Source organism: Ornithorhynchus anatinus, chromosome 2 (genome assembly GCF_004115215.2).
Source record: "Ornithorhynchus anatinus isolate Pmale09 chromosome 2, mOrnAna1.pri.v4, whole genome shotgun sequence".
In the NCBI taxonomy this organism is placed as follows: domain Eukaryota; kingdom Metazoa; phylum Chordata; class Mammalia; order Monotremata; family Ornithorhynchidae; genus Ornithorhynchus; species Ornithorhynchus anatinus.
The window spans coordinates 52,683,455-52,827,633 of NC_041729.1; the positions used below are offsets into that span (position 1 = coordinate 52,683,455).

Sequence of the window (144,179 nt, forward strand, 5' to 3'; positions counted from 1 at the left end):
GGCAACTGAGGCATGAGAAGTTAAGTGAGTTGCCCAAGGTCATACAGCAGACAAGTGGTGGAACAGGGACTAGAACCTAAGTCCTTCTGACTCTGTGCTCCATCCACTAGGCCACTCTGCTTCTCTAACGTGTTAATGTGAAGAGGATCTGGAGATAGATGGAGTTGCTGGTAGGGTTGGGAGGATGTTGATGTGGACTGTTATACTGTACTCTCACAAGCACTTTGTGTAATAATAATAATAATAATTTTGGTATTTGTTAAGTGCTTATATGCCAGGCACTGTATTGAGCGCTGGGGTGGATACCAGCAAATCAGGTCCCTGTCCTACGTGTGGCTCACAGTCTCAATCCCCATTTTAGAGAAGTGAAGTGACTTGCCCGAGGTCACAGAGCAGACATGTGGAGGAGCCGGGATTAGAACCCATGACCTTCTGACTCCCAGGCCCGTGCTCTATCCAATACGCCATGCTGCTTCCGTTTTGCACACGGTAAGCGTTGGATAAATACAGTTGAATGAATGAATGGATTTTGGAAAGGACTAGCAAGAGAAGAAGTGTACTTGGACTTGGACGGAGGAGGCAGGAATCCTGGTATCAGCAGTTTAGTATCTTTTATCTCGTCTATCTCACCGCCTACCCTTTTCCCACATCCTCCCTCCGGCCTGGAACTCCCTCCCTCTTCTTACATGCCATGCTCCCCACCTTCAAAGTCTTATTAAGGTCACTTCTCCGCCAAGAGGTCTTCCCCAATTAAGCCCTCTTTTCCCTCGTCTCCCTCTTCCTTCTCTATCGTCTCTGCACTTAGATCTGTGAACCCTGAGCATCTGATATTAGCCCCACCCTCAGTCCCACAGCAGTTATGTTCTTATACATAAATTACGTATTATAAGGTATTTATTTGTATTAACATCTGCCTCCCCCTCTGGTCTGTAAGTTCACTGTGGACAGGTAACGTGCCTACCAACTCTGTTGTACTAAATTCTACCAGGTTTCAGTCAGTCAACTGTATATGAGCACTTATTGTGTGTGAAGAACTGTACTAAACACTTGGGAGACCCTCCCAAGTGCTTAGGAGAGTACAGAGTACACTATGGCACACACACACATACACACACACATATATATATATATATATATATATACATATGGGAGAGTACAATATAACAATATAGCAGACACATTCCCTGCCCAAAATGAGCCTGCAGTCTAGACGGGGAGACAGATATTAGTACAGATATGTACTTTATGATATATAATATTGTATATTTCATATATATATACATATGCATATATTAGGTGGAGTGAGGTGCTTAATACAAGGCTGGAGATTGGCTTTTCAACAAGGTAATCAGACAAAGGGCCATGGAAGAGGTTTCAAAAACACATGTAACCCCTATTTTGAGCTTTGTGGCTGATTTTAAAAAAGAAAACTTTATTCTTGGGCATAAGCACCCCAGTGTTTAGAGAAGCAGCATGGCTTAGTGGATAGAGTGTGGGCCTGGGAGTCAGAAGACGTGGGTTTGAATCCTGGCTTCAACACTTGTCTTCTATGTGACCTTAGACAAGTCACTTCACTTCTTTGGGCCTCAGTTACCTCATCTATATAAAGGGGACTAAGACTGAGCCTCATGTGGAAGAGGAACTGTGTCCAGCCTAGTTAGCTCGTATCAATCCCATTGCCTGGCACGTAGTAAGCACTTAACAGATACCTTAAAAACAGTTAGGGAAATGGAGGTATCATTTAAATTCTCACCATTGGGGAAAGAAAAAGCAACCGAGTATTTTTAAAAATCTGTAACAGACTAAAGAGAGAGATCACTATTATAAGAATAAGTGAGAAGCGGTGTGAACTAATGGATAAAGCACGGGCCTAGGATTCAGAAGGACCTGGCTTCTAATCCAGGCTCCATCATGTCAGTCAATCATATTTATTTATTTATATTTAATATAATATTAATTAATATCTCAATATATCTATATATATTGACAGTACAGAGCACTGTCCTAAGCACTTGGGAGGGTGTTGTCTTATCTTATGTGGTTGAGTCGTTTCCGAGCCAAAGCGTCACCACAAACACATCTCTCCCAGAGCGCCCTACTTTCCATCTGCAATCCTTCTAGTAGTGGATCCATAGAGTTTTGTTGGTAAAAATCAGAAAGGGGTTTTCCATTGCCTCCTTTTGCGCAGTGAACTTGAGTTTCCTCCCTCGACTCTCTCCCATGCCACTGCTCCCCGGCACAGGTGAGTTTTGACTGGTGGCAGATTGCCTTCCACTCCCTAGCCACTGCCCAAGCTAGGAATGGAATGGGTAGGCCTCTGCCTGACTCTCCCTCCCATAGCCGAGACTGGTGGAGGACTGGAAAATCTTCAGGTGCGACCCTGAGAGGGGACTTGGGTGGGTACAGTATAACAATATAACGGACACATTCCCTGCCCACACGAGCTTAGGGTCCACTTGTCTGATCTGTGCATATCACTTAACTTCTCTGTGCCTCAGTTATCTCATCTGTAAAATGGGAATTAAGACTGTGAGCCCCATGTGGGACAGGGACTGTGTCCAACCTGATTAGCTTGTTTCTTCCCCACTGCCAAGTGCAGTCCCTGACACTTAGTAATCGTTTAACAAATTCCCATAAAAAGGTAACGATGCCCTATTGAGTCAGTTTAATGGGCCATCACTCCAGCTATCCTGGTCTGATATTGACCCTCTGGAGGAAACAGTTAGGACTTCTGTCCTCCTAAATTCTGTATTGTTTCCCGCTGACAGCCCATCACAGACCTAGTGTCCATGAATCTATTTAAATCAATCAATCAGCCAATCAGTTGTGTTTATCAAGAGCCCACTGTGTGCACAGCACTCTCCTAAGTGCTTGGGAGAGAGAGTGCAATACAACAGAGTTGGTAGACACGTTCTCTGCCCACAACAAGCACTTAATGCAGTGTTTTGCACACAGTAAGCGTTCGACAAATATGATTGAATGAATGGAATGAATGAGCTTACGGTCTAGAAGGGGAAGCAGACATTAATAGCCATAAATAAATTACAGCTTTATACTGGGAACTGGGAACTGAGGAAGGGGTGAATAAAGGGTGCCAATCCAAGTGCAGAAGGGAGTAGGGGAAGAAGAAATGAGGGTGTAATCAGGGAAGGCCTCTTGGAGGAGATGTGCCTTCAATGAGGCTTTGAAGGTGGCGATTATCTGTCGGGTATCAAGAGGGAGGGTATTCCAGGCCAGAGGCAGGATATGGGGGAAAGGTCAAACCTTCTTAAGTCTTCCAACATCTTTAATAAAGCCCTCTTCTTCCCCAGATATTCCCTCTAGTAACCAAAGCAAAGGATTTTTCATTCCTGAATTTATCCAGCCCTTCATAAGCATATTGAATATGTTCTACCAGCACAATTTCCTATGTATACAAAGGCCATTTGCTAAACTCCAGATGAGGATTTAGAGAATGGAGTCTGGGACAGATCTAAGGAGGCGTGAAGAACAAGTGATGAGTAAACACCCCATCTCCTCCTCATCACCATCACCAACGCCTAAACAAACCTCTAAGGGTGCTGAGATAACAGTGAATCCGAAGTTTGGGGAAGAGAAGAGGAGATGGTAACTTGGTGTTTTAGAGAGGGGTTTTGTTTTTGGTGTTAAGAGCTCACTATTTGTCAAGCACTGAGAAGCAGCTTGGCCTAGTGGGTAGAGCACAGGCCTGGGATTTGGAAGGAGCTGGGTTCTAATTCTGATTCTACCACTTATCTTCTGTTACCTTGGGCCAATCACTTCAGTTCTCTGTGCCTCATTTATGTCATCTGGAAAGCGGGGATTAAGATTGTGAGCCCTGTGTGGGACAGAGACTGTGTCCAACCTGAATAACTTGTATCTACCCCAGTGCTTAGTACGGTGCCTGGCACATAGTAAGCACTTAACAAATGCCATTACAAAAAAAAGACACTGTTCTAAGCGCTAGGGTAAATGCAAGTCAATCAGGCGGAATACAGTCCCTGTCCCATATGGAACTCACAGACCAAGTAGGAGGGAGAACAGGTATTCATTCGATCATATTTATTGAGTGCTTACTGTATGTAGAGCACTCCCAATTCTACAGATGAGGCAATTGAGGTACAGAGAAGTGAAATGACTTGCCCAGAGTCACAAACAGGCAAGTGGCAGAGCCCAGATTAGAATCCAGGTCCTCTGACTCCCAGACCCAAGGTATGTCCACTAGTCCAGGCTGCTCTGGGTCCAGCCGATCTGCTGACATTCCCATGAATGGGCCAAGGACTTTATGACAACAGCTCTGAGTCACAGAGGTTCTTCCCATCCCTTCCAATAAGGAACCATGCAGAGGTTCTGAGGCCTCGGGGGACCCCCACAGAAGGTTTCAGGGAGTGGACCCCATGGAGGAAGATGGAGTTTCTTGGCACCACTCAGACTGCTAGCTACTGCGCTCCAAGGAAGAACAGCCCAGGGACTGACCAGCCCCCCACTTCCATCACCCAAGAGAGCTACCAGCCTTACTCTCTTTCGGGCTCCCACCGCCCCAGCTCCTGGAAACCCACCTTGCTTTCCCGGGTTTCCGGGGCTCAGCCCCGTCAGGATGAGGCCCATACCAACCAGGGTCCCCCAAGCCCCCCCACCATCCTGCCTTCCCTACGGACATCCCTCTTTTCCCGCTACACCCCTCAAGATTGGGAAAGGTCCAACCTGACTCACTTTCAGAGGTCTGATGCCTCCTTCCAGTTGGCAGGCAAGATATCAGCCGACTCCCTCAGGTTGATGCACGACAAGGAACAGCTGACCCGCCAGATGGAGGAGAGCTCCTGCCGGACCCTGGGGCAGCGGCTGTCGGACATCAACTTCTGGAAGTGTGAGCTGAACTACGAGCTGGAACGCCTGCTCACTGAGACTCGGGCCCTGGAAGTGGCCAAGAAACGACTGGAGTGTGGGGCTAAACAGGTGGAGAAGCCACTGCAGGTGAGCAAAGAAGGGGAGCCAGGGAGGGAGAGAGGGAAAAGGGAGAGAGGAAAGTTCACTTGTTCTTCTTAATAATAATAATAATAATACATGTGGTATTTGTTAAGGGCTCACTAAGTGCCAGACACTGTACTAAGCTCATTGTGGGCAGGGAATGTGTCTGTTTACTGTTTTATTATACTCATCCAAGCACTTACAGTGCTTTGCACACAGTAAACACCTGCTCAATAAATACGATTGACTTGATGAATGAATGATTGAATGAATGCTAAGCGCTGGGATAGATACAAGCGAATCGGTTGGACAGAGTCCTTGTCCCACAAGGGGCTCACAGCCTTAAACCCCATTTTGCAGATGAGGTAACTGAGGCGCAGAGAAAGTGAAGTGACTGGCCCAGATCACACAGCAGATAAGAGATGGAGACAGAATTAGAACCCAGGTCTTTCTGACTCCCAGGCCCGTGCTCTATCTGCTAGACCATGCTACTTCTAATAGTAGCTCTATGGAACAGGTTCCTTTGCATGACTTCAAGTTGTCTCAGATTTCTACACAATTCTTCATCATCATCATCATCACCAACCTCATCCTCAGTGGTATTTATTGAACGCTTACTATGTGCAGACCACTGTACTAAACACTTGGGAGAATCCAATACAACAGAGTTGGAAGACTCATTTGCTGCCCATAATGACCTTCAGTCAACGTGGGGGAGATAGACACTAATATAAATAAACAATTTATAATATATAATTTAAAGATATTTACATAAGCATTGTGAGGTTAAGGGTGCGGCGAATATCAGATGTCCAGAAGTCACAGCTCTAAACGCATAAACGAGACAGAAGGGAGAGGGAGCCAGGGAAAAGAGGGTTTAATCAGGGAAGGCCTCTTGGTGGAGATGTAATTTTAATAAGTTTGTGGGGACAGTGGTGGTCTGACGTATATGGAACGGGGAGGGAGTTCCAGGCCAGTGGGAGGATGTGGAAAAGGGATTGGTGGCAACAGAGATGTGATCAGGGTACAGTGAGTTGGCTGACATGAGAGAAGCAGTAGTGGGAGGTAGTGAGGTGAGATAGAAAAGGATGAGCTGATTGAGTGCTTTAAAGCTGATGGTAAGGAATTTCTGTTTGACGCTGAGGTGGAGCGGCAACCATCAGAGATTCTTGAGGAGTGGGGAAACAAGGACTGAACTTTTTTTAAAAAAATGATCCACGCACCAGAGTAAATATGGACTGGAGTGGGGAGAATCAGGAGGCAGGGAGGTCAGCGAGGAGACAGATGTAGTAATCAAGGCCGGATAGGATAAGTGCTTCAATCAGCCTGGTAACAATAGAGAGGAAAGGGTGGATTTTACCGATGTTGTGAAGATAAATCTGACAGGATTTGGGGACAGCTGAATATATGGGTTGAATGAGAGATATGAGTCAAGAATAACACCAAGCTTATGGACTTGTGAGATGGGAAAGATTGTGGTTCTGCCTACAGTCATGGGAAAGACATGGGGAGGACAGAGTTTGGGTGGGAGATAAAGAGTCAAGTTTCAGACCTGCTAACTTTGAGGTGTTGGCAGGAGATCCAGGTAGAGATGCCCTGAAGGCAGGAAGAAATGGGAGATTTCGGAGAAAGAGAGGTTAGGGCTGTAGATGTAGATTTAGGAATAATCTGCTTAGAGATGGTAGTTGAAGTCTTGGAAGCAAATGAGGTCTCCAAGGGAGTGGGTGTAGATGGAGAATAGGGAGGGACCTAGAACTGAGCCTTAAGGGACCCCCACCGTCAGAGGGTGGTAGGCAGAGGAGGAGCCTGCAAAACAGACTGAGAAGGAGGGATCAGAAAGATAGGAGGAGAACCAAGAGAGGACCGTATCAGCCAAGCCAAGGCTGCATGAAGGTTCAATGTGGAGATGGTGGTCTACAGTGACGAAGGCAGCTGAGAGTTCTAGGAGTATTAATAATAATGATGGCATTTGAAGATAGAGTAAAGGCTGTAAGATTTGGTGATAAGAAGGTCAGTGGTTACCTTAGAGAGGGCTGTTTCTGTGGAGTGAAGGGAGAGGAAGCCAGAGAATAGGAGAGAAAGAGGAGACGGGGTGTAAACAACTCTCTCAAAAAGTCTGGAGAGAAATGGTAGGGCGATATCTGGAGGGAGAGGTCAAGATAAGGTATTTTTTTTTTTAGGATAGGGGATATGTAACAAGTTTGAAAGCAGTGGGGAAGAAACCAATGGAGAGTGAACAGCAGAAGATAATAGGCAAGGAGGGAAGAAGGGAAGAGAGTCTAATGTTTTAAAATGGGGACAGAAGCCAAGATGGAGGGGGTAGATTTAGAGAGGAGATGAGAGATCTCATCTTGAGATACTGCAGGGAATATAGGGAAAGTTGAAGACGGTGAAGGAGGAAGGGAGATTGGAGAGGAGCAGGAGAGATTTTAAGGAGATCATACCTGATCAATCTATTAATCAGACATATTTATTAAGTGCTTACTGTGTGCAGAGCACTATGCTAAGTGCTTGGGAGAGTAATAACAGAGTTGGTAGACAAATTCCCTGCTCACAATGACCTTATAGTCTAAAATAATGGTTTCAATTTTGTTGAAGAAGCATGTGGCCATGTTACTAAGGAAAAGAGCTGGTGGTGGAGGGGGAACAGGAAGTTTTGAGAAGGGAGTTTAATATCCGAACAGATAGCAGGAAAAGTGGGTGTGGAAGTAAATTAGGAAGGAGAAGTATTGTTGTCGGGTAGAAGAGAGGGCCGAATTGGAGTAGGTAAGAATGAATTTCTGGTGGAAAGGGTTAGACAGATGTCTGGATTTCCACCAGCAATGCTCCGCAGTTCGGTTTGAGAGCTGATGTCTTGGGGGATTCTGGTAATCCTTCCCTCTCAGTTGCCAGCCCCACCCCCTAGCTCCCCAACCTGCTTGCCTTCCTGGCCACAGGAGAGGGGAACAAAAATGAGAGGAGGAACCAAAATGGGAATGGTAGCAAATCATTAGATGAGGGTGTGGCATTCCCCTCATCCTCAACTATCAATCACTTCTCTCCATTCTCTTCCCTGTTGTGACGATGATCACTCAGGCAAAAGTGTCAATTAACATTCTTTTGGCCTCCACACCTTTCTTTGTCAGGCCCTCACTCATCAGCCCTTTGGTCTAACTTGAATTTTTAATCACTGAGCTGTCATTTTTTAGTGACGAGGTATCAACAGAACCAAGAGCCACTTTCTGGTCCATATCGGCCCCAGGTCCAGAAACGGGATTTATTCATTTAGAAAGCTCATACCTCTTGCTTTCTCATGCCTAATGTCTTGCCCTCCTAGAAATTACTTTTTTTTTGAGAAATAGTTCTATTGTAGTCTGTTGCATTGTGATAAAAATAATGATTGTGGTTTTTGTTAAGTGCTTACTATATGCCAGGCACCATACTAAGCACTGGGATAGATACAAGGTAATTGGGTTGGAAACAGTTTTTCACAAAGAGCTCACGGTCCTAATCCTCTTGAGGTAACTGAGGCACCGAAAAGTGAAGTAACTTGCCCAAGGTCAGGCAGCAGAGAGTGGTGAAACTAGGATTAGAAACTAAGTCCTTCTGACTCCCAGGACCATGCTCTATCCACTAGACCATACTGCTTCCCTAGTACAGTGCTCTGCACGTAGTAAGCGCTCAATAAATACTACTGAATGAAATACAGTTGATTCATTGATGTCAGCAGTAGCCCGTTGAAAGACTGTTGGTGACGGCAGACGGACCCAATCCCCCACTGGCCCAGCAGGATATGAAGACAGGCAGGCTATTTTTGTTGTGTTGTGCTCCCAAAGCACTTAGTACAGTGCTCTGCACACAGTAAGTGCACAATACATACAATTGATGATGATGATGATGACTAACAACCAGATCTGGTCTTTAGCCTGTGAGCCCCAAGAGGGCCAGGGACCATGTCTAATTCTCGCCTGCATATTTTTGTCCTAATGCTTAGTGCAATTCTCTACACCGAGTGGGCAGTTAATAAATATGATAACTACCACTACTACCAAGTGGAAGAAATGTGGTTTCCAGACAAGAGACAGAGAACACAGGGTAATTCTCCAATTTCTCTCTCCAAGGATTTCATTTGGCTAGAGATCACTGGAAAGGGAGTGTGGCTCAGTGGATAGACCACGGGCCTGAGAGTCAGAAGGCCCTGGGTTCTAAATCTGGTTCTCCCACTCTTCTGCTGTGAGACCTTGGGCAAGTTACTTAACTTCTCTGGGCTCCAGTTACTTCATCTGTAAAATGGGGAATAAGACTGTGAGCCCCCTGTGGGAAACAGACTATTTCTACGTTGATTAGCTTGTATCCACCCCAGCATTTAGTACAGTTCCTGGCACATAGGAAACACTTACCAAATACCATAAAAAACTCCAAAACTAAACAAACACAAAAACTCCCAAGGAGGTGGTGAGGAGGAGGAGGGGCTGGATTGTCACTTCCCTCACCCTTGGTTTGTATCTTGGAGTTATCCATTTGGTATTTTTGAAAGCTCACCAACCAAATGGGTTGTCTTTGATCTCCTCCATGATCTGGATGTGTAATAACCGTCAGCAGAGGAATTCAGATTTAAACCAACATGAATGTTAACCTGAAGGACGGGATCTTCTGACTGAAAATAGCGAAACTCTGCCAACGTAAAAGTGACTCATCCGAGCCCGTGTGTGGGTTTAAATTTAGTGATGCGGAGAGAACACCGTCTGCCTCTCTCCTTCTTACTCTTCACAGGTGGCCCTAGAGTGCCTATACCATCGCGAGAAGCGGATCGGCATCGACTTGGTGCACGACGATGTGGAGAAACATCTCATCAAGGTAAAAATCCTACCCAGCAAACCGAGAGAAAGAGACGGCCGAGGCTAAACTAAACACTGAGAACAAAACACAGGATGTCTGGCTCCGTTACCAGTTCAGCGGACATGTTTGGGAAAAGGATGAGCAGAAGTAAAGTTGCAAAAATAGATTCTGAGCAGGTGATCAGGGGGCAGAGAAACACAGTCTTCCTGTCAGAGGAACCTCAAAAAAACAACAACTGATCAAACCCTTAAGGGCTGAGCTTTGTGGGGGTCAAGTAGATAGAGCAGCCTTGTACACTAGTACCAAAAAAAAAAAATTATCAGGCTACAGAAGTCCTTTACCAGTTCCAAACATTTTTGACTCTCATCCCTCCCCTCAATTTCTCACTCACCTTCGTACCTTTGATATTCGCCCCACCCCCACCACCACAGCACTTGTCTAGAGAAGGAGCGTGGCTCAGTGAAAAGAGCACGGACTGGGGAGCCAGAGGTCGTGGGTTCTAATCCAGGCTCTGCCACTTGTCAGCTCTGTGACCTTGGGCAAGTCACTTAACTTCTCTGGACCTCAGTTCCCTCATCTGTAAAATGGGGGTGAACACTGTGAGCACCACATGCGATAATCTGATGACCTTGTACCTACTTCAGCGCTTAGAACAGTGCATGGCACTTAGTAACCACTTAACAAATACCATAATTATTATTATTATTAAATGTCTTTTAAGTATATATTCTAAATTATTTATTCATAGTAATGCCTGTCTCCCCCCTCTGGACTGTAAGCTCATTCTGTGCAGGGAAGAAATCTACTAATTCTGTTGTAATAATAATAATAATAATGTTGGTATTTGTTAAGCGCTTACTATGTGCCGAGCACTGTTCTAAGCGCTGGGGTAGACACAGGGGAATCAGGATGTCCCACGTGGGGCTCACAGTCTTAATCCTCATTTTACAGATGAGGTAACTGAGGCACCGAGAAGTTAAGTGACTTGCCCACGGTCACACAGCTGACAAGTGGCAGAGCTGGGATTTGAACTCATGACCTCTGACTCCAAAGCCCGTGCCCTTTCCACTGAGCCACGCTGCTTCTACTGAGCCACGTTGTACTTTCCCAAGGATTTGGTGCAGTATTCTGCACATATTTAGCACTCAGTAAATACCACTGATTGCAGCAGTGGCCCATTTGAGCACTGCCGGCGTGAGGGCAGACAGATCCAATCCCATATTGGCCCAGGTGGACATCAAAGCAGGGAGCGAGATCGCAGCAACTCTTTAGGAAGAGCCACGAAATCCCAGTCCAGGTCAATAGAAACCAAACGGCCGGACCCTCCGCCCAACAAGTAATAAAGAACAACCCCTTGGACAATCACATTTTATTCATTCAAGGCATGAGGTCCCCGATGACCTCACCTAGAATTTCCCTCCAAGCGAACAGACCAAATATACTTTGCTTATAATCACTTGCGGCCCCTTTGAGCTAAAGGTTCATGACTTTCTGATTTTGTGAGAGGCTGTGTCAAATTCCTCTTGGCCATTACTTAACTCTTCCTCTTTAAGCCGTAACAGCAGGACTTGGTTTGTGACAGTGTAGAGGAAGCCCCTCCCATGAACCTCCACGGCTCAGCCATGTTGTAACTGAAGACATCCCCCACAGAGTCTCTGGTTGGCTTGTCAGGCTTCTTGTACCGATGGATCATTCCATGGAACGGCGATCAGTTAAAGGATACATCCTTGGTACCGGCTGAGAGGAAGGGAGGTGGGAATATCTGCCTTTCCCCACCCAATTCCCTCAATAGAATAAAAGATCCAAGGAGCCCTTAATCCTTAGACTACAGAAAAGTCAGCAAGCAGTTCTGAGAGAAAAGGGACTGAGGTAGAGCCACAGAGTGACTCAGTTCAGTGCTTCAGTTTGCTTGGCAGGCCTGAGAACTGCTGTCAAGCCACTTCTTCTGAAATTATGGGTCCATCTGGTCTCCGCTCTTGCCTCAGATTGGGTCATTAATTGGCCCCGTGCGATGTTTCCCTGTGGTGGCTGTGAAGGCAATGCAGCTAAGGTACCTATCGGAGCAGACCCAAGAAGGAGTCGGGGAGAAAAACGTTCTGGATTTTTTTCGGGTCGCCTGACTTTAACGTCCAGAGGGACAATGAGAAGAGCACTGAGGCGGTGGCGGAGGAGAGGGCCAGAGACTACAGAGAGAACGGCCACACTGACAGGCATTTTGCATTGCAGGAGGCGGATTTGCTAAAATCTTGTCACGATCAACTGTCAAACGTGCTCGGAGATAGAATCGACTTGCAGTTACGGTAAGGCTAGACTTTGCTTGGCTTTATGTCATGAAATTCCCATATCCCAAGGGAAGTCAGAGGCAGCAGATTTTTTTTATTTTATTAATTTTTTTTTAAAGTAAACTGGGAGGAAGGTGAGGTGCCTGCATCAAAATCTCAAACTGTAAACCAGACTGTGCAGGGGTTGCAATCCAGCTGAAAGTGTGCAATTGTAAGAAGCAGGAAGCAACATGGTCTAGTGGAAAGAGCACATGCCTGGGAGTCAGAGGATCTGGGATCTAATCCTGCCTCCCCAGAGTGACTGCTGTGTGACCTTGTGCAAGTCATTTAACTTCTCTGTGCCTCAGTTACCTCATTTGTAAAATGGGGATTAAATTCTCCCTCCAACTTAGACTGTGAGCCCATATGACGTAGGGACTGTGTCAACTAAACTTGTTTTTAGCAAGTACCACATAAAAACTTAAATTAAAAAAAAAAACAGCAGCAGGAGTCAGTACATCAGGATTTCAAAGGACACATCAGGGCACTTTTAGGGGTTGGGAATTAAAAAAAATAAATCCCCCCCTTCTCAAATTTTACATGGTTGTGCTTATTTTTAGTAGTATTTAAATCCTAAATACTGGTATTGCTATTAATTATAATGGCATTTGCTGAGCACTTTCTAGGAGCCAATCACTGTGCTAAACATTGGGATAGATTCAGGACATTCAGATTGGAAGAGCACCTATCCCACATGATGTTCCCAGTCTAAGAGGAAGAGAGAAGAGATATTCAATCCCCATTCTGCAGATGGGAAAACTGAGGCCCAGGGAAGTGACACGACTCATTCATAATCACCCAGCAGGGACAAGTGGAGCCAAAATTAGAACCCAAGTCTTCTGACTCTCACCCTTGTGCTTTACCCACAGGCAAGGAGCCCTGCTTATAATTGCCATTGTGACAAGAAAGGTAGTCACTAATGTCAGAATTAAAGAATGTGGATCAGGCTTTACTGGTCTTTTCTCCTGCTCTGAGGTTCACTGGCATTGCCGTACAGGCTAACAAGCTTTGGGATAAAAATAATAATAATGCTGTGTGCCAGGAACTGTATTGAGCTCTGGGGTGGATACAAGCAAATCGGGATGGACACAGTCCCTGTCCCACATGGGGCTCACAGTCTCAATTCCCATTTTACACATGAGGTAACTGAGGCACAGAGAAGTGAAGTGACTTACCTAAGGTCATGTAGCAGAAAAGTGGCAGAGCCGGGATTAGAACCAATGACCTTCTGACTCCCAGGCCAGTGTTGTATCCGCTACCTCATGCTGCTTCTCAGGAGGGGGCTTCTTGAGTCTCTGGGCCCCTCGACATGAATGATCTCCCTCACATCATTCAGACTGCCGACCCGGCTCTGGCGTTGAGTGAATTCTCTAATCATTTAGTCAGGCAACGCGGGGTTCATGTAACAACAGATAAAGGGTTTTATTACAACAGAAGTTCTTTGTCAGGTAGCTTCGGGTCCCCTCCCGAGCTCTCAGCTCCCACAGCTTCCCCATATGCTGCTGGAACTTTCCTCCAACATAAAGGGAGCCTGTGCTTACCTAACTTAATTCATTCAGCGCTATTTATTCATTCATTCAATAGTATTTATTGAGCACTTACTATGTGCAGAGGACTGTACTAAGCGCTTGGAATGTACAAATCGGCAACAGATAGAGACAGTCCCTGCCCACTGACGGGCTTACAGTCTGATCGGGGGAGACAGACAAAAACGATAGCAATTTATTGAGCACTTTGTGCAGAGCACTGTACTAAGTGTTTGGGAGAGTATAATACAACCAAAAAAAGACACATTCTCTGTCCACAATGAGCTCACAGTCTAGAAGTGGGGAGACGTTCATTCATTCACTCATTTGTTCAATTGCATTTATTGAGTGCTCACTGTATGCAGAGCCTGAACTAAGCGCTTGGGAAAGTACAATACAATGAACAGTGATAGTCCCTGGAATGGAAGCAGTTTGATATAGTGGATAGAGCAGGGGCCTGGAAGTCAGAAGATCATGGGTTCTAATTCCAGCTCTGCCACTTGTCTGCTGTGTGGCCTTAGATAAGTCATTTCGCTTCTGTGTGCCTCACTTACCTCATCTGTAAAATAGGGATTGAGACTGTGAGCCCCATATGGGACAGGGATGGTGTCCAACCCGATTTGCTTGTATCCACAGTACAGTGCCTGGCACATAGTAAGCACTTAATAAATACCATTATTACTATTATTATTCCCTGTTCACAATGAGTTTATAGTCTAGAGGAGGGGAGACAGACATCAATACAAAGAAATAAAATTGCAAACATTAATATAAATAAATAAATTACAGATATGGACATAACTGCTGTGGGGCTGGGACGGGGGATGAAGAAAGGTAGTCTAACTGCTGGCTATGTCAGATCTCTGATTTTCAGAGCGACCCTATAATAATAATAATGTTGGTATTTGTTAAGCGCTTACTATGTGCAGAGCACTGTTCTAAGCGCTGGGGTAGACTCGGGGGAATCAGGTTGTCCCACGTGGGGCTCACAGTCTTAATCCCCATTTTACAGATGAGGTAACTGGGGCACAGAGAAGTTAAGTGACTTGCCCACAGTCACACAGCTGACAAGTGGCAGAGCTGGGATTTGAACTCATGACCTCTGACTCCAAAGCCTGTGCTCTTTCCATTGTGCCACACTGCTTCTCTGCCTATACCTGCAGTACACCGGGGTTAGGCAGTCAACGAACAGCTATAGTCTGCTCTTGCTCCATCTAAAGCCAGGGCTTCAGAGAAGGAGGGAAATATCAAATGGGGGAAATCTGTCCATGGACCTGGTGTCTAAAGAGGTTCCATACAGCCCTAATAATAATAATAATAATAATAATCTTATTTGTTAAGCATTGTACTATGTGTGGGAATAGGTACAAAATAATCAGCTTGAACAGAGTCCCTGCCCCACATGGGACTCCCAGTTTAAGTAGGAGAGAGAACAGGTATTTAATCCCCATTTTACAGATGAAGAAATGGAGGCACAGAGAAGTGAGGTGACTTGCCCTTAGTCACTCAGCAGGCAAAGGGTGGAGCTGGTAGTAGAGTCAGTCAATCAGTGGTATTCATTGAGCATTTACTATTTGCAGAGCACTGTACATAGTGCTTGGGAAAACACAGTACAACAGAATTAGCGGAGACGTTCCCTGCCAACAAATCCAGGCCTCCTGATTCCCCAGCCTGAACTTTTTCCATTAGTCCACTTTCTTCCCAACTGCACTTTCTTCACTCTCGGTCTCCAGCCCCATGTACTTTAATGCCTAGGAAGCTGAGAGAAGGATGTGTGTTCTAACGCCGACTTCGTCACTTGTCTGCTGTGTGACTTTGGGCAAGTCACTTAACTTCATCTGTCAACAGGGGATTAAGACCGTGAGCTCCATGTGGGACAGGGACCGTGTCCAACCTGATTACCTTGTTTCTACCTCAGCGCTGAAAACAGTGCTTGGCATGTAGTAAGCACTTAGCAAATACCATAATTATTAATTATTATTATTAAAAGGCTTTAGCTAAGCTCCATACTGCTAGAGCTGACTGAATGAGAAATGCCAGGGCTCATACCCTGGTCAGGCTGACTGCTTTATTGGCTGGCTGTTGTGGGGGGAGGGTAGGTATTGCCCCTCCTCACTTTTTCTACCTCCCCTCCCCACCCCCAAACTGCTACAAGTTAGAGACAAAAACATGGGCACTGGATCACACCCCAGAGTCAAATTCTTTAGGAGTGAAATCTGGGCAGTTGGAAGAAGAGAATGCCTTGGTTTTTGTATAATGCTTTGATTCCCTTCTCACATTTCTTACCTCATTTATTGTGTGAATCAGTCATTGGTGCTTACTGAGCGCTTACTATGTGCAGAGTCCTATATTAAGCGCTTGGCAGTGTACAATACAATGTGTATTTGTGTGTGTGCAAAACTGCGAGGGATGGGGAGGGTCTGTGACCAATTCATCTAGATTGTAAACTACTCGAGAGCAGGGATCATGTCTATTTTACTTTCCCAAGGGCAGGGATCATGTCTCCCAAATGCTTAGAACAGCCACCAGCATCCAGTAAGAGTTGAATAGATAATAATAATAATAATGGTACTTAAGTGCTTACTATATGCCAAGCACTGTTCTAAGCATTGGGGTAGATACAAGTTAATCAGGTTGGACACAGTCCCTGTCCCTTATGGGGCTCATACTCTTATCCCCATTTTATAGATGGGGAAACTGAGAGACAGAGAAGTGAAGTGATTTGCTCAAGATCTCACAGCAGACTTGTGGCAGAGGTAGGATTAGAATCCAGGTCCTTCTGACTCTCAAGCCCGGGCTCTATCCACTAAGCCAAGCTGCTTCTGATACCACTGCTGGATTGTTTAGATATTCAGTGGATTCTTGTCCATTCTGGGAAACTTGAATCTTGCATTTCCAGAGATCATTATGCTCTCTGGGGAAACTTAATTAACTCAGAACAGTCAGGAAGTAATTAGTCCAACATAATGCAGCTGGTGTTCCTGGGGCTGGGCCAGATGACAGTCTTTGGCATGTGAAGGGAGGGTCTCCCTGGGGACATTCTTGTCCGTGGCTTGGAAAGCCCTATCGGATTGGAAAGCAGCATGGCCCAGTGGATAGAGCACGGGTCTGGGAGTCAGAAGGAACTGCGTTCTAATTCCGGTTCTGCCAATTGGCTGCTGTGTGTGACCTTGGGCAAGTCACTTCGCTTCTCTGATTCAGTTACTTCATCTGTAAAATGGGGATTGAGACTGTGAGCCCCATGTGGGATAGGGACTGGCTCCAACCCTATTTGTTTGTATCTTCCCTAGAACTTAGTACAGTGCCTGGCAGAAAGTAAGCACTTAACAAATACCACAATTAATATCATTATTATTATTATTATTGGAGCAGCACTGACAGCCCCTAGATGGGATACATTTCCTGGGCCCTTTTGCCTTATGCTGGCAAGTCATTTCTGACCCACAGTGACTACATTGACACATCACTCCCGGAAGGCCCCACCTCCATCTGCAATCGTTCTGGTAGTGGATCCTCACAATTTTCTTGGTCAAAATGCAGAAGTGGTTTACCAGTGCCTTCTTCCACACAGTAAACTTAGGTCTCCTCCCTCAACTCTCTCCCATGCCACTACTGCCCAGCACAGTTGAGTTTTGACTTGTAGCAGATTGCCTTCCACTCACTAGCCACTGCCCAAGCTAGAAATGGATTGGATATGCCTCTGCCTGACTCTCCCTTCCATAGCCGAGACTGGTAGAGTACTGGGAACTCTCCAGGTGCTATCCAGAGAGGGATCCGGGAGAAAATCTTGCTAGTGATTGAGGGAGAGCTCTGTTTGGAGACAGCGAGACCTAATGGGAAGAGCATGGGACTGGGAGGCCAAAGACCTGGGTTCTTTAAACCCAGTTCTGCCACTGGCCCGCTGCGACACTGGGAGAAGGCCCTTAACTTCCTCTTGCGTCAGTTTCCTTATTCGTAAAAGGAGGACAAAATACCCATTCAGTGAATCAATCAGTGGTATTTTGGGATCGCTTGCTACGTGCAGAACACCGTATTAAGTGCTTGGTAGACTTCAATATAAAAGATTCGGTTAGAGGCATACCTTGACCACAAGAAATTTGCAGGCAAATCCTGTAACTTTCCTGTGCCTCAGTTTCCTCAACTGTAAAATGAGGATAAAATACCAGTTTATTGAATAAATCAATGGTATTTATTGAGTGCTTACTGTGTGCACAGCACTACATTCAGTGCTTGGCAGAGTACAGTATAACAATAAACAGATACATTCCCTGCCCCCAAAGTGAGCTTACTGTCTAGAGGGGGAGACAGGCATTGATAGCAATAACAACAATAATAATAATGATTAGTAGACATGAATAATAATAAAAACGAATAGACATGAATTTTCATTTTAGTGGGGTAGATAACATATTCTCTCTCCCTCTTAGCTGGTAAGTACCATGTAGGACCGAGACAGCATCTGTTACGATTGTCTTCCATCTACCCCAGTTCTCAGCCTAGTGCTTGGCACATAGAAAAGTCTTATTAAAGATCATATTATCATTATTGACAGGACTTCAGTTTGATTTGTTGGCTGCACTGTCGGGTTGGCTTGGAACATGATCTGCGACCAAACAGGGACAACAAAGGGGATATATTCCACAATGGGCAGGGTCAAAAACAGACTGTTGGAAGAGCTGAGCTGAAGTTTGGGCCGCCATCTCTCCCAGCTCTCTTCCTCTCCAAGTACCCAGAAATTTCCAGGCGGGAACTGCAGCTCTCAGGCTGTGATCCCCAGGAGCAAATAAGGTCTTTGCGTTGTAAGATGAGGATGGCATTCTAGCCAGGAGAGAAAAAGATTCAGGTTGAGAAGGGGCATTGGGGATGTAACAGATCCTCGAGGACGTTAACCCATTCAGTTATCCTATCCTGCTTTGATTACTGTATTAGCCTGCTTGCTGACCTCCTGCCTCCTGTTTCACTCTGCCCAGTCCATACTTCACTCTGCTGCCTGGGCCATTTTTCTATGAAAACATTCAGACCATGTTTCCCTCTGTGGTTGCCCATCCACCTTCACATCAAATAGAAACTCCTCACCACCATCTTTAAAACACCCAAACACTCTGTAACCTTATACCTCATCTCACTACTCTCCTACTACAACCCAGCCCACACACTTCACTCCTCTAATGCCAACCTACTCACTCTACCTCGATCTCGTCTATCTCGTCACTGACCTCTCACCCATGTCCTGCCTCTGGCCTGGCAAGTCTTCTCTCCTCATCTTCAACAGACAGTTACTCTCCCCCTACTTCAAAGCCTTATTGAAGGCACTTCTCTGCCAAGAGGCCTTCCCTCACTAAGCCCTCCTTTCCTCTCTCCCACTCCTTTCTGCACTGTCCTGACTTGCTCCCAGCCCCATAGCACTTATGTCCATAATTGTAATTTGTGTATTTATATTAATGTCTGTTTCCCCATCTAGATTGCAAGCTCATTATGGGCAGGGAATGTGACTTTTTATTGTTGTATTGTACTCTCCCAAGCACTTACTACAGTGTTCTGTACTCAGTGTGTGCTGAAAAAATATGATTGACTGACTGAGGACAGGGCGAATGTGCAATTGTTGTTTGCCAAATTCCACACCACCAGAGCAATGGGTTATGTACCTAGACATGAAGGTAGATTCAAAACAAACAAAAGGAACGGCATCTTCCTCTAGCAGGGTTGGTAAACATGACATTTTCTTTTTTAATGGTATTTGTTAAATACTTACTATGTGCCAGGCACTGTACTAAGCACTGGGGTAGATTCAAGTTAATCAGGTTGGACAGAGCCCCTGTCCCACATGGGGCCCCCCCAGTCTTAAGCCCTATTTTACAGAAGAGGGAAATGAGGCACAGAGAAGTGAAGTGACATGCCCAAGGTCACAGTGCAGACAGGTGAGCCCCACGTGGGACATCCTGATTCCCCTGTGTCTACCCCAGCACTTAGAACAGTGCTCGGCACATAGTAAGCAACTAACAAATACCAACATTATTATTATTACAGGTGGCAGAACCAGGATTAGAACCCTTCTGATTCCCAGGCCTATGTTCTATCCACTGGGCCATGTCACTTCTTTTTAAAATTATGACTTCAAGAGGCTTAAGAGACATTTGAATAAATTCCCAGATGAGCAGTTCTTAAAAGGTTACTAAAGGGAATGATAATTATGAAACTTGTTAAGTGCTTACTGTGTATACTGGGGTAGATAGAAGATCAGCAGATCCCACAAAGGGTTCACAGTTTAAGTAAGAGGGAGAACAGCTACTGAATCCCCATTTCCCAGATGAGGGAACTGAGGCCCAGAGAAGTAACTTGCCCAAGATCACAGAGCAGGTATGTGACAGAGCCAGGATTAGAACCCAGGTTCTCTGACTCCCAGGCCTGTGCTCTTTCCTCTAAGCCACACTGTCTCTCTGTCAAGGTTATAAAGGGCAAAGTTAGGGATGAGAGCTACTTCCCCTGCTCCTCAAGCATGAGAATAGCTGTCAAGGAAGTAACCACCACAAGGTCTTCTCAGATGTTCTGCAGCCCCTGGGGGTGAAAGAATCCAACGCAGGAGCGGCACTGATGTTGAGAAGTCATTTTTTCCAGAGACAACCGAGACGCCCAGCACGCGATTGAGAAAGACCTGGCAGACAAGAGCTCTGCGCAGGTCATCGACGAGAAGTGCTTCAACCTGCGAAACACGTCTGACAGCCTCAACTACTTCCTCGGGGTGGAAAAATTAGACGGCACGTAAGTCCCAAGCGCACCAAGACCGGCCCGGCAGTCACGGGCTGGTGTGCAGGAAGAGCAACTTAGAGCCCCGCGAAGAGGGAAATTTGGGCCCGGAGCCAGGTCGGTCTAGCCTGACCTTGCTGTGGGCAGGGAATGTGTCGGTTTATTCATTCATTCGTTAAATCATATTTATTGAGCGCATACTGTATGCAAGGCACTGTACTAAGTGCTTGGGAAAGTACAGTATAACAATAAACAGACACATTCCTGTGCATAATGAGCTCACAGTCTAGAGGGGGAGACAGATGTTGATATAAATAAATAAATTACAGATATATACAGGTATATACAGATGTGCTGTCGGGATAGGAGTGCTCAGGTTTTGAAGTGGGGGAGAGCAATTATCTGTCGGATATGAGGAGGGAGGGCCTTCCAGGCCAGAGGTAGGATGTGGGTGAGGGGTCAGCAGCGAGATATACAAGATGGAAGCACAGTGAGAAGGTTAGCATTAGAGGAGCGAAGTGTGTGGGCTCGGTTGTAGTAGGAAAGTAGCAAGGTGAGATAGAAAGGGGTAAGGTGATTCAGTACTTTAAAGCCAAAGGTGAAAAGTTTTTGTTTGAAGTGGAGGTGGATGGGCAACCACTGGAGTTTCTTGAGGAGTGGGGAAACAAGACTTTATTTCTTTCCCAAATGTTTAGTACAGTGCTCTGCACACAGTAAGCGCTCCATAAATATGATTGACTGACTGACTTCCCACTTGCGCTGCCTGTAGAGCAAACCTGGTGCTTCCCAGGCTTTGAGGGGATTTTCATCCAGGGATGTTGGGCTTCTGGATCTGCTCAAAGCATGGCACGTATGTGTGCATGACAGTTGCCCGACGTGGGTGGCTGTTCACCCAGGTTTATACTGGAGAGTCTGCTTTGTAGTCCGCCTCCTCCACTCTTATGCACGAGCTGCAGAGCGCTGCTGGGAGAAATCTAAATATCAGGCTGATTTTGTCCACTTCAAGTTTATCCCTGTTTGCTTTAATACTGCCTTCTCCTCTGCCTGGCAAAATTATTGCTGTACCCTTATTGACACTCATGCACATCACCCTCAACAGTTGTTTCAGACATTTAACTCCCTCCTCAGGTCCCCTGTTCCCCTCGTCTCCCTTGTCCCTTGTCCCCAATGACCTGGCCACCTATTTTATTAAGAAAATTGACATGATCAGCGTGATCTCCCTAAAGTCTCCCCTGCCCCTCCTCCATCCCTCCCCACTCCTGCCTTCTCTTCAACTCTCCCATCTTTGCCAGCAGTATCTCTAGAGGAGATTTCCTGCCTCCGCTCAAATTCCTACTATCCGAATCCATTCCTTCACACCACATCAAAACTCTTGTCCCCTCTAATCTCCCTCCCTAACAGCCATCTTCAACTGTTCACTCTCCAAAGGCTTCTTCCCCACTGCTTTTCAAACATGACCATGTCTCTCCTCTCCTAAACAAACCCTCCTTTGACCCATGGCTCCCTCTAACTATAGCCCCATTCCCTCTTACCATTCCTCTCCAAACTCCTTGAGCAAGTTGTCTACGCCCGCTGTCTCAAATTCCTCTCCCTCAATTCTCTCCTTGACCCCCTCCAATCTGGATTCCATCCCCTTCACTCCACAGAAACTGCTCTCTCAAAGGTCTTCAATGATCTCCTTCTTGCCAAATCCAATGGCCTCTACTCCATCCTAATCCTCCTTTACCTCTCAGTTGCCTTTGATGCTGTGGACCAACTCCTTCTCCTGGAAATGCTATCCAAGCTCAGCTTCACTGACAATGTCCTCTCCTGGTTCTCCTCTTTTCTCACTGGCTGTTCATTCTCAGTCTCCTTTGCAGGCTCCTCCTCTGCCTTCCACCCCCTAACTGTGGGGGTCCCTCAAGGTTCAGTTCTGGGTCCCCATCTATTCTTCATCTACACAAACTCCCTTGGGGAACTTATTCACTCTCATGGCTTCAACTACCACCTCTAGGTGAATGATACCCAAATCTACATCTCCAGCCCTGATCTCTCTCCCTCTCTGTAGTCTCGCATTTCCTCCTGCCTTCAAGGCATCTCTGCTTGGATGTCCCCTCGTCACCTCAGGCTTAACATGTACAAAACTGAACTCCTTATCTTCCCACCCAAACTCTGACCTCCCCGTGACTTTCCCATCATTGTAGATGGCACCACCATCCTTCCTATCTCAAAAGCCCGCAACCTTGGCATTATCCTTGAATCCTCTCTCTTATTCAACCTACATATTCAATCCATCATTAACTTCTAATTGTCCCACATTCTCAACTTTGCTAAAATCTGCCCTTTCCTCTCCATCCAAATTGCTATCCTGTTGCACTCATCCTATTCTGACTGGATTACTGCATCAGTCTCCTTGCTGACCTCCCAGCCTCCTGCCTCGCCCCACTCCAGTCCTTACTTCATTCTGCTGCCCGGATCCTTTTTCTACAAAAACATTCAGGATATATCATCCCACTCCTCAAAAAACTCCAGTGGTTGCCCATCCATCTCCAACTCAGACAAAAACTCCTCACCATTGGCTTTAAAACACTCATTCACCTTGCCCCTTCCTACCTCACCTCTCCACTCTCCTACTACAACCCTAACACTTCACCCCTCTAATGCAAACCTTCTCACTGTGCCTCCATCTCATCTATCTTGCCTCTGATCCCTCACCCACATTCTGCCTCTGGCCTGCAAAGCCTTCTCTCCTCAAATCCAACAGACAGTTATTCTCCCTTCCATCAAAGCCTTATTGAAGGCACATCTCCTCCAGGAGGCTTGCCCTGACTAAGCCTCCCCTTTCCTCTTCTCCCACTCCCTTCTATGTCCCTCTGACTTACTTCCTTTGTTCTTCCCCGCTCCTAGTGCTCCAGCACTTACATACATATTGGTCATTTTCTTATTTATATTAATGTTTGTCTCCCCTCCTCTTGACTGTAAGCTCATTGTGGGCGGGGAATGTGTCTGTTTATTGTTGTAGTGTACTCTCCCAAGTGCTCAGTACAGTGTTCTGCATGCAGTAAGCGCTCACTGAATATTATTGAATGAATGAATGTTCAAGGGGTCACGAGGGAGAGAATCTGGAAGCTGTGCTGCCATTTTCTGGGACCTCTCCTTACAGCTAGTAAGTGCTAGTGGATTCAACTTAGTTCTAGATTGCAAACTTCTTGAGACCAGGGACATGTAGAATAAATAACTAGGTTAGGTCAGTGTAGAATGGCACACCCACATACAGTGGCTGGCAATGGTGCTACTTGTACTCTCCCAAGTGCTTAGTTCAGCGCTCTGCACATAGTAAGCGTTCAATAAATACCATTGATTGATTGATTGATGATGATCACAATGATAATCGTGGTATTTAAGCACTTAGTATGTTACAACCACTGTACCAAGAGCAGGGATAGAGTAAAATGGAGGTTGGATACAGTCCCCATCCCACAGTGGGCTCATAGTCTAAGAGGAAATAAGAACAGGTCCCTTATCCACATTTTCCTGATGAGGAAAGTGAGGCTCAGAAAACTTAAGTGACTTGCCCACGGGCACAACTCAGACAAATGGCAGAGCTGGGATAAAAACCCTGTCCTCTGACTCCCAAGCCAGGCTGCACTCAAAGGAATTAAACATCAATAAGTGTCTTGTGACATCACATGGTTTACAACAGCACTCAGGGTATTTTGGTGACTTATATGGCTACAGTTTTCTAGAAATCTAACCATGTTTTCTTTTCAGTTTTTTTTTTTGTTTTTTTTGTTGGGGGGAGGGTTTGGTATTTGTGAAGTGCTTATTATGTGCCAGGCACTGTTCTAAATCCTGTGTAGATACAAGGTAATCAGTTTGGACACAGTCCATGTCCCACATGGGACTCAAAGTCTTAATCCCCATTTTCCAGATGAGGTACCTGAGGCCCAGAGAAGTGAAGTGACTTGCCCCAGGTCACACAGCAGGCAAGTGGTGGAGCTGGGATTGGAACCCGGATCCTTCTGACTGCTGGGCCCGTGCTCAATCCACTAGGCATGCTGCCCCTCACTGGTTCTACCCAAACCTGAGAGAATTTTTCCAAAGTCACCTGACCTCCCATTTGCTCCAGAGCCTTTGTGCTCCTCCACCCAGACCTCCCTCAACCCAAATGTCCCATCTGGGCCAGGGAACTCCATGATGGGGGGCGGGGGGGGTTGGCAATGAAAATGCAAATATTGGACTGAGATAACTGGACAATCCCATAGAAAACTGGATGGATGATCACTTCTTCCCAGATGGGATTGGCCTGATTCCGTTTGGGGAGTCCAGGGCACTGACTGCAGTCGTCTTTGCCTGCCTTCTCTCCTGGACAGAGGAGGGGCTTGTGCTTCCAATTTGGGATAATTATGCCTCTTCTCCCTAAGGAGCTTTCTGGGTAAACAGGACAAGGCATGGCCCCATTGTCTAGCTTGCTGTGGGCAGGGAATGTGTTTATTGTTATGTTGTTATACAGTGCTCTGCACACACTAAGTGCTCAATAAATACGATAGAATGTCCCGAATGTATGGGTCCTCTGGCTGGTCAGCCCCTCTCTGGAAGCAATTTAGAGCCTCTGCAGCATCATGCAATAAGCCAGAAAGAGTAAATGGAGTCTCAGTCAGTCAATCGTATTTATTGAGCACTTACTGTGGGCAGAGCACTGTACTCGGTGCTTGGGAGAGTACAGTACAACAATAAAGAGACACATTCCCTGACCATAATGAGTTTACTGTCTAGACGGGGAGACAGACCTTAATATAAATGCATAAGTGACAGAAATGTACATAAGTCCTTTAGGGCTGGGAGGGGGTGATGAATATAGGGACAAAGTCACAGCGACACAGAAGGGAGTGGCAGAAGAGGAAGGTCTCTTGGAGGAGATGTGCCTTCAATAAGGCTTTGAAGCAGGGGCACAGTCACTGTCTGCGCAGTATGAGGGAGGGCGTTCCAGACTAGAGGCAGGATGTGCAGCTTCCAGAGATGCCTAATCAATCAATTATTCCTATTTATCTAGCACTCACTGTGTTCAGACCACTGTACTAAGTGTTTAGGAGAGAACAATATACAATATAGCAGAGTTGGTAGGTACATTCCCTGCCCATGATGAGCTAATATACTTCAACCCCGGAGAGAATGTTGGAGAATCTGACTTGGATGGTGAAAGAAAGTGTGGTTGGAGATTGATTCCACCAAAGGACCTCTCCAAGTTTGTTTTGATTTCAGATTTACATTTTGTGTCAACTGGATTCTGTGTCACGTGTTCACAGTATCAATGTACCAAACCTTCTGCCACTGCCCTCATTTGGCAGGGCCCAGATGACTCTTCATCTCCTCGTGTTTATTGCTAGTTTGACTATTTGTGCCCTCAGCTAGGGTGCTGAGAGGGCAGCTGCCGTGATGCCCTGGGAGTAGCATGGCTCCAGGATGTTTCCAAAACAATACAAATCAACAACTAGGCCCCTGGACTGAGCTGCCAGCCACAAAAGCCTGCTTTACTGGGAAGGATGGTGTTTCACTGGAAGGGTGAGAATTCCCCTATTTCTCCTCTTCCCCTAAGGCCCTGGAAAGCCCAGGGCATGTAGCCAGCGCGAGATCCCTGGCCATGGTCAGGATCCACTTGACAAAGAATGCCACATTAAGGCCGACAAGCGACAGAGAACCTTCTCAGGGACAAACTCTTCCCACAGGATTGTTTCCTGCTCTTGTTTGTGCCCAAGTCAGAGAAACCTTGGATTTTTTTTGCCAGAGAAGAGTCGGTTGCCAGAATTGGAGTAGTTTTTGATACACCTGCTTTGTTCTTCCTAGAAAGTAGGAAATTCTGTAACCACCCAGACACCACCGCCACCATCTTCCCTGAAGCAGAAGCTCCTCATTTTGGAGTTCATCTTTTACTCTTCCTTGTCTTTCACTTCTCGCATTTGTTTTCCTCCATTATCTTTTCCAGATCTTTCCCCTTCCCCTCCACTCATACCACCCCTGGCCCCTATCCTTTATCATCTCCTGGCTAGAAATGACCTCAGTCTTCTTATAGATGTCTCTCCCTCCATCTGCCCTACAGTTTTCTCTTCAGATCATCTGTCTCTAAAATGCTGATCAAAAACCTCCAAGTCTGTGACTTGGTATTAAACAGAGACTCCCATTCATTGATTCAAGGCCCTCCACCAGCTATCTCCTTCTATTTTTTCCAGCCCCCTTAGATTCATTGATACTAATAAGGGTAATACTTGTTAAGCACTTACTGTATTCCAAGGTCTATACTAAGCGCTGGGGTAGATACAAGGTAATCACTTAATTTCTCTGTGCCTCAGTTCTCTCATCTGTAAAATGGGGATTAAGACTGCGAGCCCTACTTGGGATAGGGACTGTGTCCAACCTGATTAACTATGCCTTGGCACATAGTAAGCGCTTAACAAATAGCAAAGGAAATATACAAAGGACCTCTCCATTCAGTCAGACATGGTTTTTGTCCCACAGGTGCTTGCATTCTAAGTGGAAGGGAGAAAAGATATTGAATCCCCATTTTAGAGATGAGGGAACCGAGGCCCTGAAAAGTTAAATGACTTGCCCAAAGTCACACAACAGGAAAGAGGCAGAACGGGGATTAGAACCCAAATTCTCCAACTCCCAGGCCTGTGCTCTTTCTACTGGGCCCCCGCTGCAGTCTATCACTCTTGGCTCCTCCCAAGCTTTCTGGCTGTACCTTGCTCTCTACTGGCTAGACTCTGATCCACTGTGCCCTCCCCTTTTCTTTAAATCTGCCAAACCACTTCCTTTCACCACCTTCCCAGACCTTGTAAGAAGCCAAGCAAAATGGTCTAGTAATTAGAGAGTGGGCCTGGGAGTCAGAAGAACCTGGGTTCTAATCCCAGCTCTGCCACTTGTGTCTGCAAGTCACTTAACTTCTCTGTGCCTCAGTTCCCTCATCTGTAAAATGGGGATTAAGACTGCGAGTCCTACTTGGGATAGGGACTGTGTCCAACCTGAATAACTATGCCTTGGCACATAGTAAGGGCTTAATAAATAGCAAAGGAAATATACAAAGGACCTCTCCGTTGTATTTACTGAGAGATTACGGTGTGCAGAGCACCGTGCCAAACATTTCAGAAAATACCATACAACAGAGTTAGACATTCCCCAAGTAATCCTCACCTCTCTGATCAGGTCAACTCATTAGCCACCCTTAGCACTTTATTGTTGTTGCCAGTTGAACCCCTGCTTTTCCCAAGAGGGGCCCAGTGGGAAGAGTTCGGGCCTGGGATTTGAGAGTCCAGGACATCTGTCTCCTTGTCTGTTGTGTGACCTTGGGGAGGCCGGTTAATTTGTCATTGTCTCAGTTTCCTCTTCTGTAAAATGGGGATTAAATGCCTGTTTCCCACCTTCTTACACTGTGAACTCTAGTTGGGACAGGGACTGCATATAATCTGATTGCACTGTATCTACCCCAGCTCCTTGTAGAGTGCTTGGCACAGAGTTTGTGTACTGTCTATGAATGCCTGCCTCCCCTATAATAATGGTGGTATTTATTAATCTTCTACTATGTTCCAAGCACAGTGGTAAATTCAAAATAATTGAATCAGACAGTCTCAGTCCCACTAAGATCTCACATTCCAAGCAGGAGGGCGAACAACTATTTTGTCTTCATTTTACAGATGAGAAAACTATGCACTAAGAAATTAAGTGGCTTGCCCAAAGTCACACAGCAGGAAAATGGCAGAACTGGGACTAGGACTCAGATTTTCTGACTCCCAAATCCCATGTTCTTTCCACTAGGCAACACCACTTCTCCCTGGATCAAACAATGTGGTGGGGGAGAGGTTTGAAATTATTGGCACAGATGAGGATTTGGATTACTTGTGAGTTTCAATTAGAAGGGCTCTCCTTGTCTCCGTTACCAAGGATATTGAGAGTTGCTACTGGGTCATCATTCTTCACCATCAGATAGAAATCTTTCCTTTTCTTCCCTTCCTCTTTCTCTAAAGTGCCTGTACCCTTGACCACAATCACATACAAAGGCTTTCTGCGCTAAGCAGCACGGACTGATGAATTCTGCTTTCATGTGAATTCCTGAGGAGAATGGAAGAGTTTCGTGCTATTTTCCCAATGGTTAGACCACGGGATGGGCAGAGGTTAGTGGGCAGGGACAGTCGGGGTGACCGGTCAAGAAAGCTGCTGTTCGAGGACATTATAACTGACCCCCACACAGTCATAAATTCTCAAGGCTGCTAGATAGCAGCTGAGCATTTTCACTTACATACTTTTTCTTATCAGCTTTCCCTACACTTCATAGTTTCATGTTGATGATGGAGAGTAAGGATCAATGTACTAGTACAATTTCTTAAAATCTGTACTTCTCTTGAAGCCCAGTTTCTTTAAGTCCAGCTTAATTTTGTTCAGAATCTGAGTCCATGGGACTCTGTTCATTTGGGCTACACTGAATTTTCTGATGATCTCTAAAAATCCAGAGACACATTGTGCTGCAGTTCATTGAGCACAGCGAATTCATTTCCTTGGACTGTGTAATGTAAATGGACGCAAAAATCCCATGAGGAAGACCGCTTTTCCCAAGAGATTGTTCCAGAAAAGTGAATTTTGGGGGGGGTTTCCTTTCAAACTAGCTTTTATAGAAATCATTATCAGTATTATCACTACCAGTGTCATTATTTATATTTTTATGATATATAATAAGTATTATATATTTATTTTAATGTCCGTCTCCCCCTCTAGACTATAAACTCCTTTTGGGCAAGGAATGTGTCTACCAACTCTGTTGCACTGTACTCTCCCAAGTGCTTAATATAGTTCACTGCATACAGTAAGTGCTCAGTAAATACCATGGATTGATTGATTGAAGTAAGACTGAAAAACATGAATCTTATAACTACTTTTAATACCAGTTGAGCACCTACTTTGTGCATAGCACTCTACCAAGGCTTGGTAATTCATTAATAATAATGATCGTAATTAGAACAATTTATTTATTAATTCATCTATTTATTTATTTCTACTAATGTCCATCTCCCCCTCTAGACTGTGAGCTCATTTTGGGCAATATGTCTGTTGTTGTTATATTGTACTTTCCCAAGTGCTTAGTACAGTGCTTTGCACACAATAAGCACTCAAGAAATACAATTGAATGAATGAACAATAACTAATGGTGTTTGTTAAGCACTTACTATGTTCAAGTCACTTAACTTCTCTGTGCTTCACTTACCATATCTGTAAAATGGGGATAAAAGACTGTGAGCCCAACTGGGATAGGGACTGTGACCAATCCGATTTTCTCATATCCACCTCTGCGCTTAGTATGGTGTCTGGCGCAAAATAAGCGCTTAATACCACTGTTATTGTTATTATTACATTTGGTGGCTCTTCTCCACTGGGTGTCATTTGTTGTGTGTTTTCCCTTCCAGGGTCTCGGTGCCAGAGACTTGGGCCAAGTTCAGTGATGACAACATCAGGCATTCTCAGAACATGAGGGCCAACTGCATCAAGCTCCGGGAAGAGGCCGAGAATTTACTCGAGACCACGTCCGATCAGATGTGGAAGCAGTTCACCGCCACCAACATGGCCCTGACCATCCGTGTTTCCGAGGAGACCGATATCATCAATAAGCTGCAGATATACCTGGCTAAGGTGAGGAGACCTCTCTCGACCCGGCAGACCAGTCACAAGGCAGAGGTTGTCGGGGGGAATTGTACATGCTCTTTGCCTCACGGCAGCTGGCCGGGGGAGCCCTTGCTAAGACTCAGGAGGGAGCATTTGGCGAGTTGAGGCTAGGGATGAAAGCCATCAGAGCAATCTTCCTTGAGGTTGCTTTGCAAAACCTCCTGTGTTTGCTGGTGGATACTGGGAATTCTTGCAGATCTGGAACTGGGATATTCCTGCGTGATTGGCAGAAGTACTGAAGGCAGCCATGAGGAGCTCCCAGCCTTTCTGCCCTTCTCCAGCTAAGGTCTCCCCCTGTGCTAGGGGCTTGATAATACATTAAATTATGTTCTGTAAATTAATGTACTCTCCCAAGTCCTTAGTAGCTCTGCACATAGTAAATGCACAATAAATACAGTTGATGAAGATGATACTTTTGAACATCTACAAGGCTCTCTCCTGGAACCTCCTACTCTTCTCGCTTTACAGACGCTCTCTCGAGGAGCTCATCTTTTTGCATGGCTTCAGCCAACATCATCAGCGGTATTTATCGAGAGCTTACTGTGTGCAGAGTACTGTATTAAACACTTGGGAGAGCACAGTACAGCAGAGTTGGAAGACAGGTTCCCTGCTTACCGTCTAGAGTTTACATTCAAAAGTCTACAGTCATCCACCATTATGTGGGAAAATCCCAAATCTTCCTCTTGAGCCCTGATCTCTCATCCAACCTACAATCCTGCCTCTTGCATCAAGGACATCTCCACTTGGATGACCAGCTGGCACCTCAAGCTCAACAGGTCTAAAACAGAATTCCCCCTCTGTCTCCTTAAGTCCACTCTGTCACTAGACGTTCCCCTCCTAAAAACTGTGGTATTTGTTAAGTGCTTTGTTTGTGCCAAGCACTGTACTAAGCACTGGGCTAGATACAAGATAACCAGTTCCCACATGGGGCTCACAGCCTGAGTAGGAGGGAGAGAAGGTATTGAATCCCCATTTTGCTGATTAGGGAACTGAGGCACAAGTGACTTGTCCAAGGTTACCCATCAGACAAGTGGCAGAACTGGGATTAGAAAGAACATAGCTCCTCTGGTTCCCAAGCCTGTGCTTTTTCCTTTAGACCATGCAACCTCCCCATCTTAGTAGATAATACCATCATCTTTCCTGTCCCAGAAGGTCCCTATTTACTGCCAGATTCAGCCAGTTCTTCCTCTTCCTCTCCACTCCAACCCACTCACCCTGATACTGGCTCTGGTCTTATTGCGGCTAAACCATTGCATCAGCCTCCTGTCTGGTCTCCCTGCCTCCAACCTCTCCCCTGTCCAATCTACACTACATCCTGCAGCTTGAAGATCGACTTCCTGGGTGGCTCTCAGCCCACATCTCTCCCCTCCTTCAAACCCACCACTGAGTTTCCCATGCTTCTCTGCATTAAGACCAAACTTCTCACAACTGGTTTCAAGGCTCTCCAACTCACCTTTCCCTACATATCTACTCCATTCACTCGCTACTGCCCAAATTGCTCTTCTTTCCTCCAAGCTAACCTAACTTTACCTCACTCTCAACCCTCCTACCTGGCCTGGAACTCATTCTTTCCCCAAATCTGACTGACCATTGCCCTCCCTATATTCAAAGCCCTCTTCTGCCAGTAAGCCTTCCCTGATTAAGTCCCAGCACCCCAAATTACACAAACCCATCCGCCATCTCTAGCAGGTGTGCATTTCTCTTCGTCCATCCTCAGCACTTATTTATACATGCTTATTCAACTGTATAGTCACTTATTTTGAATGTTCTAGAGAAGCAACATGGCACAGTGGATAGAGCCCAGGCCTGGGAATCAGAAGGTCATGGGTTCTAATCCCAGCTCTATCACTTGTCTGCTGGTTTGACTTGGGCAAGTCACTTCACTGAGTCCCACATGGGGCAGGGACTGTGTCCAACCCGATTTGTTTGTATCCACCCTAACACTTAGAACAGTTCCTGGAATATAGTAAGTGCTTAACAAATACCAAAATTATTATTTGGAGATAAGAGTACAAACTCATTGTGAGCAGGAACCACTTGATTTCCTTGTTCTGTATTTCTCCCAAGCTTAGTAAACTGCACTACATACAGTGAGAACTCAATAATTGCTATTACTATGACTACAAAACTGGCCCTAAACTTCCTTTCCCTTCACCATCCCAAACCAGTCCAGAAACAGCAGGATCAGACTCACTCAAGGGCGACTTCAGCATCCCCATCTTCTGCTCGATTCTTGGTCCGGTCATGCTGAGGTCTCTTTGCTGGTTCCCCAAGGCAGCAGCGGGAACCCCCAAAGGTGGCTTGTGTCACAGAAGTCCCCCCACCCCCAGAAGGATCCTCCATGGGTCAGTTGAGGAACCCTCCCCAGTGGGCCCTCTCTGCCAACTCCAATTGCTCTGGATCCTCAGGTCAGATCCTCCAGTCCAACCTCTGCTCTGACTCCTCCCTGAAATATCTCACTTGAACTGCGCTTGGGGGGTTTTGTCGCAAGCAAGTGGGTTTTATGCCTTTTCCCCGCTCTTTTGTTTAAGAATCAAATGCATTTCCTTCTCCTGTGTTGCACTACCAAGATGACCAACACACAGGATGCGTGGGGCTCCTCTGGTGTGCATGTTTGGTTGTATATTTGCAGCTGGTCGTTGGCGGGGAGAAGAGAGGCTTGATTGAGCATCGACCGTCGGCATTTCTCCAGGGAGGTTTCTGATTCTGATTCAGCTCCTGGTCTGCATCACCACACAGCTTTCTCCACTCTCTCAGCTCTTTTATTCATCTCAATTACTTCATCTTCGGTTATTATGCTGCACGTCCAATGTGCAGATAGAAAATCTTTTTAAAAAACAAGCCATTTTGGCATCTGTTAAAGCAATGAGATAAAAATTCAACCATCTTGAAAATGTCATCCTTCTGTTGTGCATATCTATCCCAAACTTTTATGCAGAAGAATGTTTTAGATACTCAACCTCTTTAGAAACAGTGCTTACTAGTGTTTGATTTTTATATGTCTAATTTCAACTTTGGTCTTCCATTTGTAAGCTCTTCAGAACTTCTCAGTTTTCTCACCGATGTGGGGGTTTACTGAGTGCTTACTGAGTACAGAGCACTGTCCTAAGTGCTTGGGAGTGTACAATACAATAGAGTTGGTAGACATACCCTGTACAGCAAGAAGCTTACGGTCTAGAGGGGAGAGATGCACATGTCCTCCAGGAAGCCTTCCTTACTTCTCATTTCCCCATTCAGTTTTCCTTTTCTTCAGGGAAGCCTACTGCATTTGTTTCTGAACCCTTTGAGCACTTTGGTACTCATCACACCCCAGGCCCACAGAATTGATGCACATATCCTTTTTACTCTACCGCTTCCCTTATCTATTATTTTAATGTTTGCCTTTTCCACTAAAAATGGTAATAACGGTGGTATTAATGGCAGTGCCAGGCACTGTATTGAGCACTGGGGTAGATACAAGCAAATCAGGTTGGACACAGTCCCTGTCCCACAGGGGACTCAGAGTTTTAATCCCCATTTTACAAATGAGGTAACTGAGGACCAGAGAAGTTCAGCGACTTGCCCAATGTCACAGCAGACAAGTGGTGGAGCTGGCATTAGAACCCAGGTCCTTCTGACTCCCAGGCCTGTCTCTATCCACTAGGCCATGCTGCTTCTCTAGTCCTCTTCCAAACTGAATTGATTGACTGGGATTTAAATCGAATGGACACTTTCACCCAGGTTCGAATCTGGGTTGGACTGCTTCTCTGAAGACGTGAGAGTCAAGTGTTCATTTGGGCCCATTCACTCAGGATCTTTAATCAATCAGAAGTATTTGTAGAGTGCCTATCCTGTGCAGAGCACTCTATTAATTGTTGGAGAGAATACAACAAAGTCAGCAGTCATACTCCTTTACTGTCAAAAAAGCCTCAAGGGATCCATAAATAGAATTTTTCCTGTACCCTCCATGAGGTGGGCCAATGCAATTCCATCATTCAATCGTATGTATTGAGCACCTACTATGTGCAGAGCCCTGTACTAAGCACTTGGGAGAGTACAATATAACAGAGTTGGCAGAGCCATTCCCTGCCCACAAGGGGCTTACAGTCCAGAGGGGGAGACAGGTATTAAATTATGGCCGTGTAAGTAAGTGTTGTGAGGCTGAGGGTGGGGGTGAATAAAGAACACAAACGCAAAGGAAGAGGGAGGTAGAGGAAATGAGGGCTTAGTAGGGGGCTTAGTCGAGAAAGGCCTCTTGGAAGAGATGTAATTTTAGTAAGGCTTTGAAGGTGCGGAGAGTGATTGTCTGCCATATATGAAGGGGGAAGGAGTTCCAGGCCAGGACAGGCAGGAGGACATGGGCAGTGTCAGTGGCAAGAGAGACAAAATCAATAAGTGCTTGGATCAACGTGGTAGCAATTTGGATGCAGGGAAAAGGGCAGATTTTAACGATGCTGTGATAGAACTGACAGGATTTGGTAACAGATGAATATGTGGGTTGGATGAGAGATGAATCGGGGATAATGCCAAGGTTACTGACTTGTGAGACAGGGAGGTCTGTTGTGCTGCCTCCAGTGATGGGAAAGTCAGGGGGAGGACAGAGTTCGGATAAGAAGTTGAGGAGTTCTGTTTTGTACTTGTTAAGTTTGAGTTGTTGGCCGGGCATCCAAGTAGAGATGTCCTAAAGGCAGGAGGAAATACGAGACGGCAGGGAAGGGGAGAGATCAGGACTGGAGGTGTAGATTTAGAATCAGCTGGAGATGCAGCTGATTCGTTTTGCATTTACGAATTCCACCAGATTTGGAATCACAGTGATTAAATGTGCTGGGTGATGAGCAAAAATTGAAATAAACAGCACACCTTCCCTGCCCACTAGGAATTTGCAATCTAAAGGCTGGTAGCTACAGTTGCTACCGACATCTAATGACACAGAAAGGTATAGGGTTGTGCATATCATTTAAAGAGAGGGAGAGAGGAAAGGTGGAGTTCTTTAGAATGAATTTAAGGGTGTTGTGATTCTTCATGTTAAAATGATTATCTTTTCTCCCCTTAGATTTTAGTTTTCTGTTTGATTTCCACGTAGCCAACAACCCCCAAAATGGCTCATCTTCCCTGGAGGGGGTTGGGGGTCAAATCCTTCCCCAATTGTCCAGACTTGCTGTGGTCAAAGGGGCGAGGGGCCCAGGCTTTGAGTAGATTTGCTACCTTGGAGCCAAAGAGACCTATTTATTTAAAGAAGTCTGGAACCCATTTCTAAATGGGAAATACTTTTCTGCTTTGCAAGCAGCAGAATCTCTTCCAGAGAAACACTGGGGTAGCCAATTCATTTCAGGGTGTTTCTAAAAATGGTTCACCCGCAGGGAGGGGCAGAAAATGACCCAAGATGTCAGCCAGGAGGAAACAATGTTAGGAGGTATTGTCACTAGCTCTTTGGAACAGAGCAGTTTGGGGTCTCAGTTAGTTTTGTTATGCTTCCTCATATTTAAATCCTGAAAAAAAATAACTTCAACCTCCTCCATTTGGCCAGTATTTTCTCTTTTTCCTTTCTCCTCACGAATTTCTCCCTCTCATCTCCTCTTTCCTCTCCTCACTAATTCCTCCCTCTCTCTCTTGCTCCTCACTAATTTTTCCTTATCTCCTCTCTCTCTCTCCCCTAATTTCTCCCTCTCATCTCTCTCCTCACAAACTTCTCCCTCTCATCTCTCCTTCTCACTCTCCTAATTCTCCCTCTCATCTCTCCTTCTCACTCTCCTCACTAATTCTCCCTCTCATCTCTTCTCTCTCCTCACTTCTCCCTCTCATCTCTCTTTCTCCTCACTAATTTCTCCCTCTCATCTCTCTCTAACTTCTCCCTCATCTTCTCTCTCTCTCATTCTCCTCACTAATTTCTCCTTCTTATCACCTCTCTTTCTCTCTCTCTCATTTTCTTACATGAAGTTCTAATACAAAGAATGTAGCAGGTCTGATTGTGGGCTGTGGTGCCTCAGAAAGAGCTCTGATTTTGTTGGAAAACAGGCCACCCTTCCTGGGTGAGGTAAAAAAAAAATATTTGTTATGCGCTTACTCTGTGTCAAGCACTGTACTAAACCCTGGGATAGATACAAGATAATCAGGTTGGGCACAGTCCAGGTCCCACAGTCTTTATTCCCATTTTACAGATGAGGTAACTGAGGCACAGAGAAGTTCTCCAAAGTCACACAGCAGACATGTGGAAGAGCCAAGATTAGAACTCAGGTCCTTGTAGAGCTTGGATTAGAACCCAGGTCCTTCTGATTCCCAGGCCTGTGCTCTATTTACTAGGCCACGTCGCTTCTCCATACATGCTTGCTTGGGGTCCCAGTCTGATATAGGGACTAGGCTGGGTGAAATTTAGAATGTGGACAGGTCATACAAAAGTGCCCCAAAGTTTGTTTTGGGGTTGCAAATCTATTGGTTGCCAGAAGTTTTTTTTTTAAAGTAAATTCCACTTGAGAAAAATACTCATAGCTGGGCATTTTCTGCTGTTTTCACTCTCATTCTATCCCAATTCTTCTCAGTTCATATCTCAGAACACAGCTCCTCTGGGCCTCCACCTACCCTATCAATCAGTGATATTTCTTGAGTACTTACTATGTACAGAGCACTGTACTAAGTGCTTGGAAAAGTAGATTACCAGATTAGTAGACATATTTCCCACCCACAGCGAGCTTACACTCTTGCATTTCCTCCTTCCCAATCACTCCAGAACTTTTGCCTTCTCCCTTCCAGGTCTGGATAAAATCTGCCCCAATGTCTAAGCCCTGGGACTTGGCAGCTGGAACCTCGGCAGATATTAAAACCGGCATAAGGGACAGGATCTGTGTCTGGTTTAATTATCTTGTGTCTACTCCAGTGCTTAGTACAGTGCCTGGCATATAGAAAACACTTTAGAAAGATCACAATTATCATTATTATTATTACTGTGGTGGAACTGGACAAGGGACAGGCCAACCCCCAGATGGCTTGACCACTATCCTACCGGACCTCTGGCCACCATAACTATCTCTTCTGTTGTTGGAACACTTTTCTGGCCCCTCACCAACTCTGCTCAGTGCTCTTACTGAATGCTGCCCCTGGCTGACTCAACTGCTGTTCCTCAGTGCCCGTGTTCAACCGCTCAAGCTCCCAAGAACCGATCAGCTGTGGGGGTCTCTGGGGAGAGGGAGAGGACCCCAAAGAGCCTGTGGGACTGGAGGGCTGTCAGGGAGAAACTGACGCTGCCACTTGGGAGCTGGTACTGTTTCTGGGGAAGCTGGAGCTGGTGCTGAGGGAGATGGAACGGTCCTGGGAGCGCTGGAACTGCTTCTGGGGGAGCTGGAGCTGGTCCTGGGGATGCTGGCACTGGACTCCAGATTTGGTTCAAACCTGGGGGAGCTGGCGCTGGAGCTTGAGGCGATGAAGCCGGTCCTGGTGGAGCTGGAACTGTGGGTGGGGAAGCTGGAACTGGTCCTGGGGAGCTGGAACCGCTGCTTGGGGAACTGGAACTGGCCCTGGGAAGCTGAGGCTGTTGCTGGGAATGCTGGCACTGGACTTCAGATTTGGTTCAAACCTGGGGAAGCTGGAGCTGGTGCTTGGGCAGATGAAGCTGGTGCCGGGGAGCTGAAACATTCTGGTGAAGCGGGAGCTGGTCCAGAGAGAGTTGAAGCTGGTGCTGGGAGAGCTGGAACTGGTCCTGGGAGCTGGTGCTGTATTCCAGATTTGGTTCTATTCCTGAGGAGCACCAGCTGAGGCTCAAGCAGGCTTTGAAGGCAACCACTTGCGTGAATCAGTCTTCCAAGGGAATTGCTCGAGACCTTCTAAGTGCAGAGCATTACACTAACGGAGAGAACAGCAGAAGCAGAATAGCTGCCATCGAGGAGCTCACAACCTAATGATGAGACAGTGGCAGCCAGGCTACTCTTATAGGGTGGAGCGGGAGTTCTAGGTGCCCTGTCTTCCTTGCTTCCTGAGCTAATTCCATGCCTCCACACAAACAGCCTGGAGAGGAGTGGGGGTTCACTTGGTCAAGACCTCGTGGGTCACCAGGTCTGACCAGCAGCCTGCCTCAGGCAGGGGAACTCAGGCTGGGGCCTGGGAAGACCTGAGAAGCAGTGTGGCTCCAGTCAAGCACAGGCCCAGGAGATAGACCTGGGTTCTAATCCTTACTCCCTCTTCTGCCACACCATGAAATGGGAATACTAATCTATTCCCCTCCCTGCCCCTCAGCTGGCATCTTGCAAAGATGCATGACACAGCATCTGAGGAGGCTTTAAACTATTTTAGAGAGAAACTGGTTCAACCGAAGGGCAAGCAGAGTGAGGACTGCTCCTTCCAAATGGTCTAAGATGTTTCTCCTGGTATGCTTTCTTTGCTGCTCTGAAGCCCTGTTCTCAGAGTCCTCCTGAGATTTGTCTCCCAGTAAGATAAGCTTTTCCCTCTCAGGGTCTCACCTGGAGAGTTTCCTGTGTGACCTTGGGCAAGTCACTTCATTTCTCTATGCCTCAGTTACTTCATCTGTAAAATGGGGATTAAGGATTTTGAGTCCCATGTGGGACAGGCACTGTGTCCAACCTGATTAACTTGTAGGTACCCGGGTGCTAAGTACAGTGCCTGGGACATAGTAAGCGCTTAACAAATGCCATTAAAAAAACAAATGGGGTTTCCATGTGGTCTCCACTGGCTATAATAATGAAAATAATTATGGCTTTTGTTAAGACCTTACTGTAGTCCAAACACTAACCTAAATTCTGGGGAATACACAATACATTCAGATGAGACACAGTCTCTGTCCCACGCATGACTCACAGTCTAACGGGGAGGGAGATCAGGGATAGAATCCCCATTTTATAGGTGAGGAAACTGAGGCATAGATAAGTTAATTGACTTGCCCAAGATCACACAGCAGGCAAGTGGCAGAGCCAGGATTAGAATCCAGGTCTTCTGACTCCCAGGCCTAATCTCGTTCCACTCGGCCATGCCGCCTCCCTTCTGGTTCCGCCCAGGGAATATAATTCCCTGGGATGGAAATCAGACCTAGGATCTAGTCTCAGCTCCTCTTTGACTTGACTGTAGGACCTTGGGTGATTTGTTTCCTTTCTTCCTTCTTCTCCCTATTCCGCCCCACCATGAAATGGGAATGCTAATCTATTCCCCTCCCTGCCCCTCAGATGGCGTCTTGCAAAAGATCCATGAGACAGCATCTGAGGAGGCTTTGAACTACGTTAGAGAGAGACTGGTTCATCCGAGGAGCAAGTGGAGAGAAGACTGCTGCTTCCAAGTGGTCTAAAATATTTCTCCTGGTATGCTTTCTTTGCTGCTCTGAAGCCCTGTTCTCCGAGTCCTCCTGAGGTTTGTCTCCCATAAAATAAGCTTTTCCCTCTCAGGGTCTCACCTGGAGAGTTCCCGGTACTCTACCGGTCTCGACTAGAGCAGAGAGACCTCTTGGCTCTAGCTTGACCAGTGGCTAGCAAATAGAAGACAATCTGCTTACAAGTCAAAACTCACCCATGCTGGGCAGCAGCGGCATGGGAGAGAGTCGAGGGCAGAGACTCGAATTTACTGCGCGGAAGGAGGCAATGGTAAACCAATTCCATATTTTTACCAAGGAAACTATATGGATCCACTACCAGAACGATTGCAGGTGGAGAGCGGGGCATTCTGGGAAAGATGTGTCCCTGGAAACGACTCAACAGCATAAGACAACATAACCTTGTTTCTAGCGCTGACCTCTGCACTAGAAAATAATCTGCCCTCTTGATGTCCACATCATGACTCCACAGCTAAATCTCTAATCCCAGTTCAAAGACAAAACTACTTTCTGTTATCAGCGGTAGCTCCATCACTTAAATTATGTTTTGGCCTGATACTTGAGAAAGCAGGATATCTGTCCCCAGTTATCATCATCACCACCATCATCACCATCATCACCAATCGCCTTATCTTTCTCAGCCACAAAGTATTTGGCACAATGCCGCTCTTCAAGTTCCTTCATCTTCTGGGGGAGTTCCACTTCCTCAACATTCTCCTCTGTTGCCTCCTAATCCTCTGTGCCCTCGGCTTCCTGCATCCTTTGCCCCACTACCCCATTTGGTTGCCCTTCAGAGAAGGACTCCGCTGAACCATTCGGTTTCCTTTGGCAACCCCAAACACTCTGGAAAACTGCACAGAGCAAGGCATCTCCTTGGAAACATCTTTCCTTTTCGCATTTTGGAAAACAATAAATTTGCAAGATTGCAGAAAGAATCCAGAAGCCTAAGTTCCCCTGGCACAGCCCGATCTCTTTTTCCACCCCAAAAATAATTCAGCATCATTAAGTGCTTTCAGTCCTTAGTCACAAGACAACACATAGACAGATTGTTTTACAAGATGGATCCACTCTGCCAGCACGTTTTTTTTCCTTATAAAACCTTCAAGCTAATTTCTGTTCAACTTGGAGAATGATATGGAATATGCAAAGATATTTTCGGTGGAGCGGCGATCATTTTCTTCCCAGCTGAACATTCTGCAGATGCAAACCTGGCTGTTCTTTTTTCCATGGAAAGGTGTCCAGTGGAATGGTCAGTACCTAACAGACTTTACGGCTTAGACTTTGGGCTATATAGGTTTAACTGGCAAACTGCTGGTCACCTGTGAAATGTCAGGTGATCTCCAAGCTAGTTATCTCTTTATTCGCCTCACCTTCATCTCCACGGATCTCCCAGGGGAGGAGACCAGGAGGGATGAAGAAATGGAGTGGGCCAGTAAACTTTGTACCTATTTGCAAGACCGCATCCGCAGTCTTCGCCGCTGGTTTAGCAGGAATCAGATCGTCCCCAGGGCACTGGGGAGGTGGCCTTCTGCAAAACTAAAACAACAATATCCTGTACAGTAATCCCCACGATTGCCTGCATTTTCAGGATATCCTTTTCCACTCTGCAAACTCCCAGGATCCACCCAGCAAAACTCCTAGCCTCGGAGCCCTGTCTCTTTGTGCTGGAAATGGAGGAGAGCTCTCCTCAGAGAGCAGCTCGGTGTGTTTGTTCACAGCCGGAGAGCAGCGAGCCACCGCTGCTGCTTTGGCACTGCCTCTTTCCTGTGAGGCGTCCAGGCTCTTCTCCGCTGCTCACTGCTGGCTTCTTGCAGTCGCGTCAGAGCTGGCTTGTGCGCGATGTGCTACTTGGGGGGATGCTTAACTTCGTATCGAATGGTCTAGTGCCTCTCCAAAAGTGAAACGGTGCAATGCAGAAGTGACTAGAGGGAAGAATATTCCCTCCACAGAAGTGAACTGAAACCTGCTGGCTTGGGAACTGTAAAACACCCAGAAAGGGGTTAAGCCAGAGCTCAGGGTGAGAGAGAGAGGCGGCGGCCCTGGATGGGTGGGTGATAGCTCGCGTTGGTGGCAGCTGGGGCCTAGGGGTGGGGGTTGGCAACGGGGGGGAGCGGGAGGGAGTGACTGGCAGAACTTGGCTGCCCAGCAGCTGGATAAGGAGGTGAGGGCCCTTTTGGGGGACAGAGTTGCCAGCTGCTGGAAGGGCTCTACTTGTGGCATGGTGGCCTCTAAAAGGACTCTATTTCCATATCAAGCTCAGCCAGGATGAGTTGCAGGAAGGAGGACAGCGGCCTGCAAGCCACCAGCCCACCCTCAGGGGATTTATTCCCTGTCCAAAGAAAGGCGCAAGCTCCAGGGACTCGGGGAATTTGCTGGAGGGAGCGAAGGACCCAGAGGACGGGAGGATCTTTCTGGAACAGCTGGACCCCAATCTCTCGGTTTCCCCCCCTACCGTACTCTAGCCCTCCAAGAGGCATTCATGATTAGGATCATAATCATCATCAGTAGTATTTATTGAGCACTTACTGTGTTCAGAACTGTACTAAGCATTTGGGAGAGTAAAATTATGTTGGTATTTGTTAAGCGCTTACTATGTGCAGAGCACTGTTCTAAGCGCTGGGGGAGATACAGGGTCATCAGGTTGTCCCACGTGAGGGTCACAGTTAATCCCCCTTTTACAGATGAGGGAACTGAGGCACAGAGAAGTGAAGTGACTTGCCCACAGACACACAGCTGACAAGTGGCAGAGCCGGGATTCGAACCCATGAACTCTGACTCCCAAGCCCAGGCTCTTGCCACTAAGCCACGCTGCTTCTCTAACTGTAAAATGCATTTGGGAGTGAAGTTCACTACCCACGATGAGCTTACAGTCTAGAGAGGGGGACAGACATTAATACGAATAATCTATAACATATACTTTATCAGATAAGTGCTATAAAGTTATTTAATAGTAGTTCCTTTGGATAATCGATCACCCATTCAATCAATGGTAATGATAATTATAGGATTTGTTAGGTGCTTACTGTGTATCAAGCACTGTACTAAGCTCCGGGGTAGATACAAGATAATCAGGTTCCACATTGGGCTCACAAGTTTACGTAAGAGGGAGAACAGGTATTTAATCCCCATTTTACAGTTGAGGAAACTGAGGCACAGAGAAGTGAAGTGACTTGTCCAAGGTCACACAGCGACACAAGTAGCAGAGCTAGGATTAGAACCCAGGTCCTCTGGTATTTATTAAGCACTTAGTGGGTGCAGAGTACGGTACTGGGTGCTTCGGGAGAGCATAATACAACAGAGTTGGTAGACACGTTCCCTTCCCACAAGCGGTTTACAACCTTCAGGAGGAGAAAGACATTAAAATACATCACAGGCACGTACATAAGTGGTGTGGGGCTGAGGGTGGGGTAAATACTAAGCGCTTGAAGGGTACAGATCCAAATGCCAGGCCACACAGAAGGGAAATGAGAACTTAGTGGATAGCTTTACGTTGAGCTTCTTTTCAGTGGCGTTGTCTGGTTTTTACACCTCTGTTCAACCATTTGTCCCAAGAGTGGCACTGACAGGAGAGTCAGTCTGGTAGCGAGGCCTTTTGCCAGAAATAACTTTAATCTTTATAAAGCGACATTTGTTCAGTACTGGCTTTGTGCTAAGGACTGGGAGAAATACAAGGTTGTCTCATGTGGGACATGATTCTCTTGTTTTTACCCCAGCACTTAAGACAGTGCTTGACACATAGTAAGCACTTAATAAATATGACAATAATTGTGAGCTCGGAGCCGGTTCCTGTCCCACATGGTGCTCACAATCTATCTTGTCCCCATTTTCCAGATGAGAAAACCGAGACCCAAAGAAGTTAATGGCTTTCCCAAAGTCACACAGCAAGTCAGTATCAGAACTGGGACTAGAACGAAGGTCTTCTGAATTCCATTCCCTGCTTTTACCACCAGGCCATGTGGTCTCGCTAGGCCAAGGGCCAAGTCAGAGCACTAATAATAATAATAATAATTATAGTATTTGTTAAACTCTCACTATGTGCCAGGCACTGTACTAAGCCCTGGGGTAGATACAAGCAAGTCATGCTGAACACAGTCCTTGCCCTATGTGGGGTTCACAGTGTTAATCTCCATTTTTCAGATGAGGGAACTGAGGCCCAGAGAAGTGAAGTGACTTGCCCAAGATCACACAGCAGACAAGTGGCTGAGCCAGGATTAGACCCCAGGTCCTTCTGACTCCCCGGCTTATGCCTTCTCCTCTAGGCCACGCAGAGAGGTAGGGGAGGGTTGGGGGGAGGAGGAATAGGGAGAGGGGTAACCACCAAAAAACCAAAGTATTGGATTGGTTCTTCTGTCCGGCCAGGAAGTGCGGGGGTTTGCCTGGGTTTTCACTCTGCATGTTTTCACTGTGCATTCTCAGTGAAATACTGAAGGAAATTAGGGAATCTTCTTTCAGCAGTGGGAATGTGATTGCCGTGTCTAACGGACAGAGCAGGAATCTAGGCGTCAGGAGATTTGCCTGCTGTGTAAACTTGGGCGAGATACTTAGCTTCCCTCGACCTCGGTTTCATCATCTGTAAAATGGGGATAAATGATCTGTTCTCCCTCGACCGAGTCCCATGTAGTACAGAAACCCTGACTGATCTGATTATCTTGTATCTACCCTGGTGCTCGGCACATAGTAAGCACTTAATCATTTTCATGGTGGGAAGAAGTGATTGGAAGCAGGTGCCTGGAGCCAATCAAGGCCCACATCCTCAACACGTGACATCTTTCAACCTAAGGCAACACAGGATTTAAATGAGTTCATTGAGAGACCTGAGATCAATCGGTCAAAGAAACAATACTCTGAACCTGGCCATAACTTTGAGGTTTCGGAGCAGACCAACGTCTCTCTCCCCAAGGGTAACTCGAGAGCCCAGCTAATGGGATTTGGACCAACTCTCTTGGGATCAACTTGAACCCTGATACTTGTCTTCCCTAAAATTCCTGCAGTACAATCTCTTTTCCTGGGAGCAGCCCAAAGTTTACATCATCCAGGAGGATAAATGAAATCCAGGTGGTAGCGTCCCGGCTCCTCTCCATCCAGACTCTAAGAGACGGGTCGTATTATTGGAAACACCCAAGACTCAGATCAAAGAGTACATTGGTCTTTGTTTGGAATCAAAAGAGAACGCCTCGCATTTTCCCTTCCCAATCTCGTGATAGTCATAAGGAAGCCACTCTCCACACACTCCACACCAGAAGCGCTTTTCCACAGAGGGAGAGCCATCTCAGACCACATGAACAGCTTTTCATCTCCTTTGATCTCATACATCAAAAAGGACTCTCTTTCAATCTCTCTCGCTCAATCTCTCTCTCCAAATTGTGTTCAGATTGTATTTTTGCCTGTTGTGAGAAACCCCACTGGTTCCCAGGAGGCAAAGTCACAGCACATCCCACTGGGACCAAGTTGCCATGACAGGCATCTTTCAGAATGGGTCCTTAATAATAATAATAATGATGATGGTATTTGTTAAGCACTTACTGTGTGCCAGGCACTGTACTAAGTGCTGGGGAGGATACAAGATAATCATAATAATAACGATGGTATTTGTTAAGTGCTATGTGCCAAGCACTGTACTAAGCACGGGGAAAGATCCAGAGCAATCAGGTTGTCCCATGTGGAGCTCACACTTTGAATCCCCATTTTACAGATGAGGTAAAGATAATCAGGTTGGATGCCATCCCTGATCCACATGGGGTTCACCGTCTCAATCCCCATTTTACAGATGAAGTAACTGAGGCACAGAGAAGTTAAGTGACTTGCCCGAGGTTACACAGCAGACAAGTGGAGGAGGTGGAATTCTGCAAGGCCGACACCCGATCCACTCCTAGACCATTACTTTTTGTTGTTATAGTGTTTGTTAAGTGCTTACTATGTGTCAATCCCTGTTCTAAACTATGGGGGTAGATACACGTTAATCAGGTTGGTCACAGTCCCTGTCCCACGTAAGGGTCACAGTCTAAGTGGGAGGGAGGATGGGTGTTGCACCCCCATTTTACAGATGAGGAAGCTGAGGCACAGAGAAATTAAGAGACTTGTCCAAGGTCACACAAGAGGCAAGGGGCAGAACTGGGATTAGAACTCAGGTCCTGTGATTCTCAGGCCCGGGCTCTTTCCACTAGGCCACGCTGCTTCCATTGCAGTTGCACTTTCCATCATCTCGTTCGATGGTGGTGGGGTGAGCTTGGGCTCACTAACCATGGTGGTGAACTAGTTTCCTCTAACTGTGTAGGTTGAGCTTTTTCAGCTTCCTTTAGTAGTAGTCATATGAGCCCCAACTCCCCCTGGTAAGCACTTACTTTGTGCTAGGCACTGTTCTAAACTCTGGGTAGGACATAGTCCCTGTCCCACGTGGGGCTCACAGTCTTAATCCCCATTTTACAGATAAGTAACTGAAGTACAGAGGGTAATAATAATAATAATTATGCTATTTGTTAAGCACTAACTAGATGCCAAGCACCGTTCTAAGTGCTAACTAGATGCCAAGCATTGTTCTAAGCACTGTTCTCAGGTTGTCTCATGTGGGGCTCACAGTCTTAAACCCCATTTTACAGATGAGGTAACTGAGGCATAGAGAAGTTAAATGGTTTGCCCAAGGTCACACAGCAGACAAGTGGCAGAGCAGGGATTAAAACCCATGTCCTCTGACTCCCAAGACCATGCACTTTCCACTAAGCCACGTTGCTTCTCTAAAGTGAAGTGACTTGCCCAAAGTCACATAGTAGACAAGGGGAGTAACCAGAATTAGGACCCAGGTCCTTCTGGTCCCAGGTCCAAGTCAATCCATTAGGCCATGCTGCTTCTCTAGGAAAGAAACTGAGTTACTCACCTATCACCTTTGTTCTCTGAAACCGTGTTAGCTCATCCTACCCCATTCACTCCGCCACCAAAGGCACCCATCTCTTTTACATTCATTCATTCAATAGTATTTATTGAGCACTTACTATGTGCAGAGCACTGTACTAAGTGCTTGGGATGTACAAATCGGTAACAGATAGAGACAGTCCCTGCCCATTGACGGGCTTACAGTCGAATCGGGGGAGAAACACATAAACACGCATTCTTTTTCAGATGATCAGTTAAGCTGTGGAAGTCAAGAAGGGAGTCAAACTGCAGTTACCCCTGAACATGAGAGTAGGGACCAGTGCTTAACTGGGGCCAGGCCTTGATAGTTCCTAGTCTTGACATATCTGGATTTACCTGTTCATAGACCTGGAAACTCTGGACTTCCCAATTCAGAGTGCTGGACCTTCTGGGCTTGCAATATCAATGGTAAAAGTAAAAATGGAAACTCTGTTTAAGGTGCTGTAGACATCTAACCTACTCTACTATGAAAGAGTGCTCTTTTGGGAAACTCAACTTGATTGAATATCTGGAAGCACTCTTGTCATTGGCAGTAATAAATGGTAATAATGTGGCTAACCATCCCACATACCACGTTGTTATAAAATTAGATCCCGGGGTCCACAAAGTGGGTGATCTGATGTAGCCAGACATATTCTGAGAGTAGAGATTACAGGTGAATAAACCTTTTTTGGTTGCCCCGAAAGATGATTGATTTACTCTCTTTGCTCAGGCAAAGGGAATTACTTGTTGGCAAATATCCTCTGAAAAGCTTTTTATCTCACCTCAGAATCACTCACACATCACTCCTTTGCGAGCAGGTGGTTCACAGCAGCCAACGCCCATGATAACCCAGCGCTTTCCAATCCTACTGCCAAGGTAAACTGGGGGCTAAGACCTCAGCCCTGTGAGCAGCCTCTCTTGAAAGAGTTTGGGCATTCCAGACATTGACTTAACAGTGATGCATTTCTCCCAGAGGCCTCAGGGAAACTCGTCAGAAAGCCAAGACTAGGTCCAACCTCCACGGCCTGGCACCCAGCTCAAGACACGCACCTTCTCCGCATGGAGAATCAGTCCTCTGGACCCAGTTTGCCCTCTTCCCTCTGAACGGGCCGACTGTATGTATCCTGACACATAATGGGGTCAGAATTTGGACAGAAAAGGGCGGGGTGGGTGACCAAGAGATGGTGGCATTTCTGTCCAAGAAGTTGAAGGTGGGGATCAACCTATGTGTGCATAGTCGTAGCTCGTAACTGCAGGTGATGCTTGGCTCGTGTGTTTGTGTAGGTGTGTTCACTCCCAACAATGGTTCAGATACCCTGCCCCCCTGTATCTACTCTTAGGAGATAGGTTACTGGGCTTGAAGTTGCCTCAGAACTGAAAGTCACTGAGAAGAAGAAGACAGCGTGCTCTGCCTACCCCCTAGGGTGAAAAAACAAGCTGGCTGGGTAATAATAATGCTAACCATTATACAATTACTACTATTATCATTACTACTTGTAATACGAAAGAAGCAGCGTGACTTAGTGGAAAGAGCACGGGCCTAGGAGTCAGAAGGACCTGGATTCTAATCCTGACTCCGCCACGTGTCTGCTGGGTAACCTTGGGCAAGTCACTTATCTTCTCTGGGCCTCAGTTACCTCATGTGTAGAATAGAGATTTAGGAGTGTGAGCCCCATGTGGGACAGGGACTGTGTGCAACCTGATTAACTTGTATCTACCCCAGTGCTTAGAAGAGTGCTTGACACACAGTAAATGCTTAGCAGGTACCATAATTATTATTACTGTGGCATTTTTATGGTGTCTAGTAAAAGCTTACTATGTGTCAAGCACTGTTCGAAGCGCTGGGGTAGATACAAATCAGTCAGGTCAGACACAGTCCCTATACCACACTGGGCTCACGGTCTAAGTAGGAGGGAGAACAGGTATTGAATCCCCATTTTATACTGAGGAAACTGAGGCACGGAGAAGTGAAGCGATTTGAGGTCACTCAGCAGGTAAGTGGTGGAGCTGGGATTAGAACCCGGGTCCTCTGACTCCCAGACCCAGAACCTTTCCACTAGGCTATGCTGCATCCATTTTAAGCGCTTACTTTACGCCAAATACTATGTTAAGCACTGAGGTAGATATAAGATGATGAAATCGGAGACAGACCCCTGTTTGCTTAGTTCTATGTTTTGGGTGACTCTGTAGTCAGCTGGCATGGGGAAAGGCATTCTTATTGAGCTGGAGAGTTGGAAAAGGCCCACAGGGAAACTCTAACAAGTACTTTGAGGTGGTCTGTCTCCCCCTCTAGACTGTAAATTAGTTGTGGGCAGGGAATGTGTCTGTTATATTGTTGTATTGTACACTCCCAAGCACTTAGTAGGGTGCTCTGCACCGTAAGTGCTCAGTGAATTTAACTGACTGACTGACAAATTTAATTTAATTTGTCAAATTTAAATTGAATTTAACTGACTGACAAAGACTAGCTTTCAACCTTCCTTTAGGAGCTTGAGAGGACACAGACCAGAAAACAGCTGGAAACAGCGTTGTCAGTGAAAAAAATCACAGACTTCAGAGTTCTAATGCTGGTTCCACCACTTGCCTGCTGTGTGACCTTAGTGCGTGACCTTCACTGTTCTGTGCCTCAGTTTCCTCAACTATAAAATTGAGATTCAATACCTGTTCTCTCTCCTGTTTAGACCGTGAACCTCCCGTGGGACAGGGACTGTGTCGGACGCGATTACTTGTATCTACTCCCGTGCTTAGAACAGTGCTTGACACATAGTAAGTGCTTAACCAATACTAGTTTTTTTTAAGAGTAGAGAGAGACAGGAGCCTCAGGAGGAAGAAATTGTTTTCTCTTAAGTCAGAGAAACTTGAAAATTTCTAGAGGGGAAAGGGCGTGTACATCATAAATAGAAAGCTCTATTGAGGGGAAAAAAAACCACCAACAAAAACCCAACGGGCATGCCAGATGCTTAACCTTTCTCAGCCTGATTCTAGTTGAAGGGATCAGCTGGGATAGGTCACCTTCCCTAGGAATTCACGGTAGGCTGGGGAGAGACGCTGAAGGTTCAATTTGCTGGGCATTCCAGGGGCAGACCCCGGGCAGCTGGAGAATAGTACCACCCTGACTTCCCTGGTTTCCCTCTGCTGCCTCTTTTCCTTCCTGCCTCTCCAAGCTGCGGAATCTGGGAGTGGGAGGGCCTGCCCATCCCATCGGATGATCACCTTCCACCAATGAGGGACCACAACCGCTAGGATGGGCAGGCCCTTCTGGAAGCCAGATGCTCAGGTCAGGGGTGACAGTCATTTGTAAAATGCCGCTGCTTGGCTTTGGAGGTGGTGACCTCAGGGGCGTTTCTGTCGTTCTTCTCTTCCTTGTTTTCCTCCTTCCCCTCTGTATGTCCCGGAAGTCAGTGAAAAGCACAGAGCGTTTTTGTGGAAGTGAATGTATGCATGTACATCTATGGTACGTGTGCCTGTTTGTCTGTCTGTGCGCATGCGTGCGTCCATGTACGGGCTTGTGCTTCTCATATATCTTTTTGTGCTCGGAAGGGTGAGTTCAGAGACGGAACTCACCTATATAAACAAAGCCCCACAGGATATAGGCTGGGAGAGAAGGAAGGAGAGGGGGTTGAGGTGATGAGGAGGGGGAGGAGAATAGAATCCCAGAGCTATTTCAGATGGCTTTGGGAACATGCTCAGGTTTCCAGCACTACTGTAAGAACAAAAACTTTCTCCGGATCTCTGAAGACTGCTAGCAATCTCTCCCAACAATGATTTTTTTTTTATCCTCCTCGATTTAATAGAGATCGAACTCCTCTCTCTCCAACTCCAACTCTGGGTTAGGTACAAATATACTGATCCCAGAGAAGGACAGACTTCTTGTGTAACATCCAGTTTGGGGTCGGGCCTCTTTGGAGGAAAAGACAGAGAAACCCAGTTATCAAAATAATTAATCAGTGGTATTTTCTGAGTGCTTACCGGGGACAGATCATTGTACTAAGCGCTTTGGAGAGGACAGGAATAATAATAATTATAATTATGGTATTTGTTAAGCGCTTACTATGTGCCAAGCACTGTTCTAAGCGCTTGGTACAGTGGTGTCCGTTGACACATTCCCTTCCCACAGTGATCTGACAATACTACGTTTTCAACCAGCCTGCCAGCAGCCTGGTTTAGTGGATAGAGCATGGGTTTGGGAGTCAGAAGATCCTGGGTTCGAATCCCAGCTCTGCCACTTGTCTGCTGTGGGTTCTTGGGTAAATCAGTTCACTTCTCTGGGCCTCAGTTACCTCATCTGTAAAGTGGGGATTAAGACCGTGAGCCCCATGCGAGACACGGACTGTGTCCAACCCGATTTGCTTGTCTTCACCCCAACACTTAGTACAGTGTCTTGCATATAGTAAGCACTTAAATACCACATTTATTTTATTCTGGTACTGGACACTTGGGAGAGGCTTTAAGAGGTCCAGTGACAGTTGCCCATCCTCTAGAAATGGCCAAAGGTTTGACTCGTGATCACGGGATGAGGAGGGGCTTATCAGAGCACCTGGGCACCCTGAGGTTTAACCCTTTGGGCTGCTACCCTGCCCTATTTTCACTACTCTTAACAAGCAGATCATTTCATTCACTTTCCCATAGGAGTTCCTCAAGGCACCATGGAAGAAAGGCTCCCATTTATGGGCTGGATGACTTTTGTGCAGAAACAATGAACTGAAGGGCTGAGATTCTAATTTCCCAGCCCTTCTGCTGTTTCAAGGCTGAGATTCTAATTTCCCAGCCCTTCTGCTGTTTCAAGACAGCAATCCCTTCTTCCTTCCGAGGAAGGACAGGAGAAACACCCTGCTCCCCACTTCCTTCTCACCCAGCCCCTGGAGAGCTGCCCACTGCTGGGATCCAAGCTGCTTTGGAAACCAATCAAAACCCTCAACAGCCTTGGGGCCACTTCTACTCAACTGGAAGCTGGGCCTGGAGATCAATGAGGAGACCCTAGCCATACCTAACAATAACGAGCCTGTGGAATTTCAGTGCTTACTCTATGCCAAAAACTCTACTAACCACAGCGATGCAGCTTGGCTTAGTGGAAATAGCATGAATTTGGGAGTCAGGGGTCATGGGTCCTAACCCCACCTCCGCCATTTGTCAGCTGTGAGACCCTAGGCAAGCCATTTAACTTCTCTGGGCCTCAGTCACCTCATCTGTAAAATGGGGATTAAGACAAAGCCCTGTGTAGGACAACCTGATTACCTTGTAGCTACCCTAGCACTTAGAACAGTGCTGAGCACATAATAAGTGCTTAACAAATGCCATCATCATCATTATTATTAGATACAGTATAATCAGATCAGCATGGCCTACTGGAAACAGCCAGGCCTGGGAGTCAGAAGATCATGGGTCGCAATCCTGGCTCCACCACTTGTCTACTGTGCGACCTTGGGCAAGTATCTTCATTTCTCTGTGCCTCGGTTACCTCATCTGTCAAGTGGGAATTAAGACTTTGAGTCCTATGTGGAACAGGAACTATGTCCAACCCGATTATCTTGTATCTACCCCAGCGCTAACTACAGCTCCCAGTACCTAGTATCATTAGATCAGAAAAAGTCATGGGTCTTAAAGTCTAAGGGAGAGAAAGAACAGATGAAGGATAGATCTCTGTTTTACAGATGAGGGAAACTGAGGCACAGAAAAGTCAGGCGAGTTGTCCAAGGTCCTACAGCAGGGAAGGCTGGCTTAGCCCCTGAGAGGTTCCCAGGCCCCTCCCAGGCTGCTAGAAGGGTAACCTCACAGCTAGCCACGCCCAGCCTATCAGAGAGCCCTGCTGATAGTCGCTGAGCCAGTCGTATTTATTGAGCGCTTACTCTGTGCAGAGTACTGTACTAAGCACTTGGGAGAGTACGATATAACAATAAACACTCACATTCCCTACCCACAGTGAGCTTACAGTCTAGAGGTGTTTGGCCAGACTGCCTCCCTCACTCCCCTCTAAGCCAAGATCAAGCACTGCCTCCCTTCCCTGCCCCTCCATGCCAATGCTGGCAGGCCATGTGGAGAGTTTCGTGTGCCAGGCACTTGGGAGTTGCATTCCACACATTTCTGGGGGTTGAATTGTGCCATTCATGGTGGCATGAGACAGAGTCAGGCCAGCAGGCCGTGAAAGACCTCTAGAAGTGGGGATTCATTACCAGTGGGCACACGGACCTGGGAACCCTAAGGGGGAGAGGCCGAGAGGCCAATCGGTCAATCGATTGATCAGTCATATTTACTGAGTGCTTACTGTGCTCAGAGCACTCGCTCTTGGGAGAGTACAGTACAAAAATAAACAGACACATTCCCTGCCCACGAGAGCTTACACTCTAGAGGGGGAGACAGACATTAATATAAGTAAATACATTGGCCAAGAGAAGCAGCATGGCCTAAAGGATAGAGCACGGACCTGGGAATCAAAACAACCAGTGTTCTAATTCCAGCTCCGTCTTGGTCTACTGAGTGACCTTGGGCAACTCGCTTTGCTTTCCTGCCCCTCAGTTACCTCATCTGTGAAATGGGGATTAAGACTGCGAGCCCCGTGTGGGACCTGGACCGTGTCCAACACGATGAGCTTGAATCTCCTCTAGTGGTCAGGGCAGTGCCTGGCACATAGTAAAAGCTTAACAAATACCATACAAAATAAAAAACGGAAGGGATTAGCTCTGCAAGGTTGAGTGGGAAATTGTGGGCAGGAAATGTCACTGTTTATTGTTGTATTGTAATTTCCCAAGCACTTTGATACAGTGCTCTGCACACAGTAAGTGCTCAATAAATACGATTGAATGAATGAATGAAAGGAACCCATAGCAGTTGTAGCATGGGGGATTCAGGATCTCTGGTCGACCTTGCAAGAGAGAAAGATGCTGGCTTTCTGAGGTCATGATTCCAAGGAGGGAAGGAGCCTGGGAGAAAAGGGGAGAACTACAAAGAATCGAGCGATGAGAGGCCTATGGTGTGTTTGTGTTCAGTGAGCACATATTCTACTTTTGGAGGATGTGGTCCTTGTTGTGCAAACTTGGTGAACAGCAGACTCTAACGCAAGAAAGCCCTCTGGGTTTAAACTGTTCTTGGTTAGGATTCTAGTCGGTGGATTCACATCAAAATCATTCTGAGGCAGGATATGGTCCCCATTCCCGGCAGCCTTTGGATACTTGGGGCTTGGCCTGGCCCTGATCAGGAGTCTTTGGGGCAAGCAAAAGGGGACAAAATGAAGTCACTTGGAAGTGGGTTTCAAGTGCTGGGGAAGGGGCTGTCTGGATCACTCTGGAAAAGGAAAAAGAGTGACTCCACAGTGGAATTTGCTGGATCTTTTCCCCCTAATTTCCCAGCAAGGAATTGGGGTTTGATAGCTTGTCGCCCTGTAAAGTAACTCTGAAGCACATAACTGACTTGTTTGTATGATAAAAACCCAACCTACTCATCAATCAGTGATGCTTATTATTTCTTTTTTTATGGTGTTTGTTAAGCTCTTACTATGTGCCAGTCATTGTAGTAAGCGCTGGGGTAGGTATGAGATAATCAGCTTGGACACAGTCCATGTCACACATGGGACTCACAGTCTTATTCCCCATTTTACAGATGAGGGAACTGAGGCACAGAGAAGTGAAGTGACTTGCCCAAGGTCTAACGGCAGACAAGCGGCAGAACTAGGATTAGAACCAGGTCCTTCTGACCCTCAGGGCTATGCTCTATCCACTAAGCCACGCTGCTTCTCACTTACTGAGTGCTTACTGTGTGCAGAGCACGGCACTAAGCACTAGGGAAAGTACAATACAAAGAGTTGGTTGATGTGATCCCAGCCCACAAGGAGTTTACAGTCTTCCAGGGGGAGAGACAGACATTAAACTAGGTTAGGGCTAGGGGAGGGAAATAGAATATATGAATATTGACATAAATAAATAATGTGGGGCTTGGGCGAGCATTTTACAGTTTGTCAGCAAGTAGATTATCGACTCTCTGGATTGGCAGCGGCAAGATTCTCAATCCTCATCAATTTGGGAGGCTGCTTCCCTCTGACCTTCAACCTTGCAACATATCAATCATTTGCATTTATTTAGGGCACTGTCCTAAGTGCTTGGGAGAGCACAGACCATGCCCACAATGAGTTTACAGTCTAGAAGAAGGCATATGACATCCCAGCCATGGTTTTCTTCAGGCTCCACTGTTTTATAGCCATTCCTCCCATTTCTGATCCTGGGACTGTCTTGCACATTCATTCAATTATATTTATTGGATGCATACTGTGTGCAGAACAATCACTTAGCTGTGGTCCAAAGTCATCTCACATTAGGCTTTGGGTTCCTTCTGAGCAAGGAATGTATTTGTGCCGGACTCAGCTTTTATCTTGTACATTGCAATCAGAAGATGCTCAGTAAACATCATTCCTACTACTACTTCCCATTTTAATGATCCACATCGCCTCTCCCATTAGCATAATTAATGTTGGTATTTGTTAAGCACTTACTATGTGCCAAGCACTGTTCTAAGCAGTGGGGTAGTTACAGGTCATCAGGCTGGCCCATATAGGGCTCACAGTCTTCATCCCCATTTTACAGATGACGTAACTCAGGCCCAGAGAAGTTAAGTGACTCGCCCATGGTCACACAGCTGACAAGTGATGGAGTGGGGATTAGAACCCACCACCTCTGACTCCCAAGCCCGGGCTCTTTCCACAAGGCCACGATGACTAGATGTGGATTGATTTGAGATATTTGATATTCACCCCACTCCCAATCCACAGCACTTGTGGGGTGTATCTTTAAATTATGTATTATAAATTACTTAATTATTCCTATTAATGTCTGTCTCCCCCTCTAGACTGTAAGCTCTTTGTGGGAGGGGAATGTGTCTGCTAAGTCTGTTGTGTTATTCTCTCCCAAGCAATAGTACAGTGCTCTGCACATGGTAAGCACTCAATAAATTCCATTGATTGATTGATAGATTGGTGGGTTGGAGCCAGACAGTTGTTTCTGCATAGGGTAATAATAATAATAATTATGGTATTTGTTAAGCGCTTACTATATGCCAAGCACTGTTCTAAGCGCTGGGGTAGATCAAGGTAAGGAGGTTGTCCCACATGGGGCTCACAGTCTTAATCCCCATTTCACAGATGAGGTAACTGAAACCCAGAGAAGTTAAATGGCTTGCCCAGTGTCACACAGCAGACAAGTGGCAGAGCCGGGATGAGAACCCACGACCTCTGACTCCCAGGCCCGTGTTCTTTCCACTAAGCCATGCTGCTTCCTTGGGTGCTTGAACAGGTCTCCCTTGAAGCCGGGGAACCATTCAGCTGCCTTAAGGAATCAGCAAACAGGTCAGATCAGGCTGCCTACTAGCTTGGTATCAGGGACCAGTTTTCACCAGCTGGAGTCCTGGCAAGGAGGAGGTGGTGGAGATCCTGCTTGCTGGAGCCATCCTGAATCCATTATTTTAGTGGCTTCAACTACCATCCCTGTGCATATGATGTCCAAATGTACCCTTCTAGCCCTGACCTCTCTCCTTCTCTGCAGTCTCACATTTCCTCCAGCCTTCAGGACATCTCTAACTGGTTGTCCCGCTGAAAGCTCAAACTTACCATGTCCAAAACAGAACTCTTCTTCCCACCCAAACGCTGTCCTCCTCCTGACTTTCCATCACTGTAGACTGCACCACCATCCTCTGTGTCTCACAAGCCCCGAACATAAGCATTATCCTCAACTCATTTCTCTCATTCGACCCACATATTCAATCCGTCTCCAAATAGTGTCTGTTCTACCATTACACGTCTCTAAAGTCTGCCCTTTTCTTTCCATCCAAACTGTTACCATGCTGATCCAAACACTTACTTACCATATCTCGTCTTGAATACTGCATCTGCCTCCTCAGTGATCTCCCTGCTTCCAGCTTCTCTCCTCTCCAGTCCATACTTATGGCTGGCTGCTGCCGGTATCATTTTTCTACAAACCTGTTCAGTCCATGTTTCCCCACTCCTCAAAAACCTCCATCGGTTGCCTATCCGCCTCTGCATCTAACAGAAACTCCTTACCATTGGCTTTAAGATCTTGACTAAGCTCTCCCCAGTTCAACCTTCGGTGTTGCCAACACACTCACATCTGTACCCCTTAAACACTTGATATTCACCCCACCCACAGTCCTTAGGTACACATCCTTACCCTCTGCCATTTCCCTTCTCGGGAATTTATTTTCATGCCTGTTTCCCCTCCTAGACTGTAAGCTCTGGCGGACAGGAATATTGTCTACCGCCTCTGCTGTATCATACTCTCTCAAGCGGTTGGTACCGTGCTCTACCCCCAGTAAGTGCTCAATAAATATCTTTGATAGTGGCGAGGAGTTAGAAGTTTTCTAGTTTGTAGTTTTCCTGCAGGTGGGAGGACCAAGCTTACTCACATACCTGGGCCTCCCCTAGTCCTCTTGAAGGTATTGTAGACCAAGCCAGAGTATCCCATCCTGGGGAACAGGACCATGCCTGACTCTGGGAATCAATATGCCCTCTCCTTATTATCACCAGCTAGCTGCTTTGTAGCACCACAGAGTTTACATTTTTTTTTCCATCTGAGAGTTAATACTATTTCTCTTTTCCTCTCAGGGGACCCTTAGAAGCCTCCAGAGGATTTGCTCTTGAGTCACAAAGTAAACATTGGGCAATCCCCAGGAGAGATGCTTTCTCCTAAATAAGGCAGGGGGTGGGAGAGAGGAGGAAGTGGCTATCCCCCCACAGGCCCTAATCACACTCCAGGTTTCTGGGGGAATGCCTCCAATTACGTAAAGGAGCCCCTCCTCCCCAGCCCAACCCGCCCCTCCCGCAAGCACTGGCCCCCTGTTCATCGTGTTGTTTCATGTTCAGGGCCAGGTGCACTCTTGCCTCAGAAATACTTAGACAGCTGAAGCAGTGTGTGCCTCCAGTACCTTTAAGGGGTGGGGAAAAAGTTGGGGGAAGGTGACAACGTGAAAAAGGCAGTGGCACTGAGGAATTTTCATGAGGCTGAAGGGCGGTTTTTGTCGCCCCTCCTCAGGAGGCAGAAATGATCTTCTCTAGGCATCATCTGAGGCGCTGTAAAAATCACCCCCTCCCTGCCGCGACATGGACTGAGTTGGGGCGGGAGGGGTCACCTGATTTTGATGATCCCCATTGCTTTGGCTTAGTTTAGGTCTTCAGTCAGGGCCATGTCGGCCTTTAAGTTGCTCCCTGTGTCTCACCGCCAGCCCCTTCCAGTCCTGGGCTCCAAGACCACATTGAGGAAGGGTAATGGCATTTGTTAAGTATTTACTATGTGCCAGACACTGTTCTAAGCCCTGGGATAGGTAGAAGTTAATCAGATCGGACACAATTCCCATCCCACAGGGGGTTTACAGTCTTAGTCCCCATTTTAAAGATGAGGAAACTGAGCCAAAGAGAAGTTAAGTAGCTTGCCCAAGGTCACACAGCTGACATGTGTCTGAGCCGGGAGTGGAACCTGGGTCCTGTGATTCCCAGGCCTGGGCTCTTTCCTCTAGTCGTGCTACTTCTCTAATTCCTTGGTGCAGAAGGTCAAATCTGCAGTTCCATTGTTCCAAAGTCTCAGAGACCCCTAAGGGGTGGTGATTTCAGGCTGAACGGCCGGGATGGCACTACACTCATGTCCTCCTCTAGACTGTAGGCTTTTTGTGGTCAGGGAATGTGTTGTTTATTGTTAGATTATACTCTCCCAAGTGCTTAGTATGGTGCTCTGCACACAGTAAGCACTCAATAAATACGATTGAATGACTGAAAGAATATCTTGTGGACCCAGGCTCACAGGTGGGGGTGAGGAGAATTAGGCCAGTGGTGGGGCGCCACCCACGCAGTCCTGGGAGTTGGAGAGGAGGGGTCCCCTGCCTTGAGGTGGCATCAGGTCAGGGCCTGGATCTGGGATTCCATTTCTCTCTCACACACGCTGGCCGGGGGCAAAGTGCTTCAAGTAGTCCCTCAGTAAGCCAGAAATTGTCCAGGACTGTTGCTGGCCTGGAGCCGGGCTTTTCCATTCATTCATTCAACTCTATTCACTGAGTGCTTACTGGGGGGCAAAGCACTGTACTAGGCACTGGAGGCTTTTCCCTCCAGATTGCCTGAATGACTGTGGGACCCATTTAAACAAACCTGTACAGTCCAGCTCACGGGTCAATTTCCCTGGGGAAGAGAGGCAAGAGAGGAAGTTAAATGTTCAAGGAAGCTCCCACCTGCTCAGGCTCTACTTGGGGCGTTGGGGTGAAGGGGCCAGACCACCAGCCTGTAGCCTTAGCCACCATCCCCTTGCATGCCCCTTCACATAATAGTAAGGAAAATAATAATAATATTAGTCATTGTACTATCAAGCAGTGGGGTAAATTAAATACAGGACAATCACATCAGACTCAGTTCCTATATCTATAAAGGGCTCAGAGTCAAAGGGGGAAGGCGATCGGGTATTTTATCGCCATTTTACAGATGAGGCACAGAGAAACTATATGATTTACCCAAGTTCACATAGCAGGCAAGTGGTGGAGCTGGAATCAGAAATCAGGTATCCTAGCAACCAATCTTATGTTCTTTCCACTGGGTCACACTACTAATGAGTCCTTATCTACTAGCGAGTCCTTACCTACCTGGCCCGTGTCTTGTCTGCTGTGAAGCCAGTGTGTTTTTGTTTGTTTGGTTGGTTTTTTAATGGCATATGTTAAGTGCTTACTCTGTGCCAGGCACTGTACTAAGCCCTGGGGTAGATACAAGCTAATCAGGTTGGGCCCAGTCCCTCTCCCACCTGAGGCTCACAGTCTTCATCCCCATTTTACAGATGAAGTAACCAAGACACAGTGAAGCTAACTGACTTGCCCAAGATCACACAGCAGACGAGTGGCAGAGCCAGAATTAGAACCCAGGTCCTTCCGATTCCCAGGCCTATGCTCTATCCCCTAGGTCACGCTGCTTCTCAGTGTTCCTGGGGCCCTTGCCAGTCTGAGATGCTCCTTGCTCTGGGGCAGGGGAGATTCCTCGGTCCCAGCTCCAGTCCCAAACCTTGCGCAGCTCCAACCCCAGACCCAAGCTGGGGGTGTCAAAGGTTTCTGGGAAACTGGGGAATCTGCAACTCAACAATCCCAGACATTGCGCTCTCTAGTTAGCCTGAGGGCTCACACGCCCTCTGGTGGGGGAGACCTGGGGGTCATTCATTCAATCGTATTTACTGAGCGCTGACTGTGTGCAAAGCACTGTACTAAACGCTTAAGAGAATACAGTATAACAATAAAGAGAAACATTCCCTACCTACAACGAGCATACAGCCTAGACGTTGAGGATGGAAATCGACACCTCCAACCCAAGGCTTGACAACTCCGAGGCTGCTCTGTGGTGCCTTCCGCCTGGCGTAGTGGGGGTCTGGGAGTTGGAAGGTCATGGGTTCTAATCCCAACTCCACCACTTGTCTACTGTATGACCTTGGGCAAGTCGCATCATTTCCCTGTGCCTCAGTTAACTCATCTCTAAAACAGGGATTGAGACTGTGAGCCCCACGTGGGACGGGGACTGTGTCCAACCTGATTAACCTGTAACCATCCCAGCACTTAGTACAGTGCCTGGCACATAGTAAGCACTTAGCACATACCATAATTATTATTATTATTCTCTCACTGAGGGCTGGCAAGGCATTCCTGGACTCCTCAACTGGGAGTCCCCTGCAGCCCCTTAGCCCTTAGTAGGGAGGTAAGGAGGGGCCCAGAGCAGATCAGAGGCCTGCCGATGGCTGTCACTCACCCTCACCCACCCCCAAGTGGTTGTTTGCATCTGTTCAGCCCCTGGTCTGTCTAGGGGACTATACTGACCATGTAGAGATACAACTGAGAGGTGGTTAGAGCAAACTCGGGTCTTATAACCAGGTTTCTGTCTCAATAACCTCGCCATTATCTTCGACTCTTTTCTGTCATTCAACCCACACATTCAATCTGTCATGAAATCCTATCAGTTTTACCTTCACAGCAACTTCAGAACTTGCCCCTTTCTTCTCCATCCAAACTGCTGCTATGCTAATCTAAGCATTTACCGTAACCCTCCTTGGACACCTGCATCAGTCTCCTTGCTGACCTCCCAGCCTCCTGTCTCGCCCCCACTCCAGTTCATGCTTCACTCTGCAGCCTGGATCATTTTTCCAAAAAAAAATTCAGTCCATGTCTCCCCACTCCTCAAAAACCTCTAATGGTCATCAGACCATCAAAGTATCAACAGAAACTCCTTACCATCAGCTTCCAGGCACTCAATCAGTCATTTCCCTCCTACCTCACCTCGTTGATCTCCTACTACAACCTGATCTGCACTCTCCACTCCTCTACTGCCAACCTACTCACTCTACCCTGATCTTGCCTATCCGGCTGCTGATCCTCCTTCGGGCCTCAAACTCCTTCCCCCTTCATATCCGACAGACCACCACTCTCCCCACATTCAAAACCCTCCTAAAAATCATCTCCGATTAAGCCCTTATTTTGCCACCCAACCTTCCCCTCTGGGTTGACTATCCATTTGGCTGTGGACCTTTTAAGCACTTTGATACTCACCCCAGTCCCACAGCACTTATGTACATATCCTTATACTCTATTTCCTCCTCCTATAATTAATTTTAATGTCTGTCTCTCCCTGTAGACTGTAAAATCCTTCTGAGCAAGGATCACGTCAACCACCTCTATTGTACTGCACTTTCCCAAGCACTTAGTATAGTGCTCTGCACACACCAAGTGGTAATAAATACCACTGATTGATTTGAGCACTAGAAGAGAGTTAGATGTACTTTAGAGAATGACCCCAGCAGTTCTTAATGAGGTAGTCAGAAGAATCAGGACTACACACTTGGTAAAGCGGACTTTAAAACAGCCAGACCAAAGAGAGTTTTAAGCCATTTGGAATCCCATCAGTGTTGTTCCTCAGCCACTAACTGGAGAAAGTTCAGAGGGTAAAGCAGAGGCTGGTGGCCAAGGGCATGCCAGGGAGATAGAGTGCTTCAGGGACTTGGACACTGAAGTGGAAAATCAGAAGCTGGAAGGAAGTTGGGGAAGCTGCATGGCCTAGTGGATAGGGCATAGGCCCGGGAGTAAGACAGACCTTGGTTCTAAACCCAGCTCTGCCACTTGTCTGCTCTGTGGCCTTGGGCAAGTCACTTCACCTCTGTGCCTCAGTTACCTCATCTGTAAAATGGGGAGTAAGATTGTGAGCCCCATATGGGACAGGGACTATGTCCAACCCAATTTGCTTGTATCCGCCCCAGTGTTTAGCCCAGTCCCTGGCATGTAGTAAGCACTTAACAAATACCATAAAAAAAAATCCTGGTTCTGCCTCTTCTAAGCTGCGTGACCTTGGTCAAGTCACATCACCTTCCTGGACCTCAGTTTCCCAGTTTCCTCAAGGGGTTGTGAGGAGGCAGAACCGGGACCAGGGAAGCCCTTGCCCAATAACGAAAGAGGGTGGGAGGGATCAGGTGAGGAGTGTTAGCAGGGGCTGACCCCACTTGCTCGCCCTGCAGACGCTGCAAGAAATCGTCCAGACGGAGAAGACCATCAAGATGCTGGAGAGGGCGATCCTGGCCAAGGAGTATCCCATGAAGCTGGCTCAGACGCGCCTGGAGTGCAGGACCCACCGCCTCAACATGGAGCTCTGCCGGGACAGCTCGCAGTTCAGGCAAGTTGGGGGCCGGGGAAGGGCCAGGGGGCCGGAAGAACACCAAAGGCAGAGAGGAGAACGAACAGTCCCTGAAAACCAATCACCTGAAGCCCAGCGATGGCAAGAGTTATGGTATTTGTTAATAATGATAAAAAATAATAATAATAATAATAATTGTGGGATTTGTCCAGTGCTAGGTGCCAAGCACTGTACTAAGGGCTGGGGTAGATACAAGATCTCCAGGTCTTAGATGGGGCTCACAGTCTAAATAGGAGGGAGAACAGGTTTTGAATTCCCGTTCTGCAAATGAGGGAACTGAGGACAGAGATTTAAGGGATTTGGCCAAGGCCACACAGCAGGCAAGTAGAAAAGTCGAGATTAGAACTCAGCTCCTTTGATTCCCAGGCCCAGGGCTCTTTCCACTAGGCCATGCTGCTTCTCTAATATTTGCAGTATTTGTTAAGTGCTAACTACCTGCCAGGCTCTATACTAATCGCTGAGGTGAATACAAGCCAATTGGGTTGGACTCAGTCCCTGTTCCACCTAGGGTTCACAGTCTTAATCCCCATTTTAGAGATGAGTGAACTGAAGTACAGAGAAGTGAAGTGCCTTGCCCAAGTTCACACATCAAATGAGAGGCAGAGCTGGGGTTAGAACCCAGGTTCTTTTGACTCCCAGGTCTGTGCTCTATCCATTAGAACATACCGCTGCATAGTTATGTGCTTACTCTGGACCATCTCTATACTGAAACCCGGGGTAGAGAGGAGATCACCAGATGGGATATGGTCCCCGTCCCACACGAAGGTCCAACGACTGCTTCCAGCCACAGAAGGAAGCTGGGAAAACCCAGTTTTCTGCTCCCACACAATCTGCAGCGCCTCTGCAGGATTGGGGTCTGGGAATGGTAGACGGGGGGTGGACTTTGGGGGAAGCTCAGTGGAGGCTTCTTTGATGAGGGAAGCAGTCACCATTCAAACAGTTCAAAAAGTTCAAACGGAAACTCCTTTAAAGCCTCAAATCAGCTCTCCCCCTCTTACCTTACCTTGCTGACTTTCTACCACAACCCAGCCTGCACACTTAGCTCCTTTATAATGCCAACCTACTCTCTATTTCTTGATCCCCTGTATCTCGTCACGGACCTCTTGTCCTCATCCTTCCTCTAGACTGGAACTCCCTCTTGTATGACAGACCTCCACCCTTTCCACCTTCAAAACCTTACTAAAGTCATGAACTTCTCCAAGAGGCCTTTGCCGATTAAGTCCTCTTTTCCCTTACTTCCTCTCTTCTGTGTCACCTAGGCACTTGGATCTGTTCCCTTTTTTTTAACAGAATTTATTAAGCCTTTTAAGCACTTGACCTTCCCCTCATCCTCAACCCCACAGCACTTACGCACATAATTGTAATTTATTCATTTTAATGATTGTCTCACCCCATAACTGCGAATTCCTTGTGGGCAGGGAACTCTATCGAATTGTACTCTCTCAAGTGTTTAGTACAGTGCTCTGCACTCAGTAAGTGCTTAATAAATACCACCAATTGAACATGATAACTCATTCGTTGATCACTGGTCTTTAGTTTTTGGACCATTTGTAAAATGGTCAGAGGCTGCTCACAGACTCACTTACTGAATATATCTATGGAATAGGTTTTCCTTCCCTTCCTGTAATTTATATTAGCTTCTGCCTTCCCCGCTAGATTATAGCCTCCTTGAAGGCAGGAATTGTGTCTTACCCTTTCCTTGTCTCGCAAGAACTTAATATAGTGCTCTGTACACAGTAAGTGCTCAATAAGTATTATTGATTCATTGATTGAGCAAGGGTCTGGGAATTGGAAGACCTGAGTTCTAGTCCTGGATCCACCTCTTGTCTGCTGTGTATCTTGGGCCAGTCGCTAAACTTCTCTGTGCCTCAGCTATCTCATCTGTAAAATGAGAATTATGACTGTGAGCCCCATGTGGTACGTGGACTGTGTCCAACCTGATTAGCCTGTATCTACCCCAGTGCTTAAAACAGTGCCTGGCCCATAGTAAGTGTTTAACAAATGCCATAAAATAATAATAAATAAAAAACAGTAGAAGATATATAGCAGTCCTGCAGTGGGGGCAAAAAAATGCCTCTATCTAGAGAGGACCTCGTGTTCTGAGAGCTGGTGAAAATAGTCCCTGCATTAATTGATCCTGTCCTGCCCTGGTCAGTCAGCCCTCAGCTGCTCCAGGGAGCAGGTGGACTGCGGGCATCTAATCACGAGGCTGGCGTCACGGTGCCCTTAGGCATTTGCTTCCAGCCTCTTCTGAGCCAGAGCCAAGCCAACATGAAAGAGCTAGGGCTCCCTTCAGTCACTGTTTCAGCTCCTTATTTATCTTAACGTGTCTCACTTCTGAGCACTTCAAATAACATAAATATCTCACCACGGGCGTCCCCTCTGCCCGCCCAGGGCTGGGGAGGGTGGCTTTTATAGCGAGGGGACTCTGGAAAAGGAAGAAAGCTTGCCCTCATTGGTGAAAGGACAAACTAAAAGAGAGAGCGGGGTGGGGCTGACCGCTTGGATTCTTCTCCCACTGACTGGCTGTGTGACTTTGGATAAGTCCCTTGAACCCTCTGTTCCTTCAATAAAATGGGAAATAATGCCTGCCAAGGACTTTGGGCATTACAAAGACTTGATGCTGATAAAGTGTCTGCAGATGGTGCCAGTGACTGGGATCACTCTGTGGATATGAGGAGAGAGAAGATTTAAGTGTGGCCAATAATCCCCTCCTTGCAGCATATAAAAACTGAATTTTTAAAAAATATTTGTTTAGCACTTACTATGTGCCAAGCAATTTACTAAGTGCTGGGTTAGGTTATAAGGTATGACACAGTCCATGTCCCACATGGGGCTCACAGTCTTAATCCCCCATTTTACAGATGGGGTAATTGAGGCACGGAAAAATTATGTGACTCACCCAAGATCACACAGCAGGCACGTCGTAGAGCCGGGATTAGAATCCAGGCCCTTGGACTTCTCTTTTATAGATGCTGCCGGTTGTTGCGGTGCCTGGCTCTGCTTTCGATGTTGCCTTTTGGGCTGCCCTCTCAGCCTCTGTATCAAATGGGCTGCCCCATGCCTTTTGGCCTGCCAACCAAATCAGTGGGATTTATTGAGCGCTTACTGTGCACTAAGCACTTGAGGGGGTACAACAGAGTTGGTAGACATGATCGCCGCCCACTAGGAATTTACAGTCTAGCCTGCCCTCTCTCATCACCTGCCAGCATTTCACTGGCATACCGCAGAGCTTGAAGATTGACTTTGAATCGCTGCTTCTGCCCATCCAACTCTAACCCGGGCAGCAACAGCATTTAATGCGTGTCTCCTAGGTACCGGTCACTGGAACTTACGGCAGGGATCGTGGCTCCAAATGCTACCGTACCCTCCCAAGCGTTTAGGGCAGTGCTCTGCACACAGTAGTTACCCGATCCATACTACTCAGAGGTAGGTAATAGGCCTGATGGGAACTAACCACAGAAGTAAGTTGGGCCCTGCCTTCAACAAACTTATTATCGAACGGGGAAAGGAAGCAGATAAAAAAATGACAAAGTTGTCAGAGAAACAGGAGTCAGAGTTTGGGGTAAAAGTCTTGTCTAATCCTTGGCTGAATGATAGAGAGACTTGGTGGGGTTGGCTTCCATAGTCCAACTCCCCCTACCCCCATGGTACTTATAGGGATATTTCCCCCAGGAAGTGATGCTTCCTTCATCTTCCTTAGGCTCCATGTGGGACACTGAGGCCCACAGAGGGCCCACAGTATCATACTGAAGCCCATGAAGCAGAGGCAGGGCAGGGAAGAAGGCCCGGATTATTCGGTCTCTTGACACACTGATGTTCCGCCCCTTGGCAGCCAGAGCTGGGAGCTGGGATCGAATGTGACCACCTCTGCCAGCTCTGACTCTTCCTGCTCATTTCTTCTGCTGGACTCAACCTGGAAACTATTGGAGAGGCTGGTAGAATCAAGCCGAGAGAGAAATCTCACTGCCACAGTGCCTGACCCTGATAGGAATGATTCCCCCTGAGATGACTCCGACATTCCAGGTTTCCTGCCGCCACATAGACACCCACAGGGAAATGAAAAAAAAAAACTGAGTGAAACTCCTTTCTGATCCTCAAACTCCAAAAGATTTTGGGCTGAGGGATGTATGGGTCTTCTCCAAAGAGTCTTGCCTACCCTTTCTCCGAGCAAGAGCAATTAATCAATCAATATGAGAATCAATGTGGCCTAGTGGATTGAGCATGGGCCTGAGAGTCAGAAGGAGATCCAATTCTGGCTCTGCCACTTGTCAATCAGTCAATCGTATTTATTGAGCACTTTCTGTGTGCAGAGCACTGTACTAAGTGCTTGGGAGGGTACAATATAATAGAACACATTCCCTGCACACAGCGTGCTTACAGTCTAGAAGGGGACACTTGTCTGCTGGGTGATCATGGGAGAGGCACTTCACTTCTCTGTGCCTCAGTTACCTCATTTGTAAAATGGGGATGAGACTGTGAGCCCTATGTGGGACAGGGACCGATTATCTTGTATCTACCTCAGCGCTTAGTACAGTATCTGGCCCATAGTAAGTGCTTAATAAATACCATAAACCATAGCATTAATTGAGCTCCTACTCTGTGCAAAGCACTGTCCTGAGCACTTTTTTTTTAATGGTATGTCTTAAGCATTTACTATGTGCCAGTCTATTCTAAGCTTTGGGGTAAATACAAGGTATTGTGGTTGGACACAGTCCATGCCCCACATGAGACTCCCAATCTTAATCCGCATTTACAGATGAGGTACCTGAGGCACAGAGAAGGTAAGTCGCTTGCCCAAGGTCACACAGCAGTCAAGTGGTGGAGCCGGGAGGGTACTTGGGAGAGTACAAAAGAGTTAGCAGTTATGATCCCTCCTCTCAAGGAGTTTACAATCTAGAGGGGCAGTCCGACCCTAAAACAAATTACAGAGAGTAATTAGTGTTTAAAAACTATATGCGGAAGTGCTATGTTGGGAAGGAGCAAGGTATGAGTGCCCAAGTGCTTAGGAAGTAAAGATTCAAATACATATGTGACGCAGTAGTGGGGGAAATTGAACGGGATGAGATGAGAGGTTAACCAGGGAAGGCTTCCTGGAGGAGATTTTTGAAGGGCTTTGCATAGTGGATAGAGCACGGTTCTGGGAGTCAGAAAGTCTTGGGTTCTAATTCTGGCTCCACCATTTGTCTGCTGTGTGACCTTGGGTAAGTGACTAAACTCCTCTGAGCCGCAGTTTCCTCATCTGTCACATGGGAATTGAGATTGCGAGCCCCACGTGAAACAGGGACTGTGTCCAACTCGATTTGCTTGAATCCACCCCAGTGCTTAGTACAGTGTCTGGCACACAGTGTGTAAAGTGCTTAACAAATGCCATCATTATTATTATTTGAGAAGCAGCATGGCTTAGTCGAAAGAGTACGGGCTTGGAAGTCAGAAGTCATGGGCTCTGCCGCTTAACAGCTGTGTGACTTGGGGCGAGTCACTTAACATCTCTGTGCCTCAGTTACCTCATCTGTAAAATGGGGATGAAGACTGTGAGCCCCACGTGGGACAAACTCATTACCTTGTATCAACCCCCCAGGGCTTAGAACAGTGCTTTGCGCATAGTAAGGGCTTAACAAATACCATAATGATAATAATATTTGAAGCTGGGGAGAACAGTGGTCTGCCGGATGTGAAAGGAGAGGGAGTTACAGGTAGGAGGGAGGGCGTGGGCGAGGGGTCGGCAGCGGGAAAGATGCGAGTGAGGCACCGTGGGTAGTCTGGTTTTAGAGGAATGAAGTGTGTGGGCCGGACTGTACCGGGAGAGGAGCAAGAACAAGTAATGGGGAGATGGAGTGCCTTAAAGCGGATGCCTGCGGGTCTGACAGATTCAGCTTCCCCCGCGGCTGTTCCGCAGGGGCCCTGCCTTTGCCTTGTCCACGGCGGCACTGTGAAGGAGGCCAGGGAGAAGGGCACCCTCCTCGCCTGCCTGACCCTGCCGACACCACCGGACTTCTCGGGCCCAGTCCAGGCGGCAGCGGTGGAGCTGTGGCATTGGGAGAGGGGAGGATTCTGTGGTCCGTGACTCACCCCACTCCCTTTCCCCGCGCTTCATTGTGCTTTCTCAGCGTCTATTGGCAAAGGTCACGGAATGCCACGGAGGGAAATAGAACCGTGGGCGACCGGGGCTCTGGGAAACTCTGCCCCGGGAAGCAGACGCTCTTTCGTATAAATGTTATCAAAGTTTATTTGCTGTTTATTCCAGAGGAAGTGTAGCTGTTGGCAGCGCTCCTCTGACCCTCTGGGCTGCCAACTGTACAGCTGAAGGAATCAGATAGAAAGCAAATTAATAAAGGATGTTTGGCTTAGCAGTCCTCTGTGCCGGACTGAATCGAGTAGGGCCGAGGGCTGAGGCTGGAAAGCCCATTTTGTGGAGCTCTTGGCTCCGCCCCATGAAGGGAGGGGAGGGTTTTTCAGAATATGGCAGCAAAACAGAGTCAGAATACCACGGGAATGGAGGAGAAACGACAGGGGGCTGAGGAGGGAAGCGGGTGGCGGCGGGATGGGCCCTCCCAGCGTGGCAAACAGCTGCTCCGAAACTCGATCGGGACCCAACCCAAACTACGTTTTACTCTGGGCTTCCTGCCATGTTTTCAGGGAGCTGCTGCTAGCTCCATTACTGAGACCCTGAGAGCTGATAATAATAATGATAATAACTGTGGTATGTGTAAAGCGCTTACAAGGCACTGTTCTAAGCTCTGGGATGGATAGGGGTTAATCAGGTTGGACACAGTCCCTGTCTCACATGGGGCTTACAGTCGCAATCCCCATTTTACAGATGAGGTTACTGAGACACAGAGAAGTGAAGTGACTTGCCCAAGGTCACAAAAGACAAGTGGCGGAGCCTGAATTAGAACCCACGTCCTCCTGACTCCCAGGCCCGCCTCCAGTGCAACGTCAGGGTGTTCCAGCCCATTTCCTACATGCTTTGGGGCCTTGGCCCGGTGCCTTGCCGCCTCCCCGGGAGGCAGAGAAAAGAAGGGAGGAGGTGCCATGCCTGGGCAGGGTGGACGAAGGAGTGGTTGGAGCTCTGATCCAAGATGGGCTGTTTGAGATTGTCTGAGGGTCTTGGTCAACCTTCCTCTCCTAGTTCGCCAAGAGTTGGGCCCCCAGCCCAGGTGGGGTGGGGGGTTGGGGGCTGAAGATGCCATCTCCCACCTGGAATCACCTCCAACCACCCCGGGCTCTTGGCTTGACACTGCCCATCCTGGCAGGCAGAAGAGGGGACCTGGGTTGAGGTGGCTAAGATGGCTTTGGGCCTGAAGAGTCCCTGGCAGTCCTTGTCTCTTTTACAGACTCCTTGAACTTGGAGGGACCTTCAGAGGTCACTTCAAGGTTGGGATGGTGACCCATTCCCTCCCAACCGCATGCCTCAACCCTCCCATCTAGATGACTCGATCCTTTTCTTATAGACCTCCAGGGCAGGAAATTTCACAGCTTCCTCAGCACTCGCTCCAGAACTGGGCCAGAAAGTCCTGCCTGTTGTCGCCCTCAAGTCCTTCATGCTGCAGTGCATTCCAAACCCTATTTCCTCTCGTTCAGCCCTCTATGTAAAAGCTGGTCTCCTTAACGCCTGATTTTCGGTTGGCTCTCTGCCTGGTCTTCCTGAGGCCGACCGTGGCGCTCCCTGCCTTCTAAGCCCTCGTGAAATCTCACCTCCTCCAGGAGGCCTTTCTGATTAATTTTTCTACTCCCCGGATCGTTCCTGCTAATTACCACCTCCACACTTTTGCACCCACAGCCACCTGTAGCACTTTTGTTCCTATAAGTTCCCAAACTTGTACTATTTAAGTACACATCTACCCATCCCTTTTTCCATTCTCTTCTTTCTCATCAGTAATTGACTTATTTATTCGTGTTTTCATCGTATTTGTTTAGCGCTTACTGTGTGTCAAGCAATCTTCTAAGCGCTGGAATAGATACGAGTTAATCAGGTTGAACCACAGTTCCCGTCCTACCTGGGGCTGAGTCAAAGTAGGAGGGAGAAGAGGTACTGAATCTGAATCCACATTTTACAGCATGGTATAGTGGGAAGAGCATGAGTCTGGGAGTCGGAGGCCCTGGGTGTTCTAATCTCTGCTCTGCCAATTGCTTACTGTGTGACCTTGGGCAAGTCACTTAACTTCTCTGTGCTTCAGTTTCCTCAACTGTAAAATGGGGATTAAATCCTACTGTCTCCTACTTAGACTGTGACCCCCAGTGGGAGACAGATTGGGTCCAACCTGATATACCTGTATCTCTCATTCAACCCACATATTCAGTCCCTCACTAAATACTGTCAGTTCCACCTTCACAGCTAAAATCTGCCCTTTCCTGTCCATCCAAACTACGACCACATTAATCCAAGCACTTACCCTATGCCCCTTTGATTACTGTATCAGCCTCCTTGCTGACCTCCCTGCCCTCCTGTCTCTCCCAACTCCGGTCCATACTTCGCTCTGCTGCCCGGATCATTTTCCTACAAAAATGTTCAATCCGTGTTTCTCGACTCTTCAGAAAACTCCATTGGTTGTCGATCTACCTCTACATCAAGCAAAAACCCCTCACCATTAGTTTTAAAGCATTCAATCACCTTGACCCCTCCTACCTCACCTTGCTACTCCTGTTACAACCTAGTCTGCACACTCCTCTAATGCTAACCTTCTCACTGTACCTCAGTGTCCTTTATCGCACTTCCGACCTCTTGCCTACATCCTGCCTCAACCCTCCTCAAATCCAACAATTACTCTCCTTTCCTTCAAAGCTTTATTGAAGGCACATCTTCTCCAAGAGGCCTTCCCTAAGCCCTCCTTTCCTCTTCTCCCACTCCCTTCTGCATCACCCAGACTTACTCCCTTTATTCATTCCTCCTCCCAGGCCCACAGCACATACGTACATATCTGTAATTTATTTATTTCTATTAACGTCAGTCTCCCCCTCTAGAGTGTAAGCTTGTCGTAGGAAGGGAATGTGTGTTTGTTACATTGTACTCTAAGTTCTTAGTACAGTAAGCACTCAATAAATATGATGGAATGAACTCAGTACAGCGCTCTGCACACAGCAGGTGCTCATTAAGGGCTAGTGATTATTAATAGACAGGCTCTGCTCTATCCTGGCCACAGGCTTGCAAACGAGGTGGTGGTCATCGACGACACATTACAGGCCCTGAAGCTGCGCCTACATGAAGTCCAGAACCACCTGCATGTGCTCATCCTCAACAAGACCCAGCTGGAGCACGACCTGGCCGTCAAAGCCAACACCCTCTTCATTGACAAGGACAAGTGCATGCCCATGCGGAAGACCTTCCCCAGCACTCCTCGCCTCGTTGGTTACAGCTGAGACCCTCCTCTCCACCACCTTCATGACACCTCGCCCCATCCCCCAGCCAACCTGCATCACACCACCGTGCTAAGATATCAAGGTTCAAAATCGGAGAGAGATATTTCCATTTGCTCCCTTTTCTCTCCTGAAAGGAAACAAACTTAATAAATGGACCAAAATCCAAGTAATCCTTGAGCTCTTTTCCTTTGGAGAAGCTGGATTCCTGGCAGATCTCAGGAGAAGAGGCTTTGCCTCATGGGAAGCGCAGTTCTGTGTTGGAACAACAAGCCGGGCCCCAGGAGAAGGATTGTGGGAAAGTCGGGTGTGTCGCTACACAAGAGAGAGTCTGAGTCTGGGAGAAGCTGTGGAAGGGAGAGTTATTTTTCGCTATTTATTTTTATGCTTATTCTCCTTTCGCCTCAGTGGGTTACACAAACAGTAATGTGGCTCTATGGGTGAAATCTGGACCACTTACTGTTCATAGGTAAAACACTTTTAAAAAGTAAATCTTGCATGGAAAGGCAGAGAGACAGAGAACAAGGGAGAAGGAAAGGAAAATCTGGGACGTTTCTGGAGTGCGCACACACACACACACAGGAGAATAGCCTTGAATCACTCACTATACCTTGGTTTTGTCTATAGCTTTTATTCCCAAAGTGCACTCACATTACTTAGCTCATTTTTGCCCTCTCAACTTTATGAGGGAGGTGAAAGGACAGGTATTTTGCAGAAAGGAAAACTAAGGGATAGAGAGGTTAAGTGACTTACCCAAGGTCACACAGCAGGCGGAGCTCAGATGCGAACCCAGGTCCTGCAGCTTCCAGACGGTGCTCTTCCTCTACTCCACGCTACCTCTCCTGATTCATGCTGGATACAAGGGAAAGCAAAAATCATTTAAAATTGGAAGCTTCAGAGATCGTGACTTAATTGAGTTTTTGGTAATCACTCCAGTGCTTGGTACAGGATGTTGCAGTACGTGCTGAAGGGACTGGTAGTAATAGTAATGATGGTTACGAAAAAAAAAATTTCCACTCTAGTTAACTTTCCCATTCCTGCAGACACCCTGTCAGTTTCCTTCGTGGCTTTCCACGGGAACACCAAGTGCTGACTTGGGTTTTGGTATTTGCTTGTGAGTCTGAGTGGATCTGAGGAGGTGAGGGCACGTGGGAGCCAGTGGATGCACTGTGTACTAGACAACAATCCTCTGCTCTTCATCTCTCGCCATGTGGAACGGGCCCCACTTTTTTATGGTATTAAGTGCTTACTAAGTGCCAGGCACTATAGTAAGCGCTGGTGCAGATGCAAAGTAATCAGGCTGGGCACACTCCCTATCCCACATGGGACTCACAGTCTTGATCCCCATTTTATAGATGAGGTCACTGAGGCGCAGAGCAGTGACTTACCCATAGTCACCCAGCAGGCAAGGGGCGAAGCTAAGATTAGAATTCAGGTCTTCCTGAGTCCCAGGCCCGTGCTACATCCACTAGGCCATGCAGTTTTTCAGCAGAGGGCCCCTTCCTCTGCTGTCTTGCCAGCTGATAGAGGGAAGCCCAGTGGTAGAAAATGCCCAGAGCTCTGGCTTCTTTTCAAGCCTTAAATTAAACTGGGAGAAATTGGAGATTTTCCCAGCTGACCTGCTTCAGCACTTGGCCTGGACTCAAGTCTCTCCACACCATACATGTGCTCGCTGAACCCTGGGGACGTGGGGGACTGTTACAGGACCTGAGGGGACGGTCAGGGGCCCAAGAAACACGTGCCATGTCCCACACACCCCACTTTCCCCTTGCTCGAGGTCGCCCCGGCAAGATCAAGCCATCACTGCCTGCAGGAGAGGGCCTGGGTGGCCAAGAGCGAGGGGGTTGAGGAGGGCGATGACAAGGGGATGGTATTTATAACGATCCTGAGGATCACCCCGGCTCCCAGACCAATACGCTCGGCTCGGAGTGAGGGCGTGTGGGCTTGCGTCCACCTGTGTGGACTTCTTCAGCTCAGCCTGGGATTTCTGAGTTGTGAAAGTCAGCCGATCAGAGAAGCAGCCGGGACTCGGCTACTGACAGGAACCCTGGCCCACCAGCGCTCAGGCCAGCTCTGAGCTGAGGGAGGGTGAAGAGGCAGCCCAAAGCCGGGTTTTTTCTTCAACAGCAGAGCCCTGCTGCCCCGGAGTGCCACTGCCCCTCCTTGCCACCATCCAGGCTCCCAGAAACCTCTTCTCCAGCACTGCAGAGGGAGGGTGGAGCAGCAGCGGCAGGAGGATCCTTTGGACTTTTAGGACACTGTGAATCCTGTGGCTGGAGTTACGACCTCCCTCCACGACCAGCCTGTCCCAGCCCCTCAGAACACAACGAAATGGAAACCTACCATTAAGATATGCGGGGAGACATGAGGGGAGATTTTTTTTTTTTTAATGGCATTTGTTAAGGGCTTACTATGTGCCAGGCACTGTACTAAGCACGGGGGTAGATACAAGGTAGTCAGGTTGGAGACAGCCCATGTCTCACATGGGACTCACAGTCTTAACCCCCATTTTTCAGATGAGGCACAGGAAAGTTGTGACTTGCCCAAGGTCATATAGCAGACAAGTGGCAGAGCTGGATTAGAACTCAGGTCCTTCTGACTCTCAGGCCCGTGCTCTATCCACTGGGCTATGCTGCTTCTTGTAATTAAGGATTGTGCCTGAAGCGTGGGGATCTGTGGATTCCACCTCTGAGATCTGTTCTTTCACTCGTTTTGATCTTGCAGTAGATTCTTTTTCTTGTTGGGGTCTGCAAACCACTATTATAGTCTCTTTTTTCTGCCCTGACAAAATTGTCAGCCCCATGAAGGACAAGGACAAATAATAGTAATAATATTTGTTAATAATAATTATGGTATTGGTTAAGCACTTACTATGTTCCAGGCACTGTACTAAGCCCTGGGGTGGATACAAGCAAATCCGGTTGGACACAGTCCCTGTCCCACAGGGGGCTCACAGACTCAATCCCCATTTTATAGATGAGGAAACTGAGGCAAGGAGAAGTGAAGTGACTTTCCCAAGGTCACATAGACAAGTGGCAGAGCCAGGATTAGAAACCATGACCTGACTCCCAGGCTCATGCTGAACCCACTAACAATAATAATAATAATATTGGTATTCGTTAAGGCCTTACTATGTGCAGAGCACTGTTCTAAGCGCTGGGGTAGATAGAGGGTAATCAGGTTGTCCCACATGAGGCTCACAGTCTTAATCCCCATTTTACAGATGAGGTAACTGAGGCTCAGAGAAATTAAGTGACTTGCCCACAGTCACACAGCTGACAAGGGGCGGAGCCGGAATTCAAACCCATGACCTCTGACTCCCAAGCCCGTTCTCTTTCCACTGAGCCACGCTGCTTCTCATTTTTGTACTTACTTTGTACCAGTCACATAGTCCCTGGCAAGTCAGACACTGTCCCTACCATACCAAAAAAAAGAAGGGATTAGCTCAGAGGGGAGTGGGGAGAGGCAGGGAGGTCAGCATTGGTTGACTGATTAATTGATTGATGAATTGCTTAGAGGCTGGCACATTTACATAGAGTTCAACACTTTCAGAACCCTGTTCCACTGATCCCTAAACACCCCAGCTCAGGGACAGTGGGGAAGAAATGGAGGCTGGGAGGGTCATCTCTTTGCTCCAGCGCCAGGAGGAGGAGCTGGGCTGTGGCCGGGAGGGAAAACACAGTAAGAAGAGGTCTCAGTGTTGGGATTATAAAAAGAACAGAAGGGGAAGTGATTCTGACAAACACAATCACAGACAGGAAGATTGGTTTCCTATTCTTAGAAGAGAAGCAGCCTGACCTAGTGGATAGAGCACAGGCCTGGGAGTCAGGAGGACCTGGGTTCTAATCCCCACTGTGCCACTTGTCAGCTGTGTGACCTTCGGCAAGTTCTTCAATTCTCTGTGCCTCAGTGCCCTCAACTGTAAAATGAGGATTAAAACTGTGAGTCCCATGTGGGACAGGGACTGTGTCCAACCCGATTTGCTTGTATCTACCCCAGTGTCAGTACAGTACCTGGCACGTAGTAAGCGCTTAACTAATAGCACAGTTATGATTCAGCTCAGTGGAGAGAGTTCGGGTGGGGTGGGGAGGTGTGAAGATGCGGACAGCCTGGGGTTGGCCTTGGGGTTCATCACCCCACTGTGTGGAATGCAGCAAAGCCAGTAAGAGAACACAGAGGGGCTGGCAGTTAGGAATCCTGAGTTCTAGGCTTGGCTTTTTCCTGTCGTTCAGTAGCATGGCTCCCCACTGTGTACCAGGGCCTACATTAGGTGCTGAGGAGAGTCACAGAGGAAGGAAAAGGCATGGCTCCTGCCCTGGAGGAGCTTCCAATTTAGCCGTGGCGGCTGGCAGACAGAAATGGATTCCATCTCGAAAATCATGGGTGACAAGTGACAGGAAGGCAGGCAAGTGGGCTAGTGAAGAGGAGGCTAGTGAAGAAGAGGGGAGAGAGGGTTGAGGGGAGGGAGAAGGATGCAAGCTCACTGTGGACAGGGAACGTGTCTACCTACTCTATTGTACTCTTCTAAGTGCTTAAAATAGTGCTCTGCACACAGTTAGCGCCCAAATACCAGTGATCGACTGATCGATTTTTCTGGTACAAGCTCGAAGACAACAGACCGAGAAGCAGCATCGCTAACAGAAAGAGCACGGGCCTCGGAGTCAGAGGACTTGCGTTTTAATACCGGACTCCACCACATACCCATTTTGCGACTTTGGGCAAGTCACTTACCTTTTCTGTGCCTCAGTTCTCATCTGCAAAATGGGGATTCAATATCTGTTCTCCCTCCTACATAGATTGCGAGCCCCATGTAAGATCTGGTGACCTTGTATCTACCCCAGTGCTTAGTAGTGCTTGGCACATAGTAAAGGTTTAACAAATACCACAATTATTACCATGTCCTTGGGCAGACAAGATCACCATTCGGGGCTTTACTGCATGTCATTAGAATGGGGCTAGTAGTACAATACCCATCCTGGCTTAGTGGAAAAAGCACGGGCTTGAGAATCAGAGGTTGTGGGTTCTAATCCCGGCTCTTTCGCTTAACGGCCGTGTGACTTTGGGCAAGTCACTTCACTTCTCTGGGTCTCAGTTACCTCATCTGTAAAATGGGGATTAAGAATGTGAGCCCCATATGGGACAATCTGATTATCTCATATCTACACCAGTGCTTAGAACAGTGCTTGGCACACAGTAAGTGCTTAACAAATACCATCATTATTATTACCCAATAAGACCATATCTTTGTACCTGCTCAGACTGCAAAGACCCTTTACAAACATGGTGGCCCATTACTGATATCATCCTCAATTCTCATTCTTCTTAACTACCACCCACCAGCGGGCAGGAGCACTGCTTGGGAAAGGGCTAGGTTGGCACCTTCAAAATGAGAGAGATCTCCCATGTCCAGACAGATCCCCTAAGGAGGTCTTCTCATGCTGGTGACAGGCATGACATCTGAACTTGCTCAGATGACCTGTCCCCACTGGCTAGGCAAATTCCCAAGAAGCCAGGATATGGGGTGGAATGGAAGTCAGGTTGGGCAAGCTTATGGGCAGCGAATGGATTTATTGTTATACTATACTATCCCAAGTGCTTAATACAGTGGTTTGCACACAGTAAGTGCTCAGTAAATATGATTGAACTGGTGGCCCAGGAGAGATTAATGGGGCAGGGGGATCCTGGCCACACCTAATTGGGGAGAAAGGGGATGCTTCTGAGGAGGAGCTTCTGTTTTGCAATTGACTCCCCAGAAGTCTCCTTATGGACAACTGCTCTCAAGCTGTTTGTGGGCAGGGAATGTGTCTGTTTATTGTTATATTGTACTCGTCCAAGAATTTAGCACAGTACTCTGCACATAGTAACAGCTCAGTAAGTACCACTGACTTACTGACTCCTTCCTCAGACACCAGGCACATGCTCCTTGGAGATGTCCAGTTGCCCAGACTGCTCCAGAAGGGCTCCAGAGAAGCAGTGTAACCTAACAGAAAGAACATAGGCTTGGGAGTCTGGGGACCTTGGTTCTAATCCCACCTCTGCCCTTGTCTACTGTGTGACTTTGGGCAAGTCACTTAACTTCTTGGTGCCTCAGTTCTCTCACCTATAAAACAGAGATTAAATCCTTCTCCCTCCAATTTAGACTGAACCCCGTGTAGAACAAGGACTATGTCCAGCCTGATTATCTTACATCTAGCCCAGAGCTTAGTACAGTGCCTGGCGCAAAGACCTTAAGAAGTACCTTGAAAAATAAAACAAACCTTTAGACATCCAGTCACAGGCTCAGTGCGGCTAAGCCCCGCCTGGCCCACACACATCTCTCCAGCACGGTGAGTACCTTGTCCAGAAGCCATTCCTGAGTGATAGCAGAACCCTTCAGTATGCTGTTTATCTGTGAGCCTGGGGCCCTGCTCCTTCATTAGAAACACTGCTGATTGGAGAGCTTTTCACACTCTTGCCCAGATCCTTATCACCAGGGGTTGCCAGGGCAGCTCTCCCACCCTCCTTCAGCAAAGCAAAAAGGCATGGATTTCTCTTTATAGAAAGAGAGACTCAGTGGGTGCAGACATAGGGAGAAATGCAGAAGCTTAAATCCACTCCTCTCACTGTTTAGGATGAAAGAGAGTGTTTGCTTAGAAAACTTGCTCCCTTAAAAGAATCTACTCTACCCCAGACCCAAACCCACCCCACAAGCAAGTGACTTATCCTGCCTCAACTTGTACAGGGCTCCTGCTGACCTGAATGATTCTGGGAATCTTCCTTGGAAAAACAGGTCTCAGGTGTGTTCACTGCTGGCCAGCTGGAGTCAGAGAAACCCAAAGCTGCTCTCCAATGACCTTTCCCGGATCCCAAAGTGGAAACAGCTGCACTTTATATAGGAACCCCTGGGTGCTTTTGGTGCCCACGGGGACTTTTACCACCCCCTTTCTCCTGCCCCTAAAACTCCACACCTCTGCTACTCTTCCTCACTGCTGTGGCCCAGCTGTGGGGGTGATTAGGGGAGCTGCCACCTTCTTTGGTTTTGGCTTTTTTATGGTATTTGTTAAACACTCACTGCGTATTTAATACTTCTCTAGACGGTAAGCTCATTGTGGAGAGGGGATATGTCTGTTTATTGTTGTATTGTACTCTCCCAAGCATTTAGTAATATGCTCCGCACACAGTAAGCACTAAATCAATACAGTTGAGAGGATATGTGCCAGCCACTGTATTAGCTTAAGCTAATCAGGTTGGACACGGTCCACGTCTCATATGGAGCTCACAGTCGTGCTCAATAAATACTATTGAATGAATGATTAATTAATCCTCATTTTACATAGGTAGCTGAGGCATGAAGAACTGAAGTGACTTGCCCAAGGTCACAAAGCATGATCGGAGCTGGGATTAGAACCCATGTCCTTCTGCTCCCAGGCCAGTGCTTTATCTACTAGGCCACACTGCTTCTCATTTCCATTTCCCTCCCCTTGGTCCATTCAGAATTTAGCTTCCCTGCTCTGTCCATCCTCTGGGTCCCTCTTTGATTGTGGGGCTGGGCTCACCAAGCCTACCCCGAATGGCCACCCGAGGTACGGCCACACCCTCAGCAGAGCCGTACCTCTTCTGGCAGACTGGCAGACTCTTCAAAGCCTCCTCCCAGCTCAGCTCCGGGAGAAGGGGAGCCCTATCTGCCAGAGACAACCTCACAGTCCTGCCCCTGGCCCGAGGCTCCGAGATTCCTCGGAGAATCCTCGAGAATCTCAGAGAGATTCAGTTGCTCTGAGATTCCTGAGCATGGTAGGGAAGAGGGGGAGGGGAGCCCCTGAAATGCAAGTTTGTGAGGATCTGGGCCCAGGGCTCACCAGGGCCTCTGACAAGCCTGACTGCTCAAGCCAAAACTGGAAGGTTGCAAATTCATTAAAAATAGCTCTCCGGGCCTGCAAGCGGGTGACTAACGCCCGCCTAATGCAAAACACATTTGGGTTTGTGGCGCTGCTAGCCGGAGTTTTATGGTTGCTCTAACGGCCTCCCTCCTGCTCAAAGCCTGGCCCTCCAACACTGACTGAGCCTGGGGCTCCCTCAAGATCAGATCGATTGCTGGGCCTGCTGGGGTGGGCCCTGAGGCCTAGGATGAGCACCTGCTGGATGGCGGGAGGAGGCCGGCTTGGGTCCCCAGCCTGACCTGGAGGAAGGAGCAGGCCTGGCACCTCTATGGATGGGGCCTCTTTGCTCTGATCAGGTCCCACTGAGTTCCGGTCCAGCTGGCCACAGCTCCCTCTCCTCGGGTCACCCGGGTCCCTTTCTTTGAGGTAGAAGGAGCCCTGGGGAGTCCCTAGAGGATGAGGGTGATGGGGTTCAGGGCAGACTGTCACTGCCCGAGCAACTGTCCGAGCCAGTGATGGATGGGAACAGACATGAAGCAGGAGATTTCTCCACCCTGCTTGTCAATCCCACGTGTTCCGCTCCATCCCATTTGACCCCTCCTTCCCACCCTTCTCTACCCACCCCATGACTCTTCAGGATGGGCTCCTCCATCCCCTTGTCCCCTCGAATCTCTCCAAGTCCCACCCATCCTCCTTTCCCTCCACCCTTCTCCTCATCCCCCACGTGCCTCTCCAACCCCCACCATCCACACCCCTTTATCTACCATCACAGCTATCCCTCCAAGTTCTGCCCTCCTCTGTTCCCCCCACAACACACCCCGAGTCCTTCCATCCCCTCCTCCATCCCTCCCCTCCCTCTCAACTCCCCCCATCTCACAGCAGCAGAACAGGCGTGAGCCGCCGGCTGCATTTTTCATCTTGCCTAGAAATGTCAGCATGTAAACAGCAAACAAAGTCCCGGCTGTTTGCCCCGCTGGGTTCCCGGAGCCTCTGCCCAAGCTCCCCCCGCCCCCCAACCTCAGCCCTGGTGGGGGGGGGGTGGAAAGGGAGGGTGGCTCGGAGCGTAATTAAAATTCCTAATTGACTATTCTGGGGCCCTTTTACATAGAGAACATTCCTTCGCACTTGCAGTGTTGGTGACTCTCGCTGTGGCTCCCAGGGCCTCGTGTCCCCCCGCCCTCCACCACTGGCTGCCCCACCCATCGCTGCCAGCATTCCCAGAATAACGTGGTGCCGCCGTGGAATCTCCCGTTTCCCGCCGAGTCGGAGCCCCTCCCGGCAACTTGGGCCCGTGGAGGTTCCCACACCCCCTTGCCCTCCCCACTTCTGCGGGGGAACAGGCGCAGCTGAACCCAGCCGTCGCTCTCCTGGGTTCGGGAGCTGAAGGGGCTGGGCCATGGGAGTGGGGGCTGAGAGGGGGGCCAAGGGAGGACGGCAAAGAGGAAAGGGCCTCCAGTAGAGAGGAAGGCCCCGCCGGTCTCCATCTGGTGAGCATCTGGCCGGCCGATTCCTCGGCGCCCTTCTCTAAAGCCTTTCATCCGACCCTGGAGGCCCAGGTTGGTAGGAGTTGGGGAGTCCCGAGTTCTAACGGTAATAATAGTTGTGGTATTTGTTAAGCGCTTACTATGTGCCAGGCACTGTCCTAAGTGCTGGGGTGGAGACGAGCAAATCGGGTCGGACACAGTCCCTGTCCCACAGGGGCTTGCCATCTCAATTCCCATTTTACAGATGAGGTAACAGGCCCAGAGAAGTGAAGTGATTTGCCAAGGTCACGGGGCAGACAAGTGGCGGAACAGAGATTAGAAGCCAGTTCCTTCTGACTTCCAGGCCTGTGCTCTAGGCTAGGCTATGCTGCTTCTCCTGGTGTGAGGACCCTGAGTCTGGCCTAGGGCTGGTGCAGAGGAGGCTGGGACGAAGCCAGAGTGGATGGGCTGGTTCCTGATCCGTGCTTCGGGATCAACTTCCTGAACTGCTGCTTGACCCACATCCTTCTTCTCCTCAAAAACCTCCCCTGGCACCCTGTACTTCTCCACCCCAAACAAAAACTCTCTGTCTGCCTCCAGGCTGTTACTGCTTGGCCCAGACTTACCTATTTTTTTATGGTATTTGTGAAGTGCTTATTATGTGCCAGGCACGGTACTAAGTGCTTAATAGATACAAGGTAATTGGGTTGGACATAGTCCCTTTCCCACATGGGGCTCACAGTCTTAATTCCCATTTTATAGGTGGGGCAATGAAGGCACAGAGAAGTGAAGTGATTTGCCCAAGTTCATATAACAGACAAATGAGGAAGCTAGGATTGGAACCCAGGTCCTTCTGACTCCCAAGTCCGTGCTCTATCCACTCTCTTCATTCCCAATTCCCCAGTTCTCTCCCTCTAGACTGTAAACTCATCGCGGGCAGGGAATGTGTTTGCTTGTTATAATGCACTCTCCCGAGCACTTAGTACAGAGCTCTGCACACAGTAAGCACTCAATAAATACGATTGAATGCATGAATGAATGAATGAACAATTCACTGTCGTCCTTTCTCCCAAGCCAACCTTCTAGCGGGACTCAGCTCTTGGCTCTCCCACTTCCTTGCTCTCCTTTCTCCCCTGGCTTGGTACAAGTCTCTCCTCCCCACGTCGGACCAATCACCGCTCTCCCACACTCAAAGTTCTCTAAAATCCCACTCCTCTAACAGCCTTCCAGTCGATCCATCACTCTATCATGGTATCTATTGTGTGCTCACTCTGCACGGACACTGAGCTAAGCATTCGGGAGATACCAGTACAGTCATTATCCCTGAATCACCACCCTCAAAGGGGTTTACAGTCTAGCAGGCAGGGGCTGGCAGGATACGATGAGCAAGAAGGAGCCTCCCGCTCTTCCTTCAAGGAACCCTGGCCAAATCCTCACACCTCCATCATGAGCAAATGTCTCTTTCCCAATTGCTCTCCCAGCATCCTGTGCCACGTCAACTCTTCAGCTAACTCTCTTCTGAGGGTATTTACCCACACCTCAGCACTCGTGTATATGTGTGCACATAAACATATGTGCAAAATAATCATTTATTTTGACCATTTTAGCTGTAGTTGTTTTCCCGTTCGTCTTCCCCGTTCAAGTGTAAGGGAACACATCACTTCTTTATTCTGCCCTTCCCAAGTACCCTGTGGGCTGAGAATGGGTCCGTTACGTTGTACTCTCCCAAGTGCTTAGACAGTGCTCTGCACACATTAAGCGCTCAAAAAATACGAGTGACCGACTAGTACAGTGCATCGTACCAAGTGTACACTCAGTTGATACAACCACTAATAATTCAGCCCTGGATCGATTAGACCTCCCATCTCCATCCAGTGTCAGGGGACCCCTCCAGCCTCAGCCCCCTCTGATTTCTCAATGTAGCAGCGACAGCGTGGTTTTAACTTGGAGCAGGGATCAGGCTGGCTTTGCTGGGGGAAGTCTCTGGGAGGAGGAGGCGGGGTGGTGTGTTTGTGTGTGTGTACGTTTGGGTCGGGGGATGGAGGATAGCTGGCAAACTGCCACTGAAGGACCAAGTCTGGGTCTCAGCAGCTCCATTCCTCTGGTCACCCCTGAGGGCCTGCTTAGGAAGAGCCCCTCCCTCTATACTCACTTCCTCCCCTACCATCCCATCTCCATTTCCCAAGAATCCCAAGTTAGGGAATCCCCCAACAGGGCCCATCCAGAGACAGTCAGCCATTCCCACTCGTCCAGCCTCTGGGTCACAGCGGCTCCGTGGGTCGCTCATTCATCGCCTGAATTCCCCTGCCCCGGGAGATTCCTGAAATATCCAAGCCCTCTGGGCAACCCCCTTCCCGTCCTCCTCCTCCTCCTCATTTTCCACCCCGCCCCTCTCCCCAGTCCCCAGAGCCTGCCCAGAGAGTCATCAGGCCAAGAGGAGCTCTCCAGCCTGCCCTCAAGAATCCAGATCGGGCTGGTACCGGGCCTCCCCGGTGGGGGGTGAAGAGCAGAGGCCTCTGGGAGTCGGGCAAAAGCGGGGCTGGACCGGAGGTGGGGCTGGGCCCGAGGTAGGTCTGGGAAGGTGGCCCCTGGGTCCCGAGCTGAGCTCCAGAGCTTTGAGTCACAGGAATCTGGCAGCTTTTCCTCTTGCCTGCCTGCACTCTAACATTGTTCCCCCTCCGGACCCACATGAAACTCAAGGCAGCTTGGGCGGTGGCCCAGGCGGAACGAGGTCCAGGCCCACCGACCCTCCCCCGGACAGGTCACCCGGACCCAGTGCCAGAGGATCTCTGGCCAGGGACTGCCCCGAGCTCTTCCTACGGAAGCAGAAATGGAACAGACTGCAAATCCCCTCTCCTTGAGGAGGAGGAGTCTGCAAGAACTGGAACACTGAGGCAAGAGAATCAGTCAGTCAATAGTACTTATTGAACACTCACTGTGTGCAGAGAGCTGTACTGAACGCTTGGGAGAGTACAATATAATAATGTAATAGACACGTTTCCTATCCACAGTGAGTTTACCGTCTTGGGCACCGCCAGTTTCCTCAATGTGGTGACCCCATACATTCCCCCAAGGTGTTGCTTAATAGCCCTCCCTGCTCTGCATGCAATCCCCCTCCTCCACCTATCCCTGCACTGAAGCTCTTCCCATCCATCCAAGCAGCGTGGGCTCTGGATTCTGTGGAGCCAACGGAAAACTCTCCAGCTGGAAGGGAGCCTAGAGAGTCAGGTCGAAATGTGGAGTAGAAATCGTGCATGAGTCAGGAACTCGGGGAAGAGTTGGGGACTTTCTGCCCCTACCAGCTTTGGGTCTGGCTGGGGTCCGGATATGGGGCTTTGGGATGCTGTCTGGGCCCAGAGGGGGTGAGGGCGTTGTCTGCTCTCTGTTGTCCCCTCTGTCTGATTTGAGTGGTTGGTAGGGTCTCAGGTGGGGTAGGCAGGGAAGGCCGAAGCCCAGGCCCCTCCGTTCCCCCCGCCGCCTCCATGGCTGCATCCTTTCCCTTACCTCCCTGCCATCCCCCCCCCCAGTGAGTTATGAGGTGCTCGAGATTATGATCTCAGCCAAAGTGGAAAGGAAAGAAAAACAAAACCTCCTCTCTCCTGGCCAGGATTTCTCAGCTACAATGGAGCTAGCTTCTCCCATTGCCTCCACAGCCCCCAGCTCCACAGCCCCCCCTCTCTTGCCATTCTCTCCTCCCTCACGGCTTGCCAATGCTGAGTCAGGTGGGCACGGCAGGACTGCTTGCCCCAGCACCAAGACCCCTGCCGGACTCCACAGGCAACCTTGGTCCATTCTGGACTGTCTCCACTAGGACTCTGGGATCATCGGCTTTGGGTCTAAACTGGTGTCCGCAGCCACCAGGGAGCTGGGAGGACAACCGCCCCCCTTCCTACTGACACTTGTTAATAATAATAATAATAATAATAATGATAATAATGGTATTTGTTAAGTATTTACTATGTGCCAGGCACCGTTCTAAGCTCTGGGGTGGATATAAGCAAATAGGGTTGAACACAGTCCCTGTCTCATGTGGGGCTCACAGTCTCAATCCCCATTTTACAGAAGAGGGAACTGAGGTTCAGAGAAGTGAAGTGACTTGCCCAAGGTCACCCAGCAGACAAATGGCAAAGCTAGGATTTGAACCCATGACGATTTGAACCCATGACCATCTGATTCCAGGGCCCATACTCTATCCATTACGCCATGTACTTAAGCACTCATTTTGCACCTCGCACTGTGATAATTGCTAAGGTAGATATAGGCTAATCAGGTCAGTCAGTCAATTGTATTTGCTGAGCAGTTACTGTGTGTAGAGCACTGTACTAAGCGCTTGGGAGGGTACAATATAACAATAAATAGACACACTGCCTGCCCACAACGAGCTTACCATTTAGAGGGAGTTTACATTCCAGTGGGTCAGATTCAGCCTGTAACTGTGAATGCCCGAGACCCGGTTGATCCTTAGAAGGCAGCTCAGGTCTGGGTTGGGGACTGTAGGGTTCCCCACTTTCACGATGGGGAAGATGAGGCCCAGGAAAATGAGACGGCTCCTGATGATGTCAGAGCAGCGGGGCACCTGAAGACGAATCCCTGGATCGGGCATCCCCCCTTTTTCCTGATCCAAATCTCTCCCCACCAGCTAGACCCCCAGGGACTACTTCTTTCTTCCTTTCTCCCATCTTACCTCCCTGGACCTTGAGCAGGGTAGAGGCAGAGTGGGGTGAAGGGGCTAGGTCTGCCCCTGCAACAGCCTCCACCTGGCAAAGGGCCCAAGCAGCAACTGGTAATTGGAAGGATTTGGGGCAGAACGGTATGGTGAGGAGGGAGAGAAAGAAAAGAGAAGCCATCATAATCTCCACCCACCGGGCAGACGGGTCAAATCCCAGCCGTCAGCTTTAATGCCACCCATGTGAGGTGAGCCAGCCACTTCAAGGGCAGAGATCCTGGCCCAGCTCTGCTCCTAACCCCTCTTCCCTCCCTTTTCCCCCAACACCCCGGTCCCCCCCAGCCCCCGCCAGGATCTTATCACTCCCAGGAGTGATCAGCAAGTCCACCAGTAGAGTGCGGGTGGCAGGCTGGGCTGACTGGTGCCTTTGGAGAAGCCGCATGGCATAATGGATAGAGCACGGGCCTGCAAGTCAGAAGGTTATGGGTTCTAATATCGGCTCTGCCACTTATCTACTCGGCTCTGTCACTTCACTTCTCTGGGTCTCAGTTACCTCATCTGGAAAGTGGGAACTGAGATGGTGAGCCCCACGTGGGTTAGGGACTTATGTCCAAACCGATTTGTTTGTATCCACCCCGGCTCTTAGAATAGTGCCTGGCATTTAATAAGCACCTAACAAATGCCATCATTATTATTATTATTATTACTTGTGGCCAATAGACAGCACTTCCCCACTTCTCTGTCCCTTGCTCAGAAGGAAGCCAAGACTCCTACCCCGAGAACCCATCCATCCCTCTCTGGCCTAAATTCCGCTCATTTGAGGAAGAGGTCCAGGAGGCAGGTGGGTGCTGAGCCCAGCCCTGATCTATAGGGGAGGAGAGGAGGTACAAGGAGTTAATCTCTCATGTCCCACTCCCTGTCTAGGCCGGGAGAGACCCAACTCTGACTGAAGGACAGGCCGGAGCCTGTTCTGGGAATAGGGAGGCGGGCAGCGAACAGCAGGGAGATTGTGTCCCCTCCACCCACGCCCGAATTTCATCCCCGCCCTCCCCGCTGGCCTGGCTACAATGGTCACTCTCGGGGCTGCCATCCGACGCTGACAGGCCACGCTGTCACGGCAGCAGCGCGCCTTGTTCCTGCTGCTTTGCCCCCCGGGCTTCCTCGCGGGGCCGGCCTGCACCCGCTCTGGCCCAGGCAGCTTCTCCTCAGCGGACCCTGGGAGAACACACCCGGCACGCCCGATGCCACAAATTAACGAAGGTCCCCTGGAAGCACGTGTTTCTCCCCAGCCAAACGGAAGCAGATGTATCTTCATTCATTCGTTCATCCATTCATTCAATCGTATTTGTTGAGCACTTACTGTATGCAGAGCACTGTACTAAGTGCTTAGAAAGTACAATTCAGCAATAACTGTTGGGTCTTCAACCCAAACAAGGGGGAATCCGCTGAGAGAAGGGCCTGTGTAGACTCAATCCTTTGCTACCATGATGCTCAATCTCCCTCACCCGGATCCCCATTCCCCTCCCAACCCAGGCAGGGGAAAAAAGACGGGTCTGGATTTCCTGTCAGCTTCTTTGGGGGCTTGCCCTCCCTTTACTACTACTACTACTACTAATAATAGCAATAATAATAACTGTGGTAATTGTAAAGTGCTTCCTATGTACCAAACAACGTCCTAAAGCACTGGGGTAGACTAGACTGTAAGCTCGTTGTGGGCAGGGATTGTGTCCGTTACACTATTGTGTCGTACTCTTCCAAGCGTTTAATACACTGCACACAGTAAGTGCTAAATATTGACATGTGATTGATTGGGTTGATACAAGATAATCAGGTCTCTGGAAGCAGCGTGGCTTAATGGACAGAACACAGGCCCGGGAGTCCGAAGTTCCTGGGTTCTGATCCCCGCTCCACCACTCGTCTGCTGGGTGACCTTGGGCGAGTCATTTCACTTCCCTGGGCCTCAGTTCTCTCATCTGCAAAATGGGGATTGAGACCGTGAGCCCGATGTAGGACAGGGACTGTGTCCAACCCGATTAGCTTGTATCTACCTCAGCACTTAGAGCAATGCCTGGCACGTAGGAAGCACTTAAATACCACAATTATTATTGCTGGGAATTAGTCCGAGAAGGCTTGGGGGAGGCGGTGGGATTTTAGTACGGTTATCGTTGGATTTGGAGAGTGGTGGGTGTTCCAGTTTGGAGGAGTAGCGAATCAGGAATGGTGAGATCCAGGGACAGTTAGGGCTTGGGGTCTCCCAGAAGCAGCATGGCTCAGTGGAAAGAGAACGGGCTTTGGAGTCATAGGTCATGGGTTCGAATTCCGACTCTGCCACTTTCATTCATTCATTCATTCAATAGTATTTATTGAGCGCTTACTATGTGCAGAGCACTGTACTAAGCGCTTGGGATGAACAAGTCGGCAACAGATAGAGACAGTCCCTGCCGTTTGATGGGCTTACAGTCTAATCGGGGGAGACGGACAGACAAGAACAATGGCACTAAACAGCGTCAAGGGGAAGAACATCTCATAAAAACAATGGCAACTAAATAGAATCAAGGCGATGTACAATTCATTAACAAAATAAATAGGGTAACGAAAATATATACAGTTGAGCGGACGGGTACAGTGCTGTGGGGATGGGAAGGGAGAGGTGGAGGAGCAGAGGGAAAAGGGGAAAATGAGGCTTTAGCTGCGGAGAGGTAAAGGGGGGATGGCAGAGGGAGTAGAGGGGGAAGAGGAGCTCAGTCTGGGAAGGCCTCTTGGAGGAGGTGATTTTTAAGTAAGGTTTTGAAGAGGGAAAGAGAATCAGTTTGGCGAAGGTGAGGAGGGAGGGCGTTCCAGGACCGCGGGAGGACATGACCCAGGGGTCGACGGCGGGATAGGCGAGACCGAGGGACGGCGAGGAGGTGGGCGGCAGAGGAGCGGAGCGTGCGGGGTGGGCGGTAGAAAGAGAGAAGGGAGGAGAGGTAGGAAGGGGCAAGGTGATGGAGAGCCTTGAAGCCTAGAGTGAGGAGTTTTTGTTTGGAGCGGAGGTCGATAGGCAACCACTGGAGTTGTTTAAGAAGGGGAGTGACATGCCCAGATCGTTTCTGCAGCAAGATGAGCCGGGCAGCGGAGTGAAGAATAGACTGGAGCGGGGCGAGAGAGGAGGAAGGACACTTGTCAGCTGTGTGACTCTGGGCAAGTCACTTAACTTCTCTGTGCCTCAGTTACCCCATCTGTAAAATGGGGATTAAGACTGTGAGCCCCACGTGGGACAACCTGATTCCCCTGTGTCTACCCCAGCGCTTAGAACAGTGCTCTGCACAGAGTAAGCGCTTAACAAATACCAACATTATTATTATTATTATTATGTTTTCTCTCTCCCACTCTGAGGTAGTCCTGGGTGGGGTGTCCCTGGGGGTCCCGCTTGCCCCCATCTGGTTCCAATCCAGACCCCGCCTCTCCTTTTCCCTCTCCCTGGGCTGTTTTCCTAGGAAGTGTGAGGTAGGATTGTTTGTGTTGATTGATAGCTGGTCTTGGGAAGCAGGTGCCAATAAGTAGAAGAGGGCATGGGAAGATGAAGATGGGAATGATTACAAATGGTATCGCTGAGACGAACTTCAATTTTTTCAGATGTTCCATGTGGCCTCTGGCCCTCGGAGAACCCAGAGCCTCTGCTTAAAACCGAGAGTGGCTTCCCTCTCTGGTTTCTCCCCTACCTGTCACTGTGTAACTCACTTACTCCTCTCCAACTAGAGCTCAGTTGACAGCTGGGGAAATAAGGATCCCAGATAGCAATTACCACTGATTATATATTCTTATAAACTTTCTATCAATTCAGCGGTGAACTTAAAAAAGCAAACAAACCTTCCAGCAAACCGTATTTCAAACTTCTGGGGCTTTGCCTCCAGGCTGCAGAAGGTTTTAGTCTGGACACCCCAAACCCTCTCCTGGGACCTGATTCTAAAAGGGGTTCAATTTTCTCCCTCTTCTTCCTGTACATCCCCCAGCCACCCTCCAGGTTGCTGTTTATTATTATTAATAATAGTAATCATTGCTATAGAAATTAGAATAAGCAGTTATGGGCTAGTAAAAGCAGCTTGACCCAGTTGATAAAGCACAAGCCTGGGAGTCAGAGGACCTGTGTTCTAATCCTGGGACTGTTGCTTACCTGTTGTGTGATAATCACGTCTCTGTGCCTCACTTTCCTCAGCTCTTCTCCTGTTCTCCCTCCTACTTGGATTGTGAGACTGGATTAGAACCCACATCCTCTGACTCCCAGGGACGTGTTCTGTCCACTAGATCATCTGCTTCCCTGTGGTCAATGGCAGGTTTGCTGGAAAGTCAAGACCCTTAATCTCTCCTGCTTCTGTTCTGGCCACCTCCTCCTGAGAGCCAACTCCTAGACCAGGGTCCCACTGGGGATCAATCAAACAATCAGTGGTGTTTATTCCAGAGAATAAATAATTGAGCATTTCCTGTTTGCAGAGTTCTGTAATAAGCATTCGGGAGAGTACAGTACAATAATAATAATAGTGGGATTTGTCAAGCTTTTACTTTGTGCCAGAAACTGTACTAAGCACTGGGATAGATACAAGAAAATCGGGTTGGACACAGTCCCTGGCCCATACAGACAGTCTCAATCCCCATTTTACAGATGAGGGAACTGAGGCCCAGAGAAGTGAAGTGACTTGCCCAAGGTCACCCAGCAGACAAATGCAAAGCCAAGATTTGAACCCACGACCTTCTGACTTGGTGGACACAATCCCTGCCTACAAGGAGCTGGCTCCTTCCTGTCTCCTACCTCCACCCCACTCCACCCCACCCACAACCTTCTTCAGCCTCAGGCCAGTCGGCCCCACGCAGGGGCAAATAAGGCGTCTTGGCAGAATATTAATAATAATAATTCATTCAGTAGAATTGAGCACTGATAATTATGATATTTTTAGCACTTCCTATGTGCCAGAAACTGTACTAAGCACTAGGATAGATTCAAGGTAACTGAGTTGGAAAAACTTTTGGTCCCACCTAGGGCTAACAGTCTTACTCCCCATTTTCCAGATTCATTCATTCATTCATTCATTCAAACGCGTTTATCGAGCGCTTACTGTGTGAAAAGCACTGTACTAACCCCTTGGGAGAGTAAGATGTAACAAGAAATAGACACATTCCCTGTCCACAATGAGCTCACAGTCTAGAGGGAGAAACAGACATTAATATACATACATAAATAAATACATACATACATACATAAAGAGGCCTAAAGAAGTGAAGTGACTTGCCCAGTGTCACACAGCAGACATGTGGCGGAGCAGGGATTAGAACACCGGTCCTTCTGACTCTCAGGCCCGTGCTCTAGCCACTGAGCCACATATCTTCCTCCAGGCCATGGGGGCAGCTGGCTCCCTCCAACCCACTGCTCTGTGGGGGTTGGTGAAAGAGCAAACATGAGGAGCACTGTCTGGTCTGGCCAACATCCTAGAGAGAAAAAAAGGCTTTGGGGGGCAAACTAAACTGGAGAAATCAAGTGCTGAGGTTGTTTTTGTTTACTGAAAAACAAAAACAAAAAAAAACCCCAAGGCCCGCTCCATCTCCCACCAGAAGCGCTGAGGATTGAGCTCCAATCTGGCTGCCCGATAAAGAGCTCCCACTGGGAAGGCTAGAGGGTGAGAGAGGAATGCAGGAAAGTGCCAGAAGAGGAAGTCCGAGGAAATCTCAGGAGGAGGTGGCCACACTTTGGAACCTCTGAGAGCCAAAAGACCTGAGTTCTAATCCCAGCTTCACCACCTGTCTGCTGTATGACCTTGGGTAAGTCACTTCACTTCCCTGGGCCTCAGCTACCTCACCTGTAAAATGGGGATTAAGACTAAGAGCCCCATGTGGGACAGGGACTGTGTCCAACCCGATTATCTTGTATCAACCCCAGCACTTAGAACAGGGCTTCGCACATGGTCAGCGCTCAACAAATACCACAGTTATTATATGTGGGTTCAGTCAGGCAGGGCTATGATTCCTGATGAGTGGTGGGGAGGAGTTGGTGCTGGTGGATTGGAGAAAAGGCGGAGGTGGCGGGGCTTTAGTCGGGAACAAAGCTGAAAACCGTCTGAGTGAAATGCCCAAAGAACCGTAACCAAAGACATCAGCACCACGCCCGCTGGCAACCTGATCCGGTGATGGTGCAGAGAGACCGGTTTGCCATGCCCCACTGCAGCTCAGTGTACACAGAGTAACCCCCTTCTGACCAAGCCTCGGGGTCAAACAGATTAGCGTAGACCATAAACTCCCTGTGGTCTGGAATTGCGTCTACCAAATCTGTTGAATTGTACTTTCCCAGGCACCTAGTACAGTGCTCTGCACACTGTAAGCACTCCGTAGATACCAATGATCGATTGCTTGACTATAATAATAATAATAATGTTGATATTTGTTAAGCTCTTACTATGTGCAGAGCACTGTTCTAAGTGCTGAGGTAGATACAGGGTCATCAGGATGTCCCACGTGAGGCTCACAGTTAATCCCCATTTTACAGATGAGGGAACGTGAGGCACACAGCTGACAAGTGGCAGAGCCGGGATTCGAACCCATGAATTCTGACTCCCAAGCCCGGGCTCTTTCTACTGAGCCACAGTACTGAAGCTACACAGTTTAGGGGAAAGACCACAGGCCTGGAAGTCAGAAGACCTGGTCCGCCACTTGATTGCTTTGTGACCTTGGGCAAGTCACTTCATTTCTCTTGGCCTCAGTTACATCATCTGTTAAATAGGCATTAACACCGTGTGCCCCTTGTAGGATAGGGACTATGACCCACCCGATTAGTTTTGTATCAACCCCAGAGCTTAGAACAGTTCCTGGAACGCAGTAGGCACTTAACAAATGCTATAACAAAAATAAAAAAAGGTGGGCTGGGAAGCCAAAGAGGATGAAGGTTTGGGTTATACCTTGGAAGGAGGTCAGATCATCATCATCATCATCATCATATTCGTTAAGTGCTCCCTATGTGCCACGCCACCCCACTGTTAGTAAAATTTCCTGAGGGAATGTGTGTGTGATTGAAAAGACCAATGTGGGATCCACCGGCTCCTCCGTGCACACACTGAGACCCCCCCCCCCCCCAGTTAGATTAATGTGTTCTTTGCTTGCTCAGCCTGGCACTGTTTTGGTTTTGGCCTCGTTGCCCCTGGCTCCTTGTGAAGCTTCTGCTCCAACCCAGCCTCTCCTTTCTGGATCGCGGTGCTCCATGCTGGTCTATCCGTGGGAACTGCCTCCCAAGTTTCAGCTGAGATGCAACACTGTCTGGATCTTTGTTTGACCGGATCCTTAAAACATCTCCTCTGCCCTTCTTGTTGTCTGTTTCCCAAATGCAATTTTTTTTTTAATGGTATGTATTAAGCACTTGCTACGTGCCAGGCACTATACAAAGCTGCCACTAAGCAGCGTGGCCTAGTGGATAAAGCACGGGCCTGGGAGTCAGAAGGACCTGGGTTCTAATCCCGGCTCTGCCGTACGTCTGCTGTGTGACCTTGGGCAAGTCACTTGGGCCTCAGCTACCTCATCTGTAAAATGGGGATTAAGACCGTGAACCCGATGGGGGACAGGAACTGCGTCCAACCTGATTAAATGGTAAACTACCCCAATGCTTACAACAGTGCTTGGCACATAGTAAGTACTTAACAGGCACCATTACTATTATACTAAGCACTGAAATCGACACAAGCTAATCAGGTTGGACACAGTCCCTGTCCCAGTTGGTGCTCACAGTCTTAATCCCCATTTTACAGTCGAGGGAACTGAGGCACAGAGAAATTAAGTAACCTCCCCAAAGTCACATAGCAGACAAGTGGCTGATCCGGGATTAGAACCCAGGGCCCCCGACTCCCAGACCTGCGCCCTTTCCACTAGGCCATACTGCCTCTTCTTCAATTCACCATCACGGGCTGCTTAGATATCCTGCCGTATCCTCCTCTCCGGGCCCACCCAGCGTAGATGTGTTGCTGTAAGAAAAGCTCCGATGTTTGGAGGCCAACTTGGTTCTAGGATTTCATGTTTCTAATCCGGTCCTGCCATGCGATGCTTACCTGAGCCCTAGGTGATCCTGTGATTCCTTGAGCAGTTGGATGTGACTTCCGTAAGGAGTCCAGGCCTCAATCCTAGGTTGGGCAGCTCTGAAGTCCGTCCGCGGGGGCTGGCAACGAGGACCACAAGGTCTTCCCACTCTGAGCCTCCCAAAGGATGGATTGGGATCAACGAGGCTCCTCCCTGTACTGTACATTGGGCTCATCCTTTTCAGACCTTGGGGTTTCTCTTCTGGGTGGAAAAGCTACTGTCTCTAGCGGGGGAAGTCCTGGCTGAGCTCCGCTGGAGGTCCGAGAAGCAGAAAAGCGGGCTTTGCTCCACCCAGGGAGGGCACGCTGCCCAGGACTCTTCTCCTGGGGTCCCTTTCTTTCGCCTCCCTTCAGGGACCTCCACCTGAAGTAGCATTCCCTAATGGCAAGGGACAGGCTTGGGAGTCAAAGGATGTGGGTTCTAATCCCGACTCTGCATTTGTCTGCTGTGTGACCTTGGGCAAGTCACTTAATTTCTCTGTGTTTCTTCACAAGTCACTTAACTTCTCTGCGCCTCAGTTATCTCATCCGTAAAATGAGGATTAAGACTGTGAGCCCCATGTGGGACAACCTGATTACCTTGTATCTACCTGGGCTGAGGACAGAGCTTGGCGCATTGTAAGAGCTTAACAAATATCATAATTATTTTTATTATGATTATCATCTCAAAGAACCATCTCCATGAGGACCAATGAGTCAGAGGGATAATGATTCATTTAATCCCAGCTCTGCCATTTGAATGCTCTGTGACCTTGGGCAGAAAAACATCATGGCTCGGTGAAAAGAGTACGGGCTTAGGAGTCGGAGGTCATGGGTTCGACTCCCGGCTCTGCCACTTGTCAGCTGTGTGACTTTGGGCAAGTCACTTAACTTCTCTGTGCCTCAGTTACTTCATCTGTAAAATGGGGATTAAAAATGTGAGCCTCACGTGGGACAACCTGATTACCTTGTATCTACCCCAGTGCTTAGAACAGTGCTCTGCACATAGTAAGCGCTTAACAAAGACCAACGTTATTATTATTACAGTGCCTATCATTTCACTTCTCCGTGCTTCATTTACTTCATCTGTAAAATGGGGATTGAGACCACATGGGACAGGGACTGTGTCCAACCTGATAAATTTGTATCTACCCCTGCGCTTAGGACAGTGCCAGGCATATAGTAAGCGCTTAACAGATACCACAGTAATTATTATTATAATAGAAATAGCAGGCCAAGCCATGAAAGCAGGGGGATGGCTCTAGTACTCTGGTCCCTGGGGTTGCCACACCCCACCCACACGGGTCCCCCTTCTCAGCCACCTGTGCCATGCCCACCCCTGGCAGTCATCCAGCAGCAGGGAGACAACTGGAAGATGAGAAGAGAAGGTGGGGCACAGGGAGGGCCGGCTCCAGATTCCAGGAAGGCCAGGGGAGGAAGAACACCCTGAGGGTGGAGACTGGAGTTTGTTGTGTCTACAGCAGCAAATTGGGATAGAGGCTGCAAAGGACCTGCAAAGGGCTGCAAAGGTGTCTTCTACATCCTGTGGGACATTCTAGGTTCTACTGGGGTCCAGTACTGGCCGTGGGGTTGCCAAGTGACTAATGCTCTGCCCAACTCCCAACATCTGGCCTTCAGCCTATGAAATTTGCCCTGGCTCAGCCCTCCATTACACTGCCCTCCATTCCCTGTCCCCTCCCTCTACCTTCACTGATCTTTCTGTTGTGGCCCAGCCTGAGGGACATTCATTCAATCATTCATTCACCATTCATTATATTGTATTTATTGAGCACCTTCTCATTCATCCATTCAGTTGGATTTACTGAGCGCTTACTATGTGCCGAGCACTCGGGAAAGTACAATTAAACAAAAACAGGGTCATAGGAGTCAGAAGGTCATATGTTCTAATCCTGGCTCTGCTGCTTGTCTGCTGGATGACCATAGGGAAGTCATTTCACTTCTGTGGGCCTCAGTTACCTCATCTGTAAAATGGGGACCGAGACTGTGAGCCCCATGTGGGGCAGGGACTGCATCCAACCGATTTGCTTGTATCCACCCCAGAGCTTAATAGAGTGCCTGACACATAGTAAGTGCTTAACAAATGCCGTAATTACTATTATTATTTGGGATGTGGGTCAGCCATACTTACCATTTCTTTCAGTGGGAGATAAGGGGCAGCAGGCTCTCTGTTCTACCTCTAAACCTGCCCTTGAGAATTAGCCATCCTGCAGGACATCACTAATTCATTCATTCAATTGTATTTATCGAGAGCTTACTGTGGGCAGAGCACTGTACTAAGCATTTGACCGATCTCACAGAACTCTCTCCTAGAGGCGGTGTTTCATCTTGCTGGCCTAGTCAGGGAGGTAGTCCTACCCTTCTTGGGTGTATAGCCCAGCGGCAGTGTCAGTGGTATTGAGTCTCCCAGGTGGAAGGATGGGCTCCCCACTGACAGTGCGGCTCATTTCTTCACTGGGTTTTGCTCTGGCCACTTCTGGCCTGGAGCTTGGCCTCAAGCTGCCCAGGGTAGGGAAAGCTTCCTTCCGGGAGACCACACGGGGCTCCCCCTGGGCTCCCCCTTCTCTGGAATTTAGGGAGGAGGAATAGGCGGGCCTCATCAGGCCCGGGTTCCTTCAGCCCAGCTCCAGTACTGGTCCAATTGCTCATCAGTGGGTGTATGCCCGGAAAGGCGTTAATGGGAGAGGCGGTCTCAACCACAGTACCTGTGGACCGCCCCTTATTAGGCTGACGTGCTGTGTTTGCAACGCCTGACCCTCTTTTCATTTTTGCCACAATCATGATGCTCTCAAAGCTTCTGCTCTAAGGGAACCACGCCTTTCTCGCTGCAGCAGGGCAGGCTGATCTGCCTTCAGTGATGATCTCCCAGCACTCATTTGCAAGGCTGCATCGAACGAGATGGAGCTCTACTGCATCTTTAGAAGATTTTCTCTGTCCCCCTTGATTTCCTGTTCTTCCTCCTGCTTAGATTGGGAGCCCCAGTGAGCACGCTGTGGACAGGGAATATGTCTGTTTGTTGTTGTACTAGACTTTCCCAAGTGCTTAGTACAGTGCTTTGCACATAGTAAGTTCTCAATAAATACGATTGAATGAATGAATGAAAGTGTCCAACCTGATTAACTGGTCTCTACTCCCACGCTCAGGACACTGCTTAACACACAGTAAACACTTAACAAATCCCCAAAGAGTAATAACATTTTTAGTCGCTCCTTTCAGCTCTCTGTTCTCCAGCATCTGGGCATCCTAAACCCATGCATTTTCCTCTGGGCATTCTCACGCCATCCATTCTCCTCCCATGTTTAATTGTCTTACTCCCCTCCAATCTCCTCTCAAGTTTGGGCATCCTACCTCCATCCATTCTGCCATGTTTGGGCATCCTAATATCATCTGTTCTCCTCCCATGGGCAGTAGGAAGAACAGGGTCAGCTAGTTCCTTGCATGCAGGAGGGCAATCCGAAGTAGTCGAGAGCCCGGGTGGAGATTGGGTTGTGGACATCCGCTTCAGAAAGTTGGCTGCAAACAAGCAAGCCATTTTGTTGGCTCTTAGTGAAGTGCGTGGCCTAATGGGTAGAGCACGGTCCTGGAAGTCAGAAGGACCTGGCTTGTAATCCCAGCTCTGTTACATTATCTCATCTGGGAAATGGGGATTAAGAGTGTGAGCCCCATGTGGGAGAGGGGCTGTGTCCAACCTGATTAATGTGTACCTACTTCAGCGCTTAGAACAGTGCTTGGCACATAAGAAGGGCTTAAAAAGTACCATAATTATTATTAATAATTATTAAGTGGATGGGGAACTACACTTGATGCTCCAGAGATTCTTACTAGAATGTATTCAGGTACTCGGCTGAAACCTCATTTGTTTCCCAGGGAGTTTATGGATCCTCCTGTCCCCATTTGTTCTCTTTCCACTCCACAGGAAACGGGGCTCTGGCTTTTGAGAGCTCCTTCCGCCTGTTCTCCCCTGCTACCCTGAAACACAGCCCATCCTGTCCGCAAGGAATTCTGAGAGAGGGGCTGACCTATTGGCGGGAGATAGAATGGTGGCTCTCAGGCCCTGGGTTGTGAGGAAATGAGAGGAGTAGAAATTCAGAAGCGCAAGCTCTAGAGCGGGGTTTACGGCCCACATTTCAAGAAAACACATTCCCTCTGGGGATCTAGAAACTGCGCCCCACCTCGAACACCCTCCTGGAGCGTGGAGGTGAGTGCCCTGAGGTCCTCTCCCCTTTCCCATTTCCCCCCATCTTCCTGCTTTCCCTCCCCCACCACTATGACAAGTGAGGTCTTTCTCCCTTACTAAATAAGCACTCTTCAGTCTGCCTTCATTTTAATTAACGATAATTAGCTCTAACCACTAGTAATTGTGCTCCACCCACTCCTTCTGGGGCCCTTAGAGGCTCCCCAAACCTGCCGGCAGGGGCCCCGACCCCGACCCCGTCCTAGAGCTGTGGAGAGGTGTGGCAAAGGGGGTCACCGGATTCCAAACCAGGCCCCTCCTGTCATGTCGAGGCTGGGGGCGGGTGCGAGAAGGTAGCTTTCAACAGGTGATAAGCAATGGATGGGGGACTGAGAGTGGAGGGATGGGTAGGGAGGATCTTGATGGTGAAGGGATCTTTGGTCTCTGAATCAGTCAGTGAAAAGGTGCTCCCATCTGTCAGTCATTTTCCTCCCCTTGACCCGGCTTGCTCGTGGACACTATGACTGGCCGAGAAGCAATGAGGCCTAGCGGAAAGAGCTTAGGTTCTAATCCCGATCCTGCCATTTGCCTGCTGTGAGGCCTTGGGCAAATAGTAATAATAGTATTTGTTATGCGCTTACCATGTGCCGAGCACTGTTCTAAGCGCTGGGGCAGATACAAGGTAATCAGGTTGTCCCATATGGGGATCACAGTCTTAACCCCCATTTTACAGATGAGGTAACTGAGGCACAGAGAAGTTAAGTGACTGGCCCAAAGTCACACAGATGACAGGAGGCAGAACCGGGAATAAAACTCACGACATGTGACTCCCAAGCCCTTGCTCTTTCCACTAAGCCACGCTGCTTCTAAATCACTTCACTGCTCTGGGCCTCAGCTTCCTCATCTGTAAAATGGGGATTCAATACCTGTTCTCTCTTCTTTTAGACTGTGAGCTCCATAAGGGACAGAGACTTTGCCTGTATCTACCCCAGCACTTAACACAGTTCTTGACACACAGTCAGGAGAAGTGTGGTGGAGTGGATAAAGCACAGACCTGAGTCAGGGGGACTTGGGTTCTAATCTCGGCCCCTCCACTCGTCTGTTCTGTGACGTTGGGCAAGTAATTTCACTTCTCTGTGCCTCTATTACCTCATCTGTAAAATGGGGACCAAGACTGTGAAAGAGTGGGACAGGCTCTGTGTCCAATCTGATTTGCTTGTAACCACCCCAGGACTTAGTACAGTGGCTGGCACATAGTCACTGCTTAACAAATACCACCGTTGTCATTATTATTGTTATTCTAATTAATAACAAATACCTATTATTATTATCCTTACTACACTAATTAACACTTCTGGAGCTCAATGGGGCACCTGCCTACTTGTTTTGTTTTGCCGTCCATCTCCCCGTTTTAAACTGTGAGCCCATGGATGGGCAGGGATTGCCAAATTGTACATTCCAAGCGCTTAGTACAGTGCTCTGCACACAGTAAGCGCTCAATAAATACGATTGAATGAATGAATGAATTTCCCTTTTAAACCCCAGCCAGTGGGATGACCAAGACACTTTGCATTCCTTTCTCACAGTTTCTAGGGAAATTTCGGGAAGACATAGAGAAGTTGGATCACTTCCTCAGCCTCGGGTCCAGGGGCAGGAGGTCTCCCTGCAGTTAGACATGGGATTGGTGGTGGGCGGGAGTGAAGGGGGAGGGTCTGGGAAGCATCATAGTATAGTGGATAGAACATGGGCCTGAAAGTCAGAAGGTCATGGGTTCTAATCCCAGGTGCCACTTGTCTGCTGTGTGACCTCGGACAAGTCGCTTCACTTCTCTGTGCCTCAGTTCCCTTATCTGTAAAATGAGGTTTGAAACTGTGAGTCCCACATGGGACAGGGACTGTGTCCAACCCTATTTGCTTGTATCCACCCCAGTGTTCGGTACAGTGACTAGCACTTAGTAAGTGCTTAACAGATACCACAGTTAATATTATTATTCAGGGAGTGGCAGCATCCACAAGGGCACTGCGGGATGTGGCGGTCCTTGGGGCGTGAGGCCAGGCGTATCTCAAAGGAGACCTGCCCAAGGCAATCCTCAGCTGTGTGACTCACCAGCTGCTGGGTTGGCCTTTGGACTGACTGGATGTTTTGTTTCTATTCAAGGTTATTGCACCGGTCAGCTTTCTCATACTTTGTGAGAGTTATGTTTTTCTATGCGGTTCAACTTCCCCTTTTGAGTGTCTCCCTGAGGGCCAAGACTGGATCTTCCTTGACCTCTTGGCCAGATCTAAATCTTGGAAGGAACAAGGCTGTGTGTAAGAAGGAATCCACAGCGAGAGGGAAGGACTCTACCATCCCCCAGGCTTGGTCCCGTCTCTGTCTGTGCCTCAGAGGGGCAGATCCATCATACAGGGCTGGGCCGGTGCTGGAGGGAAAGCTGGGGACAGCTATGCGCCCTGGGGGATTTCTGGAGCATGTCTTCATTCATTCATTCATTCATTCAATAGTATTTACTGAGCACTTACTATGTGCAGGGCACTGTACTAAGCGTTTGGAATGAACAAGTCGGCAACAGATAGAGACAGTCTCTGCCGTTTGAAGGGCTTACAGAATAAGACTGCCATTCCTGGCAGAGTTCATTCATTCATTCAGTAGTATTTATTGAGCGCTTACTATGTGCAGAGCATGGTGGTAAACGCTTGGAATGGACGATTCGGCAACAGATAGAGATTATCCCTGCCCAGTGATGGGCTCACAGTTTAAATGGGGGAGACAGACAGCAGAGCAAAACAGAACAAAACTAAAACAAGACAACATCATCAAGATAAATAGAATCAGGGAGATGAACACCTACCTTATTAACAAAAGAAATAGGGCAATAAATAATATATATAAATGAGCACAGTGCTGAGGGGAGGGGAAGGGGGAAGAGCAGAGGGTGGGGGGAGGGGAGGGGGAGCAGAGGGAAAGGGGGGGGCTCAGTCTGGGAAGGCCTCCTGGAGGAGGTGAGGTCTAAGTAGGGCTTTGAAGAGAGAGTTAGTTTGGCGGATGTGAGGAGGGAGGGCATTCCAGGCCAGAAGTAGGATGGGGGCCGGGGTCGATGGCGGGACAGGCGAGAACGAGACACAGTGAGGTTAGCGGCAGAGGAGCGGAGTGCGCGGGCTGGGCTGTAGAAGGAGAGAAGGGAGGTGAGGTAGGAGGGGGCGAGATGAAGGAGAGCTTTGAAGCCAGTAGTGAGGAGTTTTTGTTTCATGCAAAGGTTGATAGGCAACCACTGGAGATTTTTGAGGAGTGGAGTGACATGTTCAGAGCGTTTCTGTAGTGAGATGATCCGGGCAGCGAAATGAAGAATAGAATGGAGTGGAGAGAGACAGGAGGAAGGGAGATCTGAGAGGAGGCTGACACAATAATCCAGTCGGGATATTATGAGAGCTTGTACCAGTACGATAGCAGTTTGGATGGAGAGGAAAGGGCAGATCTTGGCGATATTCTGGTGGGGGAGGGAGACACTGCATTTTATCAGGGTTAAGACTGCCCTCTCTCTCTCCTCCTGGACCTTGTCTCGGGGCTTCACCTCATTCCAACTTTATGTAATTAACCCTAAAACCCGCCCCTTTGAGCAGCTACATGGAGAGGAGCAGAAGGGTGACCCCCAGCAGGCTTCCAATGCTAAAACGGAGACCAGAAGGGGCCCTCCAGCCTCTCTCCCAGCTGATCCGTCTCACACCCACATCAATCCCCTCACATGTCAATCAATCAGTGGTATTTGTTGAGCACTTGCTGTGTGTAGAACACTGGGCCAAATGCTATGGGAGACACTGCACGAAGCTCTTACCAGAGCATTTGAGCTCTGAATACACGACGAAGAAAGCTTCCACCCCTCACTCTGATAGGCAGAAAAACACCTTGACAGAGCAGACCATGGCCCTCCACATCTCCCCAGAACAACGGGATGCTGACACCAGAGCCACAGCCCTTGAAGCAGCATGTATTAGTGCAAAGAGCAAGGGTTTAGGAGTCAGAGGACGTGGATTCTAATCCCGGCCCCTCCACTTGTCTGCTGTGTGACCTTTGGCAAGCCTCTTAACTTCTCTGTGCCTCAGTTACCTCATCTGGCAAATGGGGATTAAGACTGCGAGCCCCACGTGGGGTAACCTGATTACCTTGTATCTACCCCAGTGATTAGAATAGTGCTTGGCATAGAGTAAGCGGTTAACAAATACCATAATTATTATTTTTGTTGATCCATCTGTGGGGAACTGAATTAAGGAAGCTGGGAAAGAGTCAGTATGCCATCCCAGGATGGTAAAGGAGGCTGTTGGGTTGGCTGTCTCAGGTGTGACTGGGAAATAAGAAAGTATTTGGGGTGAGAGAGGGCCAGAAGGGTCCAGAGGCCCAGGGGAAGGATGAAAAGAGAGAACATTTGTTGGGGGACAGGTCCTGCTATCCCATAGTTCTACTTTTCCCAGATTCTGGTTCATCTCTGCCCCTTTACTGGGAGTTAGGCTGGGCCCTCAGTATAGCTGGATCCAGCTGCCCCGAACCCCATCTCTATGGTCAGGGATTAGATAAAGGCTAAAAACTCTCCATTGTCGGAGTTGCCTCCCTCATATTCAAATCATTCATTCAATTGTATTTATTGAGCGCTTACTGTGTGCAAAGCGCTGTACTAAGCGCTTGGGAGAGTACAATATAACAACAGACACATTCCTGCTCACAACTAGCTCACAGTCTACCCATATCCATATCCAACAGACAATTACTCTGCCCTACTTCAACCCCTTACTGAAGGCACTTCTCCTCCAAGAGGCCTTCCTTGACTAAGCCCTCTTTTCCTTCTCTTCAATTCCTTTCTGTGTCTCCCTGACTTGCTCCCTTTATTCATCCCTCCTCCCAGTCCCACAGCACTTATTTACATATCTGTAATTTATTTATTTATATTGATGTCTGTCTCCCCTTCTAGACTGTAATCTCATATTGGGTAGGGAATGTGCCTGCTATATCGCTATATTGTACTCTCCCAAGTGCTTAGTACAGTGCTCTGCACATAGTAAATTCTCCATAAATACGATTGACTGACTGACTGATTCACAACCCCATGTTGAAGAGATACTGCAAAGGATCATGGGACAGACAGGATGCCAGGACTCCAGGAGAGCCGTCCAGGGCTCAGTCTCGTGAGGAGGAGAAAAACCGTGCAAAATTAACAGAGCGAACATGCAGTACCGTCTGTTCTCAATTAGTAGTACTGTAACTAGTTAGAAAGAAATCCCGACAAACTCAGAACTAATACATCTATGGTATTTGAGGCAGGAATCCTTTACCCGGCTGAGAGAACCACCCTTGTGTGTCATGGCCAGGACACACAAAGCCAAATATTCACATGATGGCTAAGGCGGGACCCTGCCCAGAGGCAGAAGGCTGGACTCCTTGCCTCTCAAATTCTCTCCTAGCCCTTCGGAACTCTTGATAGTAGCTCATCCCCCAGCACCGAGCCCCAGGCCGAAGTGCGAGCACCTCAGGGCAAATGTCTTCCCTTTGACAGCGGCACTGAGAGTCTCAAACCTGGGACTTCTTAAGGCAAGTGCTGAAGGGCGTTATAGCCACCTGCGGCCCTGAGAGGCTTCTGGGGTGAGGGAACTCTAAGGCAGGTAACTTCCATGAAGTGACTCAGAGAACTCAGTCTCAAAATGGAGCTTTTCCCTTGGGACTTCCTGAGAAACAGCAGTCTGCCAGTCTTCCCTACTCAAACCGGCCTTTCCCATCCTATTCCATATCAATCATTCAATCATATTTATTGAAGACTTACTGCATGCAGAGTGCTGTACTAAGTGCTTGGGAGAGCACCTTATAAGAGAGTTGGTACACAAGTTCCCTGACCACAAGGAGCTTAATGAATGGGATTTAGATTATAAACTTGTTCCTTTTTCAATATTTTTAAGTGCTTACTATGTGCCAGGCAGTTTACTAAGCGCTGGGGTAGATACAAGCTAAGCAGGTTGGACACAGTACATGTCCCACATGGGGCTCACAGTGTTAATCCCCATTTTTCAGATGAAGTGACTGAGGCACAGAGAAGTGAAGAGACTCCCCCAAGTATGCACAGCAGACAGGTGGTGGACCCGGGATTAGAAATCAAGTCCTTTTGATTCGCAGGCCCTTGCTCTATCCACCAAGCCAAACTGTTTCTCAGCTTGTTGTGGACTGGGAATGTGTCTACCAACTCGGCTGTACTGTACTCTTCCAAGTGTTTAGTACAGTATGCTGCACACAGTAAGCACTCAGTGAATACCCCTGACTGATTTATTGAGCACCTACTGAATGCAGAACCAATTAATGGAATTTATTGAAAACTTACTGTCTGCATCATCTCATACTAAGTGCCCTAAGAAATTGGCAAAGGATACCAGAAGCAAATGACACAGACCTTGCAATCTAATGGTTGACACTGAGATGGGGAGAACTTTTTCCCCATCTGCCCAACTGGTGGGGGTGGAGATTAGGGAAGAGGGGCTGGAGCAAAGGGGTTCTCATTCCTCAGCTCCCAGGCACACTCTCCCATAGCTGGGGATACCTATTTTCATGAAAAAATATCTCCTGGAAGGTAAGCCCTGTATTCAATCGATTAATCAATCAATGGTATTTATGGAGCACTTACAATACACAGAGCACTATACTAAGCACTTGGGAGAGTATAATACAATAGAGTGGGTAGGCATGTTCCCTGCCAAGGAGGAGTTTACAGTGTAGAGGAGGAGACAGGAATTAAAATGGGTTATGTTTGTAAATAAATAATTTACATACATAAGGACTGAGGGTGGGGTTGAAGAGAGGTATAATCCCAAGGGTAAGGGTGATCCACAAGCGATAGGAGTAGGGGAAATGAGGAAGGGGTTAGTCGGGGAAGGCCTCTTGGAGGAGATGTAATTTTAATAAGGTTTTGAAGGAGGGGAGAGTAGTGATTGGTCATATATGAAGGGAGAGGATGTTCCAGGCCACAGGAAGGATGTGGACAAGGGGTCGGCAGCAAGATAGATGAAGGGATTTATCCGGGCTTGGGGCCAATAGATATTCTGATGTGAAAGTGGATGGGCAACCCTGGAGGTTTCTGAAGAATGGGGAGGTGTGAACTGAATGATTTTTCACAAAAATGATCCCCGCCGCAGAGCGACATAGGGACTGGAGATGGGAGAGACTGGGTGCCGTGAGGCCAGCGAGGAGGCTGATGCGGGAGTCAGGCTGGGAAATGATAAGTGCTTGGATTAACGTGGAAGCAGTTTGGATGGAGAGGAAAGGGCGGATCGATGTTGTGAAGTTCTCGCTGAGGGATAAGTGGCCTCATGTCCTGATTTGGGCAGGAAGCCTACATTTGGGAGTAGGCCTAGGGAGGACTCATTAAGTACTCTTTCTTTATTCAGCAGCCCGGCTGCCACGAAAACTGTCACAATATTGCCGAGGTCGGGTAGAAGAGCAGGGGAAGATGTGAGAAGTTGGTGGGGTCATGGACTTATTACTGCTGTGTGACTGTGGGCAAGTCAATTAACTTCTCAGTGCCTCACTTACCTCATCTGTAAAATGGGATTTAAGACCGTGAGCCTCACGTGGGACAACCTGATTACCCTGTATCTACCCCAGCGATTAGAACAGTGCTCTGCACATAGAAAGCGCTTAAGAAATACCAACATTATTATTATTATTACTGCTTCCTCTCACTCTCCAGGTCAGACCTCCTCTACCATCCCCTTTTCCTCTCCTTCTCCCTCTTCTTCCTTCCATTTTTTAAATGACATCTGTTAAGCGCTTACTAGGTGCCAGGCACATACTAAGCACTGGGGTAGATAGAAGCTAATCAGGTTGGACACAATCCCTGTCCCGCATAGGGCTCACAGTCTTGATTCCATTTTACAGATGAGGTAACTGAGAAGTGATTTGCTCAAGGTCACCCAGCAGACAAGTGACGGATGTGGGATTTTAACCCAGATCCTTCTGACTTCACGCCCGTGTTCCATCCACTTGGCCATACTGCTTCCATCTTCCTCTCCTTCCTCCTTTATCCGCCCCACCCTACTTAGAGAGCACTTCACATCCATCTGCCCTTTCCTCTCCATCCAAACTACCACATTAATCCAAGCACTTATCATTTCCCACCCTGCCTACTGCATTAGCCTTCTCGCTGACCTCCCCGCATCCTGTCTCTCCCCTCTACAGTCCCTACGTCGCTCTGCTGCCGGGATCAGTTTTGTGAAAAATCATTCGGTTCACAGCTCCCAACTCTTCAAAATCCTCCAGTGGTTGCCCATCCACTTCCTCAAACAGAAATTCCTTATCATTGGCTGGGAGGCACTCACCCCTTCCTTTCTCACCTCGCTAATCTCCTACTACCATCCAGTCTGCACACCTGGCTCTTTTAGCAGCAACCTATTCTCTGTACCTCGATATCATCCATCTCCCGCCGACCCCTTGCCCGTGTCCTCCCTCGGATTTGAAACTCCCTCACTATGGAGAAGCAGCATGGGGTAGTGGATAGGGCACAGGCCTGGGAGTCAGAGGTCAAGGGTTCAATCATTCACTCAATAGCATTTATTGAGCGCTTACTAGTGCAGAGCACTGTACTAAGCCTTGGAATGTACAAATCAGTAACAGATAGTGTGTTTGACGGGCTTACAGATGGGTTCTGATCCCAGCTCTCCCACGTGTCCGCTGGGTGATCTTGGGCAAGTAACTTCCCTTCTCTGAGCCTCAGTTGCCTCATCTGTAATATGGGGATTACTGTGAGCCCCATTTGGGACAGGGACTGTGTCCAACCCGCTTTGTTCGTAATCACCCCAGCACTTAGTACAGTGCCTGACACATAGTAAGCGCTTAACAAATATCATAATCATTATTATTATCATCTAACAGATTGCCACTCTTCCCACCTTCAAAACCCTCTGAAAAAATCACATCTTCTCCAAGAAGTCTTCCTTAAATCCTCATTCCCCCATCCACCCTCCTCACCGTGTCTTCTATGCTCACGATTATGTACCCCTTAAGCATTTTCATACTCATCCTTCAGCACTGATGTACATCTCCTTAAATAGTAATAATAATGGTATTTGTTAAGCGCTTACTATGTGCAGAGCACTGCTCTAAGCACTGGGGTAGGTACGGGATACTCAGATTGTCCCACGTGGGGCTCAAATTTTTTAATCCCCATTTTTGCCGATGAGGGAACTGAGGCCCAGAGAGGTGAAGTAACTTACCCAAGGTCACACAGCAGACAAGTGGCGGAGCCGGGATTAGAACCCACAACCTCTGACTGCCCAGCCCAGGCTCTTTCCACCAAGCCACACTGCTTCTCCTAACTCTAAACTCTATTTCTCCTACCTGCAATTTATTTTAATATCCGTGACCTCCTGTAGGCTGTAAGCTTCTTGTGAGCAGGAATCATTTCCTCCAACTTCACTGTATTGTACTCTCCCAAATTAGATTGTGACACACACTATAAACGCTCAATAAATACCACTGATTGATTTATTGGTTACCTGTGTAGGAACAGCACCACAGTAACAATAATTCTAGTTTATGTTAAGCACTTTCAATGTGCCAAGCACTTTTCTAAGCGCTGGGGTAGATACAAGGTAATCAGGCTGGACACAGTCCCTGTCCCACATGGGACTAACCCTCAGTCTCCATTTTACAAATGAGATTTTACAGAGAAGGGAAGTGACAAGCCTAAAGTCACACAGCTGACAAGTGGCAGTGTCTAGATTAGAACCCATGACCTTCTGACTCCCGGGCCCATGCCCTATCCATGACACCATGCTGCTTCCTTGCATCCCCCAGGGTCCAGTGGACTTCGGGTTCCTGTCTCCTCTACCCCCCAAATAAGGAGAGAGTGAAGCCTCTCACTCTAGGCTTCAAGGCTCTCCATCACCTTGCCCCCTCCTACCTCTCCTCCCTTCTCTCTTTCTACCGCCCACCCCGCACGCTCCGCTCCTCCGCCGCCCACCTCCTCGCCGTCCCCCATTCTCGCCTATCCCGCCGTCGATCCCTGGGCCACATCCTCCCGTGGTCCTGGAATGCCCTCCCTCCTCACCTCCACCAAACTCATTCTCTTCCCCTCTTCAAAACCTTACTTAGAGCTCACCTCCTCCAAGAGGCCTTCCCAGACTGAGCTTCCCCTTTCCCCTCTGCTCCCTCTGCTCCCCCCCACGCCCCCTTCAACTCCCCTCAGCTAAGCCCTCTTTTCCCTTCCTTTCCCTCTGCTCGTCCCCCTCTCCCTTCCCCTCAGCACTGTACTCATCCGCTCAACTGTATATATTTTCATTACCCTATTTATTTTGTTAATGAGATGTACATCACCTTGATTCTATTATTTTGTTAAGGAGATATACATCACATTGATTCTATTTATTTGCGATTGCTTTAATGAGATGATCATCCCATTGATTCTATTTATTGCTATTGTTTTTGTCTGTCTCCCCCAGTTAGACTGTAAGCCCGTCAAAGGGCAGGGACTGTCTCTATCTGTTACCAATTTGTACATTCCAAGCGCTTAGTACAGTGCTCTGCACATAGTAAGTGCTCAATAAATACTATTGAATGAATGAATGAAGGAGTGACCCCCTCACCTCACAGCCACTGGGTGGGTGTTGTGTTTGCGTGTGTTTGTGCGTGGGCACCTGTGTGTTTGACTGGCAGTGCCTCTGAAGTGGAATTGTTGTTGGTTCCGACGCTCAGAGGGTAGCTTTTCCAGGACCAACTGGTCTCTCTCCACCTGGAATGCCAAGCGGCAGCACATCCTCTCCAAGAGGAAGCATCAGGTCAGGAGGCCAGGCCCGGACAGGGAACCGGAGATTCAGAGATGAGCGGAAAGGCAAAGCCACCCGGAGCAGAGTCCAGCTCTCTGTGGTCTGGCTCTGGGGAGATGGCGTGGGATGTCCTTTCTGGGCCGGACATCCGGTTGTGTCTGTGGGGGGTGGCTAAGAGGCTCCTGATGCTAACTAACTCTCTTCCCCTCTTCAAAGCCCTCCTGAGAGCTCACCTTCTCCAGGAGGCCTTCCCAGACTGAGCCCTCCCTTTCCTTCTGCCCCTCCTCCCCTCCCCATTTCCCCTACACCCTCCCTCTGCTTTTCCCCCTTCCCCTCCCCACAGCACTATGCATTTTTGTATATATTATTTATTATTCTATTTATTTTGTTGATGATGTGTATATATCTATGGTTCTGTTCATCTTGATGGTATTGACACCTGACTTCTTGTTTTGTTCTGTTGTTTGTCTCCCTCATTTAGACTGTGAGCCCGTTGCTGGGCAGGGATTGTCTCTGTTGCCAAATTGTATATTCCAAGCGCTTAGTACAGTGCTCTGCACACAGTAAACACTCAATAAATACGGTTGAATGAATGAAATTCAGCACCAGAAGCTGCAGTCTCAGAAATTGGATGTTTTTGCTGTTTCAACCCCAAGGGTCGGTCACCAATGCCTTCTTCCCCCTTTGTTCCTAGTCTGTCAGCCCCTTGAGGGCCAGGGACAGTATCTAATTCTCTCCCATGTATTTTCCTGCCAGTGCTTATTATAGTGTTTTGGACACAGTAAGGGCTTAATCTATTCCTCATTGTGATATTTGTTTAGTGCTTACTATGTGCCAAGCACTGTTCTAAGCACTAGGGTAGATACAATCCAATGATTTAGCCTACCCTGCCTGGATTACTCTATCAACCTCCTTGCTGACCTCCTGTCTCCATTCCAGTCCAAATTTCACTCTGCTTCCAGATCATTTTTCTACAAAAACGTTCAGGCCATGTTTCCCCACTCCTCAAGAAACTCCAGCGGTTGCCCATCTACCTCTGCGTCATCGGTTCAGGGCTCACTTGCCTGCAGTGAAAGAGGCAAGTGAAGCGGATGCATCCTAGAGGAAAGAGCACATGCCTAGTTGCCAAAGGACTTGGGTTCACCATGGCCTAGTGAAGCAGAGAAAGAGCATGGTGTAGTAGATGGAGCATGGGCCTGGCAGTCAGAAAGTCATGGGCTCTATTCCTGGCTCTGCCACTTGTCTGCTGTGTGACCTTGGGTACGTCACTTCACTTCACTGTGTCTCAGTTACTTCATCTGTAAAACGGGGATCAAGACTGTGAGCCCCACATGGGACAGGGATTCGGTCCAATTCAATTTGCTTGTATCCACCCCAGCTGTTAGTACAGTGCCTGGCACATAGTAAGTGCTTAATAAATACCATAAATTTTTTTTAAGTGTATTGAGCATGGGCCTGGGAGCCTGAAGGACCTGTGTTGTAATCCCGCTCTGCCACTTGTCTTCTGTGTGACCTGGGTCAAGTCACTTCACTTTTCTGTGCCTTAGTTACCTCATCTTTAAAATGAGGAGTAACACTGTGAGCCCTCTGTCCTACCCGATTTGCTTGTATTTGTCCCAGCATTTAGTACAGTGCTTGGTACTGAGTAAGCACTTAAATACCACAATAATTTTTTTATTATTATTATTATTATTAATCCCAGCTTGCATGAATTTGAGCAAGTCACTTCACTGGGCCTCAATTCCCTCATCAGCAAAATGGGGATTCAATACCTGTTCTCCCTCCAATTTAGGTTGTGAGCTCCATGTGAGACCTGATTATCTTTTATTTACCACAGCTCTATGGCAGTACAATACTTGTACAGAGTAAGCACTTAAATGACACAATTATTATTATCATCATTATCATCATTGTCTTTAAACTAGGTTTTGTGGTTAGGACTCTTGGGAGGAGCCAGCCTGCTACAGCCTGAGCCTAAGAGATCAGCACTGCCATTCCAGGAATGGCTAAAGTAGGAGCAGACAGACTCTAAGAGAAGCAGTATGCCCTCGTGGAAGGAGCCAAGGTTTGGGAGTCAAAGGACCTGGGTTCTAATCTCCACTCTGTCACCTGCCTGCTGTGTGAACTGACGTGGCTCAGTGGAAAGAGCACGGGCTTTGGAGTCAGAGGTCATGAGTTTGAATCCCAGCTCTGCCACTTGTCAGCTGTGTGACTGTGGGCAAGTCACTTAACTTCTCTGGGCCTCAATTACCTCATCTGTAAAATGAGGATTAAGACTGTGAGCCCTACGTGGGACAACCTGATTCCCCTGTGTCTACCCCAGCGCTTAGAACAGTGCTCTGCACATAGTAAGCGCTTAACAAATACCAACATTATTATTATTAACTGGGGTAAGTCATTTAACTTCTCTGGACCTGAGTTCCCTCATCTGCAAAATGGGGATTCATTCAATCATATTTACTGAGTGCTTCCTGCGCTAAGTGCTCGTGAGAGTGCAATACAATAAACAGACACATTCCCTATCCAAAACAATCTTACAGCTTAGAGGTGAGAAAGACAGATATGAATAAAAATAAATAATAAATATGGACATAAGTGCTGTAGGGCTGGGAGAGGGGGAGAACAAAGGGACACAGTGAGGGGGGCACAGAAGGGAGTGGGAGTAGAGGAAAGAGGGGTTTAGTCAGGGAAGGCCTCTTGGAGGAGATGTGCCTTCAATATGGCTTTGAAAGGGGGGAGAGTAATTGTCTGTTGGATTTGAGGAGGGAGGGTGTTCCAGGCCAGAGGCAGGAAGTGGGCAAAGAGGCGGCGAGATAGATGAGATTGAGGCACAGTGAGAAGGTTAGCAATAGAAGAGTAAAGCGAGTGGGTTGGATTGCGGTAGAGAGTAGCAAGGTGAGGTAGGAGGTGGCAAGGTGATTGAGTACTTTGAAGCCAATGGTGAGTAGTTTTTGTTTGATATGGAGGTAGATGGACCTGGAGTTTTTGAGGAGTGGGAAAACATGTCCTGAACATTCTTGTAGAAAAATGATCCGGACAGCAAACTGAAGTATGGACTGGAGTGGGAGGGAAAGGAGGACAAAAGGTCAGCTAGAAGGCTGATGCAGTAATCTAGGCGAGATAGGATGAGTGATTGTATTGACGTGGTAGCAGTTTGAATGGAGAGGAAAGGCCAGATTTTAGTGATGTTGTGAGGGTGGAACTGACAGGATTTAGAGATGGATTGAATATGTGAGTTGAATGAGAGAGACGAGTCAAGGTTAATGCCAAGGTTAGGGGATCGTGAGACAGGAAGGATGGTGGTGTCATCTTCAGTGATGGGAGAGTCAGGGAGAGGACAGGGTTTAGGTGGGAAGATAAGGAGTTCTGTTTTGGACATGTAAAATTTGAGGCAATGGCAGGACATTCAAGTAGAGATGTCTTGAAGACAGGAAGAAATGCGGGACTGTAGAGAGGGAGAGAGATCGGGGCTGGAGATGTAGATTTGGATGTCATCCACCTAGAGGTGGTAGTTGAAGCCTTGGGAGAGAATGAGTTCTCCAAGGGAGCAGGTGTAGATGGAGAATAGAAGGGGACCCAGAATGATTCACTACCTGTTCTCCCTCCTAATTAGACTGTGAGCTCTACTTGGGACCTGATTATCTTTCATCTTTCCCAGCTCTTTGTACAGTACTTGGCTCCTAGAAAGCACTTAACAAATGATACAATTATTGTTATTATTATCATTTTTGTTTTACAGATGGGTGTCATGGCTAGGACCTTTGAGACTCTGCCCAGGAACCGGGCAGCTACTGCCTGAGCCCAAGAGGTTGGCAGTGCCATTCCAGGAATCCCTAAAGTGGCAGCAGACAGATGGATAGACTCCAAAAGAAGCAGTGTGCCCTAGTGGAAGGATTACAGGTTTGGGAGTCAAAAGACCTGGGTTCAAATCCCCACTCTGCCACTTTTCTGCTGTGTGACCTTGGGCAAGTCAATCAACTTCTCTGTGCTTCAGTTACTTCATCTGAAAAATTCAATACTGTTCTCCCTCACTAATTGTAAGCCCCATGTAGGATAGGAACTGGTGGTAATTGGAATATATTGTTTCTACTTCGGTGTCTACATCGTGCTGAACACTTATCACAATTATCATCATTCGTTGTGCGACATTACTCCATGGGGCCGGTCTGTGGACCACCCCCCCGCCTGCCATCGTCCCAAGAGTGGTGCTCTCCACTGCCTGGCCAGTTTGTGGGAGTGATGAGAAGAGTCTCAGTTGATTCAGTGACAAGATCTGCCAAGACTGAGGAAGGAGAGAGAGGCCAGGAGCAAACAGCACCTATTCCCCCTACTTGCCTAAACGCTGGGGTGGGTACAAGTTAATCAGGTCGCTTATAGTCCTGGTCCCACATGGGTCTCATAGTCTTTAACCCTACACTTTACAAATGAGGTAACTGAGGCACAGAGAAGTTAAGTGACTTGCCCAAGGTCACACATCAGACATGTGGCGGAGCTGGGATTTGAAACCGGGGCCTTCCGACTCCCAGGCCTGTGCTCTCTCCGCTAAGGCATCCTGCTTCTCAATTGCCACGCTGCTTCTCTGTTACCCTGGTACAGCGCAATTGAGTGGCTACCGACTAAACCACTCTGCTTCTTGAGCACTACTGAGCACCTACCACTACTTAATGTAGGACATTTAATAGCAGAAGTAAAAGCAGTAGATTTATGGAGCACCCACTTGGAGTGGTGCACTGCAGTAGATACTTGGGAAGGGCAGAATAATAAAGTGACACATTCCCAGACCACTAGGAACTTACACTCTAGTAAGAAGCAGCTTTGCTTGAGAAGTAGCCTGGCCCAGTAGATGGAGGACCAGGGTTCTAATCCTGACTCTGCCAATTGCCTGCTGTGTGACCCTGAGCAAGTCATTTAACTTCTCTGTGCCTCAGTTACCTCATCTGTAAAATGGAGATTAAGACTGTGAGCCCTATGTGGGAAAGGGACTGTTTCCAAAATGTGTACCTATCCCAGTGTTAATACAGTACCTGGCTTATAGAAAGCACTTAAATACCTTTAAATAACAACAACAACAAAAAGAATACTCTTCTTCCACCCCTGGTGCCACAATCCTCCCTCAGTGTGAGCCCTGGATTAGGGTCTGGGTCAGAGCCAGGGAATCCTTAGGCTCCGGCAGGAAAAGTGGAGCCTCTTCCCTCCTGACCAGCTTTTTTTATTCAAACCCCTCATGGCCAGGGAACTAGGCTGGTCTCCATTTGGGGGTGCAGGGGAGGGTCTGATCTCCAGGCACACTGAGGAGCGAGCCAGGGTGAGCCCGCCCACGTCTTCCCTATCTATGCGCTCCCAGCCAGAATGGAGAGCTGTTCCCATGTGAGCCGAGGGGGAGGAAAGCAGGCCCTGAAGCAAGAGCCCACCAGCCCATTTCCCCACCTCCGCTCCAGCCCACCCGGAAGAAGAAGAAGAAGAAATGATACTCCAGTCAGCGCTCTTTGGCAACCAGCCCAGCACAAGCCCACTTCTCCACCTCTCTGACCTGACTGCCCAACATCAGCACAGCTGATGCTTCCGAATCCCACATGAGATAATAATAATGATGGCATTTAAGTGCTTACTTCATACCAGGCACTCTACAAAGTGCTGGGTTGAATACAAACAAATTGAGTTGGACACAGCCCCTGTGGGGCTGACAGACTTAATTTCCCTTTTACAGATGAGGTCACTGAGGCACAGGGAACTGATTTGCCCACCGTCAACGGCAGACAAGTGACGGAGCCGGGATTAGAACTCATGACCTTCTGACTCCCAGGCCCACGGTCTATCTGCTACATCATGCTCCTTCTCTAGGATTAGAGGGCTCCAGCTTTGCTTTCCCACTTTGCCTCTTCCTGTCATTTGTCTAAGCAGCCTTGATCCAGCCTGGGCTGGCAGTGTGGCAGGGGGTGAAAAAAGCAGAGAGAGAGAGGGAGACAGAGAAAGAGACAGACTTAGACAGATGCCTCTTGGCTTGAAGAGCAATGGGGGAGGGAAAAATCAGCCTCTAGCCCTACTTTTCACCAAGTGTGAGTGCAACCAATCAATGATATTTATGATAATAATTATTATTATGGTACTTATCAAGCATTTACTATGTGCCAGACGCTGTTCCAAGCACTGGGGTAAACACAACTTAATCAAATTGGACCCAGTCCCTGGCCCACATGGGGCTCAAACTCTTAATCCCCATTTTACAGATGAGGTAACTGAGGCACAGAGAAGCAAAGTGACATCTTAGTAGCAGACATGTATTGGAGCCAGGATTAGAACCCTGGTCCTTCTGACTCCCAGGCTGTTGGTCTATCCACTAAGAAATACCACTTCTTCAGCACCTACTGAATGCCTAGGATTGAACTAAACACCTGTAGTAAGGCTCATTATGGGCAGGGAACGTGTCCAACTAACTCTGTTACATTGTACTTTCCCAAGCACATTGTATAGTATTAATGTCTGTCTCCTCCTCTAGATTGTGAGCCCGTTGTAGATGGGGAATGTGTCTGTTAATTGCTAATTCCCAAGTGCTTAGTACAGTGCTTTGCACACAGTAAGCGCTCAATAAATACGATCGAATGACTGCTCTGCACACAGTAAGCGGTCAGTACATATGACTGATTAATTACAACTGAGCAAGACACACATTCCCTGCCTTCAGGGAGCTTACACTCTTTCGGGAGGGACAGACAAAATGTATTCCCCAGTAGAGGGAGGAGGAAGAGGAACTAGGATGAAACGGGTAGGATTATGAACATGTCGAGATGAAATAATGGAATAACTGAGTCTACTCTCTGCACACAAAGAAGAAGAGACAAAGACGAAGGAGAGGCAAACCAAAACCTCAGAGACAACAATAAACCCAGTATTCGCCCTTAGCCAAAGCGCTTCTCTCGGCGTGGCCAATGTCTCCTTAGGTTTAACTGTCAGCGCTCCAGCCGCCCCCAGGCCCAATCAATCATATTTATTGAGTGCTTACTACATTCAGAGCACTGTACTAAGCACTTAGGAGAGTACAATATAATAAAGTTGGTAGACAAATTCCCTGCCCACAGAGAACCTACGGTCTAGAGGACTCAGACCTTTTTTCTCTCACAATCCTGGAGGGAACCAGGTGTACCAGGCACCTCTTTTGATGAGTCTATTTGTGGTGCCGGGGAAATCAGTGAGCTTATTGGCTCCAGGGGGCAGGTGTGATGGCAATGCCCCTCTGCTAGTTATCCTGAGGCTCTATTTCAAGCTCTCTTATGGCCTCATTTCTTTATTTATCCCAAATTAATACATTTATTTATTTATCCCAGCTCTGCCACTTGGCAGCTGTGTGACTGTGGGCAAGTCACTTCACTTCTCTGGGCCTCACTTACCTCATCTGTAAAATGGGGATGAAGGCTGTGAGCCTCACTTGGGGCAACCTCATTACCCTGTAGCTACCCAAGCTCTTAGAACAGTGCTCTGCACATAGTAAGCGCTTAACAAATACCAATGTTATTATTATTTCTTCCCAAACCAGCTCAATTCCTCAGGAAGCTTATGCAGGCATGAACAGTGGTGAGGAAGGAGAGAGCGAGGCCTCCCTGGTTGAAACCTAAATTCTGGCCATTGCCAGACCTGCCTTGACTAGAGGCAGAAGAGGGAGGGGATTCCAAGCTGGTAGAGGGGGCTCAGTCTGCACAACATCAACTTTGGCCAAACATGCTGCCAACCTGAAATTTCCCCTGAACCTTCAAACAGAAGCAGCGTAGTCTGGGAGTCAGAGGAGGTGGGTTTTAATCCCGTCTCTGCCACCTACCTGCTGTGTGACCTTGGGCAAATCGCTTAACATTTCTGGGCCTCCGTTCCCTCATCTGCAAAGTGTGGGTTCAATATCTGTGCTCCTTCCTACTTAGACTTTGAGCTACATGTGGAATCTGATTATCTTGCATTTATCCCAGTGCTTCATACAGTGCTTGGCACAAAAGTGCTTAACATATGCCATAATAAATGGAAATAGTATTTTCTATCCCAGACTAGCTAGGATGAGCAAAACAGGCCAGCTGTACCTTCTACCATCTCCCCCAATTCACTGTTCTCTCTTCCTTCACTCTAAACACCCCATTTCCTGTGACTCCCATGACTTCCTGTTAGGGTACGGTTTTGTACCCAGTCTTTGAAAAACTCATCTTTCTTCAGCTTCCAGGCACAGGAAAACCTACCGGGAATCTGGCTGCTAATAAACAGAGATTTCTCATTCCTGCTTTCTCCTCCTTTAGAATGCCAGCCCCTTGAGGGCCAGGGTTTGTATCTAATTCCCACTTCTGTCTACTTTCCCAGCATAATCCCCTCAGCACACAGTAAACCCATTACTTACCTTCCTCTCTCTTTACCATTATCATGCTCCACTCCTTGCACCATCATCCTGTTAGGAAAATTAGTATTTACCCAGGAGAGGACCATTTTGTTAATTATCCTATCAGCACACTAAGTGATACCCCTTCAGTGACCTGAGAAGACTAAATAGTGGCCCTCAAAAGACCTGATTTATGCCTAGAGAGAAGGTTATTAGACACAAGAAGAGTCTGGTTCATTAACTCAATCACCAGTGCCTTCAATCCGGAGCAACACCAATTAGCATCAAGGGCCATTTTTTTATTTAAATCTAGTTTGAGGGCCCAAGAAATGAGTTCTTTCTCCCTTCACCTCTTTCTAAGGGTAATCCTTTCCGCCACGTCACCACGCCTCTCTACCCCTAGACTTGGGGCTAAATGAAACCAGGTGCTGTTCTTTAGCTCTCTGCTCCCTTCCCTGTTTCCAAAGTGAATAGTTTCCCCTTAGCTACTTCCCCAACCTGTCAGAGGAGACTAGATGATGTCATGGAGGAGTTGGGGATAAGGACTTTGAGGGTTAAGTTGGCTAAAATAGAGCTTTTATCCTCTAATGGTTGGGGCTGTCCTCACCTGTGCTGCAAAAAGAGCAGTGAATTAATCAGTGGCATTTATTGAGTGCTTACCATGTGCAGTGTGCTGTACTGAGTTCTTGAGACAGCACAATAGAGTTAGTACACATGATCTCCGTCTGCAAGGAGTTTACACTCTAGAGAGGGAGGCAGCCATTAAAATAAATTTCAGAGAGGGGGGAATGGCAGACTGTGAAGGTATGGCATAAGAGCTGGGGGTGGGGTCTCCTTGGAAGAGAGGTGCCCTCTGAACCCCAGTCTGAAGCTGAGGGGGAAGGAAGGCTGCCACTGGAGGGGCCTCAGGGAGGTTTCTTTCTTGGCGGTGGCCAGGGAAGGTGAAGCAGTGTGGCCTAATGGATACAGCACGAGCCTGGGAGTCAGAAGGACCTGGGTTCTAATCCCGACTCTGCCACTTGTCTGCTGTGTGACCTTGGACAAGTCACTTCACTTCTCTGGGCCTCAGTTACCTCATCCGTAAATGGGGATTAAGACTACAAGCCCCCCATATGTGACCAATCCGGTTTGCTTGTATCTACCCCAGTGCTTAGTATAGTCAGAGGTCATGGGTTCGAATCCCAGCTCTGCCACTTGGCAGCTGTGTGACTGTGGGCAAGTCACTTAACTTCTCTGTGCTTCAGTTACCTCATCTGTAAAATGGGGATTAAGACTGTGAGCCTCACGTGGGACAACCTGATTACCCTGGATCTACCCCAGCGCTTAGAACAGTGCTCTGCACATAGTAAGCGCTTAACAAATACCAACACTATTATTATTACAGTGCCTAGCATTAGTAAGCACTTAATGAATACCACAATTATTATTATTATTAAGATGTAAGGAGATCTGGGCCGTTCTGGAAGCCAGACCCTGGAGCTGCAGCCAGACTGAGTAGGAAACAGGGTGGGAAATAATCCTTTGGCCAGGCCTCCTGAAGGGAGGGGTTGGGGTTGAGGGGGAAAGGATGGGGAGTGAGTGAGTGAGAGAGAGAGAGAGAGAGAGAGAGAGAGAGAGAGAGAGAGAGAGAGTGTGTGTGTGTGTGTGTGTGTGTGTGTGTGTGTGTGTGTAGGGGTACAGAGCATTTCCTGCCCTTTTCTAGTGGCCTGAGCCTCAGTCATGGCTACATACCCCTCCAGGCCCAGTTTGAAGCACAATCCAGACCCAAGTCTTGCCTCCTGGGGCTAAGGCTTCTTTACTCCATTGTACAGGTGGAGGAACTTGAGGGCCACAGAAGGAAGTGCCTCAGGCACCCCTATATTTGATAGAAGCCCGAGGCCCTGGGTGACTGTCTGCAGAGGCCCAGAGGCCCGTGGGAGGAACGGGGTGTAGGGGAGAACTATGAATGTGGAGGCGGAAGCCAAGAAACCCAAGACTTCTGGTGGGCGGGCGGTGGAGAGAGAGGATCAGAGTTGGTCCCAGGGGAGGAGCGGATAGAGCTCACCTGCACTGGGGAGTAGCTGTGAGGAAAGTCAATGGGGAAGAGCGGGAGAGAGAGAGGGAGGTGGAGGCGTAGGCAAGGATGGATCAGGGCTGGCTCCCTCCCTTGGTCCACAGAGAAAGCCTTTCTGTTTCCTTCGTGTAAACAAACGAAACTCTGTGGGTTGTAGCCGGTGGGAGGATCCGTTCTTTCACCTGAGCCTTGGGAGAGCCCCACCGAGGGGTTCCAGCACACTCCCCCACAGGGCCTGGCAGGCAAGACCATGCCAGCAGCCTGCCCGAACCAATCTCCGCGTGGCACGGTCAGACTGGTTTGGTGAGCTGCCGGGGAGCCGCGGGCAAGCAGGCTACCGAGGGGCAGGCAGGGACAGGGACAGCCGACAGCTGTGGCGCCTAGTCTACCAGGCTGGGGGGGTTGAAGGGGCCTCATGCCAGGGACGGGCTACCTCCCTCCTTCTCTTTGTTCACCCGTGTCCTGGCTCTCTGGAAACTGCAAAAGCCCCAACCGCTCCCCAGGAAATCGATCAATCCTTCAGTTGTATTAATTGAGCGCCTTCCGTGGGACGAGCGCAGTCCTAAGTGCTTGGGAGAATATAAAAAGACAGAGTTGGTACAGCGCCTGCCACATAGGAAGAGCTTAACAAATACCACAATTATTATTGTTATTAGTCGGTAGACATGTTCCCTGATTAACAGAACCTCTGGGTGGCCTCCTGCCCCACCTGCCAAATTCCCATCCCATCATCTTGTGTCTCCGGAAGAAGGGTGGGCTATCAGCCTAAAGCCTCTCTCCCTCCAACCCCCACCTCCAATCAGCTCAGGGCCCGCCATTGCCCAATGGTCATGCCCAGGTGCCAGCGCTCAAAAGTTGTGCCAGTGAAGACGCCAAACCCTTTGCCTCCTTTCTTGAACTTGGACTGGGAGTCTCCACCTGCTAGTGCCCGTCCCTTCTTGGGCACGCTCCCATCCCAGCACCTCTGAGGAAGCCCCTGCCCCATGGGAAAGTCTCAAACAGTCACCCAGTGGTATTTATTGAGCACTTACTGTGTGTAGAGCACTGTTCCAAGCGCTTGGAAGAGTACAGTGTAACCGATTTGGTAGACTCGTGCCCTGGTCACAGGGAGCTTACGGTCTGGAGACGAGAGACGCACAGGGCAAGGTTGGTACAGCACAGAGGAGCCCAACGGCAGCACTTCTCCCCTCCTTCCTCTCTCCAGTCAGAGCTCCCCGCTGTCACACAGAGTGGCTGTCACCTGCTCCTGCCCTGGGCGTCACCCTGTCCCCAAAGGAGCGACGACTCTGTTGTCAAGGCAGCCAGCAGCCTGCACGGGTTCCTCCTCAACAAGTGTGAAAGCTACCTGACTCACAGCTTAGGTCAGGTGAAACCCAGATGAATTGCTTGGGGTTTAACTCAGAGCCAGCAGCAGCTGTGCTGATACTCCCTTCAGTCAGTTATGTTTACTGAGTGCTTACTGTGTACAGAGCACTGTACTAAGCGCTTGGGAGAGGACGATAGAACAATAGACTGACATTCCCTGCCCACAGAGAGCTTCCCAGCAACCAGGGATTGGGACCCAGTCCAAATGATGCTAAAGAGGCTCGTGTTCTTCCCATCTGGGGCCTCTTTGAGACAAAGGGGACACCTGTAGGGCAGATGCACTCCTGGGCCACCAGGTAGCTACCCCGGACAACCCCTAACTTCCCCTCCATCCTGCTCCTCAATCAATCCTCAATCATATATATAGAGTTCTTACTCTGTGCAGGGCACCATATTAAGCACTTGGGAGAGTACAACACAACAATATAACAGACACATTCGCTGCCCACAGTGACCTTACAGTCTAGAGGGTTGTTAGGGCTCCTCCACCCCCAGCGTAGGCTGGATGCAGGCTGGTCAAACTGCAGGGTTGTCTCAGCTCAGGCCTCATCTCAGCCCGGATCAGGTCCTGGGAGAAGCACCGTGGCTTAGTGGACAGAGCACGGGCCTAGGTGTCAGAAGGACCTGGGTTCCAATCCTGGCTCTGCCTCAAGACTGCTGGGTGACCTTGGGCAAGTCGCTTCACTTCTCTGGGCCTCAGTAACCTCATCTGGAAAATGGGGATTGAGACTGTGAGCCCCACACGGGACAGGGAGTGTGTCAAACCCCATTTGGTTGTATCCAACCCAGTGCTTAGTACAGTGCTTGGCGCATATTCTCTGGGTCTCAGTTACCTCATCTGTAACATGGGAATTAAGAGTGTGAGTGCCATGTGGGACAGGGACTGTGTCCAACTCGATTAACTCGTTTCTACCCCATCACTTAGAAGAGTACTTGGCACACGGTAAACACTTAACAAGCACCGTTATTATTATTATTGTTATTATTAACTCACAAAGAGTCCTACCAGGCTCTTTTGCCCAAGGAGCTTGGTCGTAGGAGCAGCACCACATGTTTGGCTATTTTAGAATGTCAGAAGACAACCCCCGATCAACTCCTCTCCCTGCTCCCAGTTGAGTAAGCCTCTGTGTGCCAGCAGAAGCAAAGAACAGCAATTATGTGATTGCTTAAAAGCAAAATTAGACTGCTATTTCATTAAGGAGATGGTGTGTTGAAATCCGGGTTAATATCCCTTAGCTTTCATAGTTTGAGAAAGAAAGAAAGAAAGAAAGAAAGAAAGAAAGAAAGAAAGAAAGAAAGAAAGAAAGAAAGAAAGAAAGAAAGAAAGAAAGAAAGAAAGAAAGAAAGAAAGAAAGATAGAGAGCTCTGTCTTCCCCATCTCTGCCCTGGGCATATTTCTGAGCCTGACTCCCCATACCCTCTTCCAGTGGGCTGGGCTGGAAAAGATTCCCTCTTTCCATCAGAAGCTCCCTGAGTTTCGGGGTCAGAGGCAACACCTCCCCCCCCCCCCCCCCCACACACACATCAAGGGAGAAATGAGATGTTCTATGATGGGATGAGTATGGATGGAGAACTCTTCCCCGACAGAGAGGGAATCTGTCAGCCATCACAGATGAGGGCCAAGAGTCCTCAATGACTGACTGATTGAGGGACAAGAGATCACAAATAAGAGGGTCTTTGAGTCCCTCAGAAGCAGGGGATGTCTTCAGATTCCCAGGGGCCATCTTGCCTCCAATACACTTGAGAAGCAGCATGACCTAGTGGATAGAGTCTGGGCCGGGGAGTCAGAAGGTCATCGTTTCTAATCCGGGATCTGCCGTTTGTGTGCTGTGTGACCTTGGGAAAGTCTCTTAGCTTCTCTGGGCCTCAGTTCCCTCATCTGTAAAACAGGGATTGAGAATGCGAACCCTATGAGGGTTAGGGACTGTGTCCAACCCCATTATCTCGTATCTACCCCAGAGCTCAGAACAGTGCCTGGCGCATAATCAGCGCTTAACAAATACCATAATTATTATTGTTATTATACTTGGGCTGAAGGAGCAATGAAATGCATCAGGTGACCTCAGTGTTTTGTCCTAAGAACTCCAGGAGGAAGCGAGGTCTGGGCCCCCACAAGAATAGTGAGGAAAGAGGAAGAGAACATAAGGAACGGGTGGAGACTTTGCCAATATTGTCTTATTTGTGCTGTTTGGCAAACAAACATTAGCTACTAAATTCTGCAGGGAGGCCCTAGGTAGCTTAGTCTCCTTCTTCCCCTTACCAACACATACACACACACACACACACACACACACACACACACACACAAGCACACACTCAGCACCAGGCTAGGTCGGTATGTAGTCACTCCAACTCATTGGAATGTTTGGGCACAAGACTGCTTACATTCCTCCACTTTTTTAGAAGACAAATGGGCTGTTGATTTTCTTTCATGGAAAGTGGATGAACTCCACACTGCTCTGTCTGTTCGCTGTGGTGAGGATTTTTTGTCTTTTTTTCATGGAATTTGTTGGGCAGGGGACATGTCTACCAACTCTGTTGTAATCTCCCAAGCACTTAGTACAGTGCTCTGCACATAATAAATAGCATCGATGATTTGTTAAGCGCTTACTGTATGTCAAGCACTGTTGTGAGCACTGGGGTAGATACAAGTTAATAATAATAATTATGGTATTAGTTAAGCACTTACTATGTGCCAGGCACTCTACTAAGCGGTGGTCTGGATACAGGCCAATAGGGTTGGACATAATCCCTGTTTCCCGTGGGGCTCACAGTTCCAATCCCCATTATATAGATGAGGTAACTGAGGAACAGAGAAGTGAAGTGACTTGCCCAAGGTCATGCAGCAAAGTGGCAGATCAGGCAGGATGCAGTCCCTGTCCCACCTGAGGCTCACAGTCTAAGTAGGTACAGTCTAAATAAGTACAGCTATGTAACAAATCTCCATTTTGCAGTCAAAGAAACCAAAGCCCAGAGAAGTGAGGCACTGAGGCTTGTGAACACAACTTAGTTTCTCTGAAGGCATTCCATCTTGTACACATGAGGGTACACATATGTGTGCCCTTGGACCAGACATCTGTGTTGAAAACCAAATGAACAGGAGACAGAAAAGAAGGAAAGAGACACGGCTAGAAGCTTGTTTCTGGAGTCAAGAGAATCGATGCATCGATGGTACTTCTAGAGCGCTCACTGTGTGCAGAACGCTGTTCTAAGCTCTTGAGGGAATACAGTAGTCTAAGCAGATGCGATCCCCGCCCTCAAGGAATGTTCAGTCTAGTGGAGGGACTGGGAGGAGAGCTGAATGTGTGGTTCCCCGTTTCCACAACTGGAATAAAAATCCCTTACCACCCCTCAGCAACAAAAGTGTAGAGTGTTTCTCTCTGAGGCTGCCTTCAAGAACTTTAAGATTTTGGCTAGAGCCAGGTGGAGGAGAGGAATCACAGCTAACGGAGTGTCTTCAACTTTGTGAGGTGGGGGCTTCCATTTTTTTGGCCAAGAGCCTGATAAAGAACAGACAGGGTAATTAGTTAAGGCTGTTCTAAATGAAGGGTCAAATAGATGATATTATCATTATTTATTCTTTGTAATATAGAATATGCAATCGATATTATTATTGTTCTTATTACTGTTACTATACGAGAAGGTACGGAATTCCCCTCCTAATATAGCTAGGCCCACACCCCTTTACAACACATCGTGACTGAGCTGAAAAGTCTGTGTCAGCAATGTTTTCAGTTCTCCTTTAACGCAGGTGATAGTCTCGACGTATCCCATGTTATGGAAAACTCACATTCGAGTTTGTGCACTTCGACCAGCCCATGAATGTTTCTCCCAACCCTGGCATCATGTTCTAGTCAGACAGAGGCATGTTATTGATCTAATGTTCTGAATTCTCTAACAGTGTTCTAGCAGAAACATGTAGGGAAAGAGGGTGCTTTGGCAGAATTGAGTATATTTCATTAGATTGTTTGCACTAAGAACCTAAACCTGTATGGGAGTAAGTATCCTTTACAGTTTGTCCAAATGGGATTGAGACTAGGGGTATTGTTTGGTGACCCTCAGGAGCAAGGAACTCTAGAGAGGTGGAGCTGAACGCTCACCTCCCCCCAGGAGGCCTTCCCAGACTGCATACCCCCTTTTCCTCTGCTCCTCCTCCCCTCCCCATCGCCCCTACTCCCTATTCCGCCCCTTCCCCATCCCACAGCACATGTGTATATGTGTACATAATTCTTATTCTTATAATTCTTATTCTTATAAATATTATTTCTTTATTATTCTATTTATTTTATTAATGATGTGACTATATCTATAATTCAATTTAAGCATATCGATGCTATTGACAACTATTTGTTTTGTTTTGTTGTCTGTCTCCTCTCTTCCAGTCTGTGAGCCCATTATTGGATAGGGGTTGTCTCTATTTGTTGCCAAATTGTACTTTCCTAGCACTAGTGCTCTGCACACAGTAAGCGCTCAATAAATACAACTGAATGAGTGAATGAATGAATGAACGCTGACTCTGGCTCTAACACTATATCTAGCCCTGACCTATACTGGGCTAATGAGCCTGGAACTTCTCTGGAGCCTTTTAATAATAATAATAATAATGTTGGTATTTGTTAAGCGCTTACTATGTGCAGAGCACTGTTCTAAACGCTGGGGTAGATACAGGGTAATCAGGTTGTCCCACGTGAGGCTCACAGTTGATCCCCATTTTACAGATGAGGTAACTGAGGCCCAGAGAAGTTAAATGACTCGCCCACAGTCACACAGCTGACAAGTGGCAGAGCCGGGAGTCGAACCCATGACCTCTGACTCCGAAGCCCGGGATCTTTCCACTGAGGGATGGCTAGTCCAGGACTCGTAGGGCAAGTCCAGAAATTGACAGAAGTGGGGTTACATAATGCTCATGATGATGATGATCATGTTGAAGTACTTACTATGCACCTAACACTAAGTGTGAGGGGAGATAGAGATAATAAGATCAGATACATCCCTGACCCAGATTATTATTATTACTACTATTATTATTATTGTACTTATTAAGCATTTACTATGCATCAAGCACTGTTCTAAGCAGTGGGACAGATAAAAGTTAATGAGGTTGGAATCAGTCCCCGTCCCACATGGAGCTCACACTCTTGATCCTCATTTTATGGATGAGGTAACTGAGGAACAGAGAAATTAGAACCCAGAATTAGAACCCAGGTCCTTCTGACTCCCAGGCCCGTGCTCTATCCACTAAGCCATGCTGCTTCACATTCGGGATTGATTGATTGGTTGTTGAGACAGGGGAGGGGGAAGGAAGTCCCAGCACTGGACTCCCCTGGCACGGGACTCAAAGTCTGATGGGGAAGGGAGAACAGGTATTGAATCCCCATTTTACAGAAGAGGAAACTGAGGCAGAGAGAAGTCAAGGGACTTACCAAGTTCACACAGCAGACAAGTGGAGCAGCCAGGATTTCCACCTTGGTGTTATGGCTCTGAATTCCAGTTGGTTCATCCCTAGAAAAGCAGCATGGCCTAATGGAAAGAGCACGGGCCTAGAAGTCAGAGGACCTGGCGTTTAATCCCAGCTCTGTCAATTGCTTGCTGTGTGACCTTGGGCAAGTCACTTAACTTCTCTGGGCCTCAATCCGCCCCTTCTCCCTCCTGCTTAGACTGTGAGTCCCATGTGGGACAGGGACTGTGTCCAACCTAATTAACTTGTATTTACTCCAGTGATTATAACAGTGTTTGACACAGAATAAGGGCTTAACCAATACTATAAAAAAAATCCATCAGGACCAGCTAAGACTATTTGCTAATAATCTCTGGTTTCCATTTAGGACTAAAATTCTCAGAGGTGATGGGGTGAAGTGTTCAGAGAGCCACGTTTGCTGAATTCCTGATCTCGTTTCAGCTCCACAACCTTTGGAATGAGATGCCACTTAACATTCCTCTACTCAAAATGAAACAACAGCCAATGGCAGAGTTTTCAAAATAGTGATAGGATGAATGCTTTCAGGAAAATGGCTAGCAGGGAGCCGTGTCCCAAACTTAACTGCCCTAATCAATTAATCAATCATTGGTATTTATTGAGCGCTTATTATGTGCAGAGCACTGTACCAAGTGCTTGGAAGAGTATAGTACAACAGAATGAGAGGATATATTTCCTCATCATCATGGTATTTGTTAAGCGCTTACGATGTGCCAGGCACAGTTCTCAGCGCTGAGGTGGATACAAGGAAATCGGGTTGGACCCAGTTCCTGTCCCACAGGGGGCTCACAGTCTCAAGCCTCATATTACAGATGAGGTAACTGAGGCTCAGAGAAGTGAAGTGACTTGCCCGAGGTCACACAGCAGACATTTGGCAGAGCCAGGATTAGAACCCAGATCACCTGACTCCCAGGCCCAAGTTCTTTCTGCTAGGCCATGCTGCTTCTCAGCCACGGGAACCAAGAACAGTGCCTGGCACATAGTAAGCGCTGAACAAATACCATGATGATGATGATGATGATATTTCCTGCCCATAGCGAGCTTACGGTCTAGAAGAGGATACAAATATTAATATAAATAAATAAGTAATTTATGATATATAGTTTACAGATATGTACGTAAGTGCTGTGGGGTTGGAAGTCTGGGAATATCGAATATCCAAAGGACACAGATACAAGTGCATAGATGGTGCAGAAGGGAGAGCTAGCCAGGGAAAAGAGGGCTTAACTGGGGGAGGCCTCTTGGAAGATATGTGTCTTTAATAAGGCTTTGAAAGTGGGGAGACTGGTGGTCTGGAGATAAGGAGGGGGAGGGAGTTTCAGGCTAAGAGGGAGATGTGGGAAAGGGGTCTGTGATGAAATAAACAAGATAGAAACATAGAGAATAAGATGACACTAAAGGAGTGGAGTGTGCGGGTTGGGATGTCTTAGGAGATCGACCGGTGATTCTGCTACATCTATGTGCTAAAAGATAATCTGGTCCCACATGGGGCTCACAGTCTAAGTAGGAGGGAACACAGGTATTGAATCCCCATTTTGCAGATGAGGGAACTGAGGCCCAGAGATGTAGGCATTTGCTAATAGTCTCTGCTTTCCAGTTAGGACTAAAATTCCTGGAGGCGATGGGGAGAAGTGCTCAGAGAGCCAGGGTACTAGTTCGTGAGCTCCTTGAGGGCAGAGGTTGCTCCGTCTACCTCTCTTATATGAGGATAGAGAACATGTGTACCAACTCTATGGTACTGTACTCTCCCAAGTACTTAGTACAGTGCCCTGCGCAAAGTACTCAATAAATACAATTGATGGACTTTATTATAATAATAATGTTGGTATTTGTTAAGCGCTTACTATGTGCAGAGCACTGTTCTAAGCGCTGGGGTAGATACAGGGTAATCAGGTTGTCCCACATGAGGCTCACAGTTAATCCCCATTTGTAAGATCTGTAAGATGATCTGTAAGATGAGGTAACTGAGGCACAGAGAAGTGAAGTGACTTGTCCACAGTCACATAGCTGACAAGTGGCAGAGCTGGAATTCGAACTCATGACCTCTGACTCCCAAGCCCGGGCTCTTTCCACTGAGCCTCCCTGGTGCTTATTTCGATACCCTGCACAGAGTAAGAGCTTAATGAATACCACTGATGGATTTATATTATTGTCTCTTGTACAATACTTAGTGCTTAGTACAGGGCTCTGCATAAAACAGGTGCTCAACGAATACTATTGATTGAACTGAACAAGGAGAGGCTATGGGGCTGTTGTGAAGCATTGTCAGGCCATCACACTCCCCACCTTCAAAACCCTCCTAAAATCACATCACTTCCAAGAGGCCTTCTCAAACTAAGCCCTTTATTTCCCCTATCGGCTCTTCCCTCTGTACCAACTTTGCACTTGGCCATGAACCCCTTTATAATTTATAATGATAAATTATATCAACTTTATCAACTTAGCCCTTGGCCATAAACCCCTTTATCCCACTGATACTCACCCCAACCCTGCCACGTAAGTATTCTTACTCTAGACTGCAAGCTTTTTGTGGGAGGGAATGTCTCTTTTATATTGTTGAGCTGTACTCTCCCAAGCACTTAGTACATTGCTCTGCACACAGTAAGCGCTTAATAAATACAAGCGATTGATTCTATTTCCTCTCTCCCTAATCTATTTTAAAATCTGTCTCCCCCTGTAAAATAGAAGCTCCTCGTGGGCAGGAATCCCATGTTTCAATTCTGTTGTATTCTTTTACTATAATACAACAAACGAGTGCTTAATACAGTGCTCTGCATACGGTAAGCACTCAGTAATAATAATTATGGTATTTATTAAGCGCTTACTATGTGCCATGCACAGTTCTAAGCACGAGGGAAGATACAAGGCAATCAGGTTAGACACAGACCCTGTTCCACATGGGGCTCTCAGTCTTAATTCACATTTTAAAGATGGGGTAACTGAGGTACAGAGAATTTAAGTGACTTACCCAAGGGCACTCAGCAAACAAATAAGGCTGACAGTCTTAATTCCCATTTTATAGATGAGGTAACTGAGGCACAGAGAGTTAAGTGACTTGCCCAAGGTCACGCAAGCAGACAGGTAGCGAAGCTGGAATCAGAACCCACGTCCTCTGATTCGCAAGCCCGTGCTGATTGATCTTCAGCCTTCCTCATACAAGATCCAGGAAGTTACATCTTTTATGAAGCTGTCGGATCATCAAGGGCAGTGACTGTGTCTTCTGTTTTTATTGAAGACTCCCAAGAGCCTAAGATAGTACTCCTTCCATAGTGGGAGCTTAGCAAATTCTGAACAGGGTAATAAAGTGGAAGACAGCTGGAATGGTTTAAGTGTGGCCCTGTCTAGAGGCAGAGAATAGGACTGGATCCTCTAGATCTCATAAGCTCATTGTGGGCAGGGACTGCACCTGTTATATCATACTCTCCCAAGCGTTTAGTATAGTGCTACGCATACAGTAGTAGTAATAATAATAATACTGATGGGTTTTTTTAGCACTTACTATGTGCCAAGCACTGTTCTGAGCACTGAGATAGATACAAGGGTATCAGGTTGTCCCAAGTGGGACTCACAGCCTTAATTCCATTTTACAGATGAGGTAACTGAGGCACAGAGAAGTGAAGTGATTTGCTCAAAGTCACACAGCTGACAAGTGGTGGAGCCGGGATTAGAACCCACCACCTTTGACTCCCAAGCTCGTGCTCTTTCCACAAAGCCATGCTGTTTCTAAGTATAGTAAGGGTCCAATAAATACAATTGATTGATTGACTGATTGATGGCCGCTTGAGCCCCTTCCTGCTCAGGGATCTGACGGCTCCAAAGTCAGAGCGCAAAATTCTCGTAAAAGAATGAGCGTGGATTTGGCTTGGCTTATGCTTTCGACTCCATGGACACATCTCTCCCAGAATGCCCCGCTCTCCATCTGCAATCATTCTGGTAGTGTAACTATAGAGTTTTCTTGGTCAAAATGAAGAATTTTTTTTACCACTGCCTCATTCCACACAGTCAACTTGAGAGTCCTCCCTCGACTCTCTCTTTTGCCTCTGCTGCCCAGAATAGGTGAGTTTGACTTTGAGAAGATTGCCTTCCGCTCCCTAGCCACTGCCCAAGCTAGGAATGGAATGAGCGTGGCTCTGCTTGACTCTCCGTCCCGTAGTTGAGACTGGTAGAGTACTGGAAACTCTCCAGGTGCGATCCTGAGAAGGGGGGACCCTGGATTAATGGAACCTATTTCTAGTTTCCACTCTGACCACAATCAGAAACTACGGGCAGCACCTCCTGATCTGCGTTTCAGTCTCCTCAGGCAAATGAACTCGTCTCTCCAACACCGGTCTTTCCTGCTCCTGCCACACCTGGCCAAACTGGATGGCCCCCTAGCTCTCATGGCCTCGATGGACCGAGCCAGTCTTTCCCAGTTCCCACCCAGTCCTCATCCTTCAACCAGTACCGCCACCATCCCCCAGTGGTCCCAGCTCCAAAGTTTAGGACTCAAAGCGGTGCCCGGGAGGAATTTGAGAAAGACAATTCCTGGTTATGGGTGATTAGTTTTCCACTACAGGTTTTCACTTAGGGAGAAGTCCCCTGAACTGGGGGATGTTTAGCTGCCTCATAGCCTTTGCCTTTGAAACATTCCCAGTGCATGGAATACACCTCCTTTCCCCCCAGCCTCCGCTGTTCCCCGCAACCCCTTCCTGGATCTGGGCCTATGAACCTGACATCTGACCTGATCCTGCAACTTTCAAGCATTTCAGCTTAAAGGAAACTTCAGATTCACAGGGGTAAAGTCGACTTCAGCTTTCTCCACAGGCTTCAAATCCCACAATTTGGCTCTTCTCTGCTGCCATAGCCACCATCTAGAACATCAATTTCCAGCCAAGAATTCGGGGTGGGATTACCTCGGGAGCGTCCACTGTTCCCAACAGGTCAGACTGTTAAATAAGGGTGCAGCCACCTGCTCTGGGGTTTGGAAAGGTCATGGGGCAGATCTGTCTGGAATAGATGACCCATGGAGTCAGGGATTCTATGAACTAATAGCCCAGCAGTGGACACATCCTGTCCCCCAATGCTGTTTCTGAAACTCTATTTCTAAAACCTTTTTGCTAACACAATTGAGTTTCTAAACATCATTGTGAAAAGAGCAGGCTCCATCATATAACAGTTTTCCGTAGGAACCGTGAAGGAATGAGGAGGCTGGACTCGGACTGGAAAAGGGGTCAAGAGGTCATCTAATCTATTCCCCTGTCTCCAGGCAAAGCCATATTTAAATAATCTGTTCAATAGGCCAGTTAAAATATGCCCTTCTTAGAATAATATTTCATTAAATGACTTTTATAGATACCCCCTTCCTAGATACACCTGCCTCTTCTGTATAAGGTAACCCCAACTCCTTCCCAGTAATTAAGGTGTGGCCTAATGGAAAGAGCACGGGCCTGGGAGTCAGAAGTCTTGGGTTCTTATTCCATCTCCACCACTTTCCAGCTTTATGCGTTGCACATAGTAAGCATTCAATAAATACAATTGAATGAATGAATGAATGAATGGCCATAGCCAAGCCACTTGACTTCTCTCTATTTCCTCAACTGTAAAATGGGAATTAAATATCTGTTCTCCCCAACCCACACTTAGACTCTGAGCTCCCTATGAGACAGAGATTGTGTCTGATCTGATTATATCTACTCCAACGGTTGGCATAGAGTAACCGCTTAACACGTACCATAATTATTATTATCCTCAAAGACTATACCTGCTATAAGATAGAAGTGAGTTAAATCAATCAATCTCTCGGGAACACTCCTTGAATTCTCAGCCTCAAAGGAGGGCAGCACCACCGTATCGACGTGGAGGGGAATGGAACAGATATCCTGTCCCCTGTTTCCGCATTTTCCTCTCATGAATAAACACAAGCTGGTTGACAGGAAATGCTCTCCCACTCCACCCGCCACCGGTCCTATGGTTGTTTCCTGTGGGGCCAGGCTGTTTCTCGTCAACTTGGGTGACAGACCTGGTGACTCGAAAGTGGGAGTGAACCCAACCAACAGGCTTGCCCGCCTCCCTCCCCAGAAAACCACCTGGTGACAGCACGTGGCACGTGGCAGCTGCAATGGCATCTGGTCTAGATAAATATCGATGGGCAGAAGCCTGTGATTAGCCTAAAGACACCAGCATCATCTGCGGGATACCGGTGCTGCTTGACTCCGCTCTGCATTTCCCCTCCTAAGGACACGGAAAGTCAAAGTGCCTTAACCACCCTCCTAATCACACCCTTAAACACAGATAGGCATCTGTCGGACAGTCCTCCTGACTTCTATCCCGGGTCACGAGTGTCTCCCAGCGGCCTAACCCAACGGCCCCAGCAGGCTCGTCCACAGCCCTGGGAGTCCCCAAGTTTGGAGCGGAGACCTCCAGTTCAACTCCCTCTCCCTGGATCCTCCCAAATCAATGGATCGATCGATCGCATTTATCGGGCGCTTACCGTGTGCAAAGCTCTGTACTAAGCGCTTGGGAGAGTACAATACAACAATAAACAGACACATTCCCTGCCCACAATGAGCTCACCGTCTACAGGGAGCTTACAGTCTAGATGGGGTCGTACCAGAGTGCCCATGTATAGCTAGGAAGAAATGTGGCAACATTTAGGACTTTCTGTATCGCCCTTGTGGACCACACAGTTCCTGAAGGCTGGGACAGGAATTCTCATTAAAGATTCCTCCTCCCAAAACTCCTTCAGAGGAGTCGATTCGTCATAAGCCGGTGCCCTCCAGGAACCCAAGCTCGCCAGTGAGACCATGGTGCTGTCAATCAGTAGGTCAGTCAGTTGTATTTCTTGAGCACTTCATTTATTCATTCATTGGTATTTATTGAGTGCTTACTGTGTGCAGAGCACTGTACTAAGTACTTGGGAAGTACAATTCAGCAATAAATAGAGACAATCCCTGCCCACAGTGGGCTCACAGTCTTGAAGGGGGAAGACAGACATCAGGATAAGTAAACAGGCATCAGTAGCATCATTATAAATAAAAAGAATTATAGGTATATACACATCTTTAATAAAAATAGAGTTGTAATTATAAATATCTACATATATACACAAGTGCTGTGGGGCGGGGAAGGGGTAGAGCAAAGGGAGCTAATTGGGGCGATGGGGAGAGAGCACTTACTATGTGCAGAGCACTGTACTGTACAATATAACACTATTACAGATATATTCCCTGCCCACAACAAGCTTACAGTCTAGAGGGGGAGACCAACATTAATCTAACTAAATAAAATCACAGATAATGTGAATACGTATCATGGGGCTGAGAGGTGTAATGAATGAAGGGAGCAAGTCAAGGCGTTGCAGAAGGGAGTGGGAGGAGAGGAAAGGAGGGTTTAGTCAGGGAAGGCCTCTTGGAGGAGTTATGTCTTCCATAAGACTTTGAAGGAGGGGAAAGTAATTGTTGAGTGTTTGTGTTGATGCCTCTGATACTTGTGGACATTGCCACAGACCCTGGTGGGAGAGAGAATTTGACTGCCCACTAGTAATGGTTCAGAAAGGAAGAGAGAGAGAGAGAGAGAGAGAGAGAGAGAGAGAGAGAGAGAGAGAGAGAAAGGACAGAGATAGACACTTGGATTTTTAAGTGTTCCTAGGTACAAATGAATACGGCCCTGTATTCATTTATCCAATTGTATTTATTGAGCAATTACTGTGTGCAGAGCACTAAACTAATTGCTTAGGAGAGTACAATACAACAATAAACAGACACATTCCCTGTCCACAGTGTGCTTACAGTCTAGAGTGGGGAAGACAAACATTACTAGAAATAAATAAGTGACAGTTATATACATAAGTGCTGAGGGGCTGGGAGAGGGCAAAGAGCAAAGGGAGCAAATAAGGGTGATGCAGAAGGAAGTGGGAGAAGAGAAAAGGGGAGTTTAATAATGTTGGTATTTGTTAAGCACTTACTATGTGCAGAGCACTGTTCTAAGCGCTGGGGTAGATACAGGGTAATCAGGTTGTCCCACGTGAGGCTCACGGTCTTAATCCCCATTTTACAGATGAGGGAATTGAGGCACAGAGAAGTTAAGTGACTTGTCCACAGTCACACAGCTGACAAGTGGCAGAGCTGGGATTTGAACTCATGACCTCTGACTCCAAATTCCGTGCTCTTTCCACTGAGCCACGCTGCTTCTCTAGTTTAGTCAGGGAAGGCCTCTTGTATGTTCATCTCACCATCTATTGCTCCCGTGACTTTGCCCTTTGAGCCCATGGAAGGTTGTCATGCTTGTCCATGAGAAAACTACAAGCAAGAGATCCTTAAGCCACAAGATGAGGGATTCAGGTTAGATAAATGGAAAGAGTTTCTGTTTTTGAGAATGGATAAGCATTAGAGTGGATTTCTGATGGAATGCTTTAAAAACAGGATGGATCCCCAACAGCCTGGGATGATTCAGGCCCAGAGGCAGGGGACTGGATGAGATGAACTCTTCCAGGACCTCTTAGCTGTGTCATTCCATGAGCTGATAAAGTGATTTCTGTGGGGCTACGATGGAATCGCTTTGAATCTCTGTAGAAGGAACGGGGAGGAGAAAATAAAGGAGGAAGCTCAGCAGCTGGACCCAGACCAGTAGCTGGTTGGGTGTACATTAGTCGCAGAGAAGGAAAAAGAGAAGCACTGTGGCCTAGTGGATAGAGCACGTGCCTAAGAGTCAGAAGGACCTGGATTTTAATCCCAACTCCGCCACTTGTCTGATGTGTAACCTTGAGCAAGTCACTTAACTTCTCTGGGCCTCAGTTACCTCATCGAAAAAGGAAGATAAAAACTGGGAGCTCTACGTGGGACATGGACCGTGTCCAACCTGATCAACTTATATCTACCCCAGTGCTTAAAACTGTACTTGGGCACCTAATAAGCACTTAACAAACACCATTAAAACAAAAAAGGTTCCAGACTTTTCAGCCCAATGCCGCGATCTGCCAGGCTGATCTTAAGCACTTAGTACAGTGCCCCGCACACAGGAAGTGCTCTATAAATGTGATTGAATGAATGAATCACACTCCGTTCCTCTGCCGCTAACCTCCTCACTGTGTCTCTTTCTCGCCTGTGCCGCGACCCCTGGCCCATGTCCTACCTCTGGCCTGGAACGCCCTCCTTCCTCACTTCCGCCAAATTCACTCTCTTTCCCCCTTCAAAGCCCTACTGAGAGCTCACCTCCTCCGGGAGGCCTTCCCACACTGAGCTCCCCTTTTTCTCTGTTCCTCCCCTCCGCATCGCCCCTAGTCCCTCCCTCTGCTCTACGCCCTTCCCCATCCCACAGCACTTGTGTATATATGTACATATTTACTATTCTATTTATTTTATTAATAATGTGTATATATCTATAATCCTATTCATCTATTTTGATGCTACTGATGCCTGTCTACTTGCTTTGTTTTGTTGTCTGTCACCCCCTTCTAGACTGTGAGCCCGCTGTTGGGTAGGGACTGTATCTGTTGCCGAATTGTACTTTCCAAGCACTTAGTACAGTTCTCTGTACACAGTGAGTACTCAATAAATACGATTGAATGAATGATTGAATTAATGAATCTTGGAGAGTCAGAGCTACAGCCTGCACGCTGGGGAAGCTCTGGTACAGGCCTGGGCTCAGGAGGAGCTTTCTCCGTCGAGAAAGGCATTTCCACAGCGGTCCTTCAGGCTGACTCAACCCCGGGCAGGTGGGGGACCTGGGCTTACGTGGGAGCTGTGGGGGTTGGCGGGGTTCCCCCTCCTGCCAGATGGAAGAGTCAGACCAGGGCTGTCCAGGGAGACTTGCTCCAGGAAGCGAGCACGACCCTTGCCCTGGGGCCTTCCGTGGCTGAGCGAAGGTGATGTGAAGTCTCCAGACCATTTCCTGCTGCCATAGGTCAGCAGGTCAGCGGGTGCCAAACCTCAAACGCCTGAGCCAACCCAGGACCCAAGCTCACGGTTGGAGGTGACACCGGAGAAGCTCCTAAAGACCAGCATCACCTCCGAATCCAAGTCTCTGGGTCCGGTGTCCTTCTGTATATCTGGCTGCTGGGTCTCTGCTTCCTGCTTTAGATGATGATGATGATGATATAATTGTTATTATTATCATTTTATTACCATCATTATTGTATTTGTTAAGTGCTTACTATGTGGCAAGCACTGTTCTAAGAGCTGAGGTAGAAACAAGTTAACCAGGTCAGGCACTGAGCTCCCACACTAATCCCGGCTCTACCACTTGTCGGCTGTGTGACCTTGGACACGTCATTCCACTTTTCTGTGCCTCAATTACCTCATCTGTAAAATGGGGATTGAGACTGTGAGCCTCACGTGGAACAGTCTCAATCCCCAGCTTCTATCCACCTCAGCGCTTAGTATAGTGCCTGGCACATAGTAAGCGCTAAACAAATAACATAATTATTTTTCTGTGTCTAGCTGCTGGGTTTCTGCTGACTGCTTTAGATTATTATTATTATTAATAATAATAATAATTGTCGTTTTATTATTATTATTGCTTTGTTTGTATCCATCCCAGTGCTTAGCACAGTTTCTGGCACACAGTAAGCGTTAAATAAATAACATAATTATTTTTCTGTGTCTAGCTGCTGGGTTTCTGCTGACTGCTTTAGATTATTATTAGTAGTAGTAGTAATAATAATTGTCATTTTATTATTATTACTGCTTTGCTTGTATCCACCCCAGTGCTTAGCACAGTTTCAGGCACATAGTAAGCGCTCAACAAAAACTGTAATTTTTCTTTTTCTATGTGTCTGGCTGCTGGGTTTCTGTTGCCTGGTTTAGATTATTATTATGATGATGAATTTATTATTATTATTGTATTTGTTAAGTGCTTACTATGTGTCAAGCACTCTTCTAAGAGCTGGAGTAGAAACAAGTTAACCAGGTCAGACACCGAGCTCCCTCATGGAGCTCACATAACTACGTAGATGGTCAGATTTGATTGTCAGCGAAGAGTGGGCAGTTCCCCTCTGTACCTTTCAATGCCCAGGTGGGGAGAGATATTAATCCATCCTGTCTGACTGCGTGGCTAGCTGGATCTGCGTTTAGCTTGCATGGCTTCCCGGCACCATCATTGCAGTTGCTAGAGGGCAAAGCAGGGAAATGTCAATGTGTCTTCCTTCCCAGAATCTCCGGGTGTTGCTGCAAAATGGAAGACCTTGCAGCTTGTGTGGGGAGGCTGTTTTCAATATTATCTTCCTGTTTCTCCAGCACTTCAATCAATCAATCAGTAGTATTTACTGAGCACTTACTTGTACTAAGCCCTTGGGAGAGTTCGGTAGTGTTATTAACACGATTCCTGCCTTCAAGGAACTTACAGTATAGCAGGGGAAACTGACACTAAAATAAATAGCAACTAGTGCTGCACAGTAAAGAAGTGTACATAAGTGTAGTAGGCTAGGGTGTGAGAATACCCAAGTGCATAGGTGATGCACAAGTGGGAAACGTGTGGGCAGATGATAGATGAAACAGGGAAGGTCTCCAGGAGGAGTGGTGATGGGATTTAATCTTCATATGACCTGATAATGTCCTGGGGAATATATGCAGGTGGGTCAAAGGACCTTGGGTAGCCTAGGAGACCAAGGCTGAACACAGAATGACAGTGCTCCACCAACCAAAAAAGTCATCTCCTTTCTGTCCTCCTATGAGAATATAAGCGTGTGAACAATTCCACTAGTGCGCCAAATCAGTCGTCCATTCAGCCCAGGAATTTCATTCATTCATTCATTCATTCATTCATTCATTCATTCATTCAGTGGTATTCATTAAGCACTTACTGTGAGCAGAACACTGTCCTGAGTGCTTGGGAAAGTACAATACAACAATAAACAGTGACATTCCTTGCCCTTTTGACTCTGACAGTGTCCCAAAAGGATCCTGGGAGGAATTTTGTGGCCACCAGTGCACCACAAAGAATCCCTCATCTTCCCTTTAGTAACTAGTAGGGATCACTCGTTCATGATTTTATCCAAAACCCCTTGGCCTAGCCGATATTTTTGATCTACATATCTTTCTGTGAAAACAAATGCCATATCCTATATCCCACCGGATGAAGAAGCTTGATTATTTGAAACAATCCACCTTTTACAACGGGTGCACCCTCATTTTGGTGTTTGGGGTTTTGGTGAACCCCTTTCCTTTGTTAATCTTGTCCGTGATTTTGCAGAGTCCAATAACGTACCCATTCGACTTTGATCTTTCCAGACGAGTTTCTAAATAAGAAATAGCATGGTTTAGTGCATAGAGCGGGGCCTGGGAGTCAGAAAGACCTGGGTTTGAATTCCAGCTCTGCCACTTGCCTGCTGGGTGATCTTGGGCAAGTCACTTCACTTCTCTATGCTTCAGTGACCTCATCTGTAAAATGGGGATTGAGACTGTAGGTCCCATGTGGAACGGGGACTGTGTCCACCCTGATTTGCTTGCTTAGTAGTGCTTAGTACAGTGCCTGGCACATAGTAAGTTTTAAGAAATACCACACATTATTATTATCATTATTATTAAACCTTTCGATCTCTCCTCATACAGAAGTTCTCCCATCCCCCGATTAGTTTTCCTTTCCTGTACCTTCTCCCGCCTATTTTGTCTTTCCCTCCTTTCTTTCTTCCTTCTTTCTTCTGCCCTTTCCCTCAGAAACTTTCTTCTCTTGAAGATGATTTGTGTTCAGTGAGGTTACAGTGAGGTTCTCTGTATCTCTTCCTCCTCCTCCCATTCAAAGAGACTCCGTTTGATGCCCAGTGGACGACAGGAAGGTGGTGCAGTTTCAATAGAAAGGAAGGCCAGGGTAGAAACTAGAAAAGAGATCAGAAAAATCCAAACTGAAGGCAGGGAAGTAGTAGAAGTGGTAATAGATGGTATTTGTTAAGTGCTTACTGTGTGCCAAGCACGGTTCCAAGCCCTGGGGGAGATCCAAGGTTGACCCAGGTGGGGCTTACTGTCTTAATCCCCATTTTCCAGAAGAGGTAACTGAAGCATAGAGCAGTTAAGTGACTTGCTCAAAGTTACACAGCTGACAAGTGGCGGAGCGGGGATCAGTACCCCATGACCTCTGACTCCCGAGGCTGGCCTCTTTCCACTGAGCCACACTGTTTCTCTGCAGTAGTAGCAGAAATAGAAGCAGTCACAGTAATAATAGAAGCATTGATTGCCCACTTGATGTGACATGCTTCACTAGGCACCTGAAAAATACAGAATAACAGTGACATGTTTCCCACCCACAGGGAACTTTCACTCCAACAGGGGAGACAAACCGAAACATACTTAGAGAGGCAGGCCGTTTAGTGGCCGTGGATGTCGAGGGAGCTGAGAGACAGGTGACGGAGCCACCCTGTGGGACTGGAGTCCTGCCCATGGCACGTCCCATGACACGCCAGTCTCACCGATGTGGGCGGAGACGGAGCGGTGCCTGCCCAGAAGTAACGTCTGCCCTTCGTGTGGTATGTCAGGAATGGCAGGAATGGCCCTGAGCCTGCCAGGGAGAGGCTCTGCTTAAATGCCAACCTCTGGCCTCTGCTGGGGCCAGTTTGGGTGGGGAGAGGGAAGGCAGGACTCCGGGACAGGTAGTTCTGGCTTCTCCCCTTCCCTCTTCTGCCGGCCCCACCCTGCTTCTCTCCTCGAGGGCAATCCCGCTCTCCAGTCCTTTCATTCTGGGACTCGGTAGGCCCTGAGCCGTCCTGAAGACCAGCTTCGGACGCAACCTGCTTGGCCACCCTCTCTCCAGGCTCCTTCCCAACTTTGGCCGTCTTGTTACACCAAACCAGCCATCCAGGACGGGGTACAGCTCCTCTTCTGGGTTTATGGCCCACCCTGGTATGCACTCACTTCTGGAGCCACAGGCACAGTGATAATGGCCCAGCGGGTTCAGAAGAGCCGGGCAGATTCTGCAACACCTCCCCTCGGCCAGACCCAGTGGCCGGAAGCCTAAAAGAAACCGGACTGTGGGCCTTCTAATAATGATAATAACGATCGTGGTATTTGTTAAGCACTTACTGCGTGCCAGGCACTGACGTAGATACAAGGAAATCGGGCTGGACACAGTCCGTCCCACATCTGGCTCACAGTCTCAATCCCCATTTTACAGAGGAGGTAACTGAGGCCTGGAGAAGTGAAGTGACTTGCCCAGCATCAAACAACAGAGAAGTGTCAGAGCCAGGATTAGAACCCACAACCTTCTGACTCCCAGGCCTGTGCTCTATCTACTGGGCCATGGAATCAGACCGTGGGTCTCACGGAAATAAAAAGGATTCTGTCTGTCTCGGCTACTTAGTATCATATTCCTCTAATTTGGTTTTCACAAAACACTGGGTCCTAAGAGTGGATCTCAGCCGAACGAAAGCGGGCCCTTGCCGTCGGCCGAGGTGGGCAATAAGAGAAGGAGACTGAGATCGGCAGGACATGGTGAGCAGTCACCAAAGTAGATTTTGTGGGCTGGTGAAATCATCGCGGACTCGATGGCGTTTCGAACTTCTCTGGAAGTCTGTCATTAACATTAACAATAGCATTGCCTGAAATAATAATCGTAATGATGATGTTAATAACTGATCCGTTGGGGCCAGTCAGAGCTATGGGGAAGGTGGCCCCTGGGTGGGAGGGTGGCTGACATTCAGAACGGGGAGAGGCTGGACCAAAAATATGAAGACTCCAGAAGATGAGGACCACCTCTGCTTTTGGATTTAGTTTACTCTTTTCCTCGGCACTGGCATCCCATGATAATAAAATCATAGTAACTGCGGCGTTTGCTAAGCACTTACTATGTGCCAGACGCTCTTTTAAGCGCCGGGTTGGATACAAGCAAATTGTGTTGGACACAGTCCCTGTCTCACAGGGAGCTCAAAGTCTCAATCCCCATTTTACTAATTTATTTGTTCATTCAATTGTTTTTACTGAGGGCTTACTGTATGCAGAGCACTGTAGTAAGCACTTGGGAGAATACAGTACAACAGTAAAAAGACATTCCCGGTCCAGAATGAACTTTTATGCAGAGCACTGTAGTAAGCACTTGGGAGAGTACAGTACGACAGTCAAAAGACATTCCCGGTCCACAGTGAGCTTCCAGTCTTGGGGCAGGGGAGACAGACATTAATGCAAACAAATAAATTACAGATATGTATACAAATGCTGTGGGGCTGGGCTGGGCGTGGGGGGAAAGCAAAAGGGAGCAACTCAGGGTGATGCAGAAGGCCGTGGAAGAAGAGGAGAGGGGAAGGCCTCGTGGAGCAGATGTGTCTCATTTTACAGATGAGGTAACTGAGAAGGAAATTGAGTTGCCCGAGATCCCTCAGCAGACAGGGGCCGGAGCCGGGATTAGAACGCATGACCTCCTGCCTAGCAGGCCTGTGCTCTATCCACTAGGCCATGTTGCTTCTCTAGGCTCCTGATACCTGCCGGTGGGATCCAGCTGTTTGGGGCAGCCCTGGGGAGGGACAGAGAATGGAGATGTGTTGGAGCTCATGGGCTGGACAGGGGCAGGAGGTGGATTCCTCTAGTTAAGTCGGAGGGCAGAGCTTCCACCCAGCTCCCTGGGCATCTTAAATAGGGTCTTTCTGGCATCCTGCCCAGGATGGGCATGCTGGGGCCTGAATTTTTACCCAGAAGATCAGTTTGACTCTTGGTTTTTCAAGACGATTCAGATGAATCCTGATCTTTCATTCATTCTTTTAATCATATTTATTGAGCGTTTACCATGTGCAAATCACTGTACTAAGCACTTGGGAGAGTACAATATAACAATAGATACATTCCCTGCCCACAACAAGCGGCAGGAATTGCACTACAATCAGCAGAGGGCAATCCCGAGGGAAGGGAGCCTTCTAAACAGGGACCTCTCTGAAATCTCTCCTCTCTTCAGCCCCACCTCCCTCTCACCCTTTCCTCAAACTCAATCCCAAGAACGAACAAACTTGCAGACAGACAAGCTCCTAGATGGAACTCTCTCTGCCCTTCTCCCCAGCCTGCAGGGTAGGGAGCTCCTCCAATTGCACCACCTGATGTCCTCAGCTCTGGAGCAGATATTCTATCGCCCTGTTCCCCGATCCCAACACCCCAAGTTCCCACGCTGGAGATGCTGGTTTGAGCCTCTGATCCGGGCCTTATTTTTATGTCTGCCTCCCCCTTTAGCCCGTCAGCTCTCTGTGGACAGAGAAAGGGTCTCCCGTTTCTATTCTACTTTTCTGAGCACTAAATACAGTCCACTGCAGACGGGGGGTGATCAGTAAGTACTACGATAACTAGCACGACCACTGCTGCTGGTTCTAGAAATGATTTCGTAATTTTGTTTCTCAGAAGTGGCAAAATGTTTCCCTGACAAGTTTACTCTCAGTTATAGATAAATTAAGCACTCGGTACAGTGCTTTGCACACAGTAAGCGCTCCGTGGCTTAGTGGAAAGAGTCCAGGCTTGGGAGTCAGAGGTCGTGGGTTCTAATCCCGACTCCGCTCTTGTCAGCTGCGTGACTTTGGGCAAGTCACTTCACTTCTCTGGGCCTCAGTGACCTCATCTGTAAAATGGGGATTAAGATTGAGCCCCGAGTGGGACAACTTGCTAACCTTGTATCTATCCCAGTGCTTAGAACAGTGCTTGGCACATAGTAAGCGCTTAACAAATGCCATCATTATTAATAAATATAATTGAAATGTTTCCTAAATTAATAATATATAGCACTGGAAATAGCTCTTCTTTAAAAAGCACAGACTAAGAGTTTTGATTGAGCTATGGACAGTAATGGCTAGCTAATGTAAGTTTGTTGTGGGCAGGGAATGTGTGTGTTCATTGTTATACTGTACTCTCCCAAGTGCTTAGTATAGTGCTCTGCACACAGTAAGTGTTCATAAATATGATTGAATGCATGAATGCTAAATTTCTTCTTGTCGGGGGACACAGAGAACAACCGGTGAGCATTCTTATAAAACATCAGTCTCCATTTCTGCAGCTCATAAACCTCCATTCCATTATCCTTTTCTTCTGGGTCGGTTGTCCCACCCATTTTTTTTTTTTTTTTTTGGTATCTGTTTAGGGCTTACTATGTGTCAAGCACTGTACTAAGCACTGGTGTAGATACAAGTTAATCAGGTTGGACAGAGTCCCTGTCCCACTTGGGGCTCACAGTCTTAATCCCCATTTTACAGATGACATAAAGATCCTCTGCCTCCCAAGCCCGAGCTCTGTTACACTAGAAGAGGCATTTAAAGATCATCTGGTCCAGCCCTCTGCCTCCTGCGGGGTCCATCCTGGAGATTCCATAAACTCCCTTGTTAGTCCATTCCAGTGTTTGTTTGTTTTTGTCATTTTGTCTCATAGATAAATCTCTTCTCCGAACTAAACAACCTCAGTCTCTCATAGGAACTAATCTTCACTGTCCAGTGGGAAAACTGTCACTGCAATGGAGGAGAGGCCCCAGTGCAGTCAGCTGACAATCTGGGACAATCAGCCTCCTTCCTTTTTTTGGTGGGGGGCGGCGGGGGGGGAGGGTAAATGATATTTGTTAAGCACTTACTGTGTGCCAGGCACTGTACTAAGCACTGAGCTAGATATGAGTTAATCTAGACTGGGGGCTCGTTGTGGGCAGGGATTGTCTCTCTTTATTGCTGTACTGTACTTTCCAAGCACTTAGTACAGTGCTCTGCACACGGTAAGCGCTCGATAAATACGATTGAATGAATGAATAAATGAGGTTGGACATAGTCCATAGCAGACACTGGGTTCACAGTCATAAATCCCGTTTCATAGATGAGATAACTTTGACAGAGAGAAGTGAAGTGACTCACTCAGGGTCACACAACAGACAAGTGGCTGAGCCGGGATTAGAACCCAGGTCCTTCTGACTTCCCGGCTCTGCCGACTGTCAGCTGTGTGAACTTGGGCGAGTCACTTAATTTCTCTGTGCCTCAGTTTCCTCATCTGTCAAATGGGGGTGAAGACTGTGAGCCCTACACGGGACAACCTGATTACCTGCTATCTACCCCAGGGCTTAGAACAGTGCTTGGCACACAGTAAGCGTTTACCAAATACCAACAGTATTATTCCAGACCTGTGCTCTATCCACAAGACCACACTCCTTCTCCTCAGGCCTCACATGGATGTGATAAAAATGCCAGTCCAGGTGGGTACCCACTGAGGGGCTTGAAGGGAGATACCCACCCACAAGAGTAGCTCCAGGAGGGTTAGAGAAAGCCTGGAGATTGAAGAATCAGTATCTGGTATTCACTGAATTCTCACTGTGAGTAGATCAATTACTAGGCGTTTGCATAAACACACAAAAGAAATGAAAGACTAAGACCCTACCCTAAAGGAAATTACAATCTAATGGTGGAGAGAGCAGACAACAAAGAGTGAGAGAAACTAAATACATAATAGATTCCACTGTGTAAACAAAACAAACAAACAGAAGAATCCCTCCAGATAAATATAGAAGTGTGGAGGTGGCTGAAGGGATGGCACAACTAGAAAGGTTGGGGAAGTAATCAAGGAATGTTTCCTGGTGAAAGTGGCTTTTATTGAAAGTGGCTTTGGGAATGGGAAGGGGCATGGCTTGTCTCTAGACCGTAAGCTTGTTGTGGGCAGGGAAAGTGTCTACCAACACTGCCACTTGTCACTTGTCACCTGCCACTTGTCCCAGCTCTGCCACTTGTCAGCTGTGTGACTGTGGG

The 144,179-nt window shown here is 47.9% G+C and overlaps 1 protein-coding gene and 2 non-coding genes across 3 annotated transcripts; 1 reads left to right on the forward strand and 2 right to left on the reverse strand.

Annotated features, from left to right (window-relative positions):
- Positions 1-2,252: 2,252 nt before the first annotated feature.
- On the reverse strand, positions 2,253-2,390 carry LOC114809336. Its single transcript, XR_003757123.1, has one exon. It is a non-coding gene; the product is annotated as a small nucleolar RNA SNORA7 (small nucleolar RNA).
- A 1,956-nt stretch (positions 2,391-4,346) lies between these two features.
- TEKT5 (tektin 5) lies at positions 4,347-71,444 on the forward strand. Its single transcript, XM_001505502.4, has 7 exons — positions 4,347-4,971; positions 9,718-9,801; positions 12,010-12,083; positions 20,246-20,389; positions 29,803-30,025; positions 61,739-61,893; positions 71,058-71,444. Exons 1-7 carry the CDS (start codon positions 4,405-4,407, stop codon positions 71,272-71,274), a joined length of 1,464 nt encoding a protein of 487 aa, XP_001505552.2. The 5' UTR covers positions 4,347-4,404; the 3' UTR covers positions 71,275-71,444.
- On the reverse strand, positions 17,266-17,403 carry LOC114809631. Its single transcript, XR_003757407.1, has one exon. It is a non-coding gene; the product is annotated as a small nucleolar RNA SNORA7 (small nucleolar RNA).
- Positions 71,445-144,179: the final 72,735 nt, after the last annotated feature.

Coding starts and splice junctions, on each gene's coding strand:
- TEKT5 (XM_001505502.4), top strand. CDS start 4,405: ATGGAGTTTCTTGGCACCACTCAGACTGCTAGCTACTGCGCTCCAAGG. Junction 12,084..20,245: donor AGAATCGACTTGCAGTTACG/GTAAGGCTAGAC, acceptor CATTTTTTCCAG/AGACAACCGAGACGCCCAGC. Junction 61,894..71,057: donor CGGGACAGCTCGCAGTTCAG/GCAAGTTGGGGG, acceptor TCCTGGCCACAG/GCTTGCAAACGAGGTGGTGG.